This window comes from Sturnira hondurensis, unplaced genomic scaffold (assembly GCF_014824575.4).
Source record: "Sturnira hondurensis isolate 20B ecotype Veracruz unplaced genomic scaffold, ASM1482457v3 Scaffold0021354, whole genome shotgun sequence".
In the NCBI taxonomy this organism is placed as follows: Eukaryota; Metazoa; Chordata; class Mammalia; order Chiroptera; family Phyllostomidae; genus Sturnira; species Sturnira hondurensis.
In genome coordinates, this window is record NW_028093985.1 from 33,634,979 (window position 1) to 33,779,157 (window position 144,179).

The window sequence follows — 144,179 nt, forward strand, 5'->3', positions numbered from 1 at the left end:
CATAGAAATGGAGATCACAAGGAGGGTTAACAACAGGGAAGTGGGAGGAGGAGAAGGGGGGAGAAGGGATGGAGAATAAGTAGCATAGATGGTAGGTAGAAAATAGACGGGGGAGGGCAAGAATAATATGGGAAATGAAGAAGCTAAGAACTGTGACACATGGACATGAACTAAAGGGGGGGGGATAGGGAATAGGGGGAGGGGTTGGGCAGGGTGGAGGGGAATGAAGGGGGGGGAAATGGCACAACTGCAATGGCATAATCAGTAAAATATATTTTTAAAAAAGAAATAATCAGAAAGAGAAATCAAGAAAACAATCCCATTTACAACTGAACCAAAGAGAATAAAATGCCTGTGAGTAAATTTAATCAAGGAGCTAAAAGACCTGTACACTGAAAACTATAAGACCATGATGAAAAAAAAACTGAGTAAGACACAAATAAATAGAAAAATATTCCATGGTCATGGATTGGAAGAATTACTATTGTTAAAATGTCCATACTACCCAAATCAAATTATAGATTCAATGCAATCCTCATCAGTGCAATCCTCATCAAAACTCCAATGCCATTTTCAATGCAATCCTCATCAATGCAATCCTCATCAAATCTCCAATGCCATTTTTCAGAAAAATTTAACAACTTATATTTTTTTATGGTACCACAAATTCCCCTAAAATTCCAAAACTATCTCGAGAAAGAAGGACAAAACTGGAGGCATTATGCTCCATTGTTTCAAACTATATTACAAAACTATAGTAACCAGAACAGTATGGCACAGACACAAAAACAGACACATAAATCAACAGAAGACAATAGAGAGCCCAGAATTAAACCCATGTATATATGGTCAATTAATTTATGATAAAGGAACCAAAAATATACAGTGGGGGAAGGACAGTCTCTTCAATAAATGATGCTGGGAAAACTGGATAAACACATGCAAAAGAATAAAATTGGACCTCTACCTATACCATGCACAAAATTAATTTAAAATGGATTCAAAACTTCAATGTAAGACCTGAAACCACAAGACTCCTAGTAAAAAACATAGGCAGTAGCTCTTTGGCATTGCTCTTGGTAATGATTTTTTTGGATTTGACACTAGAAGTAAAGGCAAGAAAAACAAAAATAAACAAATGGGACTATATCAAACTAAAAAACTTCTGTAGAGCAAAGGAAACCATCACCAAAGTGAAAAGGCAACTTACTGAATGGGAGAAGATTTGCAAATCATACATCTGATGAGGGGCTAATACCCAAAATATATAAACAACTCATACAAGTTAATGATAAAAAACCTACCCCAAATAATCCAATTAAAAATGGGCAGAAGATCTGAATAGACATTTTTCTAAAGAACACATACAAATGGCCAATAGATATATGAAAAAATGTTCAACATCACTAATCAAATGCAAATCAAAACCACAATGAGATATCACCTCATACCTGTCAGAATGGTCATTATCAAAAAAACAAGAAACAACAGTGTTGGTGAGAAAAGGGAACCCTGTGCACTGTTGGTGGGAAAGTAGATTGCTAAAGGCAAGATGAAAAACAGTATGAAGGTTCCTCCAAAAACTGTAACTAGAACTACCATATGACCCATAATTCCTCTTTTGGGAATTATTCACAGAAAACAAAAATACTACCTAAAAAAGATATCTGTACCCCCATGTTCACTGCAATATTATTGACAATAGCCAAGATATAGAAACAACCTAAGTGTGTATCAATAGATAAATGGATAAAGAAAATGTGGTATCTGTATATCATTATATATATAGGCATATGCCTATATATATACACATATGCCTATATATATACACATATATATATAAAGAATAAAATTTTGCCATTTGTAACAACATAGATGAATCTTGAGGGCATTGTGCTCAATGAAGTAAGTCAGATAAAGAAAGACAACGACCATATGATCTTACTTATATATGGAATCTGAAAAAAAACTAAAAAACACCAAGCTCATAGATACAGAGAAGAGATCCGTGGTTGCTAGGGGTGGGGGATGGGGAGGGGTGGGCAAAATGAGTGAAGGGAGTCAGAAGGTGTAAATAAGTCCTGGGGATTTAATATACAGCATGGCGACTACAGTTAATAATACTATATTGCATATTTAAAATTTGTCAGGAGATGAAATATTCCAAGTCCTCATCCCAAGAGAAAATATTCTGTGTGTGGTGACAGGTGTTTACTGGACTGTTTGTGCGGCTCTAGCAGCCCCACGCCGCAGCACACTGTGCCCGCAGAGCTGAAGGAGAGCCGATCACTTTAAAGGCCTGGTTTCTCCTCATCTAAGTGCAGCCTGTCACACCTGAGCGGGATTCCGGAGATAGATGTAGTTTGCTGCCTTATATTTTTCGGCTGCTACTCCAAGTGTGGTCTGTGGACTTACAGTTTCTGCCAACACCTGGGAGCTCGTTATAAATGCAGAGTCTCTGGTCTGATACTCTGAACTGCAGAGTTGAATCTGCAATTTAAGAATATCCCCAAATTATTTCAATGCACACTAAAATTTGAGAAGTTTATAAAACTTTATCATATTTATGCTATTTAAGAAACACTCATAGTAATTACTACAAACCAAGGACTCTTAAAAAACTTTTAAAATAAAACTAATTTTCTTCTCAAATCAACCCCATTTATAGTACTATAGTAGATAGATACTATCGTACCCCCACGTTACACATAAGGAAACCAAGATATTAAAGTATTAAGTATGGCCTAAGGTGAGACAGTACGCACATAATAGAGTCAGGATTAGCACTCCGGAATCCGTTCTGTATGTCATAGCTCCATACTGTCTTCCTCTTGGAGACATATAATAAATAATGAAATAGATTTTAAAGGATGGGCACTTTGCACAATTAAAAAATACCCACAGGTGTTTAAAACAACTATTCTGGAAGCTACAGATTATAGTAGAAGGCCCAGAGGGCTCCTCTACTGTGAAAGAAGTGTTAATTTGGGAAGGGATATAAGTAGCCAAAGCTTCTTCCCATGAGATGTCAGGTATTGAAGAAAAGTAAGAGGGACAGCTTACTAAATAGAGGGTATACTACTAAATAAACTTAAGTGCTATATTTAAAAAAACACTGTTAGAAATGAAGGGCAGTCTGATGGTAAAGTGAAAAGGTTTAGCCCACATGCCTTGCCTATTATTGCCCACACGACACATTAGAAACTGAGGGAAATAAATAATATTTTAAAATTTGTACTTTTCTTGCCTGACTTGTCACAGTCTGGTCAAAATACTTAAAAAGTAGTCACAGACTACCCACAGAGCTGGGCCTCTGGCTTTTTAGAACTGCCCATGAGTGATGTAATTTCAGTTGACCATTCACTGCCTTTCTATTTTCTCTTCTGGGTCTTACACCTTTTAAAACATCCCACAGCTCTGACCTCACACTTGCCCACAGACTCGGGTTTTCCTGGTTATCTACTCCATAGACACCAAGACAGTGTTCAATAGAAACATTGGGGAATAGCACTTCAGGCTGCAGTATTCTCCTCCAGAAAATGGGCTTCGCCCCAAACCAACACCTTGAACACATCTAGAAATGTCACGAACAACGTTGGACAGCCATCAGCCCAGAATCTGTGCATTACCTAGTCCCCAGTCCAGGAGACATGCACAAAGGACAGATGGCAATTATAGCCATCTTGATAAAGTGAGAAAATCCCCAACAAAAATTTCTTCTCTAGCAACTCCAGAAAAACCTAGAAATATCTCAGAAAGGGTACTTTTTATGTTTACAGAAATAAATGCTTATTCAAATGAAAATAAATACACTAGTGTACCAATTACGCAAAAATGTAACTTTTGGGTTTAATTCTAAGAAGCAAAAAGGACACTATTGATTCTTTCCATAAATATTTACTGAGTACCTACAATGTGCCAGGTTACTGCGCTAGGCCTGAGAATGTAATGGTGAATAAACACAGACATAGTCATTAAATATAAGCTGTCATTAAAAAATAAAAAAAAATAAAATGAAAAAAAAAACACGTAATAGCTGTTCTCATAGAGCTCATGATTGAGTGGACCAGAAAGACCTTGACCAAGAAATTCCCATAAATGAACATCATAATAAACTCAAATAAATGCTCTGAAGGCAGGGAAGATAAGAGGGCCAAAAAGGCTGAAAAGCCTGGAGCTGAGCCAGCAGTTTGTGAACAGCTGGATATATACCCATCGGCATGGGAACTGGATGGGAACTGACAGCAGAACACACTGCAGAAACCGAAATTCAAAGACTAGAGGGGCTGGTGGACAGAGAGCCGGGAGGAGCGAGAGCGAGGTGAGGCAGGAAAGGAAGGAGGAGGCAGAACCACGCATGCCCAGGGCCTTAGCCTCTGATGGCCAGTTCAAGGACTTTGCCTCACCTGGAGAGTTTAAACAGTGGCAACACAAGCAGAAAAAAAGATCTCTCTGGCAGGAGTGGAAAACTGGATTGAGAGAGGGCAAAAGGAGATACGAGAGACTCGGGAGTATTTGCAGTACTCCAAGTGAACAAATGGGGTGGCAGAAATACAGATGGAAAGAAGTGGACAGATCGGAGAGGGATTTATTAGGTAAAATAATAGGACTTGGCAATAAAATCCAACAGGGGAGATGATGGAAAAGGCTGTGCCAAGGATGAGGCCAAGATTTCTTCTGGGTTGTATAAGTGGGTGTACAGTGGTCACATTCAGTGAGACAGCAAGAGATCATGAATCCAGCATCAGACTTGTGTAGTTCAAGATGTTTTAGAAATATCTAGCGGAAGACGGTTTATAAGCAACTGAATTAATTGGTTATGTAGGTCTGAAACCCAGAAGAGAAGTCTGAGCTGGACATTTACTATGGGAGTCATTGGCTTCTACAAAGATAACTAAAGCTGAAACACAAATGCCTGTAAAGAATGTATGGTGTTAAAAGAGGAATGGGCAAAAGTTGATGCCTTGAGAAATTCTGACAGCCAAGGGCTAAGTAGAAGAGATGAGCGTACAAGTGAGATGGAAAGGAAGAGCCAGAAAGGTGGGGGAAAGGCAGGAACACTGTGTGGTCATGGGAGCCAGGCAAAGAGGAGGCTCCAAGAGGCAGGCAATGCTCGACACAACTGATTGCTGAGAGGCAATACAGGCAAGGACTGGAAACACCCATGTTATTAAGTGACAGANTGGGCAAAAGTTGATGCCTTGAGAAATTCTGACAACCAAGGGCTAACTAGAAGAGATGAGCGTAAAAGTGAGATGGAAAGGAAGAGCCAGAAAGGTGGGGGAAAGGCAGGAACACTGTGTGGTCATGGGAGCCAGGCAAAGAGGAGGCTCCAAGAGGCAGGCAATGCTCGACACAACTGATTGCTGAGAGGCAATACAGGCAAGGACTGGAAACACCCATGTTATTAAGTGACAGAAAGGCCACTGGTGACCTCAGCACTATTTTAATGGAACAATAGTGTGGGCTGACCAGAGTGACAGATGCTAGAATTCAGTTTATGAGAAGTAAGAAAATAGAGCAAGTAGGTATAGACAATTCTACAGAATCAAGCAGAAACCTCTCACTCAGACTGAAAGTCAAAGTCCTTACAATAATCTACAAGGCCATAAAATCTGCCACCTCCTACTTCATCTGCTTTGCTTTCCTATTTCACTCCAGCCACACTGATCTTCTCATTCTTTGAATACCTCATGACTTTTGCTTTTGCTGTTCCTTCAGTAAGGAACCTGTTCCTCCGAATAAATAAACAGCTGGTCCCTAACTCTTCACGTGTTCAGTCAAATATTACTTTCTCAATAAGGTATCCCCTACATACCCTAATTAATATTAAAATTAACCTATCACACCTACACTCACCATTCCACTTCCTGCTTTTTTTGGTATGTCTCACCATCTGGCATACCATATTTTGTTTTTGTTTTTAACTATTTATCTTACCCCACCCCTCTCCAAAGAATGTAAGTTCCTTGAGAGCAAAAACTTTTGTTGCTTTTGTTCACTGCTATATCATCAATACTTAGAAGAGAATCTATTATATAGTAAGCACTCCATAAATGTGCTGAAAAAATAAAATATTTGAACAAATATAATAGATCTACATTTCCTATACTGTACTTCACATCCCCATGGCTATTCTGTAACTACTCATTTGTCCTTCTTAATCCCCTCACCTCTTCACCCATTCCCACACACACCCCTTTCACCTGGTGACCATCAAAATGCTCTCTGTATCCATGATTCCGTCTTTGTTCTTCTTCTTTGCTTACTTGGTGTTTTAGATTCAATTGGTGATAAATATGTATTTATTGCCATTTTATTATTCATAGTATTGATCTCCTTCTTATTCCTAAATAATTCCCTTTAACATGTCATATAATAATGGTTTGGTCGTGATGAATGCCTTTAGTTTTTTTGTTGTCTGGGTAGCTCTTTATCTGCTCTTCCATTTTAAATGACAGCATTGCTGGTTAGAGTAATCTTGGTTGTAGGTCCTTGTTTTTCACAACTTTGAACACTTCTTGCAAGCCCCTTCTTGCCTGCCAGGTTTCTTTTGACAAGTCAGCTGACAGTCTTATGGGAACTCCTTTGTATGTCAGAGTAACTTTTTCTCTTGTCTCTTGTAATATTTTCTCTTTTCTTCAACCCATGGCATTTTAATTATGATGTGTCTTGGAGTGGGCCTCTTTGGGTCCAACTAGATTGGGACTCTCTGTGCTTCCTAGTCTTGCATGTCTATTTCCTTCAGCAAATTAGGGAAGTTTTCTTTCATTATTTTTTCAAATAAATTTACAATTTCTTCTACTCTCTCTTCTCCTTCTGGCATCCCTAGGATGTGAATGTTGGACTTCTAGAAGCTGTTCCAGAGGCTGCTTATACTGTCCTCATTTTTTTGGATTCTTTTTCCTTCTTGTTGTTCTGATTGATTGGTTTCCTTCCTTCCTTCCTCCCTCCCTTCCTTCCTTCCTCCCTCCCTCCCTTCCTTCCTTCCTTCCTTCCTTCCTTCCTTCCTTCCTTCCTTCTGTTCCAAATCATTGATTTGATTCACTGCTTCATCCATTTACTATTGTTTCCCTGCAAATTGTTTTTTTGTTTCAGTTAGTGAATCCTTTGTTTCTAACTGGATTTTTTTTATGCTACTGAGGTCCTCCTAAGTTCCTTGAACATCCTTATAACCAGTGTTTTGAACTCTGCATCTAGTAGATTGTTATCTCCATTTTGTTTAGCTCTTTTTCTGGAGTTTTGATCCGTCCTTTCCTTTGGGCCATGTTTCTTTGTCTCCTAGTTTTGACACCCTCCCTGTGTTTGTTTCTGTGTGTTAGGTAGAGCTGCTTTGACTCCCCATTTTGGTAGTGTGGCCTAATGTAATAGGTGTTGTGGGGTCTATTATCACCTAAGCTGGGTGCTCGAGGTACACCCTTACTGTGGGCTGAGTATACCCTCTTCTTGTAGTTGAGCCTTGATTGCTATTGGCAGACCAATGGGAGGGATTTACCCACAACAGTCATCTGCAAGGATTGGCTGTGACCACTGACCACCAACCTCTGCCCTCTGTGGAGAATCAGCTGTGCAGGGTCAGGGTGGTGGTGCTCTGATGTGGTTTGTAGCTATGCACTGGGAGCACTCACCCAGTGTTCCCAGGTGGTGCAGGCCAAGGTCAGTCCCAACCTGTGTTTGTACAGGGCCACCCTGCCTGAGCTATAAAGCAATCTGAGAGGGCTGCAAGTTGTGCTAGACTTGGATATTCTCAGGCAAAGCCAAGTTGTGAAACTAATCTGGCTGCTGCTAGTGCCTGGTCTGGAGCTCACTGAGGCCAGCTGTTGCTTGTTCGAAAGGATTTAGGAAGTTGTGAAACAGTGAGCCAAGACCAGCCATTCGTATGGAAAAGTAGCTTGGGTGGGCTCATAAATTGGGTGGTGCGGAGTCTCTGGGGATCTCCAAGGCAGGTTAAACAGTGTTAGCCAGGTTGATGAAGTCTCAGATATGGTACCAGCCTGCGGGCTCCATGGCTCTGTGAGGGGATTGCTCCAATGCCAGACACTTCAGCCTCTATCAGTATGCAACTGGTGCCCTTCAAGCTTCCCCGCCCCCAGTGCCAGAGCTCACAGGGAGTGAGTCTGAGTAGGTGAGAGTACATGTGTGGGTTCTTTAAGAGGAACCATTTGGGGCTCCTGCATTTTCTCCCACTGGCTCCATCCCTGTTGGTTTGTGCAGCTGGAAGTTGTGGGAACTTACCTTCCTGGCATTAGAACTCTCGGCTGGAGACCTGGCGTGGGGCTGGGACTCCTTTGTCCTGAGATATCCCTCCCCAATTTTTATCCACCATGTGTGGGAGTGGGGTCAGCCTGTTTGCATCTCTGCCTTCCTTACCAGATGGGACGGATGGGATTTCTTTAATTCTGTAGTTGTCAGACTTCTATTCGACTCAATATCTGGCAGTTCTGAGTGATGACCATTCTATATTTTGTAGTTTTGATGTGTTTGTGCAAGGAGGCGAGCTGTATTTACCTCCCACCTACCTTTTAGTAACAACTAGCATGTAAAATTAAGAGTAGTTTTTAAAGCTCACTTAATCTTATAACCTTCACTCAGAAAGTGATACCCCCCCCTAAAAAAAACCATAAGCAACAGGTCAGTGCTTTAGAAAATACTACTAATTAGGTGGTATTGAAGGCAATTGGATGTTAACCACTAATATAGAGATATTATGGATTCTTCACTATTAGTTCATAAAGAAAGAGTTGCCTCGTAGAGACTAATTAAACAGCATGCCTTTTCATAGTATATGGTACCATCAAAATCCTGTCCATAAAATAAAAGTATCTCAGTCCTGAAAAGATGTTAAAATTATTTCACAAAAGAAGAATCTGATTAGAGAGTTTTGTGTGGCTTGTCTAAATTCACATGACCAGTCAGCAGAAAGGTCAATGAATACCAGTCACACTGGTATTTTAAATGAGGTAAAATGTTACGTGATATGTATCTTCAAATATAAATTCCTCAGCTTCTAAGTTGAACCAAATCCAATCAATCTTTTTTCTAGAAATTCTAAAGTATTTAAAATGACCATTACATAATGAACTAGTTTATGTATTTGATTAATATTTAGTCAGTTTCTATTACCTACAATTTGGGAACTGGAGGTTATAAAGGCAAAAGACAAGAAAAGCAGAGTGCGCCTGAGTGTGGAGAGAAAGGAAATGGGGACAGTGAGAATACCAGATGTGAGCAGCAGTGGCCTCTGAGTGTGTGTAAGGTACTGAGGCATCAGGAAATTCTCCCCAGAGAAAAAACTGCACGAGAACTGAATCTAGAAAAAGGACAAGGTGCTCACCAGGAAGACAGGGAGAGAGGAGGGCAGTTACAGAGGGAGCTGCGTGTTGCAAGGCACTGATACTACAGCAGGGTGTGCTGGAGGGGGACATATGAGAGATAAGGTGGAGAGGTCGAGCCTGTGCCAGGTGGGCAAGGGCCCTAAACTACATGCCCCAGAAGGAGTCCGAACTTATCTGTAAAATACAGACAACTGTTGAAGGACTTTAAGAAAAACTGCTTGCTCAGTTTGGTGTCAGAGAAAAGTGACTTTGGTATTCATGTAGTATGGTTTAGAGTGGGCACAGTGACAGGTTAGGACACTGGGAGAATAATTCTGGTTTGAGATGAAGGAATTTAGAAAAGCCAATAAAGGAGAGGGAAATGAGCAGCACTGATTTTATCCTTTGCTTATAATAAATATAAAACTCTCAACACATTTTTAGAAGAGTAAATATTTTCCCAATAATATTCTCAGCGATTTTCATCCTGTTTATTGTGAAATACACTCAGGTTAAGACTCTATAGGACGTAAAATTATCAAAGTAAAATCCTTGCCTAAAAAGCATTAACCTCTAATGTAGAATATTCTGTTAAGTTTGTTATTTCTCAGAAAGAAGTTCTCAATTTTATTTATTTATTTTTATTATTTTTTAAAATCCTCACCAGAAGACATACTTACTGATCTTAGAGAAAGGGGAAGGGATAGAAAAAGAGAAGGAGAAAAACATCGGTGTGAGAGAGAAACATCAATTGGCTGCCTCTCATGTGGCTCCTACCGAAGATCAAACTCGCAACCCAGGCATGAGCCCTGACTAGGAATCCAGCCAGCACCTTTTTGCTTTATGGGATGATGCTCCAACCAACTGGGCCACATGGCCGAACGGAAGTTCTGAATTTTAGTAAATAAGTTAAAACTTCCGACATTTAAAGGAAAGGTAGCCACATTTTTACAAAAATGCCCTCCTTCACGTCATCTGGGTTCTCACTTCCTCCATCTATAGCATAAATTTGTACATGCTGAACTTTAAAACAATAGACAATAGGTGTCTTAACCAATGCCACTTGACATAATGTTGAATAGATGCCCAATTAATACCAACATCAAGTTTAAGATGTGTTTTTAAGTATCTTCTACATCACTGATATCAATGTTAAAACACACACACACACAAGCTCACCTACCTTGAATTTTCCAGGTAATGGTTTCACTACTAAATATTCAACTGAGGGCTACACTTAAACTCAGCTAACAACTGTCATATATGACAAACACATTAATGCATATTGGTTGATCTAGAAATTTGTTCTGTTTACATTTTCACTCCATTAAGTAACAGGGATCCAAATGTTTGAACAATGGTTCTGGGAGTCCTTCTGCTTACCCAACTTTTCCTCCCCTCAGTTACAGTCTTCAATAATCAATGTCATGAATTTAGAAATTACTCATTTACATATTTAAACTGGCATTTTGAAATGACAATGAGAAACTGACAATTAACTGTTCTCAAAGGAAATGCCCTTTCTTGCCATATGGTTTCTATTTTGGGACTAACATTTAAAGAGATTTTCAATTTACTGAACAACAAGAGAGTTCCCCCAGCTGAGACATCATTTAGAATGCAAATACCTAACCTTCTGTACCAATAATTTAAATGCCATTCCCATCGCTATTAAGAAGCCAGTTATAAAATAAAAATTCATCTCCACTGTGGACCCTGGATAAATTAAATAGTAAAGAACTTCAATGTTTACGAAAACATTGAAAAAATGTTTTCTTGTGTTAGCTTGGGAGCATGTACGGTGGCAAAGATCCTCAAGTAAGGGCAACAGATTCATTCTTTCCTTTAGAGGTTATCTTATCTTGGCTTCTTGTCTTAAAACAAAGATATTAATTTTTGTTGCAAAGGTTACATAAGATAATGTAGGACTAACTGATTGTGAAAAAAATACATGTGAAAAAATTGATCTATAGATTAAACACAGTCTCTGTCCAAAGTTTCAGTTGCCTGTTTTGAAGAAATTGACATTATCCCAAAGTTTGTTTGGGAGGTCAAGGTACTAAGAATAGCCAAACAATCTTTAAAAAAAAATAAAAAATTTGGAAGATTCACACTTCCTAATTTCAAAACTTAATCACAAGACAATAGTAATCAAGACTGTATGGTACAGGTATAAGAATAGGTGTAATAGCCATGGAAAAAAATTGAGAGTCTAAAAATAAATTCTTATATTTATAGTCAATTGATTTTTGAGAAGGGTGTCAAGAAAATGGGTGTCAAGAAAACAATAATCTTTTCAACAGTGTTGCTTGGACAACTAGATACCACACACAAAAGAATAAACTTGGATCTCTTCTTCACCATTCACAAAAATTTAACTCAAAATGGATCATAGACCTAAATGTATGAATAAAAACTATAAAACTCTAAGAAGAAAACATAGGAGTAAATCTTTGTGACCTTGGGTTAGGCAAAGTCTTTGTGGATATGCCACCAAAACACAAGTAAAAAAAGGTCATGTAACATATATGATTCCATTTACATGAAATGTGCACAATAGGCAGAGACAGAAAACAGATTAATGGCTGTCTAGGGCTGAGAATATCAGGGGAAAATGGGAGATGACTGCTAAAGGGTACAGTAGTTCTTTTCAATGTAATGAAAATACTCTGAAATTGATTATGATGATGGTTGCACAACTCTGTGAGTATACTAAAAACCATTGAATTGTACACTTTATTTTTTTAAAGATTTTATTTATTTATCTTTAGAGGGGAAGGGAAGGAGAGAGGGAGAGAAATATCAATGTATGGTTGCCTCTCGTGGGTCCCCGCCCGCAACCCAGGCATGTGCCCTGACTGGGAATTGAACCACGATCATCTGGTTTGCAGGCCCCCGCTCAATCCACTGAGCTACACCAGCCAGGGCTGAATTGTACACTTTAAATGGGCAAATTATATATTATGCAAGTTATGTCTCAATAAAGCTCTTAAAAATTAACTTAAAGAAATGCATGTGGAAAGCAGCATCAATTTAGTGGGCAAGACCTTCATTTCAGAACCAGAGACATGAGCTCAGGTCTTACTAACTGTGGAATCTTGAGCAAATAATATCTCCAAACCTGTTTTTCTCATCTTTAAATTGTTTGTAACAATAATTCCTTTTTCAGAGGGGCTATACTGTAGTAACTGAGGGGGACCTCAAAAAACTGGAATTTATTTATTAAAAATTGTGTATTTATTATTAAATGTTTAAACTTTAGTCACCTTCAAAGTACTCTCCATTTGATGCAATACACCTATCAAGATGTTTTTTCTTCCACTCAAAACAGTTTTTGAACTCATCAATTTTGATGCGTTTTGTGTTTCTGCCATTTTTTTTATTTCACCTCTTCCATATCATCAAAACATTTCCCTTTGAGGACTTTTTTTATCCAGGAATTCAACAAAAAAAGTTGCCTGGCATGAGATCAGGTGAATAGGGAGGGTGGGGGACAAAAACTGCTGAACACTCAGAGCAGTGTGGGCAGGTGTGCTCATAAATCCCCCATCATGAAATGGGCAAATGTGATGAGTCTTCAAAAAAATTCACTGAAGCCAAATGCAGCCTCTCACAACAATGAGAGTTGGTACACTGATACAGATGGGTTCCTAGAACACTCACCTAGTCGGGGGAAGCCTGTAATACAAGGGGCCCTCCAGAAGATAATTCCATTTTTGGGGGTGTTCCCTTCATATAAAGTACTTGTTTAGCACAGAGCCTAGCACACTGTGAGTAATCAATAATGTTAGATATTAAAAGAAAAGACATGAGGGCTGAGACTGTAGGTAGTAGCTTAAAAACAGTCAGTTGCTTGAGATATTTCTGTAAATGTTATTATAAAATTATTTCTACATAAACTTAATACAGAGAATGCTTATGAATAGGCATGCTGAATTTGGGACACTCAGTAAAAAGAGAAATCAGAATTCCATTTCAGATCACTTTGGCATCACAGAGACTGAATTACCTTCCTACCTAAAATAAAAAAATCAGACAAAATATATGAAACAATGACTTCCAGATAGTATATAATGGATAGCATGAGTTGAATAAAAGAGAAACTAGTAAGCTAAGCCTACAGTTCCACCAACATACTGCCTGAAGTCAGTTTATAGGCTGTAGACAGGAGTCCAAAGAGCTCCAATGATCTCACTGAGTTGAGGAGATAGAGAACAAAGTTCGGGGAAGTCAAGGTAGACAGAACTTGTGGTGTAGAGGCAAGAGGAAGAAATGCCTCAGAGAGAGAGCTTCAGAGATCTGCAGAAGCTAAAATTAGCCTTACGCTAAAAATTCTCTGATCCTGACACACAAAGCTTAAAGTCAAGGTTGAAGAAGATCCAAACTCAACTGCATACCAGAACAGAATAAAGGAATACAACAAAAGCCAACATCCAACAAGGTAAAATGTCTGGCATCCAATAAAAAATTACCATGCATACAAAGAAGCAGAAACATGTCCCATAACCAGGAGAAAAATCAATCAAACAGCAGCAAACCAGGAAATGAGAGAGATAATGGAATTAGCAGATAAAGAGGTTAAATCAGTATTATAAATATGTGCCATATATTTAAATGGAACTTCTAGAAGTGAAAAATACAATATGTGAAATATGACTGGGATTAATAGCAGCTTGACACTGTAGAAGAAAATGTCAATAAATTTGAAGTTATAACAATAGAAACTATCCAAAATGAAACACAGAAAAAAGTTGAGAAAAAAATTAACAGAGCCTCAGTAAGGGGTGGGCAAATATCAAACATACTAATACATGTAAATTGGAATTTCAAAATGAAAGAAGAGAGAAGGAAGAGAAAGTATGTTTAGAGAGATAATAGCTGAAATTTTTCTAAATTTGGTAAAAACTTTAAGTGTACAGCTTCAATAATTTCAACAAACTCCAAGCATAGAATATAATGGATAGCATGAGTTGAATGAGTTCATCTGTGCTCCAAGAAAGCACAGATGAACATTTCATCACCCCACTTGATGGATAAGGAAACTAAGGCAGAGGCAGGAAGTGGTATGAAGTCACAGAGTTACTTAAAGGTAGAACCTGGGGTGAACGTAACTTTCCTAATTCAAATCCAGTGCTCTTTCCACTATGCTGCAAAGAAATGACATAATCTGACTTACTCTTCAAAAGTTGTCTGGCTGTTTTATGCATACTCTATAAGAGAGGATGCAAAATCCTTTGTTGGAATTGCCATCAGCTGCCTCATCATATTTTTCTGAATCTCATCAATGGTGTGGACTCTCTTCCCTTTCAAAGGTGATTTTACTTTTAGAGAAAGCAAGAAGTTACAGAGCACCAAATCTGGGCTATAGGGAGACAGAGTCACCTGGATGATTTGATGTTTTGCCAAAAAAACCTCTGCGCAAGATGTGATGCATGAGGAGATGTATTGTCTTGATTAGGCTGCCAATCACCAGTTGCCCATAGCTGCAGCCATTTTCGTTGTATTGCCTCTCTCAACCAATGAAGAACATTGAGGTAGTACTTCTTGTTCATTGTTTGGCCTGCAGGTGCATACTTATGACAGATGACACCTTCCCAGTCAAAAAGCAATTAACATGGTCTTGATCTTGTTGCAACTTTGCTGTGTCTTTGGATGTGGAGAACCAGGCAGCTTCCCTTGGGATGACTGGGCCTTCATTTCCAGACCATAGCCGTAGACCCAGGATTCATCTCTGGTTATGACTTTCCTGAGGAAATCTGGTTCATTGGTAGCAGTTTGAATTAAATCATTAGCAAATGCAGCACAATGTTCTTTCTGCTCTGGTTGCAGAAGCCACAAAATGAATTTTGTCACTATATGTTTCATGCACCAAGATCCTGCATTAAAATCTTGGACACAATAGTTTTTGGAATCCACAGATCGGCTTCTAGTTCTCACACTGTTAGTCGCCAATCTTTGTTGATTGCAACCTGTACATGTTCAACATTCTCAGGTGCTCTGCTTGTTGCAGGACTTCCAGAACATGGATCACTTTCAACATATTCTCAACCATCTTTGAAGTGTTTGTGCCACATTTTTATTTGTGCTGTATTATTCCTGAAAGCCTTCTGAATCATCCAAATAGTTTCCGCAGAGGAATGTTCATAGTTTCTGCAGAGGAATGTTCAAGCTTAACACAAAATTTGATGTAGATTCATTGCTGTACTGTCATTTTGAATGCGATGACCACACAGAACACATGCTCACTCAGCAGCATCCACTGCCCCACTGACTAGTGCAGCGAAGTTGCCATTGTTCACACATGTGCATTCTACTCCACTCTCCTTGGCTGATAGGTTACATCCATGTCAGGCAAACCGTTCTCATATTAACAATGGATGGACTTTTTCTGGATAGATTTCATAAACCTAGGAGTAGAATTGCTGGATCATATTGTAATTTTATGTTTAAGTTTATGAGGAACTGCTAGGCTACTTTCTCAAGTGACTGTACCATTTCATATTTCTATGGGAAAGTATGAGGGTTCTGATTGTTCCACATCCTTGTCAACACTTGTAATTATCCAACTTTTGGATATTTTGGATATCCATCCTAGTAGGTATAAAATGGTGTTTAACTGTAGCTTTGATTTGTATTTACTTAATAGCTAATATGTTAAACTCTTTTCGTGTGTTTATTGGCTATCTATATGTCTTCTTTGTAGAAAAGTCTACTAGATCTTTGTCTGTTTTTATATTGGGTTACTTTCAAGTTGCAGCAGAAGAAACCTAGCAGGGGGACAATGCTTAACCACATGAAAGTATTTATGAGAGAAGACCTGGCAATCCGTCCCAGAAAGGGCAAAGCATTCTGCAATAATTTCTGTCAGGTGAAGACTCTGCATCTTCATTTCCTTTCTGCTACTGAGCCCAGAGACCAGAGGTGCAGCTAATCAGTGTGGGAGAAGGGAATGAGCAAGAAAGAGGAGGCTGGGTGGGTTTTTCCTGAAGCCTAGCCCCACAGACTGTGGAGCTACTAAATAAGAATCATCACTCTGAATGACCTAAAATTTCTTTCTTTTTTTTTAATTGTGCAAGTTTTAGATCAACATGAGTAAATTCCCTGCTTAGCACATTTTTAGAGGCAACAGGAAAGAAAAATAAAGTTGCATTTGTGTTATATCAAAAAAAAGTTACTTATCTTTTATTATTGACTTGTAAGAGTTTGTTATATAACCTGGATGCAAGTCCTTTATCAAATATATGATTTGCAAATATCTTCTCCCATTCTCTGCATTGTCTTTCACTGTTTTGATAATATCTTTTGAAGTACAAGTTTAATAAATATCGATGAGGCCCAGTTTATTTATTGTTTTTTGTTTGTTTATAGCTTGTTTTGGTGTCATACATAAGAAACCACCATCAAATGCAAGGAGATAATGATTTTGTCCTGTTTTCTTTTAAGAATTTAGTAGTCTTAGCTCTTACATTTAAGTGTTTGATCCATTCTGAGTTAATTTTTGTATGAGGACTGTGAGGAATATACACCTTTTTGTATGTGAAGAGAGAGTCCAACTTCATTCTTTTATATGCAGCTATCCAATTGTGCCAGTGCCATTTGTTGAAATGGTTATTCTTTCCTCATTTCCCCCTTGATTTGGGCACCCTTGTCTTGGCACTCCTGCTGAAAATCAACGCACCACACACACACACACGGGTTTGTTTCTGGACTCCCCATTCTATTTCACTGATCTGTATCTTTGTGCCAGTGTTCCTCTGTCTTGATGACTATTGCTTTTTAATAAGTTCTGAAACAGAGAAGTGTGATTCTTCCAACTTTGTCCTTCAAATATTTTCAAGATTATTTTGACTATTTTGGGATCCCTTCAATTTCCATATGAATTTTAGGACTAGACAGTCAATTTTTGAAAAAAAAAATGGCAGCTGGGATTCTGAAAAGGTTGTGGTAAATTTGCAGATCAATTTCTGAGATTATTGCCATCAAAACAATGTTAAATCTGCCTATCCATGAGCATAGGATGTCTTTCCTTTTGTCTAATTATTTTTAATGTACTAGAGGAACAATAACATGCAGATATGTCACCAGGAAAACAGATAGGATATTCCTTGGTTATGGGATAATAGGTGGTTTTTATTTCATTTTTATACATTTTTGTAGTTTTCCAAATTTTCAACACAAATATCTTTTATATAACCAGAAAGAAGTTATTTTTAAAATAAATATTTGTTAATAAAAGTACACTCACATATAAAATATTTTATAAACATAAAATATGCTTGGAAATGAAACTTCTTAAAAGATTTTTCAATATACAGGAATGTAGCCACTCTTTAGTGTGATTATTTATTCATTAGAATTGACTGGTTTATTGCTAACTGGCAAATACTGTGCTAGATACTGAGCGTAGTGTTTGAACAAAACAGACACGAGTCTTGCCTTCATGAAAGCTACATCTAATGGAAGGATGACAATGAACAAGCAAACAAGTAGTAAATAGAGATGCAGTTGCAAGTTGTAAAGGGTGCTTTGGAAGAAAGCCACTGGTACTCTAATGGAGAATAATGGTGGGGTAGAGTGAAGCCCCTTTGGAAGAATCATCAGGGAAGCTCTCTCTAAAGACACCAACATTTGAGCTGAGGCTTGGGAACTATGTAGGTAGAAATGTAAGTGTTGGTTTTAAGTATTTGTCAAAACATTCAAGATAGTTGCTTAAACTGAAGGGTAAAGACAAGAAGCTTTAAAAATACCAGAGAGAAGTTAATTTTAGCAAATAGAATGACCCCAACATCTCCTATAACATCATAAATAGGGTCCAAAAATTCAATACCACAAAATGTTCAGTCCCTGTATAATTAACAAAAGGCACAGAAGAGCCTGCTGTGGTTCCACAGTGCAGCCAAAATCCTGCCCTATCCAAGCTGCAGTTTGACTTCACCTGATGCTAGTTGTCTCTTCCAGCTTAAATATCCAAGAGGATGATTCTAGGTCCCTCTGGCAGGCTGGGAGTTCCTTAGCAGAAGCAGCTATTCCAGGAATTTCCAGTTAGCAGTTGCCTTGTTTGGTCAGTCTAATGGGGAAGGTTGGGCCCAAAGAATATTGAATATTCAAAGCCCTACTTTTACTTGCCTCTTCCTGAGATGGTGCACCTTGACAATTTCCCTCCTGCACCCAGTCTATCTCTCACTTATCCCTTCTCCAAACATATGATCTCTAGGCCACTCCTGCTTGAGAATGAGGGCTAGACAAAGGACCAGAGCCGGTTGAATGTGGGTTATTTATTACAGTAGATGTTTTGGTTGTTATTTGCTTGCCCAATATCCATTCCCTGCTCTTAGTAACAGAACTCCAACGTTGTTTAGGAGGTAATGTGACCAACTGAACTACATGCTTCCTTGAACTCTGTTGCAAGAAGGCATGCTAAGGTGATGTAGTTTGACCAATAAGATGTCAATTAAGAGATTTGAGAAAGCTCTGTTTAATGATATAGGCAACACTCATTTCAGTTTCCTTTTACACCTTCCTCCACAGAACTTGGCAATGAGTCTGGAAACAAAGCAATCATTTGAAGACTTGTAGGTAACCATGAAGATGAATGCTTTATGCGAAGACTGGCGATGCATTAAGATTTTTTAAAAAGCTGGGAATTGACACCATGGTGGAAGGGCTGTCCTAACCTGGTTGACCATTCAGAATTCTAGGTGAGAAAGTCAACCCTCCTTGGCTATGCTGAGGCTTGTATTGTACACACCCAACTGAAATCCCACGGGGACAGCTGTGCGCCATGAACATAAAGATGAACATCTTTTGAAGAACCCAGGGTGTTTAAGGTTTTAATGTCGAAAGTGCAACTCTCAGGTTTAATAGAAGAGAAAATTCACAGCATTCCACACCTTACCACCCACTCCAGAGCGGGCACCAGAGGCCATTCAACCGGGGCAGCACAAAGCAGCAGCTTTGCAGAGGGATTCATCTAATGCCACTTATCTTCCTTTACCGCCCCCCCCCAAGTCAGACTATCTATATTCCAGGTAAAGCATGTATTCCAGGCAAAACTGTGCTTGCTGTGTAAACATACCCGAAGAGAAGTTCCTTGGTGCTCCCTTGCAATAAGTTTGCATCCTTGAAACTCCTACATGGGAATTCTGTTGCAGCACAACTTCCAAAGTAACTCTACTCACACTTAAAGTTTAGGGTCCATTACAGCATAAACCTCTCAAGTTTGAAGTAGATATATTAAACCGATTTGGTTCAAGGAATGATACAGTTTTCCCCTCACCTTTGCTCCAGTAGGTTTCTGCTCTAAATCTCCTGTATCACCAACACCTTACACACAACGCCTGACTCTCCAACACAAAGTCCTCAAATTATGCTCACAGAATTCATTATCTTTCAGGGTAGATGCAGCCACCATTCAAAATACTGTAAGCATTTGTACAGAAAGTCTAGATTAGATAAAGCAACATATTAATAGGGCAGATTAGAAGAAAGGAAGGAGAGAATTCTACTAGTTTTCTATATGCACTCTTGCCCATGTGAATTACATTTTTTTGGTATTCTAATGTGAAGAATGCAGATTTTTTTTATTATTGAAAATGAGATAAAGGCTTTTCAAGGAGGAATACCACCCCGACAAATCTAAACTATAGGATGTATAGATATATATTTATATATCTACATCTAGATGTATATATTTTTTACCCCAGAACTAAAACTGGTGGAGACTTCTAGATAAAAATCTATGTGGGGTCAACTAGACTTACATGTATTTTTTTCATTTCAGAACAGAATTACTCCCTAAAGTTTTCTGATATTTTGCTAATGGTCCCAATGAAGCTTTAGAAAAGTAATAAAATTCATCTAAGAATGATCATAATTCAGTCAAAAGTTCAAAGCAAATAATTGTTTTTCTAATTGTGAAACTCTTACATGTCAAATTACCTGTCTCAGAGATCTTTAAAAAATTTTTGTGGAGGGGGCAATTCTCCAGTTTTTTCTTTAAGGAAGCAAGGACAATCAGTAGGAGGCAACCCAGAATTTTCAAAGATCTTTAGCATCGAGCAAACACTTTGTCTTCATCGAGACAAAGATGTAATACACAAAAATGCAACATACAGGTGCAATACATAACTTAGGCTGCCTCCGTCCTCTAAGGCAATTTAAATTTCGGGGACTAAGGTTTGCAGAGCCTTGTTTTCAACCTTTCATAGAAGCATGCCGTGAAACATTACGATTGCCTTCTCCACCACCAGTGCCTGATAAGTGATGAAAATCTGGACAGAAGTAATCATTTTGACAAGTCCTGAGGCTTGAGGACTCTCCACCGCAACACTGCCCCTGGAGGGGGATCTTGAAGCAAACACCGCGAGGGTTCTGAGTGGTGATGCAGCGCAGCCCGGAGACCCCTCTGGAGGCTCACCTGGTTAGCGCGGAGGCGGGGTAGGAAGTAGGGTCTGTATTCCTGACTCTCCTCTAACTCCCCATTGTGCGCCCGAGAGCTTCGTTTTTCTCGGGCTTATAAGTTTAAATCAGTACTGGAGACAAACTACTTCTTTGGGCTCCGAAGTTTGGACTACAGAGACTCCGTGACACATGAAAGTTCTTCACAGCTTGTTTTCCTGTCCAATTCTGTCACCGAGAGCGCATCCCTATCCTGCTCCACCCCCGGGCTGTCCACCGGGCAGACCGCAGCCCAGTGCCACAGCACCTCGACACCCAGGAGCCCGAGGCTGCACAGCAGCACCCCCTGACCTGGGACAAGCTGCCAGAACCCATTTCCCACAGGCAGGAGCGCTCCGAGACCCAGGGGAGGGCTCGCATCCTAGAGAGATGTCTCCCCACGCCCAGACAAAGACAGCGCTGGGAAAAGTTGGACCAGCTGGCAGCTCCGGGAGGCGAGTAAAACGGCCCCTCGGCCTCTGTAACCCAGCCGGCGACGCGCTCTCAGAGTCGCAGCCAACTTTTCCCGTGAGCTTCTAAGCTACTTGCTGGAAGTTGGGGCGCGAGGGCAGAGGAGGGGTCAAGGGCAGCGCAGAGGGGCGGGTCTCACCCCAGCCGCTTTCTCTCTCCCAGAGTACCTGCTAATGTATCCGTCCCCGTCGCCGTCGCACGTCTGGAAGAGGCGCCGCATCCGCTCCTCCTCTCCGGTGCTGGACGTGTCGCTGCTGCTGCTGCCCGCGCCTCCGCTGCTGCCGCCGCTAGCGCTCCCGGCCGCCGCCGCCATCATGCGCCCGCTCCCTGCTCCGGAGGAGGCGGACGCGCGGCAGCAGGAGGAATCCGCGAGGCTCCAAAGCTGCTCGCAGCTGCGGACCTGCCTGACAACGGAGCATGCCCAGTGGCCGCCGGGGCGCTCCCGGGGAGGGATTCCGCCTCTCCGGGTTTTGCCGGGGCTGGGAAGATGGGCGCTCTGCAATCGAGGGAGAGGCACCTTAGGAGAGACGGAAGAGAGGAAGGTGTGTTCAGGGAGTTAGAGAGCCATGGGTGGCAACAGGGACGCGAGGGAAGGCAGAACACACAAGAGGCGCCCGGGAAAGGTGTCAGCTCCGTGCATCCGGCCGGGACTCGGGCCCCTGACACTTGGGAACGCTTTGGGCAGAGAGCCAAGTGTTCTCCCCTTAGAACGCTTCCAACAGCCTGCAGTCATGAACTCCTTTTGCAGGAACAAGATAAACAGTCTCGTTTGCAAACTTAAAACGGTGCTCCTGGTCCCATTCTGCAAAATGGGCAGGGTTCTGCACCCATAGTTCCAAGTGCGACTTGGACTGGCTGGTCTTTTCAAGAAATCTGACCCCCCTCCCTTCTTTAGCCCGGACTGGTCTTCCATTTCGAGTGGGAACAATCTGCAATCTGCGCTCCTGTATAGCATTGTGCATGTTTGGCCCATTTCTGGAACTGGCTCACTCTCCTGACACGGCATCAATAGAATTTGCCACACGGCCTTAATAATATCAAGAGCGAAGATAATAGATGGTCCCATTTGATCTGCACAACAGACCTGAGAGATGGCCCTATTATCAACATTATAACTTAGGAGATATGGTTATCTTGGTTATAAAATAAGATAGTAAGTAGACAGTGCACTTAGGACAAAGATCTGTCACCTACTAAGAGCTCAATAAATGTTAACTCTCATTATCCCTAATTTCTAGGTAAGAAAATGGAGGCACTGACTTTTGGTTAAGGCTCCAGACTCAGCAAGTGTCCCGGCAGAGGCAAGCCCAGGCAGGCTGCCTAACTTCGAAAGAGCTCTTAAGCATGAGTATCCTTCCACCACAGCATGAAAGGTCCCACAATGAACCAGTTTGTGGTTGTGTGAGTGACTCATTATTCTGTCCCAGACTTTCTGCCAGAGGTCTATGAAGTCCTGTGGTGGTTTGAAAGCACACTGGCAGATTGTTTGGTGCACCTCTCATTAAGAGGTGGCACCTGTCGCCTCCCCTGGAAACTGAATGGGGCCTTTGTGACTGTCTTGTGAGGCCAGGTTAGAAAAGTCAGTGCAGATTCCACCTGAGTCTCTCTCTCACTGGGGACACACACCCATAAAGTCCAGAGCTGCCTTGAAAGAAGTTTGGCCACCCTGAACCTGCTGTGCTGGGGAGAGGAGGCAAAAACCAGGAAGATATATACCCAAGGAGCCTGAGATGTTTGAGCTTTCCCAGCCCGGAGCCAGTTAAGTGAATGAGTGAGTGTTGAGAGGGTGCTAGTGCTAGACGCTGCAACTGCATGGGAGACCCTGAGCGAAAACTGACCAGCTGAGCCCAACCAACCCCTCACAACATGATGATAATAAAGGGATCGTTGTTGTTTTAAGCCAGTAAATTTCACGGTGTTTTGTCATGCAGTGATAGGTCATTGGAACACATCCATATGTCTTGGGACTGTGTGCTAGGTCATAAAGGTTTCTCTGCCCTGTTGTCTCTTCTCTCCACCCCATCCACCCATTCCTGCTGCAGTTCTTTTTCATTCTGTAAGTTTTCATTATTTTAGTACACTTATAGGATGTCATCTTGGATAAACTTTGTCAAGATACCCAATATTTGCTTAATGAATGCTACCAGCAACCCAAATATTCCTGTCTATAATACAAGGACCAGTGCCCAAGTTCCTAAATATAAATAAATATTGTAAATCGATATTTTTCTAATTTTTTCATGAAACGAAACTTTTAGTATTGCCTGTCAGTACAGCCAGACAGGTGTAGCTATTCCTCGAATCCTCCCAGAGCATCACCGGTTTGTAGAAGGGGAAAAAAGCATTTTTAAAAATACAAAATGTGTGGGAAGTTTGGAAACCCAAAGGATTTTCCAGGATTTGAGTAGATCTCTTCATAACCACACTCCATATACAGAGAAAGTGGAGTGTAAACCTCAACCAATTATATCTCAAAGTGAAGAGTGTATTTTCTCCTGAGAGGATATGAGCCTGATGGCTCTGGAGATTTGAAGTGAAATCATCCTGAATTAAATCTGAACACACAAAAAAGTAGTTCTTGACAAATTTCCTAAACAACATTTGCTCATGGTTGGGTAACTCAGAAATGGCTGAACAGATAGGCTCAAACTTTCAGAAAAGAATTTGCTCCTGAGCTGATATGAAGCATGTGAAATTTCAGTTGAAAAGATTACTAGGAGAGGGAGAAATTTGTAAGACGTTGAAAATAGAGATGCCATAAAAATATAAAGATGATAAATGGAAAGTAGGAGCTTGAAACGAGAACAGTACCCATGACCATAAATCTAACAGTACTGGTTACACCATACTTTCAAAGGATTTTCATAATAGATCTGAGATTAGCATATAGCTAAACATTGTTGTCCTTAACCCCTTTTTGCTTCTTCCCATATTCCTCTTGGTTGTAACAACACTTCATATTCATGTGATACATTTTAAAACACCCTGTATACATTGCCAGTTAAAACAATCACCATATTGTGCAAACTCGATTATCTGATTTCTGCCCCTCCAAATTGTGTTTACTGGAACTAAGATCACCTGCTGGAATTGGAGGACACTTCCGTCTGCTTCTCTCTCTCTCCAGAGTGTTTAGGAGCTCAGCTGAGTCCCCATATCCCTCAGGAAGCCTATCTTCACCTTCCCAGGTCACACCAATCTTCCAGAGCTCTCAGCTTAAAGCACATATTTGGAGAGCAGAATCATATAACTTGATAGTAATTAGCCAGTCTCCAGTTTATGTATTCTTTACTTATCCTAAGATAGCTTTCATTTATTATTAAATGAGTTTATTTCTCTGAGAGAAAACAGGGAGTTAGAGTTGAGTAAGTTCAACAAACTTCCACTGAGCCATTATTGCCAATCAGTAAATACTGGTTTAAATGTTTAAATAATTTTACCTTACTTAATACTATCTAGTGGAAGGTATTTATATTTCCTATTTATGGCATGGGGTGGGGAGAGAGGGAAATTAAATCTGCAAAGTTTAGAGAAATGCACCAAGGAAAGAGCAGGAACTAAACTCGTATCAACCTGTTGGGACCATTTTCTTCACATTTACTTCACGTTGTCTCACCTGGGCCAATGCTGTTCATATTAGGCATCCTACTTTTTGAGAAATACTGAAAAGGGATAATAATGATAAACTTTATACTTATATGTTTATTACATATGGATTCATAATCATAAGAAGTCATCATGAGCTTTTATACTCTGTCCTAGGTTGGGTTCCCAGGGACAGAGACTCTAGGACGGAGTTTCGTTTGCAGGATGCCCCGAGGGAATGCTCTTAGGGGCTCAACATGTGGGCAAAGGAGGTGAAGGCAGCAGGACAGGACAGAAGTTCTGCTGTGACACAGGCCCCAGAGCACACTTGTCTGACCCGTGTCACAATAGCTCTGGAGCTACAATGCCCTGTATTAACTCCCTATTACTGTCTGAACAAATTATCACAAATTTAGTGGATTAAAACAACCCAAATGTATTTCTTATAGCCCTGGAGGTCAGAAATCAGAAATGAGCCTCACTAAGCTAAAATCAATGCTTTCAGCAAGACTGTGTTCTTTCTGGAGGGTCTAGTGGAGAATTCATTTGCTTGCCTTTCCCAGCTTCTAGAAATTGTCTGCATTCCTTGACTCTTGGCTTCTTCCTCTTTCTTTAAAGCTGGCTTAAGAGCATTTTCAAATCTCTCTTACTTGATGACTTTATCTTCCTCCCTTTTACTTTAAAGGAGCCCCATGATTCTGAGCTCACCCAGATAATCGAGGATAATCTCTTTATTTTCAGATCAGTTGATTAGCAAACATAATTCTATATGTTGCCTTAATTCCCCCTTGCTGCATAACATAACATATTCAAAGGTTCCAGGGTTTATGATGTGGATATCTGTAGGTGGGGGGCATTATCCTGCTACCACACAGTTCAGCAGATTGTCCTGTAACAAAATGCAATGGCTGGGCCTTTATATTTCTGCCTCAATCTGGCATTGGGTGTAGAGTGATGTCCTTGTGGATCCACAACCCAGGAAGGTTGTGACCTTAGCAGCTTGATTCTGTAGCAGAGTCAATTCTTGGTAGACTGGCAGCCGAAGATCATCTTCTACTGGCTTCTTTAGAGGCTGGGCGACAAGTCTTCTCTTGAAAGCAAAGCTGGGTGGTGCAATGCCATGTTCATCACAGATCACTCCTCAAGGCATTGGACTCACTTCTTCTTACATGTTTGGGAGCATCTCCTTCTGGATCCTGATGGGCCTCTCTTTCTGGGGTAATCTCAGAAGAGGAAAAAGGATAATGCCTAGCACTACTGCAGGTCCTAGGGTCCCAGATGCTAGTCACTGTCTCTCTTCTCCACGAGGAAGTATAGGTACCCCTTGCACTTCAAGCAGCTGGCCTAGGCTGCTTCCTCAGTGGCACAACCCAGATCCCCATCTTAGATTGCTGCACTTGTTCATTTACTGTTACAACTGGAAAAATAAATCACCTCTATGATGAGCATACTCCTTTTTGTTCCTACTATGTAACTGCAGCCCTGACTTTTCTTGATGATTAAGGTCAATTGCCACAGCCGTGACAGAGACTCTTCTTTTTGCCTGCTGATACCTGTATCCCTTTGGTGGAAGGTGTTTTTAATTGGACAAAAGGATTTCAACACTTTTCCAGGTGAGAACTTTGGAGACAGCAGCTATAAATTTCCTCAATGGATCATGGTAGGTGGGGGTGGGGTGGGGTCAAGTTAAGTTCAGTCACTTTTACTTCTGCTCCTTGGTTTCTAAATCCTGTAGTTCCCCTACTGGGGATGCAGCACTATATGAAGTCTGTGATCCAAGGTGTATTCTGTGTCCTGGAGGATAATTCACCACCCTCATAAAATATCACCTTCAAGCTCACACTTCAGCTATGCTTCCAGGAGACTTCTACTTCTTCCAGCAGCTTCTGGGTGGTGCAGTACATGATACGACCAGTGGATCTGATGGTCATGAGCCCATTCCTGAACTTCAGGTGGTGTGGATTACCTGATTTGACACAATCTTATGTGGGATCCCACGTCAATAGACCAAATCTCCTGTAAGCCCTTTCGTAGGAACACTGGCTGATGCCCTGCAAGTAGGAAAGGCAAACTCATGCCAGGAGTCGTTGTCTAGTGTGAACATGAATCACTGGCCCTTTCAGAGTAGAAGTGGCCCGGTGTGGTCAACTTGCCATGAGAAGGTCAGCCAGGCTCCTCACCATATTAGGGACCTAGCATCAATCTCTGTTAGTGGCAGGTTGGACATTTGATAATAGTAGCAGCAACATCATCTTGTTAAATGGGTGCCCATGATGTTGGGCCCATGTGTAGCCTCCATTTCTGGGGTGGCTGATAACAGGGGCTGCCTGGCCTCATCTGGCTCAGTCATTTTGTCTGCTTGGTTGCTTCATGTCTCTTCCCTGTGGATGATCTTTGGTGTAATTTAATATGTGATGGAAAGGTCTTCCCATTTTTCATTCACTGCTCTATGTCCACCCACATTTCTCTATCCAGTCCTTCTCGTCCCCCTGTCCTTCCATTTGTCCTCTTTCCATGCTCCTGACCAACTGACTAGGCCATTTGTTCCTACTTACGAGTCTATACATAGTCTAACTTTGGTCCATTTTTCTCTATGCAAAGTGGATGATCACTTGAAGCTCTGCCTGTTGGGGAGATTGTCCCTTGCTACAGTTTTGGTTCTCAGGAAAGAATACCCAGAAACAGAATTTGTTGTGCAAGCTACCCATTAAGGAGTGTGCTGGAAAGGACTGTGGAAAACAGAAAAAGGAAGCAAGACTGGGCAGAGGGGAAGCACAGCTTGATAAAGACCTGCTGGGAATCTTGGTTGACCTGACAGGGAGCCCTGGAGCCAAAATGAGTTGAACTCTGTTGGCCTGCCATGGATGGGCCTATGTCTCCTCTTCCATCAGTTACTGGGTATAGGCTGCTCTGACAAGGTTGTGACTCTGTTCAAGGAGTTTTTGTTTCTTGTTTTTTTTTTTTTTTTTTTTTTTGAGGCTGNTTTTTTTTCTTTTGTTTTTTTTTTTTTTTTTTTTTTTTGAGGCTGAGTCAATCCCTGAACAGTCTGACAGCTGAAGGCTGATGTTGAGAACATTCCCAGGAGCTGGAGCAACAAATTGTTTCTTGTAGGGGAATTGGGTGGCACATCTTTGTGCCCACACACAGCCTGAGCTCAGATCTTCTCTATGTTGATTACTTTCTGGGTAATCTTAGACAAATGACTTAATCTCTCTGAGTCTGGGCTTCCTCATCTATAAAATGGAATTCATAGAATTACCTATTTCATAGGAATTTGTAAAATTCCAGGACATAATTTCTATAAAGCCCATTATTTGGACCACAAAGAAGAGCTTCATGAAACTTCACTATTATGATTTTTTAAAATAAAGCTGGATCAGTATGTACATCAGGGTATTTCTGAGACCTTTATTGTTGGATATCTGATATCATTAGACCTCTCTTTTAAAATGTTTTCTATTTTTCTCTCTGTGTTCAGATATAGGAAGTTGGCTACACAGTAGTCAGATTTAACGCTCCAGAGAAGGGGCCTGTATTTTCCTTGCATACACAGCACCTCTTCTACAAAAGGCTTTCATTTCTTCTTGTAACTGATGGGTATGGGAATACAATACGAAATGCTGGGGCATGACTGTGTGCACGGCTGGGTGTATGCATGGCTATGCATCATCATCACTCTCTTATCTCAGACGATGACCAGCTCTCCAATGACCTCCACCGTAGCTCTGGTGGATTAGGTGGGCTCTGCAGAGGAGCCTTCCATCTGGCAGGGGCTCCATGCTGGTTGATGATAAATAATCCCTCGCTAAACACCATCATTTTTAAGGAGTGTAGGTATCCTGGATTTAAGCAGAGCAACCGACTTTGTCAAGGATCATACTGGCCCCCAGTGAAAGAAATGGTGAGGCCAAGGGCCCCTGAGAGAAGTTCCAACTCAACATTTTAGGCAATGTCCTTAGGGCAGTGGTTTTCAAACTACAGCTTACAATCCATCAATGGGTTGCAAAATTATTTTATTGTATGGTGACCAGCTTTTTACAAAATGAACTTGAGAAATATAAAATGAATATATCTGAATGTATTTAACTTAGTAGTCTTACACATTGTTTCAGAAAACTTTTTTATTTGTGCATGTATTTTTAGGAATATAATACAATTTTTAAAAAGTATGTATCTGGCTGAAATACACCGCTTTAGGGGAAGATAATTATAGCAAGAACAATTACCCTCTCACTTAGCCTGGAAGTCCTTCCTTCCTTCCTTCCTTTCTTCTTTCCTTCCTTCCTTCCTTCCTTCCTTCCTTCCTTCCTTCCTTCCTTCCTTCTTTCCTTCCTTCTTTCCTTCCTTCCTTCCTTCCTTCCTTCCTTCCTTCCTTCCTTCCTTCTTTTTTTCCTTTTTATCAGGAGTGGCTTAAGGTATTTCTCTTAATCCTCTAAGTGTAATTTGGGGTGATCAGGGGAAACTGTATTTTATTTCTCTTTCTCTTATGACCCTTCTCAGTACTAGATGGTGCCTGGGTTGGGCCAAGAAGACTTGACTGCTCCATTTCTTTCTCCTGTCAGGCAAAGCATTCAAGAGTGAGCTAGGCTGCTGGGTTCTGGGAAGGGATTGGAGCTAACTTCTTATCTGAGCTGAGTGGAACCAATGAAGAAATTACTGGAAATCTCAGTTCGAGCCTCAAATCTAAATTGCTGGGCAGAATTCTGGAGCCAATGTGCAGAGGCAAACAGTGTCCGAAACAAAGTAGGGGAGGAAGGCTTGGTCCGGCAGTGTTGAAGTGAGAGAAGGGAAGGATAAAGGGAAGAATTCCCAAAGCGAGAAATATCCGCAACAATGCTTCATGGTTTGAAAATGTGGGAGCTATTTCTTTATCTACCAGTTTACCAACTTTAAGTGTATTCAAAAAGAGATAGTAAAGGTGTGAATTATATAGGTGTATCCATTTCCAAATTATATGGCCCCAAACTATGACATATGTGTATATATCTCCTACAGTTTTTAATATATAAAATATATGTACATTTACAAAATGTATGTATATGTGTGTGTGTGTGTCTAAAATTTTTTTAAAAAATGATAGACCCCTTCCACCATGTGAGAACGCAGTGAGAAGGCACAACCTACGAGCCAGAAAGAGGGCCCTCCCCAGAGAAGGAAAGAAAGAGACCACGCTAGTGCCTGGCTTTAGGGCTGCCAGCCTCCAGAGCTGTGGGGAGTAAACTTCTGTTGTTTTTTTAAGACATAATAATTGAGTAAGAAAGGAATGTGTGTGAAGGTACAGATGGATGAGCAATGGCAGACTGCTGACTGAGGCTGGCTGATGGGTACTTGAGTGTTCATCGTACTATCCTGTTTACTTTGTATTTGAAAATTTCTACAATATTTAAAAATGCCTCCAACCATCTTCTTTGTTATTAATCTACCCAAGGTCTGATACTGTCTTTTTCTCCATGACCTCAAACCTAGATGGAAGCAATGAATGAGGTACACGGTTTCCACATTCTTAGTTGTTCCCAACAGCCAAGTCCTGAAGCCACGATAGAGGAAGTTATCCAGGAGAGGCATACCTCCCATAGTTACACAGGGCAATCAATCAGAAGGGGTCTAAGAGAGATGGTAGATGGTGGATTTGTGTCTAAAATGTTTATTAAATCCAGTATTTACCCACTGATTTCACAGATTTCTCTAGGAAATCTGTCAGAACTTTCCAGAAGGTACAATAATAAGAGGCGTGTGCTTGTTATTTCAATTTTGCACTGATAATTAAGGAGGCAATAAGACCTGTACCTACCCAGAAGATGCCTGATGTTATAAATTATGAATAGAGAAGTTGAGGTGGCAACAGCTGGCAATTCAACATGTGTGGTTTGCTTTCACAGGAAGCCACAAACTAATCTTTGAGGCCCAACCCAGCTTGAAACCTGTAGAATCGCTTGCTCAGGGCTATGAATTTAAAGGCTTGCTGGTGAGGAAATGGCTCCCCATCATCCACCTCCTCATTAACAAGTCCAGAGTGAGAGTGTGCAGCCAGAGGCCGAGCCTGATGTCTAACGGTACGAGGCGGAACTGGAGCATTGATGTTAACACAGTATGGTAGAAAGGTATGCTACTCTTGAGTCTTCAAGAAACTGTACAGTATTGGACAATCCACCCGACTGAGCTAGCTATACTTTCGTTTTGTTGTCTGTAAAATGGCCTGGTTGAATTCCAAAGATTCCTTTCATTTCTTAAATTCCATGATTTACCATAGTTAAAGTTTCACTCACTCATTACATTGGCTAATTATCAGTAAGGCGGGATTTTTCTCTGCTCATGCATTACCTAATTCTCCACAGGAGTCAGTCTCACAAGCAGGGAGAGTAGTAACTATTTCTATGTGGGGACTTACAGCATGAAGAGACGGAATCCTGTCTGCTAACTTCTCACTAGCTATAGCATTTTCTGAAATTACACTAGAAGAGATTTGTTTCTTTGCGTTTGGGAGTTTCTTTAAGACTCCCTTACTAAAATGCAATGTCCCTGGATGGCTATGCAGTACTTAGTACTGATTTCAAACTTTATGGAAATAGTCCATTAGATAGGTCTTGTGGGCAGAAGGAAGGGAAGGGCTGAAGAAGGGTACAAAGGCACTTAGGTGAATCCAGTGCACTTTCTTGGGCTCTACTGCCCTAAGTGATGGACCACATGAGTTTTAACACGTAACTCTGAAGTCCCTTACATCTCTGTTATGAGCTGAATGCTTGTATCCCCACCTCCAAAAGTACATGCCAAAGCCCTCACCCCCAATGTAATGGTATTTGGAGATGGGACCTTGGGAAGTAATTAGGGTTAACAAGGCTATGAGGGGGTCGTCATAATGGGATTAGTGCTCTCTACGAGGAGAAAGGAAACAGCTTGCTCTGTCTCCACACTCACACACCCAGGAGAGGCCAGGTGAGTGCACAGCGAGAAGGTAGCTACCTGTAGCCAGGAATAGAGCTCTCACCAGCCAGATCCTGCTGGATGCTGATGCTGGGCTTTTCATTTTCCCGCACCGTGAGAAAACAAATTTCTTGTTTGAGCCATCCAGTCTGTGGTAGTTGGCCATGGCAGCTCAAACTGACTAATACAATTTCTTAAAATCCCGTCTGGTATTAACCAAGAGACAATTTGCCAAAGCAGACATGAAAGAAATGTCCCTAAAACATCTGACAAGAGATTATTCATAAAACTTATTCCTCTTCCAGAGAATACCAGGCTGGTCTTTCTTCTAGTGCTATTGCTCAGGTTGAATAACTTTTGGGAAAGGAGATTACTTTCAGATAACGCATCTCAACAAGGTGATGGCATTTTCTTAAAAAAAAAAACCCACTTCTTGCTTAACCTGTTCCACAGGTGAAGTTGGTTTGCTAGCTTGATATGTGTTAGAGCTGAAAAGACTATCAAGGATTTTAAAAAAATTACCAGTTTTTCAAACATGCTCTAAAGAGAATGGTATGAAGAAAACCCATATATTCATCACCCAGATTACCAGGATTTTGCTTGTGAAGATTTTAAAGAAAAATTTCAGCGAGAGACAAAGTGTTATATTTACAAAGTACCAAGTATGCCATGGGGAAAATAAACACTATTTTATGGGTTGTACATAAACTATCAAGCTATTGAAAAACCTATCTAATTCTTTTTCAACTACATGTAAAGGTAAATTTGGCCTAAGCTTTAAAAACTGAATTCTTTAATAAAAAGAAAACATGAAATATCCAGTGATAAACCTTTTTGCTTGCAATAGGTTTTTGATGTTTTCTTTTTTTCAGCAGCCCAAGATTGGCTTCCCAGGAGAGGGCTCCAGGGATAGACAGATTCTCCCTCTTCATATCCAAATTCTTTGTAACAGTCTCCTGAGGGAGAAACCTAGGGGCATTTATTCTCCCAACCCTACTGCATCCTGTCATAGACTCTCATCTGATTCTTTTTATCATTGCCGTTAAATCCTTAAAGTGTCATCACTTCTACACTTGATTTTTAGAGCCTACTCTTGACTGAATTCAAACAGCATTGTTTCCTTGCAATTCTACAGGGACCTATGACAGCTGACATATTTAGATCATCCCTATTTTTAAAACCATGTAGTGGTTCTACTTCCCAGTAAAGTAAATTTCTTCTACCAGATCATAGACTAGACTTACCTGGGTTATCTCAGGTCACTGCTTTCTTCCTCGCTTCCTTCAACTTGCCCCTCCATGTTCCCAGTGAGTGGTCTTCAGGGCTGTGACGTGGAACTTTCTCTTCTATACCAGCCCTTTGCTTAGAAAGTTTTTCCCTGTAAATTCTTTACTAAATCTCTCCTCCCCTCTTTTTTTGCGTCTCTTTCAAGGTGCATCTACAAGAACAAAACAAAATAAAACAAAACAAAAAAACCCCCCAAAAACAAATAAAAAATCCCTGGCCAAGACTTCCTGGAAGAGATGAATTTCCTCCTCTTCTCAGTCGTGATAACCAGGATGATAACCAGGGCTCAGTAAGCTCTACATTATATTCGCTAACCTATTGTGGGGGCTGAGATTTAGTGTTTGGGAGATGGTTTAAGGGGTGCCATATGTTTTTGAGGCACATCCTGTAAAAATACTCCATTAAAAATTAATCTCTAAGACTTAAGAGTCCATATCTATTCACATTCTTCTTTATTAGTACTGAATATATTAGAGTTTGATGTTTTGGGTAGTAATTGGAATATTCCGTGATAACATGAGAGTGGGTAAGAAAGACTATGAACTACTTCATAGCATCTCCAGGAGTCAGTTTTATGATTAGAAAATATAAGCACTGTCCCACATGAACCCAATTGCTGGCATCTCAACCATTAGTATGATTTCTGCTGTTACTCAGTAGTTCACAGTTGTATGTTAAAATCAATGACATTCGTGACGTTGGACCTAAAGCAAAAAAGATAGCTTTGTAGTACCACCTTGTGGCTAAACTCTTAACATACATTTTAAACCCGGTGCTAAGCTCCTAACACACATTTAAAACTGATTACTATGTAGATAGGCAAGTAGAGACATATATACAAAGTATTAGCAAAATATGCATTTTTGGTGTATATATAATCATATATGTAACAAATATATGAGCAAGTGGAAATTCTCATAATCTTCCTTGACCTGCTAAATTAAAGGATCCCACCTTCCCAATTCCATCATCTATCTCATAGAGTACTTATACTATCGTTTGATCAATTACTAGTTTATCGTCTGTCACTTCCATTTAGAGTTGCCAGATAAAACAGATACTCCGTTAAATTTGTATTTCAGGTAGTGAATAATTGTTTACTATGTGTTTCCAAATATTGCATGTGACACTCACCGGCTAAAATTTTTTTTTGTACCTGAAGTTAAAAAAAAAACAACTGGGCATCTTGTTGTTTTTGCTAAATCTGGTAACTCTACTACCCCTGCTGAATGAGTATCTTGGATGTAGCATAGTGTTTGCCAAGCACATAGTAGGTGCCTACGCCTGATTACTGAATGAATGAAGAAAGGATTGAACACAATAATGAGTGCCCGAGTAGGGGTATGAGTAAGAGCCCCTCGGTGCTGAGGGAGGACGGGCACAGGAGAGGATCCGGAGTATCGGCTTGGTCTAGAGTGCTCGAGTGAGCTGCAGCAACCAGGAGCCGAGGGGCAGCCGGCGCGCTGAGGTCACCGGCGCCGGCGGCTCTGGTGACGTCAGCACGCCTGCTGTCTCCGCGGCGCCCAGCTTTTTGGGGAGCCGGTGCCGCCTGGGTTTGTTGTGGTGATTGATTGGGGCTTTCTGGTGACTTCGGCCCAGGGCGCCGTCTGTAGAGCCGTCAAGCCCCGGGGGTGGCCCCGGAAGTCCGCTGTCCCTCTACTTGGCCGTCAGCCCGCAGGCCTGGCTGCTTCTCGGCGGGGTGACCATCTCCTCAGGGCCATGTCCAGGCCTAGCAGCGTCTCCCCGCGGCCGCCAGCTCCGGGCGGCGGCTGCGGTGGCGGCGGCGGCGGCCCGGCTCAGTGTGGCCCTGGGGGCGGCGCCCGGGCCAAGGGGCTAAGGGACGTGCGCATAGACGAGGAGGTGAAGATCGCAGTCAATATCGCTCTGGAGCGCTTCCGCTATGGGGACCAGAAAGGTGAGGCTCCCGACCAGGACCCCGCCGGCTGCCCCGCGTCCCCACACCCGCAGCGCCGTGCGGAGGCGCTGCCTCTGACGAGGGAGGGAGGATCCGGGCCGCACCGGGCGGCCCCGGGAGGGACGTGCGGAGCCTGGCGCCGACCCGCGGATGCGTGGGGCTGCGGGCGGCACCCAGGTGGCGTCAGAGGTGGAAAACTCAGTTTGCGCTCTGGCCGGAGGCGTTTCTTTTTCCCCGGGGAGAGGCTCTTTGGAGGCTTTGGGCGATTCAGCCACCGTGTTTGAGTAGCGATAAGCCTCTACTTTTTTTTTTTTTTTTTTTAAAGAAAGTTGTGTTAGCCTTGCAAGAGTCACATTTAAGCTACACGAGAAGAGCGGAAGGAAATTAGACAAATAAATGCATTAGCAGTGGCTAGTGCTTTAAATCCTCGAACCTCAGCACTTAAAAAAATAAAACTGCTTTGGTGCACGCAAGGTCTTGCCCGTCTCCTAAGGTTAGGGAGCTACTCGTCTTGGGTCACACAGTGCAGACCCGGGTTCGTTCCGATTTGTTGGCCTTAAGTAGGGGACCCCTAACTCTGGAAACTTACAGCCCAAATTTGGGACTGAACTGGACAGAGTGATATTGAACTTATTTTAAACAAAGGTACACAGCCTCAGCAATAAGGAACACAAGTCCAGTTTGAGCTAGTGAGATAGGGGGTCTCTAAGTCGTGAAGGCAGAGACCGCGGAGTTTGATGTGGAACATTCAGAATGCTGGAGCATACCCCACCGTGGGAGGAAATAAACATTTTGTTCGTTAAGCAAGTGAGGACTAGGTTAAAACAGTGAAATATGTTCATTGGTTATCGTACCAACGCAAGATTCTAGGGTCAATAAGTAGACTCATTGGTGGACCATTAGAGTCCTTTACACTTAGATTTAATTTTTAAAATATCATAGCATTTAATTTTTATTAATGCCATTAATATAACTATAATTAATATCACAATTTTATTATAACAATACACCAGATTTAATTGTTATTTATATCGTAATTTTATTATATCAATACTAGCCATTCAGTAGTTATTGAATATCTACTTTTCACATAAAATATAATTTATATGCTTATGTTTTTTATGTTTTATATTTATGTATGCATATTGAAGCACCTTGAAAGAAAATAGCCTGTCCCCAAATGGTACTTTGTGTATTTTTTTTCCTTGTAGAAATGGAATTTCCTTCTTCTTTGACCAGCACTGAACGAGCCTTTATTCATCGACTGAGTCAGTCTCTTGGTTTGGTCTCTAAAAGCAAAGGGTAAGCTGATAGCTTTTCTTATTTAAAGGAAATTATTTGCCAAAATTAGAGAAATGTTTCTGACTACATTTACATTGTTATTACTATTTTAGGTTTACATCCTTAATTGTATAGTATGTAGATAAACTGATTTATGTCTATACTAAACTCACTCTTTCCTTTTCCACCTGTGCCCCACATTCTTTTTGTTGTTGTTTTTCCTAGGGAGGAAAAAAAAGGTAAACTTTAAGATGTAAGAAAAAATAGTTTAAAAACTAAAATTGCTTGAGAAAAATATTTTCATATTTCATTGAAACTAAATCTCGTATATTTTCTAAAGAATGGATGGACAAAAGATAGTAAGAATAATTATTTACAGAACTTCTCTCTCTTGATGTTACTGTACTGTAATGGTGAGCACTAGAACACACGTTGATTGTTTTCTTTCCTACCAACTCAGGAATCCGATGATTAGAACCAATTAAATAAAACGGAATAGGAGGAAACAGTACATAATTTTTTTGACAGTCACTCATTAATATTGGGGAAAGATCATTTTTAGCCATGCAAATTGAAGAAGTCTAAAATTCTATGGAACTCTTTCATTTTGAGGTTAACATATAGCAGGGTTTCTCCAACATATATTGGAGCTATTTTTATTTGGACTGGGTAATCTGTATTTTGGAGGGCTGTTTTCTGCACTGTAGGATGTTTAAGCCTTTACTCCTATGGATAGCAGTGACACCTCCATCCCTAGTTGTGACAACGAAAAATGGGTCTCTGGTCGTTACCAGAATGTTACCTGGGGAACAAAATTGCCCCTGGTTAAGAACCATAGAGAGGGAGGAAAAAGAGATAACATTTCAGCTTACTAGTTTTTAGATTAAGAGGAGGAAAACAATACTTTATGGAGCAAATATATTAATAAATAAATAGTAAGAGGCTTCTAAAGTGAAATTAGCTTAGGTAGGTATATCTTGCATATGAATGGCCACCATAGTGATACATTACTGATGGGGGATTTCATTCAGGTGAGTGTGCGTTTTGAACATCACTGAGCCAGTGCTAGAACAGCGGGTAGGTTCCTGAGCATCCCCATACTATAATCCTCTGAATAGGTGAAATACTGCACTTGGAAATAAAAATAGAGTACAGGGGAATAATCTTTTATCCAAAAATACCTGGATCAGATAGGTGTTGGGATTTTTTTCTGATTTTAAAAAGGTATTAGGGTATATTTACAATATGTGACATAATACCCCTAATAAGGTATAGGCATCACCTTTAATCACATTAATATATCTACTGGAAAATATGTGAACATTCACACTAAGATAAATAAAGCCTAGAAATAGCTGTGTCAATTTAATGAGGCTTTGCTGCCGGTTGCAGTTGCTGCAGACTTACAAGAAATTTTTCAGAGCTGTTTGGATTTAAGAGTTGCAGATAAGAGTTTGTGAACCTGCACTAGAAAACCTCTGTTATAAATGCACAATTCTGCAGCTGTAACCACAGAAATGTCTGTGGTTAAATGAGTTTCGAATTCTGAGAATTAACTTAGAAATGACAATTAGAAATTACTCTTAGAAAAGCCATCTATTAGAATAGATTACCTCTTCTGTTCAATAGCATGATCATTTAAAGGATGGTCCAGAATGGAGAAATATCTGGGGCGGGGGCAAGCAAGAAAAGTTACCAAGACAAAAAAAGAAATAAAGAAACTCTAAAGAGACAGAGAGTGAGGAGAAAGGAAAAGAGATGCTAAGGGAAGCAAGGCACTCTTCCTACTTACTCAGTCCCTAATACCAATATTCATTGCTCCACATTACCTCTTATGGCATTTCCTAGCTCTTTCTCCTTCCCTTTTTAACTTAGCAAATGTAGTGCAAAGTTTATCTAGTGGTCCTTGTGATTTTCTAATGCTTTTTCTTCTCCTCACATTTATGAAGACCTACATCACTTTAAACATACTTCTTACATCTTTTATTTTAATTTATATGAGAATTTGCACCTCATGTACTTCATGGGTTTTTCTGTTCAACATTGAGTAAAGATTTTTTTAACCTCCTAGTATTAATTTCATTAATTTAGGGAGATAGTTTTTCTGCTTTTTAAATTTTGTGCCTGCTAGTATTGTTCCTTAATACATATTTGTGAGAGAACCTGGTGTAGAGGAAAGGTCAAGAAACTTTGATTCCTATTCTCTCACTGCCTCATTCTCTAGCTTTGTTCAAGTCCCTTAAACTGTAAAGGGCCATTTTCTTAAATGTAAAATATAAAGGAGCTAATTTTCTTTGTTTTAGTTAAGATTCTATCATTCTGTGATTATTTTGAGCTGCTTCGAAGGTTTTAAAAATAGATTCTAGGCTCACTGTGTGATAACTTATAATTGTTTTCTCATCACCTTTTTTTTTTATCTCCCTTTTGTCAAAATGAAGCCATGTATTTTGGGTTTTGTTTTTCATCTCCTCCGAAAGGGTTGAATTTTCTTTGCAATAGATTATTTTTTATACTTGCTCATCCTTTGGTGAAAATGCTGTTTTTGGAGTAACACCTGCATTTTGTGTGTGTTCTTTAGTATAGCCTAAAGATTTTTCTGGAATTATAGTCAGGCTTCTTCCATAACAAAAATGTCACCTCAGAATTTTGGTTTTAAAAGCATACTTTTCTGAACAAAACAAAATTTCTTTTTTATTCTTCTTAGACCAAGTTAGAAAAAATAAAATTTACAAAATGAACTTTGTTAAAAACTTGTGGAAAGATAAAGTAGATACTATATGAAAGTAAGTTTTCCAAGTAAAGGTTTCTTAACCTGTTATAGCTGAAATTACTGCTTAATAGGTATCCAAGTGCTCTACCTACCCTGACCAGGAGGTTCCACCCTACACGAAAGCCCTCCTTTTCAGACTCAGTTACTGCCTTCCTTGCCTTTTGCCAGGGGAGGTTGCATGCTGCACTTCTCTATTTTCCCCTAGCTAAAATAGGAAAAATAGGTAAAGAGTGGTAAACTCTCCAGTGAATTTTTAGACATTCCTTGAAAGGAAAACCCTACGGTGCACAATAATAATAGTAACATCAGGTAACATTTATTATGGGTTCTTGTGTGACAGGCATGTGCTAGGTGTTTTAAATAGATAATCATTTAATCCTCACAATAGTCTTAAACATGGTAAGCTTTATTATTAACATGTGGTATCTGGATAAGAGCTGAAGCAATTCCAGCTTGGAGAGGTTAGTTTTCCCAGGATTGCGCAGCTAGAGCAAGTGGCAGAGACAGGATTTGAACATAGTTAATGTTTAATTAATTTTTTAAAAAGATTTTTATTTATTTATCTTTAGAGAGGAAGGAAAGAGAGAAGGAGAGAAACATCAATGCATGGTTGCCTCTCATGAGTCCCCTGCTGGGAACTGGCCTGCAAATCAGGCATGTGCCCTGACTGGGAATCGAACTGTGATTGTGAGGTTTGCAGGCCTGCGCTCAATCCACTAGGCTACACCAGCCAGGGCTGTCTAATTAATTTTTGATGTTCACAGTGAGTTCATAGCAATGTCCTGGGAGCTGTGAATAGTCACAGAAAGAACAAATTTACTACAAATATAGTGTCTACAACATGAAAGCAGCTGTGTTTAGTGACAAAGTTAACTGGTTGGTTGGTTCATTAATTTCTAGGTATTCATAAAAAAGTACAAATTAGTATGATATAAGCTTTAATAAATTTTCAATTTTATATTACAGTATTGGGGGGAAAATGGTTTGGAGTTAGATCTTTTCATCTATCTGCCTGAAGAAGTATAAGTTAAGGAGATATGAAATTAAGCATTTACTAGGCATCAAACTCATATGTGTTATTTTTTAGAAACGTTAGCTCCATGGTGGCCATGAGCTTTCTAAGTAGTCATCTTAGGTTTTGGCTCTTTTGCTGATCTTTTAGACTGTTTACAGATTTGGAAAGTGAGAAATAGTGATTCATATGGTTGTATTTGAGTATCTTAAATATTCAGTAACATGCTGTGTAAATTGGTAAACATTAATATTAAAATTGCATCAAATTTGATTAGTTAGGGCAGATCATTTTTTTCTTTCAATGGAAGGAGACATTGAAATGCCAGTACTTCATTGTAGCATGTATTGATTATTTTTACCTTTTAAAGTTACCATGTTCTGCCCTGGCTGGTGTAGCTCAGGGATTGAACGCGGGCCTGCGAACCAGATGATCGTGGTTCGATTCCCAGTCAGGGCACATTCCTGGGTTGCGGACAGGTTCCCAGCAGGGGACCCACAAGAGGCAACCATACATTGATACTTCTCTCCCTCTCTCCTTCCCTTCCCCTCTAAAGATAAATAAATAAAATCTTTTTAAAAAGTTACAGTGTTCTTATGTGTAATTTTCATACATTTTTTCTTTTTAAAAATTGCATAGGGGCATGCATTTTTTTATTTTTAAAAGTTCATATGAAGTTCAGTTATCTAGCATGTTTTCTACATCTTGTAGCTAGTTTCTAGTTAATTTTAGTTTGTAAAGGAGACTCTTATGGTATTCATCAAAGCATGGTGTCAGTTACTTTGGAATGAAAGAATAATGAAATCTCACTTTGTCAGTTTACACAGTGGGGCAAATCTCTGATGTATTGAATGTTTCCATCTTCACATTGAAAAGGTGAATATTTTACCTAAAACTTTACTAGTCTTTTTATTATGTATCGGTGTCACTGTGGTGTTGAGTGTGGTAGGAACGAGCACTAATATCCACGAGTAAAATATTTTACTAAAATATCCAAAACCCATCAAGTTGATGTTATCTTTCTGCCCTGCCATCCATGTTCAAATTGAGTTCAGTAAATTTTAAATGCTAATGGCTAAGCACTCATACCTGCCTCATATGAGTTATTTTTATACATACATTTAAAAATGTATTTATGTATATATAAATATTATATAAAAAATTTTATACATAAATGTTGTATTAGGCATTTTCATTATTAGGAAAGTTTCAGTCTGATATGTTATTTTAGTTGTGAGCTTATTGAAGAAAGAGTATATTTTTTCAACTTTTCAATCCCAGCTTCTAGCATAGGGCCTAGCAGACAGTAGGTGCTCAGTATATGATGAGTGACTGAATGAATAAAGGAATAAGAGAATTAGTGAAAGGTGAAACTAGCAAAAGTTTTCTGAGATGATTTTTAAGAAAATGAAAGTATCTTAGAGGTGACAGAAATTAGAGATTTTAAAATGAACTAGTACACAGTGTCAGAAAAGTACAATGATTTACTTTTGTATTGCTAGTTAGTTGAAACAGTGTTACTAGCAGAACAAAAATCTCCTAACCCTTCTTTTTCTAGTGCTCATTTCAGCGTACTTCCTGCCTTATGTAGTTAAAAATTTATGAAGTAAATGGCACAGAAGGAGAATGAATGAGTATATAGCAACTGCTGAAGTTTCAGAATGGTCCATGTACAGAGAACAGCTCTGGAATCAATAATTCCAATTTATCTTGGAAATAATTTCTAGATCAGGTTAAATTTAATTATTTCATCTTTATGCCATCATTTATGAATCTCTAAGCACTAGTTAAGCAGTAGATAACAGCATAGAAAGCTTATAATTCATTAAAAAATTCCAGAAATGAAAAATGTTGGTAAATTGAAAGCCTCACTTGCGTGGTTTAGACAGCTAAAACTGTATAGGTTAATCCCCAGTTTTGTTTTATAACATTCTTACAGTGAAAATGTTGAAAAATGTTAAATCTAGTGAAAATTAGGAAAATTATACATGTAATTTTCATTGTGGCTATGTTGCTCATTTCTATAATATGAGGGTGACATTAACATGATAACATGTTTAATAAATGCTTTGGGTAAATTTTTTTAAGTGTAAGATATTTTTTCTCACTATAATAATAGCTTTCATTTATTTAGTGCCTACTCTGTAACAGATACTGCTCTTTCCATGCATTACCTTACTTAATTATAAGCACAGTCCTTTGAGGCAGGTATTATTATTATTATTTTAGGCTCAGATCTATTGAATAATATTCTTATAGTCCCACAGCTAGTAAGTGGTAGAGCTGGGATTCAAATCCATGTTGGTGTGCTATTTAATAGTACTACTTTGAGCTATGTTGTAGACATGTATTATTAAATTGTTCAAAACACATGTGAAGACTTCCTGTGTGTTTAAACATGGTCGTCCTGGACCAGTTGAAGAAACAAATATACCTGCATCAGATAATTGGAGAACAGTTATGAATCTTCATTGCTTTACCTTTGAAGGCTAGATCCAGAAGCTTTGAAAAAAATTTTTTCCCAATTTACATCTGAAAGCACTTATCAGTAATGCTGATTTATGCTTTTTTGGTCCAGCCACTAAACTTGGCTCTCTTAACAGGTTTTCATGGGAGTGTGACATTACCAGTATACTGTGGATACATTCAGTGGGATATATTAGTCTGAACAGTGAACCATAACTTTCTTATCACTTTCAGATTCTATTGTTCAGATTGTTTTTATTTTTCCCTCTGTATGCTTCCCAGCATGAAGTAACTGTTGAGGTTTCATATACCATGAAGTCTGCTAAGACAAATTTTAGCATTTGTGGGTAAGTAAGCACATTTAATGATTTAAAATTGGATTTGCAGTATTTTGGAATTTTAATTGAAAGTGGTTTTGTGGCTACTCTAGCACCAAAATCCTCTTTAATTGAGCTTTTTGGAATTTTCAGCATTGTCTCCCAAATAATTTTGATTTTTTTCAATGTTTTGCTGTAGATGTGTTTTCTAAGTAGGCATACATTGTATGTGAACAAATTGACTATATATAGTAAATAAATGATTTTTATCAATATTCAGAAAGGGAGCAAATAGATACCTAACTGTGAAGAAGAAAGATGGATCAGAAACAGCGCATGCAATGATGACCTGTAATTTGACTCATAATACAAAACATGCTGTTAGGAGTCTAATTCAAAGATTTCCTGTCACCAATAAAGAACGTACTGAACTTCTGCCTAAAACAGAAAGAGGAAATGTGTTTGCAGTTGAAGCTGGTATGTATTTTCTGGGGAGCTTCTGTGTTTATCTTATTATTTGCTGACTTGTTCTTTTTTTCATTTTAAATTTACATGTAAGAACTAAGAGGAAATAAGATTTCCCAATTTGAATAGCTTATTGCAATGATTAAGAATGATAAAAAGTTTGAAATGAAATGCAAGGTAAGAGTTTCCCATCTCAGAGGTGAACAAACTGGGATTCAGAGAAGTTAAATAGTTTGTTCAAGACCAGTCAACCAGCCAATACACTGCACAGCTGGGATTTGAATATAAGGCCTACACTATCCCTATATCATGCTGCTACAGCATGCTAATGAATGAGATTTGGAATTGCATTTAGCTTGTGGTAAGAGATAGAACAGGGTCTTCACTATATTAATTTGCTGAAAGATATATAAATAATATATTTAGGTCATAAAATTAAGTTGTAATTTCACTATTTGAAAAAATAAGTTCCTTAGTGAGAAAATTATTATTTAAAGTGATGGAATCTGCCTAATTTTCAGTTTATTGAAGTGGGTTTGCAGAATACAGAAAACACATGATACTACATATCAAGGAATTTTAAGTTTTAAATACACACACACAAATATTTTTTCTGTATTTTATTAGATTTGAATTCTCAGGTATTCATAATTGCTTAAAATGCACAATGTTTAGAATGCCATTTATTTAAAATATTTTTAAAAATTTATTGTTGTTCAAGTACAGTTTTCTGTCTTTTACTTTCATCCCAGCCCACTCCCCCAGTGCTCCCCACCTCCCTCCCATTTCCACCCCCATTAGTTGTTGTCCATGTGTCCTTTATACTAGTTTTTGAATTACGTGAAGAATGGCTCTTTTTTATTCCTGTCTATTTAGGTAAGTGTAGATGTTGGCTAAAACACTCAATTAGGGAATTTATTAGCATTAAGACCTTATATTTACACATAATATTCTGTTTGTTTACATAATCTTATATGTTTAACTTAAACATATAGGATATTTTTTTCATAATGTGTTTTCACTTTGTACATAACAGACTACAAATATAATGCACATTGTTTTGTACTATAAAATTTCAGTTTTCTGTATCATTACTAGTAGAAACAAATCTGAAAGTCATTTTCAGATATTAAATTGTGTTTTATTTTTAATGGTTATTGAATGATTAATTTTTTGTTCATTTGTAAACATTACACACCAGAAATACTTTTGAGAAATTTGCTTTCTAATTGATACTGGTTTGTAAAATAGTCTCCAAGAATATTAAATATAGGAGTACAACAGTTAAGGCATTGTTTGTTAACTTCATGTAGACTGAGTAGAGAAGAAATAGTTGAATGAAATTACATTAGAAATTATTTAACACTTCTTTTTTTAATGTTGATCATAATTTTTTTCTTTTATTTATTTTCAAAGAAAACCGGGAAATGAGCAAGACAAGTGGGCGACTCAACAATGGCATACCTCAGATTCCAGTGAAAAGAGGAGAATCCGAATTTGATTCTTTCAGGCAGTCTCTGCCAGTGTTTGAAAAACAGGAAGAAATTGTTAAAATAATTAAGGAAAATAAAGTAGTTTTGATTGTAGGAGAAACTGGGTCTGGAAAGACTACACAGGTTTGTTTCTTTGTTGTTTACAGAAGAAAAAATATTTTAGCCCATGTGACACTTTTGTATTACATTTATACTACATGTATTTAAACAAAAGCAGACAAAGGAACTTCTGGTTACTTTAATGGTTATTTCAGAAATAAATTATTGCTGGAAGTATGTTTTAAGACTTTGTACAAAGGAAATGTTTTAAAATATTTATTTTAAACTAGTATATTGTATCTTCATTTAAACAGAGGTAAGGATGTGATTTGGCATCAAGGGAAGAAACGTGGACTTGGGCCTTCAGTTCAAATTCCAGTTTCCTCATTTATAGGGTGTAAAGTTTTAGTCTGGTTTTATAACCTCTGTGGGCCAGAGTTTTCATTTGTAAAATAATAATTGCTACTATTCAAGGTGAAATTTAGAGGTGTGTACAAAGTGCCTACTATCATGTTTTATAAATAACAGCCAAGTTAAAAACAAAACTAATGATAATGACAACAAATGTTAATACATAGTTGACTGTAGAGTAGAATTAATGTGTTTAACTTGGATGTTTAGAATCAAAGTACTTTATTATCATGACATTTTATTCATTAGGGTGACAGTTTAGAAGAGTGGTACAGTGATATGACTTTTTCTTGGTTGTGTTCTTTAACATGTTAGTATGTTACAGTAGTAAAATTACTTTGCATTTGATAGTGCTTCAGTTATAATAGCTAATATAATTTTACATTATTTTCCTTTATGGGCAAAGAAATTTACTTTTTTTAAAAAATATTTTATTCATTTATTTTTAGAGAGAGGGGAAGGGAAGGAGAAAGAGTGGGAGAGAAACATCAATGTGTGGTTGCCTCTCATGTGTCTCCTACTGGGGACCTGGCCTGCAACACAGGCATGTGCCCTGACTAGGAATCGAACCAGTGACCCTTTGCTTCGCAGGCCCGTGCTCAATCCACTGAGCTATACCACCCAGGGCTAAATTTGCTTTTGACAATTGCTTGAGATTTCCTTTGGATATATTGGTTGGTTTAATAAACTTAGTCAATAATGAAGGCAAGTTGATAAGAGAGGCTGACTATAAACTTTACAAATTATTTATTTGTAAGACTTAACCATTTTCACAGAAGTGTAACTGTTTATCCCTAAAACTTGATCCTGAAAAACTAAATAATTAAAAACATGATAAAATTTTTATCTGGAGATAATATGTAAGATATTTCTTTAGCATGAGTTCTTTTCTTATTAAGTGAAATTTCATAGAGTCCAGTCTGTCCAGACATCTTATATTGTTTTAATTGTTTTAGTATTATAGTAAGGTTTGCCAGTAAGTGTAAACTGTAGCACTTTTAATATTGAATAGGGATTTTGAAAACTTTGGTAAGTATAATAAATACATTTTTATATAAATTATTCGAATGTCCTTGCTACTAATATTTGTACATTGAAATTATGTGTGCCTATTTTTATAATTGTGTATATTATTTTATGAGGTATGAAAGGATACTTGAGAATTTAATGAAGAATTTAATGTTATGCTCTTTGATTTTCAAGAGGAAACTATTAACCTAATAGGTTTAAACTTGATAAATAATTGTATCTTATTTGAGGAGTTAAAGTGAAATTACTAATGTTTTTGGTCTGTGAAATACAAATGTTATAGAATTTAAAGTTAATATCATTGGCCAGTTTCATATTGCTTTAGTAGCATTAGAAAATTAACTGTCTTGAATTTTCATATTCATTATTCACATTTATTATGTAAAATTCAAACGTTATAGAAAATAGTGTAGAGGCAGTGAAAGGTTTCTAATTCTCTTGCCACATACCTTCCCTGCTTCATTGACCTAAACTTGGAGCATATATTTCTGTTTTTTTTTTTAGGAAAAGATTTTATTTTTTTATTTTTGGAGAAAGGGGAAGGGAGGGAGAAAGAGAAACATCGATGTGTGCAAGAAACAGATATCTATCAGTGTCTCTTGCACGCCACCAGCTGGGGACCTGGGCCACAACAGAGGCATGTGCCCTGACTAGGAATTGAACTGGCAGCCTTTCATTTTACAAGATGATGCCCAATCCACTCAGCCACACTAAGATTCTATAGCCCCTGGGCCTGTCTCTGGAATTTTTGTTTAAATATCTTTAATTCTATATTTGCACTGGTATCCCACCTTTTGCTTTTTGTAGCTTTGTAGTATGTAGTGCAATATTCCTAATTGTTTTTTCTTTTTAAATATTTCTCAGCTTTTGTACATTTATGCTTCTGGGTAAAGCAGTCAAATTTAAAAAAGTTTTCAGAGTCTAAGACATGCATGAAAAGATGTTCTCTTTCACTCATAGTTAAATAAATGAAATCAGAACCATTTTATTTTTCAGATATTAGATTAGCAGAAATTAAAAAATGGATGATACGGAGTATTTACATAGGTATTGGGAAAACAACATCTTCTGCTTTGTTGATAGTGTAAATTGTTATAGAGGGAAATTTCATAATTTTTCTGTCCAAATTTAATTTATGCTATTACTTGGACTATACAAAAGTATGTTCTGCTAGATTTTCACATAGCACTAGTAATAGCAAGCAACAACATTAATAATAACAAACCTAAAAAAACCTGGAAGTTACTTAAGTGTAGTTATATTTGTTAAATTATAGCACATGTGTAGGATGTAATGTAAAGCTAATAAATGGATTAGGTAATCTGATATGTTAAGTGAAATCTACAAATTACAAACATACAGCAATAACTGTGTGATAAAAACATGTGTATATACACAAGTATTCTAAATTGTGTAAATATTTTTTTCCCTGAAAGAGTTCATAAGAAACTTAACAGTAGTTACCTTTTTGGAGAGGACTATTGGTAGTGGTAGGAGTAGGAAGACTTACTTTTATTTTAAAATATTTCTGACTTGTTTGAATTTAATTATAGAAAAGTCTGCAATCCTTGTATTAGGCTATTTTTGTGTTTTAAAAATTTTTTAATTTTAGAGAGATGGGAAGGGAGGAAGAAGAGAGGGAGAGAAACATTGATATTTGAGAGATGCACCAGTTGGTTGCCACTTGCACGGCCCCCACTGGGGACCTGGCCTGCAGCCCAGGCCTGTGTCCTGACCAGGAACCAACTGGTGACCTTTTAGTTTGTGGGATGATACCCAACCCACTGAGCTACACCAGTTGGGGCTGTTTTTGTGTTTTTCACTATTAAAAATTCCCAATGGGATTTTGATTGTTGTTTCATTGACCTTATAGAATAATTTGGAGAGAATTGACATTGTTGTAACATTGATTATATACATTCAGCAATGTCATATTTATTTATATATTCAGATCTTTTATGCTTTCATTAGCATTTTATACTCTTTGCATAAGCTTTAACTATTTCTTTTAAAATATATTTGATTATTTTTATTATATGTTCATCAATATTTTATGTATGATTTATAATTAATTGTTATTTATAATTAATTTTTAAAAATATTTTATTTATTTATCTTTAGAGGGGAAGGAAAGGAGAGAAGGAGAGAAATATCAATGTATGGTTGCCTCTCGTGAGTCCCCTGCTGGGAACTGGCCTGCAACCCAGGCATGTGCCCTGACTGGGAATCGAACCGCGATTGTGTGGTTCACAGGCCCACGCTCAATCCACCGAGCTACACCAGCCAGGGCTATAATTAATTATTTAAAAAGTGTTTTATTCCACTGTCCCAGTTTGGCCATTAAGTATTCCTTTTGGTTGGTTCTTGCGTCTTTGGCATGACTCCACATCACTCACCTCCTCCTTAGTTCTTGGCACCACAAGATGTTTCAAGTTGATCTTCAACAAGATCTTTCTTTTTTAAATTATATTTTCTAGCTGATTACTAGCAATTACATGAAAGTTGTCAATTTTATGATTATATCTGGACATATTACAGAATTGGGTTTTCTGGGTATATAATCATGTTATTTTATAGTACTTTAAAACTTGTGTTTCAGATTCCTCAGTTCCTGTTAGATGATTGCTTTAAAAATGGTATCCCCTGCCGTATATTTTGTACTCAGCCAAGACGATTAGCGGCTATTGCTGTGGCTGAAAGAGTTGCTGCGGAGAGAAGGGAAAGGATTGGTCAAACAATTGGGTATCAGATACGATTAGAAAGCAGGTAAGGATGATTCTTCAGTAGCCTGTCTTTTATCATTAGAGAGGGTAAATGTTTGTGTTACACTAAATAGGGAGACTATGTTAAGTTAAAAAGATGATTATTTATTCCAAATAGTACTAATTCTGTAATAGGACATTGAGATCATGTGTAAGCTTACTGAGATTTTTAATAAATAGATAGTTGAGAAAGACTTTGGGCCATAGGTACAGTTTTCTCATTTATAAAACAGGACTAATAAAAGCATCTAGAGCACTGGTTTGATGTGAAGTTTATAATAAGCACTCAATAAATATTAGTGACTGAACTGATTATTATTAGTGGTAGTACTAGTAGTACCTCCTTTGTCAGCAGTACTGTTTCTTTGCTCTAATGGTTTGGATACAGTGGTTTAAAAAGCTGATCCCTTTCATGATATACTTTTGTACCCAAGCAAAAAGTGTTTAAGGTCTTCAGAAGAGTCTGTTAATGGTTGTTTAACAAAATAATCATTTAATTAATAAAGGCTGTTAGTAATAAAAATTTTGTGAGGTTATCAGGCGTAAAATAAATATTTGACATAAATTGCCAATAAAGCATACATATATTATTATGTTAGTAACTTTAAGTAACATTTGTTAAAGTATGTGTAAGACTAGCATTTAATGTGATCATGTTTTAATTATATATAATGTTTGTAATTGTGCATATTATTTTGATTTTTTAAAAAGGGTTTCTCCAAAGACACTTCTGACATTTTGCACCAATGGGGTATTGCTTCGTACCTTGATGGCAGGAGATAGTACATTGTCAGCTGTGACACATGTTATTGTGGTAAGAATATTACTGAATTTGCCATATATAACTCAGATTGCTTAAAATTTAAATACATAAGTATATAATTTTTAGAGTAGGTTATAAGTGAGAACCAGTTTGTTTTTTCTGAACAGGCTATTATAATCAAGTTACTTGTATTTGCTATAATGATTAGAAATAAATATTTTGTATTAAATAAAGACATTCTTACCATCAGGTTTCATGAGGGAAAATAAAATAAGTAGGTAGTTTTTGAAAAAGTGCCTTTTATATCATAGACACAGGCAACAACAGTGTGGTGACTGCCAGAGGGAAAGAGGGGTGGGAGGAGGTAGAAGAAGGAAAAGGGGGATACATGGTGATGGAGGGAGACTTGGCTTGGGGTGGTGAACACACAATGCGATATACAGATCCTGTATTGTAGAGTTATATAACTGAAACCTATATAATCTTATTAGCCAATTCACCCCAATAAATTCAATAAATAAAAAAAAATTGTAAAAGTGCTTTTTATGTGTGAAAATGATACATGCATATACTTAGATAGAGTTCTCTAGAATGGTAAAAGGTTTTTTTCCCCTGTATGATTAGTCATGTGATACCTTTAACTAATGTGTGTTTGCCAGCCTTAAGGCATACTTTATAGTCATTTAACTTTGAGGTTAAGTTTCTAAATTAACTAGCTGCTGATGAAGAAAGTTAAATGAATTATATCTTATTAAAGAATTATAAGCTTTTATCTAGTTTATGTCAAAACAATTAGAATAAATTTTATTAACTTACATCAAGCAGCTTTTGGAAACTTACTAGTTCTGTGTATTCAAACCAAAGGATGCCCCTGAGCCCTGATGTTAAGAGAAACATGTTTAAATAGATTTTGTCTAGTGTTTTAAAAGGACATTAAGTTAAAGTTCACTAATTCAGAATTTAGTTTGTGTGATTTTATATTTGGAAAAAACAACCAAAAAAAAAGACCCAAAGCCAACCCATAGCAGAGTGTTAATATCTAATTGTTTCTGAATTGTTCATAACTCAGAATTTTCACTAATACTGATGGCCTTGTCTACATTCAATATGAATTTGTGTAAAACCCAGCAATTCCATGATTTTAAAGACTTAGTCATCCATAATGTCTTTTTTTATTTAAATGCTCCATGGTTTTATTTTGTTTACTGCAGGATGAAGTACATGAAAGGGATCGATTTAGTGATTTTTTACTTACAAAGTTAAGAGATTTGTTGCAAAAGCACCCAACTTTGAAACTAATTCTTTCTAGTGCTGCCTTGGATGTAAATCTCTTTATAAGATATTTTGGAAGTTGTCCAGTGATATATAGTAAGTTAAATTATAAGATTTGTTTCAGCATTTTAACATTTGGGGTAATTATATATTTATTATAATCAGAATTGGGGAATGTCCTGAAGTGGGCGATCATGCATTTTCTGTTTCCTCTGAGATATACTTAATTAGTTATCACTCTATATTTTCATCTTTTTCCATCTATAACTCTTTGTTATTGTGTTGTGAGGTCAATTCTCTAGTCACAAAAGGAAATATTTTTTATTTTGGCCCTCCATTCTCCTTTACATTCTGTTTTCCCTTTTATTGCTAGACTCCTTGAAAGATAGTCTACATTCTCTTGTTTACTTCCCATGTACTTTCGAACATGCTGTCACTTAACTTTGTCCTTGTCCTTCAATCAAAACTGGTTTTGCTACCAGTCTTTAAAAAAAAGCAAGAAACGGTCTTGGGATTGACTATGGAAGTGGAAGGCAAGTGGGGAGGAAGTGGGTAAAGGGGAAAAAATTGGGACAGCTATAAAAGCATAAACAATGATAGAAAATTATTACATTTATCCTTAAAAATGGAAAAAGTTGTATGTGTTCACCTCAATGATATAGTATAAACATATATAAGAAAAAAGTTCAACATTGTTATTTTCATGTCCTACTTTCCTGAGAGATTAGTTGATGTTAAAGCTTAGTGTATATCCTTTCTCACCCTGTCCATAAGTCATACAAGATAGGCAAATATATATTGTAGTTTTGGACTATAAGACGCACACCCCCAAATTTGGGAGGGAAATGGGGGATGTGCCTTATAGTCTGAATGTAGCTTACCTGGCTCGCTGTGGGGGCAGGGATGGCAGCGGCCTATGCTATGTTATTACCATATTTTTTGGACCATAAGACACATAGGTTTTAGAGGAGGAAAATAGAAAAAAAAATTTTGAAGCAAAAATGTGGTAAAATATTTCATAATATAAATAATGTAATATTTCACCAATGTAAATGTAAAGCTTCATTTGGACTATAAGATGCACTCTTGTGTCTTCACAAATTTGCGAGGGAGAAGTGCATCTTATAGTCCAAAAAATATGGTAAATATGTTATATTTATATAAAATACACACACACACACACACACACACACACGTACATACCAGTGCTCTTATTTTGAGGATAGTTTCCTAGAAATGAACTTGTTGAGTAAAAGAATATATCTTATTTTTATTTTTATTTTTTTAAATTTTATTTATTTATTTATATTTAGAGGGGAAGGAGAGAGGGAGAGAAACATCAATGTATGGCTGCCTTTCGTGCATCCCCTGCTGGTAGTTAGCCTGCAAGGAACCAGCCTGCAACCCAGGCATGTGCCCTGACTGGGAATCGAACCGCTATCCTCTGGTTCGCAGGCCTGTGCTCAATCCACTGAGCTACACCAGCCAGGGCGAATATATCTTATTTTTAATTTTAACTGGTTTTGCCATTTTACTTTCCCATAAGTGTGAAGTGATTCACATTTCTGCAATGTATAGGGCTGTTCATTTGTGATTCTTACTATTATTGTTTTGACACTATTTAATTGCCAAGCCTACTGTTCATATTTTACACAGAAATCTTAATTACATTTTCTGTGATATTTTCATGATCGGTCCCCTATTTGTGTGTGAAATGCTTAGACCCTATAATTTATATAACAGCACTGCCTTCTGAGTCTCATTATAACTTGCAATTTATTTTGTGGTCTCCTTTGTTGGGTTTCTTCTCTTGCCTGGTGCTTAAATATTGATATTTTCTAGGATTATTCCCTTAATGCACTTTTAAAAATTCCTTACTTACCTTCCCTTTCTTCCTTTGTTTTGTTTTTTCTCCTCTTTTCTGCCCTGGGCTGTACTCTACGAGGTACTGGAGATGTGCTGTTAGTTTCCCTGCAAGTTCTCATTCATGCCCTTTCTTGGCTTCTGATTTATTATTTAGACTGATGACTCCTGAATATTTCCAGTTCAGAGTGTTCTCTCCAATTCAGATTGTTCCCCAGAACTTTGGACTTAGATATCTTATAAGCAGCTCACCTGTAATATGCCCCAAACTGAATACTTAATGTTTCTACAGAATCTTTTCTTATGTAAAGAAAAAAATTACTAAAGTCTTTTGTGATCATACCATCGACCTAGTCACCTGTCACAAATCTGTAAATCTTTCTTCTCATAATATTCTCGGGTGACATGTCAAAAACAAAACCCCAATTCCTATCAGCTAACTAACAACCTTTTTCAGTTTTCCTGTTACCTTAGGGAATAATGTAATCATCTATCCAGTTTTGTAAGTCAGAGATCCAAGAACTGTGATTGACACTTCCTTGCCATTCCTCCACATCTAATCTAATGCTGAGTTCCTTGGGTTTATTTCCTGACTGTCTGTAGAGTCAGTCTTTTTCCATTTTTGCTATTGCTAGTCCATTCAACTTGTCCTCTTTTATCTGATCTATTGGAATAGCCTCTACCTGGTGTGTTCCATCCACTCTGCTTTCTTTTAAATCCATTCTTTGTGGTGCAATCGGAGTAGTCTTTTCCAAACTGGAATTCTGATGATGCTGATTATTCTCCCCAGCTTGAAACTCTGAATGACCTTTACCTCAGGATAAAGACCTTTAATAAGACATCTATTTCTCCTGCCTCATCTTCAACTACAATTTGCTCTCTATTTCTCCTCTCCTACAGTGTTCCAACTAGCTTGAAACTAGCTTGTTCTTTAGTTTTTTTAAATTCCTCATATCCTCAGCACCGCACCCCCCATATTTTTAGTTTTTGGAAAACATCATACTCTTTTCCAAAATAGGGTCTTTGCTTATGGTATGTGTTTCCATATAGCTTGGTTATTTTGTTTACCCCCTTTTCTTGGTCCTCATTTTGTCAACGAGGATGCTTTTTTTTTGGACTCAGTAAGTTCCCCAACCCCTTATTAAATACTGTTGTAGTATCTTGTACTTCTCTTTGATAGGACTTGTCATAACTCTATTTTAAAATTTGTAATCTCAATTATTTGCTTAATGTTTGTATCTTTTGCTAACTTGCAAGCTTCAAGAGGTTGAGAGGTAGCTCCGTTTCTGCTTACCATTTGTGTTCCTGGTACCTAGCATGATGCCAAACACATGATAAAGCAGAGCGTAAACACTGAGAAAGCAAGCATACAGTAAAGCAAGCATAAAATAAAGATCAAAGTTATACTTAAAGGATAATACCATGAGGATCACTTGACCTATAGAATTGCTTTGGATTTTATACATATGTTCATTAATTTAGGATTCTCATGGTTTTATTTGAATGATCTCTGAGATGTAATAACTTTTTAAAAATCTCTATGATTTAGTACAAGGAAGACCATTTGAAGTAAAAGAAATGTTTCTGGAAGATATTTTAAGAACTACTGGATATACAAACAAAGAAATGTTAAAATACAAAAAGGAAAAACAGCGAGGTAAGCTTTTTATCAAATACATGTAAAAAGAAATTTACTATTCCTAATGACTTTTTTGAGTACTCTAGTATTATACTGTGGAGGTATAAGGACACTTGAAAGTGTTTCTTTCTTGTGTATGATTATGTAATATTATGTTAGAATACTGTCCCAAGTATACCTTTTACATCTAGTTATGCCCAGAAGTTATAATCTATAGCAAGGAATCGAAAGTGGGGATTACCAGAGAGAAAGGAGGGTAGAGGGAGGTAGAAGAGGGTAAAGGGGGCATAAAGGGTGATGGAAGGAGACCTGACTTGTGGTGGTGAGCACACAATACAGTATACAGATAATGTGTTACAGAATTGTACATCTGAAGCCTATATAATTTTATTAACCAATAAATTCAGTTAAAAATAAATTAATTAGTTAAATAAAAACTTTAAAAAAAGAAAGTGGACGCTGGAATTGAGGAGGTTGTGTGTGTCAATATCCAAAGATCAACTACTTTTTTAAGCAGGGAGCAGAGAATGTGCTACCACACATATGATTTGCCACAGCATGTCCCAGGACAAGAGTGGGGAGCAGGTGGGAGGGCGTTCATCTTTGACACTAATGTGAAGGTTTTCAAATCTTGATACTGCTATGAATTGCTTCTGTACTTTGGTGTTAGCATTATTTGCCTATTGATACATTTCTTATTATGGCTTTATCCCAGATTTTGAATTAGGGTTAGATTCTTTTTACTTTTTTTAACTACATTATTTATGATTGAAGATTTGGCTCCAAGCTTTGATTTTGTTATTTTGTTTGTATGACCTTGGATAAATATCTTAACTTTGGATTGTCCACTAGACAAAGCAATTAGCAATACTTATTTTACAGTGCAGTGCTAGATCACTAATATGTAAGTTATAAAACTTCTAGATCATGAAACTTGAAACATGAAATTGTATATAACTTCTTTTTTTAAAGATTTTATTTATTTATTTTTAGAGAAGGGAAGGGAGGGAGAACAAGAGGGAGAGAAACATTAGTGTGTGGTTGGCTCTCACATGACACCTGCTGGGGACCTGCCCCACAACCCAGGCATGTGTCCTAGACTGGGATTCAAACCAGTGACCCTTTGATTTGCAGGCCAGTACTCAATCCACTGAGCCACACCCACTAGGGCTGAGTATAACTTTTTATATCTAAAACAACTAGTTTGATGTCAGAAGTTTAATAAATGGTTTTAAACTTTTTCAAAAGCACTATATGACCATGTCATTGATTTAAACAATATTTTATTGCTAAAATACTGTCCTTTGAATTATGGACTAGAAATAAACATTTTGCTAACAAATAAATATGTGAGGTTTTTAAGCAGTTTCATGTTATCCTTATGGTAACATGAAAATGTGTTCAGCATAACACATTTTTAAAGTTGCTAATTAATATATTTTAAAAATAACTATAGCTAATAAAGGAAATAGTTGTTTCTCTTTCTATTTGGTCATATGGTTGCATAAAGATATTGATGCCTTTGCTCATGTTTTTCACCTCATTTTAACTGAAAATGTAAGTGGTAATTTATTTTAAATAAGGACAACTTTTAAGTGTTTTCAGATTCATTTAGGTTTAAACAAAGGAGTACATTTCAAAAGCAAAGAATTTATTTATTCTTTCTTTGGTAATTCATTTAGAAGAGAAACAGCAAACCACACTTACAGAATGGTATTCAGCCCAAGAGAATACTTCAAAGTCTGAATCTCAGAGGCAGAGAACTGTTCCGAATGTGACTGAAGAGTACGACATACTGGATGATGGTGGTGATGCTGTTTTCAGTCAGTTGGTAAGACCTCACTGGTCTCACACTGATATTTGCAGTGAAAATTGTATAGTTTAAAGAATATCTTAGAAGATTATAGTATTTTACTGCATCATTAAAGGGTAATTCTTTTAGTTTACTTTAGGATACAATACATTTTTCAGAATGACTTTCTAACACACGTTTCTTTAATGCAGTATTTTTTATTGTTTCATTCTAATTTTATTTCAATGCTTTCTCTAAATTTTTTGAAGAAAATAGTTCCAGGTATTATGCGTATATATTATTATTGCTTGATATTTTAACATCTCAAAAGTTTAAGAGCATGTGAGCTAAGCAATGGAAGACATGCTAATCTAGGAGAAAATTGAGAAAAGATTGTTGGCGTTAGAGCAAATAATCAATATGGGTGTTGTTTTCACCACCAAACAGCTGTTTGACTTTATAAAATCAATTGTCCACTATAGACCAAATTAAGTTATTCTTCTTTTCTTCCTTTATTTTAACCATTTTGCCACAAAATCTTTCCCAAGTGAAATAATTTGTAAAAGCCCTGCCTGGTCATCCACTGTTCTTCATTCATGTAGCAGAAGCGGGGCCTCAGCTACACTGGGTTCCATGAAGTCTGTTTGAAAACTAGAAATAGCTGATTTCCTAGCACCCTTCGGTCTTTGATTGTGGTTTGGAATTCTTTAAAAGGCATTGTTGATTAGTGTGATTCAGAATATGGCAGGGACTATGTACTTTTTAGAAAAAGAATTTAACTTAACTGTTTTGAATATGAGAAGGTACATACTGCAGATATGCTTGCAGCTTCTACCATTATTTAGAGTTTTATTGAATCCAAATGAACTACCTGTACGTTTTTTAAAATGCTTTTAAAGAATGTTTAAAATTGTCATTTTAATATAGGGAACATTCATGTGGTTCAATGAACAGCATTTTGATTATTAGTTGTTCTTAAATCTTGTTTCATACTAGCATCATCTAAGGAACTTTTAAGCCCCATGTTATCTGGCCTCCATCACCAAAGATTTGAATATACTTGTTCTGAGGTGGAACCTGGTGTTAGTGCTGGAAAGCTCCAGGTGATGGTCCCTCTGGTGTGCAGTTGGGAGAGAGAACCACTGGTATACATTTAACAACATCCTATCAGAAGCACACTTAGTTAGTATTTGGATGGGATTGTACTCCTTTGTTGACAAACATTCTTATTCTCAGATGAAAGGTGAATATGGGACAATGTATAATATTGTGAGTGATAATGCTTGTGATGAGATGAGAAACTTTTATGTTAAAAAGTCTATTCTATAATATCATATGGTTAGTAGTTCTTCTGACCATTATGGCCATCTCACGTTCTTTGCAAGCCAAGGTTAAGCTGTTAGGTAACTTATAACCTTTGCTTTTTTTTTTTTAAAGACAGAAAAAGATGTGAATTGCCTTGAACCATGGTTAATAAAGGAAATGGATGCTTGTCTTTCTGACATATGGTTGCATAAAGATGTTGAAGCTTTTGCTCAGGTTTTTCATCTTATTTTAACTGAAAATGTTAGTGGTAAGTGTAATTATTTTAAAAGTTATTACTCTCATAGTTACTTATGCCAAAAATTTAGTTTAATTCAAGATGTAGGTACTACATTTTTATTCAGTTTGTTATTTTGGAGTGCATATTGAAGTACACATATCACTATCTTCTTATTAGTACAATAAATAAGTATTATGTTAAATCAGGGTTTCTTAACCTAGTTATACTAGAATAGTTTAGAGTTTGTGAGTATATACCAATTTTATGTGCAAAATTATTTTTATGTACCTGTATTGTGCACATTAATATACTACCCCTGGACCTCTAGGGGAATAGCTTGGATTTTGAAAAAGATTTGTGATTTCAAAAAATGAGGAAAAAATAGTTAACTTTACTCTAGGTTTTTTTCCCTATCTTCGCTTGAGGATGTTTTTTTCCCCCCATTGCTCTTTAGAGAGAGAGAGCATGCACTAAAAAGAGAAAGGGAGTAAGAGACAGAGAAACACTGATTGCTTTCTCCAAAGTGCCCCGACCAGGGATTGAGCCCATAACCTGAGTATGTACCCTGACTAGGAATCAAACCCACAACCTTTTGATCTATAGAATAACACTCCAACCAGCTGAGCCACACTGGCCAGGGATGCTCTAGATTTTTAATTTAGTGAATGGAGAATTTTAGTATACCTTTAATTATATAAGCTTAAGTGCTAAATTCATATGTATGTGCTGTATGGCATGTGACATGTTTTCACTAGTGAGCTACCCTAATGTTGTGAGTTGATTATAGTAGATTTTGGCAACCAGAGGTGAGTTAGAGAATGTTCAAGGCTTCTTGGCAAATGGTATAATAAAAGTTCATAGAAAGGATTTATTGAAAGGATTAAGATGGCTCTTCACCTAAACTTCTCAACATTATTATTATTATTGATCACTCCTTTCTCGAAACATTTCCTTTAATTAACTTCTGATATTCCATGCTTTTTTTATTTTCTTCTCATATTCCTGGTTGGAACTTCTTGGTTTCCTTGATTGGGTTTCCCTCTTTTTCTTGATCTATAAATATGAAACGTCCCAGGCCTCAATCCACAGACCGTCCTTCTGTGTATACTTACTATGTGGATCTTGTCTAGTCATAACTTTATATATTTATTTAAAATGACTCCTCACTTTATGTCTCCAGTCTGACTTGTGCCTCTCTTCAATGTACCTGATCCTGTGACATCTCTAGTTGGATGTCTATTGAATAATATTGAATATGCCCCAAACAACTTTTGATTCCCTCCTCACCTATCTCCCTCTCAACTTGTTCTTTCCTTAGTGTTTCCTTAGTATTTGTGATCAGTTGTAGACCTTATTAAAAATGTGGGTGCCTGGCCATCTTAGACCACCTAAATCTGAACCTAGGGTGCTATCATTCACTTAGTTGCTAAGCCAACAAAACATAAAATTACTCTTCGCTCTCACACCCCACATATAATCTATTAAAACTTTTAGCTTTACCTTCTAAATAAATTGTAATCTGACTACATTGCACTCTCTGACTGCTGCCATCCTAGTACAAGCCAGCATTTCTTGCAGTATCCTGTTAACTGCTTCTGTTCTTACTTGTTATTGCAGTCTGTTCTTCAGAGAACATCCAGATTGATCCATTCAAAAAGGAAATTGAATCATGCTACTTCCCTGTTCTCTACTTTTCCATGGCATTCAATTACACTTTGAATAAAAATCACGATCTTTCCCAGATTTGGTCTCTGACTGCCATTTTGATCTCATTTTCTACTACTCTTCCTTGTTCACTTTGCTTTCACTGCCCTTGCCTTCACATGTGCTGGCACATTCCCATCTTTGGGCCTTTGTTTTGTTGTTTTCTGTGCCTGGAATTCTGTCCCCACAGATACTCATATGGCCCAATGTTTATTTCATTTAGGCTTCTACTTAGATTGACTTTGTAGGCCTTTTCTGATTATTTTACTAAAATACACCCTTTCCTTGCTATTTCTCCATACCTGCGTTATTATTATTTATTTGTAGAGCTGACCCTAGAACAATGTGGAGTTAGGAGTGCTGCATAGGGGTGCTCCCCATTCATTTGCAAATTCTGTGTATAACTTTTGACTCCTCAGAAACTTAACCACAGCAGCTCAGTATCCTTGGGGTATTGGTTCCAGGATCTACCTCACATACCAAAATCCACTGATACATAAGTCCCATGCATAAAGCATCATAGAACGATGTATATGGTTGGCCTTACACATCCATAGGTCCTCAGTTGTGGGTGGAAAACACTATTTGAGTAAACAACCCAATTTTCAGTATTTCTTGAATAATGATACCATTTTTTAAGTATCCTACCAAATGATTGTTTATTTGACCATGTTTAGTGATAGGAAGCTCACTATTTTTTTCTTCTTTTTAAAAAAGATTTTATTCATTTATTTTTAGAGAGGGAAAGGGAGGGAGAAAGAGGAGGAGAGAAACATCAGTGTGTGGTTGCCTCTTGTGCGCCCTCTGCTAGGGACCTGGCCCACAATCCAGGCATGTGTCCTGACTGGGAATTGAACTGGTGACCCTTTGGTTCACAGGCTGGCTCTCAATCCACTGAGCCACACCAACCAGGGCTCACTATTTTTCTTGATGACTTTTTTTCCAAATTTGGTTTGTTTTAATTGTTAATTTTTAAAAGTATCTTTTAAAGTGAAACCTACCTATCTAGCTTTTACCCTTTTTTGCTTCATGGGAGAGAGTGAGGAGATTTAGTATCTATTTATGCCTGATAGACCTTCAGATATATGAAGATAGTTACTCTTTCTCCTATTTTTATTTTCTGTTCTGACTATACCTATGGCTTCCAACTATTTCTCTTTAACATAACATGATAGCTAATCTTCTCCTGTCCTCATTCGCCTCCTTTGGTTATGTTCTAGTTTGTCCATTTTAAAAAGCATGGTGTCCAGTCCTGAGTAATAATCTCTTAATGATCGTCTTTGGGTAGAGTAGGTTTATTAGCCTAAAAACCTCTACTCTTTACTTATATTGATTTGGCCTGTAAACAATGTAGCTCTTTGCCAACCACATTTGTCTTACTGATTCATGTTGTCTTGAAACTTCTAGCTATTTTTAACATGTGCTTAATGCCCCCCAAATTTACTTGTTTTGAGCTTTTTGAGCTCACGATGTTCTATTTATTCCTTTTAAATCTCATAGGTAGATTTGTCCTATTGTTTCTGCTTAACAACTTTTTTTTTTAGTTCTAATTGTTACCTAGTATATGTTTATGAACTTGAGAGGCTGGGGTCAACGATCAAGCATTGTGTGTGCTACAAGAGGCTTTAAGTCAAAATATAGGTATGGTTTTTTAAGTGGTTATAATTCTACACATCTACTCATCTAACAAACCCCTTAAGAAACAATTGAAGGTCTTTTGGCATTTTTTCTTTGTAAATGTATTTTGACTCCTATTGATCTACTTTTCTTCAGTTTATTATTCACTTAAAAATCTGTGTTTTGAAAAATACTATTTTTGTATTTGGAAATGTAGACATTTGTTCATCTGGTTTTCTGTCAGTTTTTGCCTCCATTATTTTTTGAAATATCTACTTCACTCAGTTTAGCAGTCATACCTGAAAGTTAGGAAATTTAAACTCTGAGATATGTTGCTTTAAAATATTTATGAAGCATCTTAAAGTATTTACATATTACTCTTGACCCTCTTCTTAGATATTTCCTTAGGAATACTAGACTATTGCTTTCATAATGGTCATTCTATGGATCCACGTCTTTCTTCTTTATAATTTTATTGGGTATTTTCCAGAGTCTAGTATTCTAATGTCTTTATTTAGCCTTGTGAGGTAAACCAAAATGTTGTGGTAGCTCTCTAAACAGTTATTCACTTCCCATTTTTTAATCTCTTCTAAAATCGCAACTTTTACTTGGTACCAGATTTCAAAATACTTCCTGTGATCCAGGAAACCTCGGGCTTCATAGTTTCATTTTAATGCCATCAGTTTCCCCATGTGATCCTGTGGAAGCAGCTAGTGATTTTCTGGTCTAGTAAGACCAGGCATTCTTTGTCGTGCTCACTCTACTAGTCATCTGGTGCTGCATGACAAATGGTTCTCCCGCTTAGCGACCTAAAACATTTATCTCGCAGAGTTTCTTAGAGTCAAGAATCTGGGAATGGTCTGACTTCTAGTCATTCATGAAATAGTGTTTAAGTGATGTCAGGGCATTTGGTCATCTGAAGGGTTACTGGAGCTGGAGGATTTGCTGCCAAGAAGGCTCATTCACATGGCTGTTGGCAAGAGGCCTCAGTTCGTCTCTGCTCCTGGCAGAAGGCTGTAGCTCCTTGCCATCTGGAGCTCTCCATAGGGCTGTTTTAGGCTTTCCAGGATGTGGCAGCTGACTTCTCCCAGTGAGTGGTTTAAAAGAGGAGGAGAAAAAGAAAGTGGGAAGCTGTACATTACCTTTTATGACTTAGTCTTCAAAGTTACACACCATCATTTCTTTATTCATTAGAGTCACTTAGTACAGCCCACACTCTATGAGAAGGGAATTAGGCTCTGTCTCTCAAAGGGAGGAGTACTAAAGAATTTTTTGTATATTTTTAAACACCCATACTTATTCATACTGCTCTGCTCAAAATATACACATTTTGGTTCTGTTCTCCAAGGCTACTAATTGAATATTTAGTTGAAGCAGTAATTCTCATATTGTGAATACAGATCATAATCTTTGCAGACCTCTTTAAAAGTGCATGTACCTGGCCATCCCAGACCTATGGAATTTGAATGTAGGAGTAAGGCACAGCTGTCTGCACTTTCAGAAGTAAAATGCCTGAGATAAATCTTTTACAAGTCTCTCCCCCACCTTAGGGAGTATTGATTTATATTAGTATTAGATACGAATGTTTTAGAGTGTTTTAATATGATAAGGATAATTGGGTATATATGGAAAATTAAAATTTTCCTTTTGTAATTATCTTAAATTTTACTACAGAGGTTTTTTCCAGTAGTGATTTCTTGCTGAAATTACTAAGTCTGTAATTTAAGCAAATTAGTGCTAAGCAATAATAATATAATGTGCTGCTCGAGAAGTATATTCTAGGAACTTAAGTTCAGTTGAACTTGAATTTTCTCATGGAGGGATTTTATGAGAAGTAAACTTTCTGTCAATATTTCCATTACTAATCTTTGAAAATAATAGCCTGGAATGATGGGAGAATAAAAGCAAAACAAAAGAACAACAAAAAGTGGTCCTAAATTTTGCATTTGTACTTTTAATCATTCATTACCCACTGCTGATGAAAATTAACTTTTTGATTCTTTTTTAATTCTATCATGTCATTTGATGATCAGGGCAATATCTAGATTTAGGAAGATTAAGGGTTCAGTAAGTTAGTAACTCTTCTCTTCTGTGTGAATTGTCTTGGGGAACTTTAGATAGCTTAACAACCATCTTTTCTTCTCTGACCTTCCAGCTGATGGTCCCTATTCCATCTTGTTTATATCAGTAACACATGTCTGAGAGAACATGAATTACCATGTGGATAGGTGAAGGAACCCAGGTTAATTCTCCTGGTACTCAGTTCTTTCATTTAAACTTAAAATAAGTTAAAATGATTTAAAAGAATTTGGAAATTTCACGCATATCTGTCCTTTCCTTGTTTTAGTGGACTACAGACATAGTGAGACCAGTGCAACGGCTCTGATGGTTGCTGCGGGACGTGGCTTTTCAAGCCAAGTAGAGCAGTTGATTAGTATGGGAGCCAATGTCCATTGCAAAGCATCAAATGGCTGGTAATTTTAAACTGCATCTATTCTTTGTGTACCTTTGTAGAGCTAAATATATCTTTATTGATTTCTCATATTTATATTAAAAGCTATTGTATAATAATTGCTGGTACATATCTAATGGGTGAATGAATAATTTTGAGTGATTACCAGTTTTATAATTTTGAGAACATTATTTCTCTGTCTTAATTTGATATCTTTGAATTTTGGCAGGATGGCTTTAGATTGGGCTAAACACTTTGGGCAGAATGAAGTTGTGGATCTTTTAGAATCTTACAGGTAAAGCTTTATACTGTGTTTAATAAATCTGAACTCCTCTTTAAAAAAGCTTAGCCATGTAAATTATAGATAGTGACCAATTTATAGGCTCTTATCCAGATTTCGTTTTGTAATTCTAAGGAATTTTTCTGATTTTTTTTGTAGGTTGTTAATAAGATCTACTGTGTTATAATATTTATTTTATTTTTAATTTTACTTTCAAAAAAGCAGAAGGGGAATTTCCAGTTAAACATGGTAGCTACAAACACATGTGTTTATCTCTGCATTTTCCCAAAACCTCACTAAAATGATGAGGAAGGAATATAAAAATGTGTCAACTGGCAGAGTGACTTGGCAAATCCAAGTGTTAATTCTGGTCTGGTGGTTCTTGTTGTCATTTCAATAATAACATCAGAACCGAATCCTTTTAATGCTACCAGTTTGAATGTTTGGGACCGTATATGTATAGCTCACTAGACACTCCAGATTACCAAGTGAAGTTATTTACTGGGTAATATTTTAATTATCCTGGTTAACTGGACTTTCTTTTTATTTCTCAGATCAAGGCATTATCAGTGATAAATTTCTGATATTTCAAATTTAATTTATTATGTTTGCTGGATAATTGATAATTGATATCTGAAGTTTATAGCTTAAAATAAAGAACATATCTTCTTCATTTCTTCATTTACCTGTTAAAGAGTAAGAAGAAATAACTCAGAATGTTTTAAAGAGGATCTTAAAATTTAAATACTGAAATCATAAAGTTGTATGAGTTTAATATTTTCCCTTTTGAAAGCAGTCTTATTTATGTTTACCTTCTTGCTAAACTCTTTCAGAGGGATTGCACTCTAATAATGAACTTCCTAGAAATCTTATTGATAATTACTAGCAATGAAAGTAGTGCATATTTTTACATACAAGATGGAAAAGCAAGGTATTTATTTCAGTAATCTGTGTTAATTCTGGCTTTTGGAAAATAGCATAATTAACCTACTTTTAGTATAGAATTATGAAATTAAGAGTCTTGTTAACTGGGTACTTATAGAATTTTTTAAAAAATGTGGACTTTTCTTCAGTGTTGTTTATCATAGTGAAGAATGACAAGCAACCCACTAAGAAAATATAAATGGTGACCGGAAGTTTGGTTTTTAAATTTTTATTGAGATAAAATTCACAAACCATTTAATTCACCCATTTAAGTGTGTAATTAATGATTTTTAGTATGTTTACAGTATTACATGATCATTACCACAATTGGTTTTGAATACATATTCATCACCCAAGAGGAAACCTATAATAATTAGTACACACTCTTCATTTCCCCCAACTCTCCCAATCCTAGGCAGATGTTAATCTACTTCCTGCTTTTATTGATTTGTCTATTCTGGACATTTCATATAATGGGAATCATGTATTACAATTGGTGGTCTTTTGCAATTAGCTTCTTTTACCCAGCATAATATTTTCAAGGCTTATTTATCCGTGTTGCAGCATCCTTTTCCTGACTAATATTCCATTCCAGGGACAGACATAGTTTGTCCATTCATCAGTTGATGAACATTTTGGTGGTTTCCACTTTTTGGCTGTTAAGAGTAATACTGGTATGAACATTCATATACAGATCTTTATATGGATATATTTTTATTTTTTTTTGCATATGTACCTAACAAATTGCTGTGGCATATGTTAACACTATGTTTAACATTTTGAGGACTGTCACGTTGTTTTCCAAAGTGGCTACTCTATTTTACATTCCTACTAGTGATGTATGAGGGAGTGGTTCCAATTTCTACATAACTTTCTCCAGCATTATGTCTTCTTGATTATAGTCATCCTGGTGAGTGTGATGTGTTATCTCATTGTTTTGATAGTCATATCTGTAATGATTAATAATATTTTTTCTATTTTTGACTCTTCATATATTTTCTTTGGAGCAATGACTTCAGATTGTGTTTTCTAAAAAGCAGTTATTGCCCTGGCTGGTGTAGTTCAGTGGATTGAGTGCAGGCTGTGAAACACAGAGTTGCCGGTTTGATTCCCAGTCAGGGCACGTGCCTGAGTTACAGGCCAGGTCCCCAGTGGGGGCCATGTGAGAGGCAACCACACATTGATGTTTCTCTCTCATTCTCCTTCCCTTCCCCTCTGTCTAAAAGTAAATAAATAAAATAAAATAAATAAAAAGCAATTTTTGCCAGATTTTACCTTGAATGATGTACTTTAAGCCAAAACATGAATTATAGCTAGGACATTAATATCACTTACCCTCCTTAATGTATATTGAAAATTTGAAGGACATAATTGCATAATGGAGAGCATTGTCCTTAAAAGATTACTTTTACTTTTTTAAAATAAAAATTGACTTGGTTTTTTATTTTTATTTTTATTTTCTTTTTTTTTAGTGCTTCATTGGAATTTGGAAATCTAGATGAAAGTTCTCTGGTTCAAAAAAGTGGAAGTGACCTCAGTGCAGAAGATAGAGAGCTCCTGAAAGCTTATCACCATAGTTTTGATGATGAAAAAGTAGACTTGGATTTGATCATGCATCTTCTATACAATGTCTGCCATAGTTGTGATGCTGGTAAATAAGTATTGTCTAAAACAACTGTAACAAAAATGTACAGTTTGATTTAAAAGTTAATATTTTGTGTGTATAAATTTTTATATCATTCCCTTGATAATAATGCATAATTTCTTGTCATAAGTATTATAGTTTATCAGTACTTGAAAATATGTGACATAGTTCATTTTTGCTAATTCTTTTGATTGGTTCTGATTTTACAATGAAATTTAATATTAAATCATTTTTTTTCAAGGTGCAATACTAATTTTCCTCCCTGGATATGATGAAATTGTGGGATTGAGGGATCGCATCCTATTTGATGACAAGCGGTTTGCTGACAGTATACACAGGTAAAAGTTAAAGTATTATGTTTTTTGCTTTAAATGAAAGATAGGTACTATAGTATATTTTCTCTTTCAATTGTCAACAGATATCAAGTCTTTATGCTTCATTCAAATATGCAAACATCTGATCAAAAGAAAGTATTAAAAAACCCACCTGCAGGTGTTCGAAAAATAGTAAGCTTCATAAAATCTTCGTTTCTCTGTTTTAGTAGTCATTGGTTCTGTTTTCCTATTAACTATTATATAACATGCCATTGCAGATCCTTTCCACCAATATTGCTGAAACCAGCATCACGGTCAATGATGTTGTCTTTGTCATTGATTCTGGTAAGGTTAAAGAGGTATGTATGGATAAGTTGTATTTCTAATTCACTTTAATGGGAAAACTTCTGGTTCTAAATAAATTTAATGTAGTAAGTGTTAATTTCACAAAAGTGAATATTCTATCTTAAAGAATTCAGGATATAGGATCTCTCTTGTTATTTTAACAAATTATATAAAAAATAAGCTTTTGCTTATAAAATACTATGAAGAAAATGAAAGGTTTGCCTAGTTATGGTGAAGATTTTGTCAAAATGTGGGCATTTGATCACATATTTTGTGTGTTTTCATTTTACATGTGGGGATAGTCTGTGACCTTCTTATTTATTGTTGTATCTTCAGGGCTTCACATGTTGTAGGTATTCAAAACAAACAAGACCATGGGCCTATCACCTGCTTTTATAAAAATACATTTTACTGGAACACTGTTGTGTTTATTCTTTGACCTGTTGTCTGTGGATGCTTTTACACTGCAACAGCAGATTTGAGTAGTTGCAACAGAGACCCTCTGCAAAGGCTAAAATATTTAGTACTAGCCCCAACTCTGATAAAAGGCAGCATTTATTGCCTTTTAGTATTGGAATGCCTAGCAACTCTCAATACTCATAACCTTTCACTGAAAGAATTGAAAATGATAAAGGTAGTTGATTTTCCAAGGAAAGAAATACTGTCCATGTTGTAGAAGACAAATTGTGTCTGTTCTAGTGGATATGTGTGATTATTTTTAATGTGAAAAACTTATTTTTATAATGTTTTCAATGTAGTTTTTAGGAATATCTTACAGAAAATAAAATTTTATTATAAAATTTGGACATTTTATTATAGTTGGATACTGCCAGGAGGAATATATATATATATATAAATATATATATTAAATATATATATATTTATATATATATTTAAGATTATTTATTTATTTATTTCTCGACAGAGGGGAAGGGAGGAAGAAAGAGAGGGAGAGAAACAGCAATGTGTGGTTGCCTCTCACATGCCCTCTACCGGGTACCTGGCCCACAATCCAGGCATATGCCTTCACTGGGAATCGAATTGGTGACCCTTTGGGTCCTAGGCTGGCACTCAATCCATTGAGCCACACCAACCTAGGGTAGATTTTATTTTTTATAGGAGGGTAATTATGAATATTATCATTAAAAGTCTGCATAGGGAGTCAATGAAAATTCAGAGATTTTTATTGCCTAAAAATTATCTAAAGGTAGTAAGGTAGATTTTGAATATCTTAAAATTTAGTTTATTTAGGTGTTATTTATCAAATAAACTATAGTTTGGAATATGATGGTAGTATCAAAAGATACTTTACATATAATGTTGACTAATGTAAAATTTCATTAAAAACCAAATAAGCAGCATCCTTTGTAAAAATTCCATAATTAAACTATTATGAGAACATATTTGTATTTGTTTTATAGAGCTGTGTTTTGAAAGGGAAAGTATTGTGTCATTGAATGATTGAAGTACATATTTTAGTTAGCAGTGCAGTCTTTAAAAAATTTTTTTCTACACTAAATTTTTGCTTTAGATTCTTTGAGGAAGTATGCTGTAACTTTCTGGATAGACTAATGACATTTGTAGCTCAGCAGGAGGTAAAATGGAAGGGGGTAAAATTTTTTCACTTTGGGTTAGGGTTATTTCCACAATTGTTATTCTTATTCCTCCAGATCAGGCTCCCTGGAAAGTATTTTAGAACACTGTCTTTCCCTTGTTATTTCTATTCCCCACAGTGATGTAAATCTGATAGAAAATGACAGGAAGAAAACAACAGTCTTGATGCCTGATGAGAACTGACGGCTATTATCCAAGTGTAGCAGAGAGAATCAAATAACTTAGCAGGGCACAGAGGAACTTTTTCAGTGCTTCTGAGTTTAGTTTTTATTCTTTTTCCTTAGAATGTTTTTTTGTAGTCAGAAATATGGATTTAACAAATAATTAGCACCCTGTTGTAATCATCTAATCTAGAGGAGCTTTGAATTGATAATTGATAAACTTGGCATATTAAAATATATTGTAGCGTTTTGCTCTACTTAAAAACCTTTTATATTTTAACATGAAGATGATTTAAATATTACAGAAATCCTTTGATGCGCTGAATTTTGTTACAATGCTAAAAATGGTGTGGATTTCCAAAGCTAGTGCAATACAACGAAAAGGCAGGTAATGTATGTTTAATGCACGTTCAATCAATTACCTGTAAAATGGAATCAATTTCATATTTACCACATATTAATGTATGTGGTATAAAATGTTAAAATCTTATATAAAATGTTAAAATGTTAAAATTTTCATGTTTGTCTTCATTTTATATTAACTTTGGAGAGTGAACTGTTAATACTTAAGAAATACCACATTTAGATTATGTTAAAATTTAAAATTTTACCTAATATAATCTATACTCATAAGATGTAAGAAACTTAAAAAATAAAAGCAAAAATATCAAACATTTGCAATACAGGGTGAAGGACTAATTTTTGTACTATACAAAAAACCTTTTTAAAAATAAATAACAAGATACAGGGTCTGGCACAAATAGCGCCCCTTATTTATTACAAAATCTTAAGCATTTAATTCTGTCACATAACATCACACTCAAACATACCATATGACATTTTAGATGAAATGTTCAATTAAAACTATAAATTATTACACCCATATTATTATCCTACAAACCACACTCTAGCAGGTGTTACTTCTGCTGGACCCTGTATTAACTTCATATATACACCAAAATAAATGCAAATTAATGTGGGACTGTTTTTTGCTTATCAGATTTGACATTGATGAAAACATTTAATAGTATGTGCAATAGACTTGGCAAAAAGTATAGGCCTGTAGGCTTTCATAGTTTGTTGATGGGAGTATTAATTGGTGTGATTTCTCTAGTAGGGAATTTGAAACTGTTTATCTAAGACTACCCTTTGATAGTGGATTCCCACTCTCATAATTTATTCTGAGTATACTTGCACATGTTTACAAAGGTGTATATTTAAGAATGCTTTGTATAGCATTGTTTGCAATAGTTTGGGAACACTGTAGTGTCCCTCAGTAGTGAAGGGGTTAAATAAATTGTTATAGACACACAGTGGTATACCACTGTAGCTGTTAAAAGGGAAATATGTAGATCTATGTCTTTTTATGTGGAATGAGTTTGCAGAATATATTAAGTGTGAAAAGTAGGATAAAGAACATGTCTCATATTCTGTTGTACTAAAAATATATGCATATGTTTATATATATTTAGATACAAATGCATTAAGTCTGAGAGAAACATTAAAAAGTTGTTAACTCTGAGAAGGAGGATTTCTGGGGCTCTTGAAGGAAGGACACTTAATTTTCATTTTTAAAAAGTCAAGATTAAAAAGTATCATATTTCTCAGTAATTATTTGATTTTTTTGCATTTTAACTAACAGGAAAGCATGTTTAAAAGAATATCTCATACACTGAACATACTGAATACATTACTTTTGTACTTTTTAATTTCCTAGAATGCCCTGGAGGGCGTTGCTATTGGTTTTGTATTAGTTGTCCTCTTATGACAAAGTATGGCTTGACATATATACTCTTATTAGTATATTGTTAGGGGTAAAAATCAGAGGTAATCATTGTCATTTTTTCAACATATATTTTTTTTGACAGCCTTCACTGTTCAAGTGTTAGGGATACCATGCTAAAAAAATCTGATGGATAAAGTTTAGGTGGGGAAATGTTGTACTTCATCTTGGAGACCAATAAATTAAGCAGTTTTTATACTCTGTGATCTCTGCTACAACTGGATAATGTTTTTAGAGGAGTTAAGGTATAATCTGAGATAAATATGGTAAAGAGGTGCTGTGGAAAGGCATTTGTCTAAAGGCGAAAGTGAGCAAGAAAGTTGTTTGGATGGAGTTTAGTTTAGCAGAGCATAGTGAAAAATGAGCGAAGAGAAGTTAAGTTGCAGACAGGTCCTTAAGCACTATTCCCCACTCCCTGCTTCTCTTTCTTAATAAGCCAGAGGATGGCAGTATCATAGTATTCTTTTAGATCTCTAAGGAATGAATTGGGAGAGACACAAATGATGGTGGGAGGCTCTGTTAATAATTCCATTTACAATAACGGAGAGAGTAGCCTATTGTTACAATGGTGGTAGAAATAAAGAGTAGATAATTTACTCAGGACATATTAAGAAGAGTAATATTGGTGGTCATCTGTCCAGAGGTTGGGTAAAGAATCGAGTGGAATCAAGGATGTCATACAGATTTCTATTTTAGAAAATTTTGTGGTTAGTGGTGACATTGTCTGATAGGGAAAATGGGAAGAGTAGTGATGTTGGGGAGAAGAATTAGCTTTTTGTTGTGTTAAGTTTGAACTGACTGCAGAAAGTCAACTGGAGCTAAGAGGCTTGTGAAATAGCATTAACATGGATGAAGATGGATGGAAATTATAAACAGTAGGATATTTAAGGTCACCTTGGGAGAGAGGGTAGAGTAAGGAGAGTGGAGGTCTGAGGTCCAAGTTCAGAGGAACGTCAACATACAAGGACTGTGCAAAGAGAAATCTCTCAGAGCAGGCCATATAGGTGGAAAAACTAATGAGTACATAGTGAAGAAAGTATTTGACGGAGGAAGTAATGGTCCAAGTGTCAGGTTTTGTAACTTGTATCATTGTGTTCTAGTTGTGTTTGCCACTCTGGACTCTGGGCTTTGGGAAGATAGGGATTATTCCTGTGTATTCATCATTTAGCATATCCTGCCTTGCCATTAGCTGATAAAGGAACAATGGGTGAAAATAAGAGACTACTTTTCCTCAAGATATTTTTATACCCAGAAAATTATACGTCTTTATGATGGTGGGGTAAATGACACTGACTTAGAGTTGTATAATACATAATTTGTACAACTCTCATCAGCTCAGTAAAATTGATTAAATTTAAATCACCATATGTTTATTTATACCTTATTTCTCACTCACTTTTATATAGTTCTTTTTTTATTTTTGTCAATACCCTAGATGTACAGAGGTGGACAGAGGTAGGTTGATAAGTATACTAAATAAATAATAATACTTGAATAAACTGTATTTCACATACAACTACAGAGCTTCTTTTGCCCACCCCTGTATATCAGATATGTATCATTCATGAATCTCACTTTGTGAATGAGACATCTGGGTCCTAGACAAGTGAAGTACCTTCCAAAAGGATTCATAGAGGGTAAGTACCAGGATAGGGATTCAAACTCAGATGTCCTGATAATGGTTCATTGTTCTGTCTCCTAAATTGCATTTGTTATACAGTTTCCTTATTACAGTCTTCATTCCTTGAGTTGTAATTTTGTATTTTACTTTTTAAGGGCAGGGCGATGTAGACCTGGAATTTGCTTCCGTCTATTCAGTAGACTCCGATTCCAGAATATGTTGGAATTTCAGACTCCAGAACTTTTGAGAATGCCATTACAGGTAGGAGTTTAGTTAATTCTAAGAGGCTGTTTTTGTGGGTGAGGGAGGAAAAGGGACCAGTTCAACTTATGCTAATTAGACTTTTCAATAATTTATAAAACAAAATTATCAAATATATATTATGAAGGATGGTTATGTATATAAGTAATATTTTTTATATATAAGAAAATTTAATTGATAAACCTCCAAAGTTTTAAACAATTACTTGAGAGCATTTAAGTTATGGTACAGTTTACATTATTTTTCTTTTATGCAACATTCTAGGAGTCTGTCAAGCATGTAGTGTTCACCTTTTACATTCTTAATGAGGATTGGAAACAAACTATTTAATCTCCAAACATAATACCAAAATTTCAGTTTAAGATGCTGAGAATTACCTTGGTAGATTTGGAACTAAGTCTGCTGAGATTTCCTGGACTTTATTATTTTCCTTTAGGTTTTCTAACTTCATGGAACAGCCAGACACTGTATTGATAATCTCTAGGGAAAACTTTCAAAAGAACATTAATTGGATTCTTTGGTGTGCTGAGCTAATGCTGATTTCCAAACCTTTAATGAAACACTAGATTATATATTTTGAAAAAGATTTTATTTATTTATTTTTAGAGAGAAGGAGAGAGAGAGAGAAAGAAGAGAAACATCAATGCATGCCTCTCATATACCCCCTTCTGGGGAGATGGCTCACAACCCAGGCATTGGGAATCACACCAATGTCCCCTTGGTTCATAGGCCGTTACTCAATTCACTGAGCCACACCAGCCAGGGCTGTTCCTCGTAATTCTTAACCAGCACCTAAGTTATCTCTCCTGCTTGTGTCTCTGGTTTTAATTTTTAATTTTTGCCTTTTGTCCTCTTTCCACTCATACCAGTAGTTTCAGTTTCCTAAGCACATCTTATTTGTTTTTATCCCTTCTCTCTAGACTCCTCCCTTTTATTCCTTTTGTAATTAACTTCTACTCAATCTTTAAATCTTAGTTTAGTTTATTTCCTGGGAGAAACTATTTTTGACTTTCCATGGCTTCCTTCTCCTGCACGTTCCTGAACTTGATTAAATCTTGTTTTACCTCTTTTGCAACCCACGTCCTTCATAGTACTTACCACATTTGTAATTAAGGAGTTAATTATATAAGTATTCTGTTTTTCACACATAATGAAAACTCCTTGAGGGCAGATGCTTGTCTGATGGTCTGTCTTCTTCAGCTTGCTGCATAGAGTCTAGCACTCAGTAAGCACCTGAATATCTGTTGAGTGGGTACAAGATTCCAGAATATAATATAAAGGAAAAATATTTTTTTGGATAGTATAATTCTTATTGTTATATATAAAACTGTGTGAGGAGACGTTGCCAGTGGTGGCAGTGGTGATGTTGACGCGAGTTGTTGGAGGGTGTTTATAACAATTCTGGCACCTGGGGCAGAATGTGAGCCCATCTTCTATTGAAAGATGTTGCTCCCTTTACTGTTCATTTTAGCCAGAGACTCTACTAGTTTTTGCTTGGGAACAATAGTCATGATTTTTAAAAAAAAAGCAATTATAAATTTCAGTACTTCAAAATTATTCATTATTCTTATTTACAGGAACTTTGTTTACATACCAAGCTGTTAGCCCCAGTTAATTGTCCTATTGCTGATTTTCTTATGAAAGCACCAGAACCTCCACCAGCTTTAATTGTAAGAAATGCTGTACAAATGCTTAAGGTTGGTGTCTTAATAGTTTTATTTAATCTGACTATTTTACTTGAAATATAAACTAAATGAGTACACATGTTAACTAATTTTGTACTTTAAAAAATTATCTTAATCATGTATTTTGAATAATACTGTTTTGGTAGTTATAATAAAATAGTTCTTTTTTATATATTTGAAGCAAAATATATTTTTTGTGAGATGTGAAAGCAAAACAAAAATTATATTTTTATTTCTTACAGATTTCTAAGTATGTTTCTTCAGTAAACAGAGTTTTCGGTTAAGTGAAATTCTATTTTGTATCCTTGTATTTAGACAATAGATGCAATGGATGCGTGGGAAGATCTCACTGAACTTGGATATCATTTGGCTGACTTGCCAGTAGAACCACATCTTGGTAAAATGGTCCTGTGTGCTGTTGTTTTAAAGTGTCTGGACCCCATCCTTACAATTGCCTGCACGCTAGCCTATCGAGATCCTTTTGTCCTGCCAACGCAGGCCTCTCAGAAACGTGCAGCTATGCTCTGTAGGAAACGATTCACTGCAGGAACTTTCAGTGATCACATGGCACTTCTCAGGGCATTCCAGGTACTGTCATTGTTATTTTACTTCTGACAATATTGCTGGTTAAACACATTTCTGGGGCACATGTAACAAATTTTTAAAAAGACATGATTACATTAATTTTGTTTTATTTTAAAGTCACATTTTATTAATAGCCCAGAAAAAAATCCTCCTATTGTTAATATGTTGAAATTATCACCATTCTTCTCTACTTTTTTCCTTCCATTTTCTCTTTTAGGTATATGTATATTTTTATTTATACTTGTATTTATTTTTAATTTTCAAGTTTTTTACCTTTCAATCATATCTTGGGCAAGGAATGGTCTAAAATTTTCATCAATAACCATTGTATGTTATTCAAAGTGTATAGAACAAAGCCTGAAAGAAAATTATCTTCAATTTTCTTGAAGATAACTATCTTCAATTATCTTTACTGGCTTTTTTTTAGAGTATATCTTTTTCATGTGTTTCCAGACACTATCTAAAGAACTTAATTTTATAAAGCAAAATCCAAAAATCACTTACAACTTTTTAAGATAATAGCATTGAGAAATTGAGTGCTAAATGGGAAAGAAAAGGTAGGGAAAGTGAGACACTGGGGAAGAGAAATTATATATAATTAAGAAATTCGGATGCAAGAAAAAATATGTTATTTCTTGAAAAGGTAGACATGTTATTTATCCTTAAATTCTCTTGAATCTAGCCTATGCCTATAAATTTTTAAAAACTTTTCTGTTAGTGCAGAAAGTTTTGTACTTTTTTTCTGAGCATTTTTAATAATAGATACAATTTACAAAAAAAATTACAAGCTTTTTGGTGAGCATTATTGAACAATGGATAATGCACTCATAGTAACTGTGTCTACTAGGCACCATATATTATATCAGATTAGTTGAGTGATAATAATTGGAGATACACAGAATTTCTATCTTCTTTTCCCCCAGCTTCTTGAAAAGCAGAGAGGATAGATAAATTACTGATTTGGTAATACATCAGTTAGTTATATTACAAAGCAAAACAATTAATTTTCAAAGAGGAGCTCTTTTATACTACACATAGATGGTTTCTAGAAATCTCACTTTCCATTCTCAGACTGATTAGGGAATTGATATAGATATTATTTTGGGGGGAATGGAGGATTCTTAAATGTAAATGGCATTATGAGGGCTTAGTTGAAAAACCTCCATACTCCTGTGGAGGAAAATTAGCAGCTGTATCTAAAAGGTAAATATTTTTACATAGCTGATAATTTAGGTTACCTAATGCATAGTTCTCTCATTGGGATTTATAAACTTAATGGCTTTCATAGCTTTTGAGTATAAATTAACTAATTATAAATTTCATTTGTTCACAAAGTCTTAGACTTTATTTTTTATATTTAATATTTAAATTATTTTTTTAAAATTGAAATATAATTGACATACAAGTTTCATATAATTGTCACTATATAACATAGTGACATAATATTTGTATATATTGCAGAATGATCACCACAGTAAGTCTAGTTAGCATCCATCATCACTTATAATTTTTTTCCTCTTCTGATGAGAACTTTTAAGATCTCTCTAGTCTGTTAACTAGATTTATTATGAAGATTGTTTTACAATATATAAAAATGTCAAATTACTATGTTGTACACCTGAAAAGTTATATGTCAACTATATCTCACTAAAAGAGTTTATTTTTAAAAAGGTCTACTCTTTTACCTACTTCCAAATATAAGTACAATACAGCGTTACCAAGGTCTATCTGGAAAAAGTCCAGCCATTGTTAGTATAACAAGAACAGCTTGTGTGACATGGATAACTTGGCAGCCAAGGAGAGTGGGCTAGAATGTGCATGTGTGAACAATGACCACTTTACTGTGCTAGTCAATGGGGGCGGTAGACACTGTCAGGTGAGCAAGTGGCTGTCACATTCAACATGACTGAGCAAGTAGAGCAACGAATCTGCATCAGGTTTTGCATTAAGCTTGAACATTCCTCTGTGGAAACTATTTGGATGATTCAGAAGGCTGTAGCTATGGGCAGCTGGTGATTAGCAGCTTTGTATTGACAATGTGCCCGCTCATGTCTCATGTCTTGTGCAGAGTTTTTTGGTGAAAGATCACATCATCCAGGTGACTCAGTCCTCCTACAGCCCAGGATTTGGTGCCCTGCAACTTCTGGGTTTTCCCAGAAGTCTTTTCCCTTTGAAAGGGCTGAGATTTCAGAGCATCAGTGAGATTCAGGAAAATATGATGGGGCAGCTGATGGTGACTGGGAGAACTGTGTGAGGTACCAAGGTGCCTACTTTGAAGGAGACTGAGATGTCACTGTCTGTACAGTGTTTCTTGTATCTTCTTCAATAAATGTCAGTTTTTCATAGTATATGGCTAGATACTTTTTGGACAGACCTTATATTCACCATGCAGTATACTACATCCCAACAACTTAAGTTTAATTTTATAACTGGAAGTTTGTGTCATTGACCACCTTCATCCATTTTACCAACTCCCCCACTGCTGGTAACTGTGTATGTTCTCTGTATCTACAAATTGGGTTTTTTCTTAATAAAGTCTATATTTTATTAAAATAATCAGAAGGAGAATTGACTTTGAGTGGTTAATGTAATGGTGTTCAGTTACTGCTACTTAACTAAGAAGTGATTGGTAAATATATCTTGTTATATAATTATATTTTTATAGGCATGGCAGAAAGCACGGAGTGATGGATGGGAGAGAGCCTTTTGTGAAAAGAATTTTCTTTCACAAGCTACTATGGAAATAATAATAGGCATGAGAACTCAATTGCTTGGTCAACTTAGAGCATCAGGTAAAAATTTCCCCTAAAGAACCTATTTAAACCACTGAGAGTACCTTGCCCATACCTCACAGTATTTTTAGTGTTAACTGATACCATCTTATATTATTTTTATGACATTATCACATTGTTGTATATCTTGTACTCATGAACTGCTTTGTAGACTTCTCTGTGACCTTAACTTTTGTTTGTTGAAAAAAATGGTATTGCAAAAGTTGTAGTTGAGAAATGTATGAACACCTTTCAATACTCTTGGCTATGTACAATTTATAAGGTATTTATTTGTTGGTGGAGATCCATTTAAATATTACATTTATATATTATCACTATTAAATAAAAATATTTAGTTCTGTGAAATAGAAATTATAAAAATATAAGTAGATTGATATGAATACTGGCCTTCATGTTTTTGGAACATAAAACATCAAGTAATCACTGAAGGCACTTTGATTTTTTTTTAAAAGAGAATGCCAGTGCTGCTCCTTTAGTTTAGAATTGCTCGTTTAGCTTTGGGTAGCATAGTACATTGAAGAACTGGGCAGGAGAAAAGTGCCAGAGCCCGAATTTACAGATTAACTGAAGTGCCAAAGTAATACGAGGAGTGAACCAGTGGATTTAGAATTGTTTCAAATATGGGGAAATATGAAGGATTTTTGAAATTTAAGCAAGAATTCTCTGTATTTACATGACTTTACCTTCAGGGCCTATCATAACCAAAATGTTAGTAATACCTTTCAGAAGAATGGTTTAGGTTTTCAGCTATGACTTCATTGTGTCTCAGGTAGCAGCTTATGAAGAACTTTATTGCACGACTGTGTAATTTTTAAAAAGTTCCTAAGTCCCTGGTGAATTTTCTACTTTCTTTAGCCTGAGCAAAGCTAAATTTATTTAGAACATTGATTCTAATTTTAAACTAGATTTTATTATTGTGGAATTTGAATATCAAACTTACATGGGTTAATTAAGAAACACAAAAGTTTAAAAGTAGATTTGAACAATAGGAAAAGTGTGTGTGTTTTTTTTTCCTGTTTCTAGGTTTTGTTAGAGCACGAGGTGGTGGTGACATTCGAGATGTTAACACAAATTCTGAGAATTGGGCTGTTGTTAAAGCTGCATTGGTGGCAGGCATGTATCCTAATTTAGTCCATGTGGACAGAGAGAATTTAGTGTTGACAGGGCCAAAGGAGAAAAAAGTACGGTTTCATCCCACGTCAGTTCTCAGTCAGCCTCAATATAAAAAGGTAAAATATTCTTAATACTCTTAGGCCTTGAGGTGAAGCTAATCTATTTTAGATAGTTGAAAATCAATGAAAAAAATGTTCCAAATACTGACCTGCTTTAAGAAATTAATTAGTTATATATGTATAAATCAGCATTGGAATAAAATTTTGATTGAATCTTAGAACTGGAAGAGTTAATGTGTTAAGTAATAAGGATGTTTTTTTACAAACTACATTAATAATGAATGACCTGCTTTAATTTTTGCTTGGGTATATGTATTACCTCTTTCATTGAGGGACTTTTTACATTTTAAAAGTGTTGCCAGTAAATTAGGTGATAAACACAATTAACAATATTTTAAAATTTATTTCCCTGATAGATTCCTCCAGCCAATGGTCAAGCTGCAGCAATTCAGGCACTGCCCACAGATTGGCTTATTTATGATGAAATGACCAGAGCCCATAGAATAGCTAACATCAGATGCTGTTCAGTAGTGACACCTGTCACAGTATTGGTATTCTGTGGTCCAGCCAGGTTGGCAAGTAATGCTCTTCAGGAATCTTCATCCTTTCGAGGTAAATGTATTATGAAGATTGAAATAAACCTGTATTTGAAATGATATTATTTTTCTTTTTACTAAACCAAACAAATTTTGAAATTACAAAAACTTACGTAGTAGTAACTCCCTTTTGATATATCAGGTTGGCCAAAAAATCTTTATGTTTTTTCTGTAAAATAAAAGACAAATTTTTCATTTTCACCAATAACTTTATTGATTTGTATATTTTATGTCGACTATCTCCCACATGGTATAATGTTGATTGTTCTCAGTTAATGTCTCGATTTGACTAATGTCAACTTCAGGTGGTCTGGCCAACCATGCAGCATTGTCCAGCACGAAATCTTCAGCATTTAACTTCAAAGTCTACTTTTCATATGTTTAATCAGGCACAGTACCTCCTCCATACACTGTGCAAATCTTTTTTTGCATTTCAGTTGCGTTGTTACCTTTCTTGAAATAATAAAGCATACTATGCATTTAAATGTGTTTCTTTACATTTGGACATCTTGATTGTTTCAAATTTTCTGTTGTTTGGTGATTTTGCAAATATTTATTGGGCAGCTACTATATGTCAGGTATTGTGCTAGGTATTGAGGATATAAACAGAAAGCAAGATAGACAAGGTGTTTCTGTCCTTAGGAGTTTACATGGTTGTAGATCGTAGAGACAACAACAAAAAAAGTAATTTGTTTAGCACTATGAGAGAAATAAAGAGGGCCGCCCTAAGGGTAACTTACTTTAGAAAGAAACTGTAGACCGATTTCTCTGAGGAGATGTGATTTAAGCTGAGACCTAAAGTATCAGAAGAAGCCAGCCATGTGAAGATATATAAATAATCTGCCAAGGACCAAGATTCTGCATTAGATGATGATCTAGAAATTGACAGAAAGCTTATGTGATTGGAAACACAGTAATCAAGGAGAGAATGGGTGGGATAAGGTTGGATGAAAGGCATGGACTTGTAAGTCATGGTAAATGCAAGGGAAGACATTGGAGTTTTAAGTAAGGGAGTGACATGATGTGATTTGTGTTCAAAAAGATCATTTTGGCTGTGAGAATAGATTGCTGAAGCAATGAGAATGGAAGGGAGAAGACAGGTAAGAGTTTTTGCAGTGGTCTTCATGACAAATAATGGCCCAGAACTATAGCAGTGGCAGCTGATATAATAAAGAGAAGTAGATTCAAAATTATTTTGGAAATAGTTCCAGTAACTGCTAGGTTGAATGTGGGTGATGAGTGAAAGGGTGGAGTCATTAAATCTTAGGTTTGGGCTGTGGTAGCTCGTTGAATAACCAACGCCACACTTTTGAGATTGAGAAACTGGGAGGAACAGGTTGTATAGAGGAAAAGTTGAGTTCTATTTTAGACATGTGAACTTTGAGATAGCCACAGCATCCTAAATAAGAGCTTTTTTTATCTGGAGACATTTGGATTTATGTATCTGGAGCTCAGGAAAGAAGCCTGGGCTAGCAATACAAATTTGGAAATCACCAGCTTGTAGATGATATTAAAGACAGAAGACTGGATGGCCTAAAGGAATGTGTAAATAGAGAAGAGGGTTGTTGACAAAATTCAGAGGGATTCTAATATTTAGAATTTGAATAGAGGAAAAGGCAGTGACCGGGTGTTGAAGATAAGTGTTTCAAGAAAAGAATGTCAGCCCTTCTGAATTTTACTTTGTGAGATTGAAAAAGACATGTACTGAAAATTGTTGTGTTTGGCAGTATGGTGGTCATTGATGACCTTAATGAGAGCTGTTTCATTGGAGTGATGGGGCCCATAGAGGGTTAGGTTTTTATAGAAAGATAAAAACAGCATGGTAAGTAACTCATGGGGAAATGGATAAGGTGAGGGCACTGGTATTGCACATTGATGTCTTCATCTATGTGCTCTTTTGTTTTCATTAAATATTTTTCTTGGGATAAAATTCCTTTGGCATTTAAAAATTTTTGTATACTCTATTCCTTTAAATTTCTGCCTTTATATAGTAACATCTTATTCAATATTTTTGTTCTTTAGTAAGCTGTAATATCTGGTAGCAGAGGGTCTACTTGTAACTCTTTGCTGCTTTTCTATTATTAAGCTATTCTTTGATAATCTCACATATTTTTATGAATATTTAGTAGTCATCTTCTTGTAACCTTTTTTTGCACCCAGCAATTCTTTTGTGACTTAAATTTCATTTTTGCTTCTAGCAAATTTAGTATATTATTCTATTTTAGCCAAACCTTTTATTAAATTTGGCAATATTTTTTGGTAACGTTATAAAGTTTGGGTATGATTCTTAAGATGCTTTATTGCTGTTTTTGAATTACTACATTAAATAGGTTCTCTTTATTTTCCTGCTGATCTTGCTTAATAAGAACACTAATATAGACAGTATATTTACTCTGTTGCTTTACTAAGCTCTTACTAATCATTTCGATTCTCTATTTCTTAAATTGTGTCACCTTCAGTGGCATAATTGGTAGGTACAAAATAGACAGGGAGAGGTTAAGAATAGTATAGGAAATGGAGAAGCCAGTGAACCTGTATGTACAACCCATGGACATGAACTAAGGCAGGGAATGCTGGATGGAATACTGGGTAGAGGGGGATAAAAGGGAGGAAAAAAAAACAGGATGACTGTTTTTAAAAAAATTTGTTACCAAAGTTTATTTTTTCTTTTACATGATTTTGGAAAATCATGTTAATGGTCTACTTTGTCTTTCTGAATTTTAAAGGTTTAAATTCTAAAGTACCACTGATTATAATGTTAATTTTCATTTTAATTATTTATTTAAAAAGAAATGTTTTGTTTTTAATGTTTTTAAAAAGTGTTGAATTTATTAAGTAGTTTTTGAGCATTGGTTCGTATAACCAGAATTCGTTTAGCTTGTTGATGTTTTATTTATGGAAATAACATTTTATTCCAAGGATGAACCTTTCTTGGACTAAGAATAATTTATTGCAATGCTAAATATTTTGCTAGCATTTATTAAAATGGATATATTTATGTTGATTAGTGAGGCTGCTCTATAGGGTTTATGTGCTGAGTGCATCTGAATGTTTAAGTATCAGGTTTTAGAGTTAGGTTTAGATCTTCTTCATTAGAGGAACTGGCCATTACGTGATTTCTGAAAAGTTTGACGTACTTGATGTTCTGGATTTCTTTATTGTTCTTTAAGGACATCTTGAATTCCTTTCTTAAATAGCCTGAGTTTTTCAATTTCTTATTCTTTCAGTTTTAGTAATTACTTATTCTTTCTGTTTGTTTTGTAGAAAACAATACATTTCTTTGAAGGTTTCAAGTTTCTTATTCTGTAATTATGCATACTGTGTCTTTTTAGCTTAACACATTTTGTATTCATTTTTATAATCTTATTCTCAGTTCTGATTTCATAGTCAGATGTGTACTTTTTTCCTCCTTTTTGTGAGTGAGATACAATTTAATTAAGAATATGGATCAAAAGACTTTTAAAAACACTTTTTTCCTTTGGGTTTCTCCTATCTTTATGGTTCTATGCAAATTTTTATAGTATATTTTATTGATTATACTATTATAGTTGTCCTGTTTTTTTTTCCTTCCTTTTATCCCCCTCTACCCAGTATCCTCATTCCATCCAGCATTCCCCCCCTTAGTCTGTGTGCATGGGTTGTACATACAGGTTCACTGGCTTCTCCATTTCCTATACTATTCTTAACCTCTCCCTGTCTATTTTGTACCTGCCAATTATGCTTCTTATTCCCTGTACCTCTTCCCCGTTCATCCCCATTGCCCTCCTTGCTGATAACCCTCCATGTGACCTCCATTTCTGTAAATCTCTTCCTGTTCTAGTTGTGTGCTTAGTTTGTTTTTTTATGTTTAGTTGTTGATAGTTGTGAGTTTGTTGTCATTTTAATGTTCATAGTTTTGATCTTCTTTTTCTTAGCTATGTCCCTTTGACATTTTATATAATAAAGGCTTGGTGATAATGAACTCCTTTAACTTGACCTTATCTGAGAAGCACTTTATCTTCCCTTCCATTCTAAATGAAAGCTTTGCTAGATAGAGTAATCTTGGATGTAGTTCCTTGCCTTTCATGACTTTGAAAACTTCTCTCCAGCCCTTTCTTGCCTGCAAGGTTTCTTTTGAGATATCAGCTGATAGTCATATGGGCACTCCTTTGTAGGTAACTGTCTCCTTTCCTCTTGTTGCTTTTAAGATTCTCTCCTTATCTTTAATCTTTGGCAATGTAACTATGATGTGTCTTGGTGTGTTCCTTGTTGGATCTAACTTTTTAGAACTCTCTGTGCTTCCTGGTCTTGTATGTCTGTTTCCTTCACCAGATTAGGGGAGTTCCCCTTCATTATTTTTTTCAAATAAGTTTTCAACTTCTTGCTCTTATGCTTCTCCTTCTGGCACCCCTATGATTCAGATGTTGGAATGTTTGAAGTTGTCCCAGAGGTTCCTCAGCCCCTCCTCATTTTCTTGAATTCTTGTTTCTTCATTCTGTTCTTGTTGAATGTTTATTTCTTCCTTTTGTTCCAAATCCTTAATTTGAGTCCCAGTTTTCCTCCCTGCACTGTTGGTTCCTTGTATGTTTTTCTTTATTTCAGTTTGTATAGCCTTCACTTCTTTATTTTGCATCCGTACTCAACCATTTCTATGAGCATCCTGATTCCCAGTGTTTTGAACTCTGCATCTGATAGGTTGTCTGTATCCTTGTTGCTTAGTTCTTTTTCTGGAGTTTTGATCTGTTCTTTCATTTGGGCCATATTTCTTTGTCTCTGCACATCTGTTACATTGTAAGGGTTGGAGCCTTAGGTATCCCTGGGGTGGGGCAATCCATATTGCTGCATTGTAGTACTGTATCTGGGGAGGGATCAGAGAGGGAACAGTGCCACTTGCATGGCTCTTGCCCTGCTTTCAGTGACTTTCCCCACTTCTCACAGGTGAATTGCACACTTTCAGGTGCTGCCCTGCTGCTGGTTCCTGGGTGGATGGGCTTATGTATGTTCTAGGACCCAATGGACTACACCTCCAGTGGACTCTCCTGGGAGACTGGCAGTTTCTCCTGTACCACAACCCCCACAGATTTTTACAGGGGTTTTGATGCTCTATTTTCCTGACGCTGGAACCCTGGGTTGCATGGTCTGTCTAGTTCCACAGTTGTTCTTCCCAGTTTATCCACAGGCAAATATGGTACCACCCTGAATGCCAGCTGCTGCCTTGCCCTGCATCCTCTCTGCCCGCACTGCCCTTCTCCACCCTCTTACCAGTCTTGTTGAATGTGTCTTCTTTAACTCCTTGGTTGTCAGACTTCCATACAATTAGGTTTTCTGGCAGTTCTGTTTGTTTCTTTATTTTAAATTTGTTGTTATCCTTCTTTTGGTTGTGCGAGGAAACAGTGTATTACCTACACCTCTATCTTGGCTGGAACTGTAAAAACTCCTCTTTTCTCCTTTTATTAAATTTATCAGAAGTTTGTTCATTAGATTTTCAAGCACCTGGATTATAGTTTTAATTATTAATAACATTTGGCTTACCTAATATATCATTTTTTGGCTTACTATTTTTAGTGTTTTTATTCCTTTCTTTATGTTCTTAGTTTTTTTTCTTTCTCCAGTTATTATTTAAAATTGTATTGATTTTTAAATTTTTTGATTTTTTTGTTCTGTTGCACTGTGATTAAAGATTGTAGTCTGTACAATTCTTCCCCCCCCTTTTTTTAATATTGAAATTTGTGGCCTGTGGGATTTAGAGAACTCTCCGCACAAATTGCTAGTATATCAGGAGGATTTATGTAAATATGGAGTGTCTCTATATTTACTTACTCTTTTTTTGCTATCATATAAGATGCTAAAAGTGAAATTTTTTCTTTTCTATATTTTTTGAACAGCAGATGGTATTCCTATTGACAGTAGTGATAGTGAAATGGAAGATAGAACTACTGCTAATTTGGCATCTTTGAAACTTGATGAGTGGCTGAATTTCAAACTAGAGCCTGAGGTAAGTTACTGTTTAGTAGTATGATAAATTTCTTTCAGTTAGTATGAATTGATAATGTAATAAAAATTATATATTTAATATTGGGCTCTTAGTATTAGAGAATACAGCTTGTTCAGTTATATCAGGGTTTATTCCAACAGAGGATTTGAAAAAGCTAGATGTCAGTCAGCATTTATGCATGGTAATATTTGAGTATTTCTGTGTATAGAAGAAAATATTGAGTATTAAGTACACCAGAACTCCCTTTATTTTGTACAGTTATTTCTAAGAGAAAGATATGAGTTATTTTCTCTGTTCATGTATCTCTGAATTGGGAAAGAGGAAGGTTTCTTTTCAAGTTAAAAACTTTTGACAAAGCCTTCTCTTAATTCCATCTCCACTTTTGAAGATAATTTTATATCCTTTTGTTTTGTTTTGGTAGCTGAACTGTGAATAGTCAACATTGGCTAGATTTACTTGTTTACCATTCGTTCATTTACTGATCACTGCAACCTACTGTAGTGTCACTTGCATCTCTACCAGCCTGTCACTTTGCTGAAATTGTACTTGTTGGGGCCAACATTGTCCTCTATGTTGTCAGAGCCTGCCTGCTGTCCTTGACAAATTTGACAATTGCTCATTGTTTTTTTAAAGTATATTTTATTGATTATGTTGATTTTATTTTATTGATTATATTGATTTTATTGATTATGTTGTTACTCTTTTCCCAATTTTTCCCCCTTTACCTTCCTCTGCCCTGCACTCCCCATCCATCCAGCATTCCCCCCCTCAGTTCATGTCCCTGGGTTGTACATGTGCCTCGGTGTGTTCCTCTTTGGGTCCAACTTCTTTGGGACTCTCTGGGCTTCCTGGAGTTCCTGAAAGTCTGCTTACTTTGCCCAATTGGGGAAATTTTCCTTCATTATTGGTTCAAATAAAGTTTTTAGTTTCTTACTCTTGTTCTTCTCCTTTCGGCACTCCTATAATTCGGATATTGGAACGTTTAAAGTTGTCCCAGCGGTTCCTAAGTCTCTCTTAATTTTTTTGAATTCTTGTTTCTTCATTCTGTTCTGGTTGGCTGTTTATTTCTTCCTTTTATTCCAAACCATTGATTTGAGTCCTGGTTTCCTTCCTGTTACTGTTAGTTCCCTGAATATTACACTTTATTTCACATTGGGTACCCTTCATTTGTTCTTTCAATTTTCAACTAAGCTTATTTATTTCTGTGAGCATTTTGATTATCAGGGCTTTGAATTCTCCATCAGATAGGTTAGCTGTCTCCTCATCCTTTAGCTCTCTTTCTGGAGTTTTGATTTTTTCTTTCATTTGGGCCATATTTCTTTGTCTCGACGAACCTGTTAAGTTGTAAGGGGGCGGGACCTTAGGTATTCACCCAGGCAGGGCAACCCTCCTTGCTGGGCTGTGGCACTGCCTTTGGGGGAGGGGCCAGAGAGGGAACAACTCAGCTCACTTGCCCTGCTCTAGCCTGCTTTCCAACAAACTCTTGTGTGAGACCGGGAGTTTCTTCTACCATGGCAACCCCCAGTGTAGTCCACAGTCAGCTCTGAGTCTCAGTTTCCCATTCAGCCAGCCCTGCCCGCATGCTCCACGGCCTTGCTGAGTTCTCTCAGTCAGTGCCCACTTCGCAGTGCAGTCTGGCCTGTTGCCTCATGGTGGGTTCTCTCTATCTGGCCTGTCTTACCTGTGTGGTTGTTCTGGTTGACAGTTTAATTCCTTGGGTGTCAGAGTTCCACACAGTTTGCTTTTCTGGTGCTTTTGGTTATTTACTGATTTTAGATTGGTTGTTATCCTCCTTTTGGTTGTGTGAGGGAGTGAAGGGTTTCTACCTATGCCTCCATCTTGGCCGGATCTCCCATTGCTCGTTTTTTGGCACTGTTGTCTATACCCTTATTTTTGTAATTCTCTCTTTCCCATTTTTTCTCTTTGTCCTGCCCCAATTTCTTTGTCACCAGTTACTGTGGTAGTCTTTCCTGATTCTTTTTCTTTCCTAGAAAGGTCATTCCTTCTTAGGTTTTTTACACTGACTCTTCTGTATGTGTTTCTGCCTTAAATGTTAGATTTCTCCCGTACTCTGTGCTTTACTGTGCTCTTCTCACTATCTCTGCACAATCTCTAGGGACTTAACCTCTGCATGGAGACTTACTAATCATTTATGCATTGGTGACTATCAAATCTATACGTAGCTTAGGTCTTTTTCTACACCTATGAATCCAGCTGCTTTCTGGACATCATTATTTGGATGTTCTATAGGCACTAAAATAAAAGATGAATGGAACTGAATGAATTCTTGTTTATTTGTTGTTTTTCTATCTTATTCACACTCAACCACACATTGAGTATTGTGTCTCTGATTAAACTGTTTCATTTGATTTTGTGCCTCAACTATGGTAAATAAATTTTATTTTGTTCATGCAACAGAAAGGATGAAATTAGTAGTAAGTTGTGTGAAATGTAAAACTTGTTCTTTGGTAACATTTGTAGACCCTAACTAATAAACAAATAGGTGTCATGCTAGGATCTATTTGAACTATGAAACTATTTTATTATAGGCTGCCAGTTTATTGCTGCAGCTCAGACAGAAGTGGCACAGCTTATTTTTACGCCGAATGAGAGCTCCATCTAAACCTTGGTCTCAAGTTGATGAAGCTACCATCAGAGCAATTATAGCTGTTTTAAGCACTGAAGAACAGTCTGCAGGTTTACAGCAACCATCTGGGATTGGCCAAAGGCCAAGGCCTATGTCTTCAGAAGAACTTCCTTTGGCATCATCTTGGAGGTCAAATAATAGTCGGAAAAGTTCAGCAGATACTGAATTTTCTGATGAGCCTGCTACTGCAGAAAGGTAAATTTGTAATATATTATTGAAATGGAGATTTTTTTCCAGGAAAATGACTTATTTAGCATTGAATCATGTGCTTTTATTATTTAGAAATTACATTCTTACAATATAAGATACACAAAAAGGTCATGATAAAATGGGAAGAGATATTTCCTTTTAAAGCATATTTCTTTTTTTTCTTTTTTGTCAACCCTAAAACATAATTCCTTTAAATATTAAGATAATATGAAGGATTTTTAAGCTACTGGTACCTGTGAGTTTTTTAATAAGGAATTTTCTTGTCAGGAAAAGTATTTCTTGTCAGCAAAATATTTAATTTTAAGATTCATAAATCTAGGATCTGTTAAAAAGATAGCAACATTTTTTAATTATAGATTTTAGTTAATACTATATGCCAAGTGGGGTCTTTCCTAGATGCCCTACAACAAGAAGTGTTGGCTGTGGCCATTTAAAAGAACAATCTCCCTACAAGTGTTACTTAGATATCATTATTGCTGACTAATATTCCTCTAGGAAAATCATTCATTCATTCATTCAGTTAGTGACACACTGAGTGCCTTTTGGTGTTGGTGTGAGGGCTATGGCATGTACAGAGCAGCTAAAATCTCTTCCTTCAGAGAGGCTATGTTTTATTGAGGAGAGGTATATAATAAATAAGTTAATAAATTTATTGTGACAAAATGTTTTCAATTTAGCTACATTCTTTTAATACTGGCATTTAGCAATTAGATATGATGTTTTTATTTATTATATGATTTTCAGTAATGAGAAAGCTCTTACTGACTTATCAAAAATGTATTATGATATAATAGTGGTTATGATGAATCACTGGCCATGATTCAGAAATATTTCTTGTAAACATTTATTAAGATCAAATATGAATTTCTTTATATCAGTTAGAAAAATGTTTTACCCTGTTGATAACAACAGTGTGTTGCTTGTGATGCTAGTCTTGGCAATATTGGCGGAAAGTCTGTAGTAAGATATAATTTCACTGGTAAAATAAAATAGAAGCAATGGAAATAAAAGATACGATGCTTACTGTTTTTCAAGGATCAGATAGGGATTTTAATACCTTCTTTTTTAAGTCATATTTTGCATTTCATTTAAACATAAAGGCTTCTATTTGTTCACACTTCAGTGAAAGAGGAATAATATATATTGGTTTCCAAGTTCTTCAGATACTACATTTTAGGAAAATTCAGCCAGTTGCCCAGAAAATCAAGTAATGCATGTGCCTGAACCTTTCTGATGCAGACCCTGTTGAGCAAAAGGAGTATAGTATTGTAAAAAGCACATTTTTCTACTTATACAACCCCCACTTTTTGAAAACATTGTTGTAAAATTTTACCTGAAGAATGACTGTGTAGAATGTGCAAATATATTTCTGTAGAAATTATGCTGTCTAGTTATTCCTATACCTGTCTATAAAAAACATGTTAGAGTCATACAGACTGTGTGTGTATGTGTGTGAATGTGTGCATAAATGGATACATATGTGTGCGTGTGTGCCTATATTCACATACAAATGTGCACACACATAGACTTTTTGGGAAAAAAAGCTTCCTTTTCCTTTAGGAAGTAGTATACTCATTTGATAAATTTGGAAATAAAAGAAGGAGAATAGAATTATAAGTGTAATGTTAGTTGTATTTTTGAAACTGATCATCTTATAAACCGATTTTATCATTTATGATACCAGGATTAAGCATTTTCATTTCCTTACAAGTTGCAGCCTGACATTTTTCATTCTGTTACCTGTTGAACAGCAGGATATAGGATTTTATCTACTTTCTGACTTTTAGAGATATTAATAGATGATGTCTAGAGTTCATGTATCTTGGTGAGGAATAGAATAGGTATTCACTCTAAGATGGCAAGATGTAGATTAGATAATTTTTTAAAATTAAAAGCATAGTTTAAATTGAAAATATTAAAAAATAGTTTAAGAAACTATTAAAATAATAGAAATTGCCTATATCCCATTCTAAAGTCAAACCAATGTTTTTTTCCCTTGCCATTTTCAACTAAGAGTTGGATGGCAAAAGACAAGCATATCTTGTCTGTAAAAAAAAAAAGATCTGAGTGAGTTCCATGTTAGAACTCTTTGTTCCTCTTAAATGACAATTTAGGAAGGGTTTATGGAATACTTCATTTCTACAAATGAAATTTTAGGGAGAAGTTAAATAGAGAAAAAAAACTAGAATAGAACTCACAGTAAAGATCAGTTTGAAAACTACAAATGTAGATATTTAGTTCTATTGAAAACAGTTTTATTTTGATAAAATTTTTACCATCATTAAGTTCTGTCTTTGAATTTTCAGGTCAGTTAGGTACCAGGGTAAGAATAATGGAATTTTAGAGGTTATAACTAGATAATTTATTGAACTTCAATTCCTGAGAGGAAAAAAACCCTGAAAAGTTATTTTTTATACTTCTTATCAAGTTGTTAATGATTCATCCACCCATTGATTATATTTTTGTGAACGTGTTTAAGTTTTAACTATTTTATTTCATCTGTGAAAGAAACAATCCTTGATCTAAGATATATTATTGAATTGGAACAAATTAGGAGCATAAGCTTTTTCAGCTTGTCTTGAAGGCAGGGCTTGCAAGACTGTATGGGTACTTATGAATCACGGAGCACGTCCTTTTTTGTTTTAAATGTGTTATAAGTATTGTTAAATATGGCAAAGTAAATGTTGTCATGGTGAACTCCATATCCCAGATTCAGCAGTTAGCAAGATGTTCACCTACTCGTGTGTACCAAAATATTTTTCTCTTGCTTTCTTTTCAAAATAGATACCATATTTTGCCATGTATAATGTGCACGTTTTTGCCCACGTATTTTAGGGAAAAATAAGGTTGCACATTATACATGGGTATAATGATTACATACCATGTGCATAATAATGGAATGCTGTGTATAGTGCACACTTAAGTGTGGGTGCATGTTATACATGACAAAATACAGTACCACACTTCCTGTCATATTACCCTTCCATATTTAAATGTGCATCTCTGAAAACTACAGGCATTATTTCCTACATAATCAAAATCTAATTACCAGCCTATTAAAAAGATTGTTTCCCGAATTCTCTACAAATTTATTTGAATTAGCATCCAGGGAGGACTTATGCACTGCATTAGAGTGTTATGTTTCTTGAATCTCTTGTGATCTAGAGCAGTTCCCCTGTTGACTGTTTTGGAAAAGCTAGGTCAATAGTACCATGAGATGGACAGCAGGTCCTTCAGTAAATTATTTCATTAAAGAGTTTCATTATAATGTTGATGAGATACCATAGTTAACTCAACTCTTGTTTATGTCAATTAACCTGTGATAAAATTGGTTTCTACATACATCATTTTGCTTAGTCACAGAACTTGTTGACAATGCTGAATACTTACTGTACCACATTTTAGATTTGCCTCTTTATTTCTTCCTGGCATTATTTATTGCTATACCTTAAGTATTTCATGTAAACTGGTAGTTTGTCCTCAGTGCTTCATTAGATCCAGTGTTAGGGTGACAGAGTTTTATAGGTGGTGCTGTGAACTTATATTGCATGACTTCAGGAAGTACATATATATTTTAAAAATATTTATTTATTTAAAGATTTTATTCATTTATCTTTAGGGGGGAAGGGAAGGAGAAAGTGAGAGAAATATCAATGTTTGGTTGTCCCTTGCGTGTCCCTCTCTGGGCACTGGCTTGCAACCCAGGCAAGTGCCCTGACTAGGAATCGAACCATGATCCCTTAGTTCGCAGGCCTGTGCTCAATCCACTGAGCTACACCAGCCAAGGTGTGAAGTACATATATATTTTAAAATGTCTGGTTATTCCACAAAGGCATATACTTTTTAAAAAAGATTTTATTTATTTATTTTTATAGAGAGGGGAAGGAAGGGAGAGAGAAAAAGAGGGAGAGAGAAAGAGAGGGAGAGAAACATCAGTGTGTCCTTGCCTCTCGAGCATCCCCCACTAGGAACCTGGCCTGCAACCTGGGCCCAGCTTGGAAATTGAATCAGTGACCCTTTGGTTCACAGGCCCCCATGTAATCCACTTAGCCACAACAGCCAGGGCAAGACATACACTTTTTAAGCTCAGATAAATTAAGAGTTGCACAAGATCACATACCTAGTTAGTTGCAAATTTAGTACTGTCCTAGAAATCTTCCGTCTTGACTCTAATCCAGTATAATTTACACTTTACCATTCTGTAATTTTCAGTATACTTTTAAAATCTATTTTACTTGGCCCTAAGATGTTTTATAAAGGTGGAAGGGATGTGGAATGGGTGATACTCCAGTAAGGGGCATTGGCTTAGATGTAGTTAAATAATTTTACAATGTGAAAAAACATTAAATATCAATATAAAATATAATTGTTAAAGACCTCTCCTATACCATCACAAAAGAGGTTAGGAATTTTGTAAGAGAAATTATACTTGAGTAATTATTAATATTAAGTTAAAGACTTTTGAAGATTGTTTATAAAGGATTTTTGCCTTTTGTTCTTATAAGTATATCCTAATAGTCCAAGTGTTTCTTAGTTTCCAAATGTAATAGAAAAATGAAATTCCCTTTTAAAATAATGTTATATCAGTTATAATGTCCTTGAAACTTTGGTTTGAAATGCCATCTGCTTTGTATTATGAGTTTATATATAACTTACGCATAATGGCTCTTTGCTTCCTCCTTCTCACTCAAGAGTGTTGATGAAATCTCCATCTCCAGCATTACACCCACCTCAGAAGTACAAAGATAGAGGAATCTTACATCCTAAACGAAGCACTGATGACCGATCAGATCAGACTTCTGTAAAGTCTGCAGAAGATTACCCAAGTCCGTGTGCTAGTCCTTCTCCTCCATCCTCAGGAAAGGTAGAGTATCTGAAAGTCCATGTAGCAAGGAAAGGATTTCTAGTATATGTAATGTTACATATTTAAACAAAATTATAAATCAGTTATTTCAGTTACTAATTATGATCTTTGTTCTAGATAATATGTTGAAGCTGGTAAACTTGAGACACCTTGAGTAAATTTTTTAGTTTTTCTTGACCAATTTTTCTAGTTATTACTATCTTGGTGTATTTTAAATGAACAGATCATTCAGTGATGGCATGTAGCTAGGCAGTTCATTATTTCCTTTTTATATCTTTAGAACTTTTTTGGTTAAAACAAATAATAAGATTATCTTAATTTTGGTTTATTATTTCAGAATTAAAAATAATGATTTCTATCAGTAGTTCATTGATTTGATCAATTCAATGGATACACTATAAAACAAGACAGGATGGGGCTAGGAAGATAGGAATAGGGAATTGAGAACTATATATCTTTTTAAAAACTTGTGATATGAATGATTTCAGATGATTGGAATATATTTACTATTACTTTCTGCATTGTTAGTACCTGAGTAAATATTTGATTAGGGTTATTTAGCTCTATGTAGTGCTCTGGTGAAAACATCTGCTGAAACACTTGTTAAATAAGAGGAAAAGAAATGTTTTTGCAGATTTAAATTCTTAGGTTTTAGGGTTTTTAAATTTTTACATATCTTTATTAAGGTATAATTTACACACACTAAAGTTTGCCAATTTGAATTCTACAATTCAGTTAATTTTGAAAAATGTATACAATCATGACACCACAGTCATATACAGAGTGTTCTCGTCACTCCTGGCTCCTGGCAGCCACAGACCCGCCCTCTGTCCCTAGACTTAGGCCTTTTTTTGAATTTTCTGTAAATAGAATCATGTGTGTTGCTTTTTGTGACTGGCTTATTTTACTTTTGAAACTCATCCATATTTTTAAATGTATTATTTCATTTAATCTATGAGAATTGTATTTGCTCTACAATTTTGACAATACTTGATATTATTAGTCTTAATTTTAGCCATTGTAGTGGATACACATATGGTGATATCCCATTGTAGTCTTAATTTGCATTTCCCTAGTGACTAATGATGTTAAGCATTTTTTCATGTTCTTATTTGGCATTCCTGCATCTTCTTTGGTAAAGTATCTGTTCAAAATTTTGTTGAACTTTTTTTGGGTTGTTCATCTTTTTTTGCTTAGTACAAAGAAGTTAATAAAATATATTGTGAATATGTCTTAACTATGTATGTTCTGCAACTTTTTTTCTAACAGTCTGCTTGCATTTTTAAGTGTCTTTTGAAGAGACAATTTTTTAAAATTTGATGATGTTCTATTTAATCTATTTTTTCTGTTACGGTTCACTGGTCATGGTGTATTATCCTTTGAAAACATAGCTGGCTTTAATTTTGTTATCAGTCAAAAAATCTATTAAATGAGGCACATCTGTAGCTCTCGTTCCTTGTGTTATCTTTCTGTGGTTTTAGCGTCAGGGTAGTGCTGGCCGCATAAGATTAGTTGGGAAATACACTTCCCATTTCAGTAATTTGGAAAAAGTGTGTAGAATTGGCATTATTTCTAATTTAAGTATTAGGTAGAATTCTCTAGTGAAGCCGTTTTTAGCTTTCCCTAGTGTAACTTGAGTCAGTGTTATGCCACTGCTTGTATGGTGTGAGAACCGTGTGACAGTGTGCTTTTATTTTACCCTTCAGCCCTTTGTGTTATTGGTTTCGTATATTTTATTTCTGCATATGTTATAAATGCCACACTGTATTATTTTTTACTTACATAGCCAGTTATCTTTTACCAAAATTCAGAAAAATGCCTTTTATATTTACTAAATGTTCACTATTTTCTGTGCTCTTTATTCTTTTGTGTTGATATGAATTTCTACCTTGGGTCATACACTTCTGCCTAAAAACCTTTGTATAACATTTCTTCTAGTACAGATCTGTTGGAAATGAATTCTTTAAACTTTCATTTGGAAGGTCTTTTTACTTTTATTTTTACAAGATATTTTTATTGAGTATATAATTCTTTTATTATAATTGTGTATGTAGATTGACAGTGGGTTTTTTTAATCACTATGAAGACATCACTCCATTGTCTTGTCTCTTGATTCACATAGTTTCTGATGGGAAGTTTACCATCATTGTTATCTTTGTTTCTCTGTATCTAATGTCTTTTTTCCCTCTAGCTGTTTTTAAGATTTTCTTTGTACCACTTATTTTTAGTAGTTTGATTTTGATATGACTTTGGTTCTCTTTCTGTTTCTTTTTCAATCTGTGTATTTATAGTTTCCATCAATTTGGAAAATTTAAGACCATTATTTCTTCATGCATTTTTTATATTTCCCCTCTCCCTTCTCCTTTCTGGGATCCTGGATACACAAATCTAAGACCAGTTCATAGTGTTCCACCAGTCACACTGATAGTCTTTTTTATTTATTTTTAGACATTTTTATCTCTTTGCTTTATTTGAGATAGTTTCTATTGCTATATCTTTAAGTTAGTTCACTGGAATTTTTATTTTTAGTGTCTAATCTATTGCACTATGCATTTTTCTAGTGTATTTTAACTTCAAATACTATAATTTCATCTCTAAAGCACCTTCTGGGTTTTTAAAAAATACCTTTAACTTCTTTTACCATGTTTATGTCTCCTGTATCTTCTTGAACATAGGGAATATATTTAAAATAACTGCTTTAACATTCTTATCTCCTACACACATCATTTCTGAGTCTGTTTTTACTATTAATTTTTCCTGCTTATGGATCATATGCTCCTGTTTCTTTGCATTCCTTGTAATTTTGTTCAGTTCCTAGATTTTAATTGTACTCCTTTAAATAATATGAGACATCCTTCTGGTACACAGCTAAGTTAGTGGCAAGCAATTTAAGCCTTTCAAGATTTGCTCTTAAATAGTGTTAGGGTGGACACGAGCAATTTTTATCTGGTACTAATTTAGTTCCAATGCTAAGGCGTGATTCTCTGTGGGTTAATGCCCTATGTAATACAAATTCTTTCCATTCTGGCTGGGGATAACACGAAATTTTCCCAACCACATGTGAGTACTCAAATTACCTGGTTTTACTGCTTTCCTTAGGGTCTTTTCTTGGCCTTGGGTCATTTTTTCTCAGCCAAGTACAGGTCAGTTGTTAGCCAAAAACCATGAGGAACCCCTCTGCACCCCCCCAGAAACTCTTTCTGTGCGACATCCTTCTATCTAGTTCACTGCCATGCAGATTCTAGCTACCTTGAACTATTTCTGCAATTCAGCAAGACCACTGGTTTCTATTTGTTTCTTTCACTTGCATTGTTACCCGGAAACTGTATCCAGGCAATAAGCTGGAGCAGGTTTTGTTTTTTTTTCCTTCAGACTTTGAAGTTTATTAAAATATTTTATGAAAGTACATTTATAGTATAAATCAAAATTGGTGATCCAAGATCCTTTCTTGATAAGGGATTTTGAATGCTCCCAAACGAAGTACTTGGTTTTGGTTCTTTAACCTCATTTTGATTGAGCTTTGTGTAGGTTTTCAGGAATGATTGAACTATTTGCATTCGTTGATTATTTGGTAAAATATTTTGGTTTATATGTTCATGAAGATGTTATTTAATTCAGCCTATTGATTTCAAAAGGTCAAATTACCTTTTAAGAACTTATGTACTCTTTTTTATAGGGGTCAAAATCACCTTCACCAAGACCAAACATGCCAATTCGATACTTCATAATGAAGAGTAGCAATTTGAGAAACCTTGAAATTTCTCAACAGAAGGGTATTTGGTCTACAACTCCTAGTAATGAACGGAAGTTAAATCGAGCCTTTTGGGAAAGCAGTATGGTTTACTTGGTATTTTCTGTTCAAGGATCTGGACATTTCCAGGTGAGCCATCCTGAAACAGTTTGGGTACTTCTGGTTGTAGGTTAGAGCACAGAAATAGAAACAAAAACAAAACAAACAAAAAACCTGGCTTTTCATTGCCTTGAAATACAAGTATTCATTTTGCTTGTCTGAGAATGAAGAATGTATTGTGCCTCTTCAAAGGAATGACAAATAGAGATCCCTTTGTTTTTTAACTTTTTATCTTACTAGAGCCTCTCCAGATAAACAGTTTCTGCTTCTGAAGACAACTGTATATTTTCCATTTCTCAGTTAGATTGAAAGTAATGAGAAGCTTGATTTTTTTGGTAAAAACATTTATTTAAATAAACCAAGAAAGTTAGTATTGACAATCAAGAAACTGAATTTGTGTCTTAACGCATCTTGACTTGATGTATATCTGAATTTACAAAAGAATGCATTTATTATTTAATATTATAATTTTGGAAGTAAAAAGTTAGAGGTTAGATTGTATCCATTTATGAAATAAATGTAGGGTTAGAACTATTGATATATTATTTAGAAAATATCTGTCATAATGAAATTATGTTAGCAGACTGAAATTGATCTTTCCTATAAAATTTGCTAATAAATCTTTTTATAAAGAACACTTAGTAAGTAGCTTATTTTTGTTTTTGTTAGCTATATATTATTTTTATATTATATTTTTACCTTAAAATAAAAAATAAAAACTCAGAGCTTTCTCTGGTAAATTGAATTTGGACATTTTAATATCCTTCTCACTTTCACCCTTCCCACTCATTTGACCCCCAGGGATTTTCTAGGATGTCTTCTGAGATAGGAAGGGAGAAGAGCCAGGACTGGGGCTCCGCTGGGCTAGGAGGCGTGTTCAAGGTGGAGTGGATACGAAAGGAAAGCCTTCCCTTCCAGTTCGCACATCATTTACTCAATCCTTGGAATGACAACAAGAAAGTCCAGATAAGCAGAGATGGGCAGGTATCCAATGGCATTTTGTATTTTCCTTCTACTTTTTATTTTGTTTTGCTGTAATTCAGTGATTTGAGGAGCAAATGAAGAATATATATCATATTTTTCACATGCAAATGGGAGATGGTGATTCAGCTTTGTAAAGAGCTAGTAAAAGCCTACTTGCAAATGTCTCTGAGAGAGCTTACAGCTTTTTAAACATTTTGTAAATTTGGCTTCTTTCTTTCATTCCATGTATAAAAGTTTAAGTTCCTTTGTGGAGGCTCGTATTGACTTACTAAGGTATGATCAAAACCAAGTGTAATTTCTCTAAAGTATAAGGATAAGAGCAGTATCTTAGCTCCTTTATGGCTTTAGCTAATTACATAATTTAAAAAATAGCCTTTTTCTATTTTTGTGGCCTGTTTTATTTCTATTATGTTTTGCTTTGCCTTCATGATGTTGCTGACAATGCATTCAAAACTAGTTAGGGTGATGGGAATTAACATATGTGGACTGTTGTGCTAGCTGCTTTTATGAGGTAGTTTAACTTGATGCATTTAATGACTTATTAGCCCAATTTTATGTAAGATAAAATAGACTCAGAAATTAGTCTAGCCTAAGTTCACACAGCTAATAATTTATTTAAACCAGTGTGACTCACTTCTGATCACCATATGAAGAGTATTTGGATTTTTTTTAAAGCACACCATCACTGTGGCAGACTCTGGCCAGCAGAGTCCACCTGTTGTGACTGAAAGGGAAAATAAATGCACGGGAGACAGCAATCTTGTGGGAAAAAAGGGAACTGCATGGCTACTCTCTCAAGGGGAGAGCACCTCTGAGCGCTTTGGACACCCTTTCAAGGAGAGAGTGTGCTGACCCTTGTCTAGATAGGCTTTTATTGTTTTTCTTGGGTTTTACATCAAAGAAGGATTTATTATCTATTATGTAGAATATCATTGTCTACATTTTAGGTACATTCAAGGAAATGAAAATAACACGCAGAAGGGAAAGGCAGTGAGCTGATTAGCTCTGTCCTTGGGAAAATTCACACAGGCTTTGGATATGACCTTGGAGATAGACAATACACATTTGTTGTTTTAGCCCAGGGTGATGGAGTTTTAGCAAGAGCAAGCCTTAACAGTCTGTATGCATTTTCTAGGCCTGATTCCCACAGGAAAACTTGGTTTGAAGGTCTGGCTCCTGCCCACCACTTCACTTCTGTAGGTTTTCCATACGGAACTGAGTCACATTTGCCAGACTAAAACAAACCAGTCCTCTACACATCTGAAGAGGACTATAAATGACATTCTTTTCAGTTGTATAAGAATATTTTTATTTTTACCCTAAATAGTGATTTTGAAAGAAATATTTTTGAAAGATTTTATTTATTTATTTTTGGCGGGGGGAGGGAGAGAAAAATAGAGGGAGAGAAACATCAGTGTGTGGTTTCTTTTCATGAGCCCCCTACTGGGGACCTGGCCCACAACCCAGACCTGTGACCTGACTGGGAATGGAACCAGCAACCCTTTGGTTTGCAGGCTAGCACTCAATCCACTGAGCCATAGCAGCCAGGGTTGATTTTGAAATAAATCTTGTACCTAAAATAAGAATATTAGCCCTGGCTGGTGTGGCTCAGTGGATTGAATGCTATCCTGCAAATCAAAAGGTTGCCAGTTTGATTCCTAGTTAGGGCACAGGCCTGGGTTGCAGGCCAGGCCCCCAGTAGGGGACATGCAAGAGACAACCAAACATTAATGTTTCTCGTCCTCTCTCCCTCCCTTCCCCTCTCTAAAAATAAATAAATAAAATCTTTCTTAAAAAAGGAATATTATATAGTCACCTAAGAATTTCTTGGGGAACCCCCCCCAAACATCTAATATGCTAGGTTTTACAGTAAACCTTTTGAAGTTTAAGCTAAGTGCTTTTGCTAAATATCCATTAGAAACAAAATTCATTATTTATAGCAGAACTTCATGGAAATCTTTCACCAAGTTGTCACAAATAGTTTTGATATTTGCAGATTAACTATAGTCTTAAATTCAAGAAGTGAAGTTCATAAATCTTAAAGCAGAGAATTAGAGCATTGCATACTATGTAATTTAACATGTTCTGATAGAAAACTGAAACTTGAAGTGATTTTCTTATATTTTTGTCATTGTAGGTATTGGTAATTTAAAAAATCAGTATAGTTCTTTTTATGCTGCTTCTGATTTTTTATTTAGGAACTAGAACCTCAGATTGGGGAACAGCTGCTACAGTTATGGGAACGCCTTCCAACGGGAGAAAAAACCACAACTGATTGACACTCAGGTTATACCATTTCTGACTTTGAGTACTGGCAGTATTCGTGATCATCGAGGATGTCTTTCATTTTATTTATCTTTTCTTTTTTTAGAAAAGTCTTTCTAGAGCACTTAGTTACGGAAGAACATCATGCCTATTTCCAACCACTGAATGCACTGACTTCCAAAAACTTAGATGGGACTGTTTATGATGAATGGGTTCTTCTGGTTTAGAGTGTTGCTTTACAACCATCCTTTTCATATAAGAGAGAAAAGGATAACTTTAATTTTTGTAGTGATCATAGGGCATGATTATTTAATGTTTGTTCATTATATGTTTCTAATTGAGTAAAATATTAGTAGTTTCATTGCTTGATACAATAGCAATTTTCAGTATATTTATTTTGAAATGGAATTATTTAATTTGTTTAAAACTCTGAATTATAATTTTTACTGAGGCTTTTCTAATGCAAAGTAAGTTTTTTACTTTTAAGAAAGGCCTGAATACACCATTACATCTGAGCACCGTTTTAGGAGAGCCAACTCTTAAGATTTATCATTAAAAAACAAGCAAACAACCAAATTAAAAAATGTTTCTTTTAAAAATAGTGTGCTGATTAAGGACCAATTATTCTGCTATTTTGAACCTGAGATACAGTAAGGACAAAAAGGAGGGATGTTCTTTCTCTGCAGTTACGAAATGTGGTAAAGTCTGGAGAAAGGCATCATTTTCCCCGTTTGTGACCAGATTGCATTCAGTGCTTTGTTTTCTTCCTGGTTCTGCTCTTTTAACCCGATAAGTTATCATGCCCCTTTCTCCCTCCCATGTTACAGCCTTCCCTCCCCTCCGATAGGAGCACAGTAATGATGACCACTTTGTTTTGTGTAAGGAAACTTGATTTAGACAAGTTAAACATTTAAACAAGTTAAAAAGTGTTCAACAGCTAGTGGTAGTTTTGGGTTGCTGTATATCTTCAAAACTAAAGCCCAGAAGCATCACAGTTCTAAATGCCTTCTATTTTTCCAGTACTTTTTATCCTGCTTATGTTTTTGGATATGATTTTTCTTTTTTTGCATTTATGGTTTAATAAGTGGGGGAGTGGTGGTAATTTTTTGTAAACTTGTGTCAGTGCCATCTATCTGCTCCATTGCCATTTCAGAATTTTTTGGTTTGTACTCTTTACCACCACAGTCTATAAAGTTTTTAAGAAGTCTTTTTGAAGGGAAATAGAGGTACAAGTAAAAAAGAAATGCCTTGGTTACTGAGCTCTAAATAGAACAGGTTTGATAGCACTTCTCATGATACATGTAAGTCATTGCTATACAACAACAAAAAAAACCACATGAAATTAAAGACAAGAAGGAAACTCCAAGTCGTCTGCTTCTGTATTTGAGAACAAAGAAGTAAAAGTTATATGTCAACATAGAACCTTGAGAACTCTTCTACTTTCTCTGGGAAAGTACTATATGTTGGTGTATTAGTTTAGAATGACAGCTGTGATTTCTGCTTGTATTTGTAGTTATTTTGTTTTTTAAAATGTGTTTATTTTGTACTTTGAGACATATGTGAAAGTTGAGCCTATGTGAAGTATGTTGCACTGTATGTGCATTACAGTTCTTTTCCTACTAGAGCAACTTGTGTTTCTCTGATAATGTTTACATTTTAAGTATATATATCTAGCAGTTCATGGTGTTCTAAATTTGAAAGTTGAGGAATTTTAAAACTTCTTGTAATTTCTTGTAATTTTCATCTGTTTTCTAATATTTATTCCTCTATGTAAATGATGAGTTTGTTGATATTTAAAATGAATACAATTTGAATGTAATTAAAATGCTGTTTTTGGAAAAGATGAACTTTAAATATACTTCTTAAATGAAATTCTATTCAATTATTTATATCTTTGCTGTTTTTGATACTATATAATAGGACTAAGGAAATAATGATCAGCCGTATTTTATGAGTTACTCATGAGCTGCAAGTACCTTGAAGGATATTAAATTGATATAGAAGGTGATGGTTTCATATTAATACCCCCTGCTCAAGAAAAAAAGTCTTATTATAGGGAATGGAAAAATCTCAAGGCACATAATATAAAATCTTTCAAATATTAATAAAATATTCAGCCACCTGTCCTCTTAGGGTATACCTTCTTAGGATATTTCATTATGGCAATTTGCTATTGTATCTACTGAACAACCCAGCCTCACTCTACCAATTACAGCAAAGACAGGCAGTGAGGAAAGAATAAACTTAAATGAATATTTCAAGAAAAGACAAGTTCTTTAAGAATTTGTCCTCAGAGACTCATTCTTTACTATTTAAACTCTTATATCCTAAAACAGAGAAAGTCTTAAGGAGCAAGTGGGTTGGGCCTCACCCTTGAGTCAGCACCAGGGCAAAATATTGCAACTGAACATGTAACTCCCAAGTGACTGCACTTCCCAGTCTGAGAGAGCCTCCCACCTTCACTGGGCTCCAGAACTCCCCACAATGCCACCCTACTCAGAGGACCACACAGTGTCAGTGTGTCCAAGGCCACTGGTGGCTTCTTGGTCTTTCAGCCAAGTGTGAAATATCCACTTGGCAGTCTAATAAAATCTCAAATTCTGCATATTCAGAATCAAACCACAGTTATTTCCCTACAGCTTGTTCTACCAAACCTTTCTGTACTTTTTTCGCTTTATGCCAATTCCACTGTTTTGCTTGCTCAGGCCAGAAACTTGGAGTTATCCTTGGTGCCTTTCTTTTTCTCAGTCCAGTCCATCAGAAAATTTTCCTGGATCTACTTTCAAAATATTTCTAGAGTTCAGCTGTTTCTCATCACAACTGTTTCAACCACTCTGAACTGAGCATTCTCACCTGGGTTATTGAAACAGCTTCCTACGGTGTCTTCTCTTTCTGTCTCTCTCTGCTGCCACTAATCTGTTTTTAACAGAAATTTGAAAACATTAAATGAGTTAATATTATTGTGTTGCTCAAAACCCCTCAGTGGCTTTCTATTTCACTTAAAAGCCGAAGTTTCTATAATGGCATAAATACCTTACATGATCTGATCCCCCATTCTGTCTCTGACCTTCTCCCTACTCATTCCACTTTCGCCACATTAACCTTTGTACTGTTCCTTGACTATCGCAGGCATGTCCCAGCCGCAGAGGCTTGTTTTAGCCTCACACTCTGCCTGGAATGCTCTTCTCACAATATCTGTGTGGCCAACTAGTTGTTACCATTTAGCATTAGGTTTACTATGAAGTTTTCTTTAAAATTTATTGAACTTTTAAGATTAACATAAGTTAATTTTTTAAAAGGTAGACAGCTCTGAATTTTAACACAAATCTGTGTCTTTTACCACTTGAGAGAACATTTCCATCACTCCCCCAAATTCCTTCATACTATCCCTATGTAGTTATATCCCTCTCTTACCCCTAATCCCTGACAGCCATTGATTTGTTCTCTGACATTCTAGTTTTCTCCTTCTGAAAATATCACATATATAGAATTACATAGTATGTAGCTCTTTGGGACTGACTTCTTTCACTCAGCATAATGCCTTTGAAATTGATTCAAGTTGTGTATATCAAAGTTCATTTCCAGACTTCTGGTCAAGATGGCAGAGCTAGGTAAACACTTTGCTTGCCTCCTTCCAAAACTACATCAAAATTACAAATAAATTATGGAACAACCATCATTAATCACCAGAAGACTATCTGAATGTAAGTCCTATAAGGATATAAAGAAGAAGCCATGTTGAGATTGGTAGGAGAGGCAAAGATGAGGAATGGGCAGATCCCACACCCATGATATGGTGATTCAGAATCGTGAGGGATGTCTCAGCTGTGGAGGTCTCCGTTGAGGAGCACTGGGCCCCAGTCCCACTCTGGGCTTTCTAGTCCAGGGCTCCATTGCTATGAAGAGGAGTCTTCATAACATCTGGCTGTGAAAACCAGTAGGGATTGCATCCAAGTGAGATGGGGGGCTCTTGGACACCTCAGTGCTGCAGGGCTTAAAGGGCCCAAGCACAGTCTCATTCACAAATTTACTTGCTTTGGGCTGTAGCATAGGAGCAGCAGGTCAAAAAGGGCAAGGGACACATGGGGTGGAACTAAATTGACCAGCTGGAGGGCGAGGACTAGAAGGGCAGCAGTTAGGGCAGGTTTCTCTGGGGATGGAACTGCCAGCAGGTACCACTGTTCCTTTATGGAGCCCAGTCAGCTGGCCTGGCATAGGCAGGCACCAAATCTGAGCTGTTCATTAACCTGCTTAACTCCAATTACACTTCTCAACATGGCATTTCACCCACCTTCTTCCAGCACATCCTTTGCACAAAGCAGCCAGCCTCAGTTCATGTTGTGAACGTTTCTAAATTCTCTCAAAGGCCCACAGACCTCAAACAAGTAGCACCTGGCCTAGGTGTACCCTGTATCTCTTGCTATACCCCAAGCCTGGTATATGCTCTGACTGGTCTCAACTTGCATTATAACTCATGTTAGATAGCCCCAAGCCTGGCATAAGCAATAGCCAGTCTTGGCTTGGAATGTTGCCTCAATTAAGGGGCCACAAATCTGGCAAAAATGGCAACTGACATCAGCTCACATTGCAGTGCCTGCCAAAGCGTTCTAGCCTGACACTAGTGGAAACCAACCCCAGTTTATAGAATAGGCTTACCTAAGCTCTTCCTGGCCCAGCACAGTGGCAACCTACCACAGATCACTTTGTAGCTCTCATCAGACAGTGCCAAGTCAGGCACAAGCAGTGGCTGACTATGACTTGCACCAGAGCCCCTCCCATGAGGCTCCAGAACCAATGTACCTGGTGGCTGGTTCAGACCATAGCAAAGTACTACCCAATGAACTCCACAAGTGACAATCTCAAAGGGTGAACTTGGCTGCACTAGAGCTCTGCTAAAGTGACTCTCAACCTATAGGGTCAGGCCTGGCAAAACAGCTCATCCGTCTTACCTGCTGTAGTCATGGCCAGCCCTCACAGCCAGTCAGCATGAGGGCCAATCCCACCACTGATGTGCCAATAGCAATCGAGGCTCAACAACAAGAGGGCACGTACAACCAACAAAAAGGACACTCCTGGAGCATCCAGCTCAAGTGACCAGGAAGACTATGCCACTGGGTCCTACAGGACACCTACTACCTAAAGCCACATTGCTAAGACCAGGAGACAAAGCAGATCTACCTAATACATAGAAACAAATACATGAGTCATTCAAAGTTAGGAGATGAAGAAACATGTCCGAAACGAAAGAACAGGACGAAGATCCAGGAACAGACCTGAGTAAAATGGAGGCAAGCAATCCACCAGGTGCAGAGTTCAAAACACTGGTTATAAGGTTGCTCAGTGAACTTAGGGAAGGAATAGATTGTGGGAACTTCAGCAAAGAGACAAATCATAAGAAAAGGAGATAGAAAACAAAAAGGGATCAATCAGAAACGAATACAATAATTGTGATGAAAAATACAGGGAATCAACAGTAGATTCGATGAATAAGGGGTTGAATCAGTAATTTGGAAGACCAGGTAGCAGAAAACACCCAATTGAAACAGCAAAAAGGAAAAAGAATCTAAAAAATTGAGGATAGTTGAAGGGACCTCTGATACAATACCAAGTATAGCAACATTCACATCATAGGGGTACCAGAAGGAGAAGAGAGAGAGGACAAGGGATTAAAACCCACTTAAAGAAACGACTGAAAACTTCCTTCTCATAGTAAAGGAAATACATAAGTCTAGGAAGTACAGACAAAGTCCCAAAGAGGAACCCAAATAGGCCACACAAGCACACATCGTAAGTAAAATGCCAAAGGTTAAAGACAAGTAGAAAAATCTTAAAAGCACCAAGAGAAAAACAGTTACATACAAAAGAACTTCCACAAGACTGTCAGTTAATTTCTCATTAAAAATAGACTGCTATAAGCATAGTTGGTTTATATGAAGCACGTGATAACCACAAACCAAAAGTCTGTAAGAGATATACAAATAAAGAGAAAGGAATCCAAACATAGCACATTAACATACAAGCAAGAGATTAAGAAAGGAATGAAAGGAATGTGGAACTGCAAAAACAAAACAATGATGACAACAACTACATAACTATCAAAATTACTTTAAATGAACTAAATGTTCCAATCAAAAGACAAGTTGTTTGAATGGGTAAAAAAAATAAAAAAAAACCAAGACCCATGCATATGCTTCCTGCAAGGGAACAACTTCAGATCAAAAACAGACATAGATGAAAGTAAATGGAAATGGGGGAAAAGAAAAGCTGGGGTAGCAAGTCTTATACAACTTCCACATTTTCTAGGATAAACCACATATTAGGCCACAAAACAATAAATTTAAGATTGAAATCTATCAAGCTTATCTCTGATCACAATGGTATGAAACTGGAAATCAATCACAAGAAGAAAATGTTAATGGAAAAAATGCAATAAAGATTAAATTTAAGGAAAACTGAAAAACAAGCATGTGGAGGCCAAATAACATGCTACTAAACACTGACTGGGTTAATAATGAGGTCAAGAAAGAAATCAAAAGATACCTTGAGACTAATGAAAATAAAAACACAATTACTTCAAATCTTTGGGAGACAGCCAAAGCAGTTTAAGAGGGAAATTCATAGTGACACAGGCCTACCTTAAGAAACAAGGAGAATCTCAAATAAACAATCTAACCTTACATCTAAAGAAACTACAAAACAAAGCCCAAAGTAGAAGGACATAATAAAAAATATGAGTAAAAGTAAAAGGAGTCTAAAAGTGATATAAAAGCTCAATAAAATTGAGAATGATTCTTCGAAAAAATAAGCAAAATTGATAACATTTAGTCAGACTCAGTAAAAAAATAAAAGACAGGACCCAAATAAATAAAATCACAAACGAAAGAGGACAAGTGACAACTGATACCACAGAAATAGAATTATGAGAATTACATGCCAACAAAATGGACAACCTGGAAAAAGTGAGAAGCTTCTTAGAAACACACAGACTTCCATGACTGAATTGGGAAGAAAAAGAAAATCGGAACAGAACAATAACTACTAACAATCAAATCAGTAATAAAAACGAAACTCCCAACAAACAAAAGTCTTGAACTGGATGGCTTCACAGGTGAATTTTACCGAACATTCAAATAATACCTCTTCTACCCAAACTATTCCAAAATATTAAAGAGAAGACAAGGCTCCAAAATTCATTTTATAAGGCCAGTATTACCAAAATCAGAAAAAGTCACTACAGTGAATGAATAAATGAATGAATGAATGAATGAAAGAAATCAACCCCTGGAAAACATAGCTGCAAAAATCTTCCACAAAACATTAGCAAACCAAATCCAGCAAATCATACACCATGACCAAATGGAATTCATTCTGGGGATACAGGTTGATTCAATGTCTACAAATCAATGAACATGATACACTACATAAATGAAGTGAAAAATATAAATCATATTGTTATATTATTAGCTGCAGAAAAAGCATTTGACANATCAGAAAAAGTCACTACAGTGAATGAATGAATGAATGAATGAATGAATGAAAGAAATCAACCCCTGGAAAATATAGCTGCAAAAATCTTCAACAAAACATTAGCAAACCAAATCCAGCAAATCATACACCATGACCAAATGGAATTCATTCTGGGGATACAGGTTGATTCAATGTCTACAAATCAATGAACATGATACACTACATAAATGAAATGAAAAATATAAATCATATTGTTATATTATTAGCTGCAGAAAAAGCATTTGACAAAATCCAACATCCATTCATGGTAAAAACGCCAAGCATAGTCGGAAAAGAGGAAACATGAGCAGAATAAAGACCATATATGACAAATCCAAGACTAACATCATACTCAGTGGGGAAAAGTTAACAGCTTTTATTTTAAGATCAGTGACAAGACAGGGATATCCACTTTCAACACTTTTATTCAACACAGTATTGAAAGTCATAGCCACAGCAATCACAAGGAAAAAAAACATCCAAATTGGAAAGAAGTAAAACTGTTATTTGCAGGTATCATGTACTACTACACAGAACCCCAAAGATTCCACCAAAAAACTATTAGAACTAATAAATGAATTCTCTAACCTATCAGGATAGAAAATCAATATTCAGAAATTGGTTGCATTTTTATATGCAAGTAACAAATGATCAAAAGAGAAATTAGGAAAACAATGCAGTTTACAATCGCATCAAAAAGAATATAATACCTAGGGGTAGATTTACCAAGGAGGTAAAAGACCTGTAGCTGGAAAATTATAAAACATTGAAGAAAGAATTAGAGGATAAAATAAATGGAAACATATATTGTACTCATGGATAGGAATAATTAACATCATTAAAATGCCTATACTACTCAGAACAAAACAATCCCTGTCAAAACACCAATGGCATGTTATGCAGAACTAGGACAAATAATCCTAAAATTTATGTGAAACCACAAAAGGCCTCGAATAGTGAAGGCAATCTTAAGAAGGAAAGAATTGGAGATATCATGCCACCTAATACCAAACTATACTGCCAGGCCATAGTAATCAAAACAGCATGGTACTGGCATAAAAACAGGCACATAGATCAATGAAACAGAATGGAGAGCCCAGAAATAAACTCTCGCCTATATGGTTAATTAATATTTGACAAAAAAGGCCAAAAGGCCAAAACATACAATTGGGTAAAGACAGTCTCTTCAATAAATGGTGTTGGAAATGTTGGATAGATACATGCAAAAAAAAAAAAAAGAAACTAGCCCATCTCCTTATACTGCGTGCAAGAATAAACTCAAAATGGATTGAAGACTTAAATGTAAGACACCATAGAAGTCCTAGGAGAAAACATATGCAGCAAAATCTCTGAATTTTCTCTTAGCATTGTTTTTTCTGATTTATCTCCTCAGCAAGGGAAACAAAGGGACTATAAATAAACAAATAAACAAATGGGACTATATCAAATGAAAATGTTTTTATACGTGAAGGAAACTATCAACGACATGAAGAGACAACCTACTAAGTAAAAGAAGATACAACCACTTTAGAAGATCATTTGGCCTTTAAAAACAGAAGTTAAACATACACTTACCACATTCCACTCCTAGGCACTGACGGCTTTTTCTTCGCTGCATATTTTTATTATAGCAATCATAATGTTTTATGACTGTTTTCATATCTGCCTCCTTCTGCTCTATCCTCAGATTATATACTCCTTGAAGGTTTGGAATTTTTCAATTTTATAATCTATTTTACACAGTGTGTAGTAGACATTCAATGAATATTTCAGAAAGCACTAAGAGCAATGAAGAAAATAATGATGACAAAAATTAATCATTGAATGTGAATTTTGCCCGCTCCCTTTTATAGTACAAAATATTTTATTCTATTTATTTTCACTTAAAATTATATGATAATGTTTTCTTCGTGTTATTGCAGACTTCTGAATCAGAGTAATGCCTCTATAATAATATATTCATTTATTATAATAAAATTTATAACTTTATTTTAATTTCTCTATTGTGAATAGTATTATTGAAAACATTTTCTTATTTTAAATAATTTCACTAGAACAGGTACCCAGGAATGGTATTACTAGATACAAAGGTATGAATAATTGTACTACATTAATATAGTTTCTTAAACAGAATGAGTTGGGTATGGAAATGGTCTTAGCTATATCTGGGTAAATTTTTTAAAATTTATTTTTATATCAGGGAAATAATCTTTTCAAAATTAGGGCCTATTCTGTTTGGGTTACAAAAAACCACCTGTTTTCAATATTGGTGGTTCTTTTCTCTTTCACTTGACAATAGTTTTTAAAAAAAAAACATTCTATTCTTACAATTTTCCCCTGAAAACCTGTTTAACCCACTCTTATTTCATCTTGACCATCATCTATCAGATACCCTAACCTGAGTATATAAATTTATGAAATACTGTCTTGCTCCAAAAGGGATTTGAGATTATATTAAATTCTGGTGTGAAATGCAGGGGGCATAACAAAACAAGGCATGACTTCTTGAAGGACTGCATCACCAGCACAATACAGGGCCCTCAGGTGAGAGAAGCACGCCTGTGAGCCTGGACCGCGCCGCTCTAATGTGCTGTCAGTGCTTTGATCGTCTTTACCGAAGGTGTGACTTCTGGAAATTTTAGTTCGATTTTGGTCTTTTGCTTTAGGCAAATGATGGAATATACATTGAAGGAGAGTTACCTTGGTTGACCCCAAGAATTTGATATGCATACCAATAAAAAACTCTGTAGTGCACCTGAAATTTGTATGATTTTTGCTAACCAGCGTCACCCCAATAAATCCGATAAAAAGGAAAAAAAAACCTTTTGCTGTTACTTAATAGTAAGTAACACATTGTGACTTAAGCAGTAAAGGGATTTATTGGAAGAATGTCAAACAGTGAACAGAGCTGATGGGACTGAAGAACCGGATACGGAAATAGGGACGTGGTAGACAGAATTAGACCCAAGAGAAGGCCAGGCCAGGGCCTCACCCTGGCTTTGCTGCCACTGGACACTGTCAATGCTACATTCTCACTTGTTCTTCACCGATTTTCCAGTCTCCTCTGTGTTTTTGTCACACAAAAGAATCAAGTATCGATGTTAATGGGAGCAAATGACTGGCCAAGGAAGTGCCTTCCTGCTTAAGGAGCAGGAAGCAGAAGGATCTGGCCTCTACTGCCAGGGAGGCTGGGCCCCGGCGTCCCCCGCAGCCCTAGCACAGTGAAGCATCACCCCAATTAGGAAGGGGGTGTGGGTCACAGTTGGATTGGGGAAAAAAAGGCATGTGTCTGTTATAACATCTATTGATTCCTTATGATTATAGGATCATTTTTTATTTTCCCAATGGTTGAAATAACATGTACACAGTGGAGGCTGTTAAGTTTCGGCAATATACCTTTCCAGGTATAGTTGGAAAGAGGTAGAGGCGGCCATGAATTTCCTGAAATTTTCTGCAGAATTTTTCTATATGTGAATTTTGCAGTTCTGGGGTGTGGGAAGGTCTATAGTTTTTGTTAGATTCTCCAAGATGCCCACAGTCTACAAAAGTTAAGAATTACTACCTGGAGTGTTCTACATAATTACTTTCTCCTTGTGAAATTTCATTGCATTTGTCTGTATTGTCACGATTTCCTACCTCTGGTCCACTAGGTGGTGCTGCTGTACACACTTTCAAACACCAGTCAAGCTTTCTGGATACGAATGAAAAACTATACTGGTTTAAGAGGAAAGTTCTCAAGATCACTTTAGGGTTGGAAGTAATTTTACAAATCACATGCTTCAGACTGGTGCCCAAACAGTTTAGAGAGAAGGTTGACCAGAACCAGGCCTCTGGAAAAGCCAAAAGGGGAAGGAGCACGTGGAGCTGGGTTCTCCGCTTCCCACCACAGCGTGATTGAAGGGTGGGCTCTGGCTGCTGAGGGACTGGGGACGGTGCTGGTCCTGGGCTTTAGATTCTTTGACTTGAGACATTTATATATTTTAGTTAGAATCATGACTTAAAATCTGTTCTTTCTCCCCTGAGGGATCACAGGCCAGGCTCAGGAGGTCTTTCATTGAGGAGCAAGCGTGTGCAGACCCTTGCTGTGACGGACTCCACTGCCCCTTGTCTGGCCTCACAGTTACGTCACTGTGTTCTTTCGAGAGCCCACGGTAACCCTGTAAGTGTGTGTACAAGAGGTGTTGGTGGCATGCAAGGCACATGCTATCAATATCCGTGTTTGAACTCATCACCCCCGGAGAGAGAGAAAGCCCAAGTTAAATGGGCGGACTGTGCCGGAAGAGCGGCTGGCTGGTTTCCCTGTGGCAGCTCGTGTGTGTGTGGACCAGCAGAGCAAGGCACAGAGGAGCCGCGGCATGTGCTCAGGGCCCACCGCTTTAGAGGGTAGTCCTTCCAAATTTCTCCCCCAAAAGAGTCTTGAAGCACCTAAGTCTTCAAAAGACATGCTGTTTCTTTTTTCCCGTCCACTTCTGTGTTCTCTTTGTTCCTTGGTCCTTTCCAATTTTGGCAATATCCTCAGGCACACCTAGCCAAGACAGGAACCAAAGCACTCGCCACGCACACCTCTCCACCAAAGCTGACAATAGTGAATCAAGAAAGTACCCTTTAGAGAGCAACCTTTTCATTTGCACTGGTAAATATACCAGACTCTATCTAAAGCTCACTGTTCTGTCTTAATTTCAGTAAGCAGTTGTGAATGCACTGTGATGGATAGTTGGCATCTCCACAGATGCACTCTCCTTTGTGCCCAGGATGCTGACTTTTATGTCCTCTGACTTCCAGTGGGTTTGGCCAATGGGAAACACCAACAAGAGATGGGAAGGTGAGAGGAGACAGAGTCAGAGAATGTATTCCCCTCTGTCTCTGTCTGCTGGGCCACTGGGCAGGTAGGCTGTGTCCTTTACCTTCTGCTGAAGGCTATAGCTCAGACAGTCCTCCCCTGCTGGTTGTTTTTCCTGAACCCTGTCTCCTCCTTCGTGAACAGACCCTTCATTAAAATCTCTTTATTGTTTTAATAAATTCTGATGCATGAAGCTGGAGACCTCACTGAATTTCTCTGTTATGAATTTCCTTATAAACATCTATTAATTTATGATGCTAGGTTTATAATGTGTGTGAATTTTCAAACTGAAACATTAATGGCTAAGTTTTATTAAATTTAACTTGAAAACATTTACCGAGTGCCAGGCATGACGTGAGCACTCAGTCTCTCTTGGCATTTTTTTAAAAGAATTTATTTATTTATTTTTAGAGAGGAAGAGGGGAGAGAGGGAGAGAAATATCAACATATGGTTGCTTCTTGTGCGTCCCCTGCTGGGAATTGGCTTGCAACCCAGGCATGTGCCCTGACTGGGAATTGAACTACGGTTGTTTGGTTTACAGGCCCGTGCTGAATCCACTGAGCTACACCAGGGCTCTCCTGGTATTTGGTTCTTATCACAGCCCTCTAAGTTGACCTGGGGTTTATAAAAACAATTGAGTTGAAAGTTTTTAGGCATTTACGAATAGTTTTACATTGACATTTTTAGTGTGTATATTTGTATGTGTGTTTTAAAACATTATTATAAAGTCCATTATTTACTGCTAGTCATAGTTTCTATGACAAACGCCATTACATATTACCAAGACATACCTTCAGGAAGGACTTACTCCCCCCATACTTGACCTGGACTGTCTTTCTAAACTTTGTCTCTCTCCACTCCCCTCACCCCTGCCTCCCAGGTTTCTAGGCAGCACTCACCTTGCTGTTCCTTAAATAAAACAACATTTAACTCCTGCCTCTGGGCCTTTGCACCTGTTCTGTTTCCTTGGGAAGCTTCCACCCCATCTTACCGAGGTCACACTGTCACTATATTTGGTTGTTTGCTCATATGTCACTTCAGAAAGTGCTTCCCTGACCCCCTTTAGGGTCACTATTTACCTTACTCTTTACCTGGCTTGAAATTTCTTCATAGAAGCAAATTGTGTTTGAAATGAAATTATTTTTATGTGTTATTTTATGTCATCCCTTTGAATATGAGCACATAGAACAAGAATTGTGCCCCCTTCGGCACTGTTTCCATAACCCTTAGAGTGGTGGCGTATGCCGTAGTAGGTGCTGTGTAGCAATCACTGGATGAATGTAGAGTAGGTGGTAACATAGACATGCAAAGTTGGAAAGGTTCGTTTCGACTGGAGAAAACAAGGACAAGGGCTTCATGGAGGATAAAGAATTAGAAATGGACCTTGGAGAATGGGTAACACTGGCAGGCAGAAAAGGAAAAGTTCAGGTAGGGACTTTTGTGGGGAAAGGCATTTTTGTGGGACATACATAGGAGTGGTCCATTGCAACAAGAGTTATGGAGTAGTCTGGTAACCCAGGCCCAGCTGTTTCGGGGCATGCTTACTTTGGTCCAGGTTTAGTTGCTAAGTAGCGCCTAACCATGGAGTTCCTATTCCGAAAAGGTACTGCTGCTACTCTTACTTCTTACTAGATGTTTTGCAAACTACTCATTTGTTTATGATTTTAGTTCACACTAATTTACCCACCTATTCACCATATCTGTTGGTTGATGCTTCTCCACAGTATGGACAGGTTAAATAGTGAACCTCCCTGTTATTTCTGTGTTCTCGTGGGGTCCTAGCACAATGTGGAGAAGGCCAGGACTCCTACTAAGCAGGCGGCTAATGAGGCAGCGAGTGAGGAGATGTCTGAAGCCTGGGTCAAAGATTCACATTTTGACCAAAGTCTCACAGTGACTATCAGAAGAAGTTTTAGATATTTGCATTTTTGGCATCTTCTTGTTGACATTTAATTGTGTATAGCTCTGCTGATTTAAATATACAATTTTAATCAAGATTTCTATGAATATTCAAGAAATAATCAGGTATTTAAATATTAAAATTAGAGATGGTTGAGGAAAAATGATAGAATGAGAGTGAGTTTGCCTTATTTCTCTCTCTGAAACCTACAGAAATAAACAGAAAGAACAAAATATAGAGAAAAAAAGTATGTGTAATGAAAGTAGGAAACAGCTCAATTCCACATCACAGGTTAAAAACTATCTTCTAGATTCAGCATCATTTGAACCCAATGGAAAGGCAGAGGCCCAGGGCTGACTCCTATATTCTCTGATGTTGGGAAAGAGACAGAGTTCAAAATGCCAATTACTGGGTTAAAAAGAGCTCCACTAGTGACCTTCAACTTGATACAACAGGAATAACCCTGCGGGTGGATCGAGGAGAACTAGGGAGGACCTGGACTGGTGCACATTTCTGTTCCAAAAAATGGCGAGGGAGGTCTTCCTGAAAGGGGACATGTGCCTTTTCGATCTCTCTTCTTCAGGACCTGCTCCTGGACTGGGATGACTTTCAGAATGGCCAGGCTCCTGAGACAGCAGCCTCAGAACCAATGTGTTTACCCAGCAGAGGATATTGGTCAGTTTTGAAAGAAGAGCATTTATCTTAAGCCTAGCTTTCAATGGAAAAGCCAAAAAAAATTACCCTAAAACCTGTATGGAAGGAAAATAGAGGTTGTGGCATAGATATTTCCAAACCAATTGATTTTGATAGTAAAATAATTGAGAAGGAAAGTAATTTTGAAACTTTGCTACTATTCATTGCTGTTATGTCTTGGGGAAATATTCCTACTTTGAACATAGAGAAAGGGAAACAGTGGAAAATATTGAATCATTTTCACACACGTATGGTTTACTCCACTTCTACTTGATTATTGTTTCTGTATTTTATTATACAGAATAATAATGTTAGATATTTGTGGCATTAGTTGCCTGCAACCTAAACACTTTTTAATACTAAATAAGAAAAGGAATTGGTGAAGCAAATTTGGAGCTTTCCCCAAGATTTCTGTAGATGGAGCAATATTTGTTTTCTGTATCCCAAGATGGTCAAGAGTTGACTGGAGATAAATATGACATTGAAAATCCTTGTTCTTGAGTGATTTCTGTTTCTACTTCTGGGATTTCTAATCTACACAGGTTACCAGCTGTTCCTTACCATTATTTTCTGTAGAGTTCTGGTAGTCCAAGTACAAAGTATTAATTTATGGCTCTGCTCTTTACTTATCTGTGTGACTTGGGGCAAATTTCTTAACGTGTTCAGGTTTTGCCTTAGTAAAATACAGATACTATATAACCTATAAGATTGTCGTGAGGATTCAACAAGATACCACGGTTCAGAGCCTGGAACCTGGAGGGCATCCCAATAATGCACTGTTCTTTCTCCTGCACCCACGAGAGCTCGTAAGGAATGAGAGATGATAATGCCGAGAACAACGCCTCCTTCACTGGAGAGTTCTTCCCTGCTAGGTAGCAGCCTACCCATGACATCTGTTACCTTACTCTATATCCTTAAAATTAGTGCAGCATAGCATTCTTCCGGATATTTTATGGATGGAAATAATTAGAAATGTTATTTTTGGCTCAGATAATGGCCTCTGAGCATATGGAAGTCTCCTAATTCATTGGCAGTGAGTTCATAAACTCTGTTGGATCTACAGCTGTGAACCTACGGTACACATCCTCTGGGCACTTTTTAACAGATTTTTACTTGGTGATAATTAATAAATTAATAATTGGTGCTAAGAGAATTTAATGTATCATGCCAGGCGAAGCAGAAATAGCAAGTAAGAAATGCATGTTTCTATAAGGGGCATGCTATCAGAACAAAAGAAAAACTTGAAGGGTGACATGACCTTGGCCCCCAGCCACTTCTGGTGGTAAAATGAGTGTCCCTCATTTAAACACTGATCACCGATGCTGCAGAAGGTACCATGCCTTATTAGAATGGTGGTATGATGGGAACTTTTGAATTATTAATGATTAGTGCTTAAGTATTAAATTCATGCAGAATGCATCTGCAGCCTTGTGAAAAAGTGGTGCACATACTGTCTTTGAAAAACTACTGATGTTGAAAGTCATATTCTTCCACATAATTGCTCTCCTTCAGTAAGGAAGATCTCTTTGTACAGTCTGGTCATTATTCTCAATGATTTACCCAAAGTTCAGTACAATCATGGCCACCCAACATACTGCTTTTTAAAGAGCCTCAAGTTGTTTTATAATAAAACTTTTGTTGTTACTGCTGTTATTACTACTGCTGTTACTTAATGTCCAGGGATCAACAATCTTTGTTGGAGATGGTAGGTTGGAGTGCCCTTCAGACAGAGTTATGTCCAAAGGATGAGGCTGTCCTAGAAAAATAGTGCCTCTGTTTGCATCAGCCTCCTTGGACAATGGAGAAAGGGGTAAGGATGGTGCCAGAGTACTGATTTTGTGCCCTTTCTTTCTTTCTTTTTTTCTTTCATCTATGGTAAACTTGTAAGTGTGTTCTGAGCCATGTGAAAGGCTGATGTCCCACTGCCTAGTCCACATCTCTGTTGGATATTCCAAAGGACACTTAAATTACCATGTTGAGAACTGCATGAAGCTCATTATTTGGACTCCCTTCCCTGCCCCACCCTTCGCCACCCTGCCCTGGGCTCCTGTTTTTGGGTTTCCTAACTCAGCAGGTCCCACCACAATTCACTGAGATGCGAATGCCAGGAACTGGGGTTATTCTTAATCTGGATCCCCCCTGTCAGTTCAGTGCCCTCTACCACACCTGGCCATTTTACCTCTTAGTGTCTCTCAGTTCAGTTTGTTTCTCTCCACGCTCACTGCCACTGCCCTAAACAAGCCATCAGCATATGTCACCTCGAGTACTGCAGTAGCCATCCAACTGGTCTCTCCGTTTCCACTTTCCCTTCCCATCTACTCTCTGCAAATCCAGGGACCCTTTAAAACCTAATTGAATCACATCAGTGACCTATTTAAAATCTTTGCTCTTGGGACCTGGACTGTTTGACCTGGGCTCTGCTTATCTCTCCAGGGTTGTCTGAAAACCACCTCCTCATTTGTTGCACACTCTTTTCTTAGAATCCTTTGTCTGTGATTGCTCCTTCCCGTGAGGCCTCACCTCAATGAACTCCTTCAGACCATGGATCAAAGCTTTCTCCTGGAAAGCCTTCTCAATACTTCAGGCTTAGTCCAATCTCCATTATGTGCTTTTATTGCACCAGGTACTTTTCCATTGAACACTTATCACACACAGACATGTGACCATTTGTTTGATATTTTTCTGTGCAGGAATCCTGCCTGTTAGGTACACTGTTGTACTATTCTGCCTGGGACTTTGTAGCTGTTCCCCATTATTCTTACATTAATTTCTTAGCTCCATTCATGTTTTTTTTAATATGTGTCATCTTTAGGATTGGGTTGGGGGAGGAAATAAGAGCCTATGATAATTAGCCATCTTGCCAGGACAGGGAATTCCCCATAATTTTTATAATTAAAATTTTAGTGGCTTTGGTATAGTATATCTTATCAATATGCCACAATGGGACATCCACTAAGGCAAGAAAACTAAACTGCAGTATTTAGGACCATATATAGGGGTAAAATTATACAAAGAGCAATGAAGTGATTACTGTAAACGTCAGGATAGATGTTATCTTTGTGGGGAGGGAAGGGGTTGTAATTTGGAAGGGACAGGTTGGGGTCTTCTGAGGTACAGCAGATTTTTTGTTTCTTGGCATAGATGGTGATCAGAATTGGCTACATAATTTGTGGAGCCAGTACAAAGTGAACATGTGGAGTCGCTTGTTTCAGAAGTACCAAACTTCTCAAGACAGTGACAGTAGCTCATTAAACCGAGCAGAGAGCCCTTGAATAGCAGATCCTTGTTTTACTGTTCAGGTTGCCTGCCGGTCAGGCCCGCCCTGGTGGGGATTGTGTGAGTGTTCCCTCTGCAGTAGCTTGTTAAGCTAGATATTCATGTTTTATGCAATTTCCCTCTGCACTACTATGTTTCACAATAAGAGGTAAAAATAATCGAATAAAATGAGATCTCACAAATGACAAAGGATTAATTAAAACTCTATATGATTACTTTGAAGAACCAATTAGGAAATGGTAAAAAGACAGAAAATATAAACAAAAAGTCAAAACATATGAATAGTAGAAGGAACTGTGGTAATATCTGTATAATAAATAGGAAGCTCTGCAGGAGGGGAAAAATTAAACAAAATAATACATATTTTAAAAAATAATAACTGAACATAGGAGTCCATGTAATCTTTCAAGTTAGTGCTTTGAGTTTCTTCAGAAGTGGATGGACCTGGAGATTATCATGTTAAGTGAAATACCCAGTCAGAGAAAGACAAATACTGTATGATTTCACTTATATGTGAAATCTGATGAACAAAATACCCTAACAAACAAAGTAGAAACAGACACAGATACAGAGAACATACTGACAGCTGTCAGAGGGGAAGGGGTTGGGGACTGAATGACAAAGATGAAGAGATTGAGCAAAAAAAAAATCAATAAAAAACACTTCATAGACATAGACAGTATGGTGATTATCAGAGGGAAGAGGGGTTTGGGGGACAGTAGGAGAGGGTAAAGGGGGGATACATGGTGATGGAGGGAGACCTGACTTGTGGTGGTGAACACACAGTACAGTATACAGATGATGTGTTACAGAATTGTACATTTGACACATATAATTTTATTAACCAATGTAACCACAATAAGTTTAATAAAAGTTAAAAAAGAAATAATAATTGTGAATGTTCCAGAATGAGAGAAAAGTAGAAGGAATTCATAGAGTACAACATAGGGTAAAAAAGCAGAAACTTGCACCTAAATATACTATCATAAAATTTAAGAACAACTAAGGACCAGAGAAAATTCTTAAAGCCTATAGAAAGGACAAACAGATAACTCAAAAAGCAACAAGAAAAAAATTAATGCCAAATTTCTCCTCAATTACATGGAATACAAGAACATGATGAAGTACTGTCTTCAAGTGTTAAAGGAAAAATTCTTTAAAAAAAATTTTAGAGACTTTATTTATTTATCTTTAGAGGGGAAGGGAAGGAGAGAGGGAGAGAAATATCAATGTGTGGTTGCCTCTTTTGTGTCCGCTGTTGGGAACTGGCCTGCAACCCAGGCATGTGCCCTGACTGGGAATTGAACCGCAATCCTTGGGTTTGCTGGACAATGCTCAATCCACTGAGCTACACCAGCCAGGGCTTAAAGGAAGAATTCTTTAAACTTAGAATTTTATTTTTATCTACACTAGTTCTAAAACTTTTTGATCTCAGAACTTCTTTACATGTTTTTAAAAAATTGAGTCAAAAGAGAGATTATCTATGTGGATTATGTCTATTGATAATGTATTTTGATAAGAAAACTGAGAAAAAATAATTTTATAACTATTTAAAATTAATAATTACATTTTAACATAAGTAGCACACTTTTGTGAAAAATAATTATATATTTCAAAACAAAATAACTATAGTAAAAGGAATGACATTGTAACTACCTGATCCTACTTGAGACTTGATCTGTGAGAAATGCTGTGTCCCCCAGGCATTTGTCAAGAATAATTAGCAGTAATTGTTTAACGACTCAGCCGCCTGACACTGCAGTACCAGTTGAAGCAAACAAGCCCGGTCAGAAATCTAGGAGGAAAATCTGGGAAACAAGATGTCATATCGGGGTGTTTGAAGAGCTCTGACTCAGTCTTAGAAACGTGGGAGGCCGTGGACGTGCACATGCAGGGTTGGGAGCGCACCCAGATGAGGGCCTCGGTCTCCCGCCCGCCCACCCACCCGCCTGCGGACCTTGAGGCTCTGGGTGAGCGGGGAGTGAATTGCAACTTCTGAGTGTTGCACGTGGGCTCCAAACAAACCCAGAACTTTTCGTCTAGGCTGCCAATCTCGCCTTAAAACAGTTCTGTGGGATAAAGGAAGACACCTTACACCTAGAAAATGGGTGTTCTTTTGGAGATCAAGAGAGAAGGTCCGGACATATCCAGCTCTCTCTGCCCTGTCTCCAGACCCACACGCTGATGACTTCATCTGTTGCTCTCTCTTGACCCGCATGGTTTCCAAGGCAGTTCTGGAGGCTTGTGAAGTACAGAGGTGGCTGAGGACACCGGGTTGTCTCCTGAAGCACACCCCGGCGCAAAGCTTTATTTCCACTAAACGGAGCATCAGGAAACGAAAGCAAACAAAGCACCTAATCTGTTTGAAAGCATCAAAATGTGCTCTCAGGGTGGAAGGTGAGGATAGACAATACCATTTTAAAAATAAGATCAAGAGAAATAAATAGCACTGAAAGCACACAGTAAATGAAGCCTGTTTTGAAGCCAAAGGGTTGCATCAAAAACAAAAAAAAAACCCTCAGGCAATTCAGGGAGCAAAGGAAGTGGGCCATGAAGCGGAGCAAGTTTGGAGTAAGGAGGACTCCAACACCTGCATGGGGATGCTTTTCTATTTAGGGCTCATAAAACTAAGCCCTGTCATTTTTAGAGTTAAAATCCTTTGGGAAAAACAGGCTTTATCAATATACATGTATTGTATATTGGAAACATACTGGAAACATACAAATTTTGTAAGGACACCACCACTGATCTACCCTTGTCGAAAGTTCATTTACTATGTTGATTCAACTAAGAAGTTTGCATCCCATAATTTTGTTAGAAATTTTACCAGCTGCTTAAAAAACCCATGTCAGATGTGTGCATGCATGTAATGAGATTTTATGATAGGTGGAGAGTGAATCCGTGAAGCTTAATTCTGAGTCCTCCATTCAGATGAAATGTTGACAGGATTCTGGGGTTCCCAAGACCGGGAGGTCCATGCCCCACTGTAGGTTCTAGGTTTCTCAAGGGAAAGAATTGGTGAAGGAGTGAAACAGAGAGCGGGCTACTCCACAGACAGCAGGGCAGCCTCCCTGTGGCAGGACTTGCTTCCTTCGTGTGGTTCATTTGATCAGATGGTAGGGTATTAAAGGAGCAGGGAGGAATATCCAGGATCTTCCTGGGAAAGGGGTGGAGATTTCCCAGAGGAGCCCTGTCTGCCACGTTGCGTCCTTACACGGGCTTTGCGTTTCTAGCCGTACAGCACAGAGTGTGTTGTGTAGCACGCAAGTGTACTCCAGGAGTTACCGCAAGGTGAAACTGGTGCCCACATTGGCTTGAGCTGGTTTCAGCCAGTTTGAAGCCCTAAATCTGGTGGGGGGGTGGTGGCTTTTACTGATTGCAGCTGTTCTGCCGCATACCCCGCCTGTGACAGAGGGGCCAGGGCGGAGATCAGGCCTGTGGGGCTGGCTGTCTGGGTGACTGGAACTCAGCGTATGTTTCCAGTCACATCCCACTTCTAGATAGAAAGTGCTTTCGAAAGGCTGCAAGGGAGAGGACTTGCTGCTTCAGTTTGTAACCTCTACTCCAACTCGTATGGAAAAGCATTTAAGCCCAGAGGTTATGATGCTCCCAAGACAGAGCCAGGGTCCAAGCCTGAGGCACTCATGGTCTAGTGCAAAGACAGGCAACAAAGGGAGAACTAGAGGATTCTGGAACTTGACTGTCAGTGCCTGTTGCCTCCCTCCCCCAGGAGCTAGGGCGACAGTTTGGGGGTCCTGGCTCTCCTCTGTCCCCACTTCACACTGTATAGTTTCAACTTCTGAATCTTTAATGCATTTTCAGAGTGATACATCTCACTGTTAGGATATTTTCTGAAGAGCACAAGGAGCCCTGGGAGTTCAGTGGACACCAAGAGCGGAAGCCACACTCATCTGGGGGCAATGGGGGAGGGCACAGGTGGAGCACGATGCCTTCTCCAGGTAGCCTGAGGTCCTTGGCTCCTCTTCCATCTCCTCCTCCTATCGGGGGTGAGGATGCTGCTGCCCAGTGTGCATGGCTGAGAAACACGACCCCCCAGGAAGAGAAAGGGGATTTACAGCTGGTGAATGAGTGCCTCCTAGGATTGGTCTTTTAAGTAGAAAATCAAATTCTCAGTAGTGCATAAGCAAATACAGGAGCGTGGCTGAGGAACTTTTATATTATAGGGGGAACTAGGACACAGCTGTGTGTTTTATGTGTGTGTTTTATGTTGTGGTAACATCTGTATAAGATAAAATTTTTCATTTTAACAATTTTCAGTGCACAGTTCAGTGGCACTAAGTACATTCACGTCACTGTGCAACTGTTGTCACTGTCCCTCTCAAGACTTTTTCATTAACCCAAATGAATCTCTGTGTTCATTAAACACTAGCGCCCCTTTCCCCCTTCCCCCAGTCCCTGGAGACTGCCATTCTGTTTTTTATCTTCATGAATTTGACTATTCTAGTCAACTCATATAAGTGGAATCATACAGTATTTGTTCTTTTGTGACGGGTGCATTTCACGTAACATGTTGTCAAGGTCCATCCATGTTGTAGCGTCTGTCACAATTTCCCTTCTTTTTAAGGCTGAATAATACTCCACTGCGTGTGTGTACACCACTGTGTGGGAGTCCATTCATCTGTCTACACTCTGGGGTTTTTCCACTTTTTGTCTATTGTGAATAATGCTGCTCCAAGTGTGGGCCTTCAATGATCTGTTTGGGAGCTTAGTGTTTGTAATTTGAAGAATTGCATGATAGATACCTATAGTTAGGTTTGGAGTTTTATGTATCTGACTTGGGTTGAGGTTCTCATCTTGGATGAGTGCCCTGGCATGAGAGGGAAGACGTTGTCTGAAGCAGAGCACTGGTGAATTAATGCTACTTAAATTTTATTTTATTTTTCTGATATGACCAAATCTTTCTAGGATTAGTATGCTAACAATCTACTTTAGTAAATGATGGTTGGTTTGATTTTCCAAACCGTAACTTATCTTCTCAACTTGAAATTGCAGTGTTTCGGATGGTGGCTCACGTTCAAGTGCCCAGCAGCTTCTGAGTTGGACCCGCCTCCGGCCTTTGTCAGGAAGTGAGGACTTTGTTTCCTGTGCACCCCACCCTTTGCCAAGAGAAGGAGTTGGCAGTGATGGAAAACAATACTAGGGACTGGTTTGAATAGCAGAAAAAGTGCTAATTCGGAGTAAAAGCCCAGCAGGGAAGTGAAAGTCGAAGGCCACACTTACCAGTCTACCTCCCTGCAGAGTATTTTTTTGTGCGAAGGTGGGTGGGGGGCAGGGTCGGAGGGCTCTAAAGGCAAACACTGTGATAGAGACCTCCTTTAAACTTAAGGATTTCTCTACATTGCTAGTCAGAGTAACACTGCTTCTCTTTGGCACAGTGTATTCATTTTGCTATCATCAGGAGAGTTAAGATCCTAGGCATTTGCTGCTGGCTTACAGTGACTGTTGGTGCTGGGAGAGACTGCGCTGATAGTTTCTTATCCGTGACAATCTGCACCGGTTGACTACACTGTACACTAGACGATCAGAATCACAGTAGCCATAGTCAAAATGCCTCAGAAATGAAAGGGTACCTAAAGCAAAAACAATGCTAAATGATGAAAAGATGAAGAACACTGTCTGCAATCAATCTAGTTGTTTTTTGTAGTTTTATCTCAATAGTAAAGAGTTACATGTACCTGTTATTAGTCAAGAGAAAGGCCAATTTAAAAGCTTGTAAGTGGCATGAGTAGTAAAAGAACATCTCCAATGTTGAATAGGAGAACATTTCAAAGAAAAGAGTAGAAGCAGTATTTACATATAAGAGCCATAGAAAACATGCACACAATTATGGTTGTTAAATGTGAGTGTAACTGGAGTAGTGTTCTTAAGAATCTCTCTTTTTTTTCATGCAGCCTGAGGGACTCATGGCTGAGGGTTAGGGCTGAAGCTATAGAATTATGACAGTAGGAACATAAAGAGAAAGAAAGAGATCTGGCTAAGATGGAGACATAGGTAGAAACCCTTCAGTTCCTCGCACAACCAAAAGGAGGATAACAACCAATCTAAAATCAACAAACAATCAGAAGTGCCAGAAAATCATACTGCATGGAACTCCGACAACCACGGAATTAAAGAAAGAGTCAAACAGAACAAACAGACTGGTAAGGTGGCAGATGGAGAGAAAGCTGGGGAAGCGATGGACCGTGCGGGTGGGGCGGGCTGTAGCGGAGGGGCTGATTGAAGGAGAAACTGAGGCTCAGAGTTGGCTGTGGACTATGGTGGTTGCCTCAGTGGGAGAAACTCCCAGTCTCACATGACGGTCCTTTGGAAACTGGGCTAGTGACAAGCAGGTGAACTGTACTGTTCCCTCTCTGGCCCCTACCCCACAGGCAGCACCACAGCCCAGCAAGGAGCCACAACCTATGAGCTTCGCCAAGACAAATATGTCCCAAATGAAAGAACAGAGTAGAACCTCAGAAAGAGAGCTAAATGATGAGGAGATAGCCAACCTATGTGATAGAGAATTTAAAGCCCTGGTAATCAAAATGCTGACAGAACTGATTGAACTTGGTTGAATAATGAAAGAAGAATGAAGGCTACACAAAATGAAATAAAGGAAAATATGCAGGGAACCAAGAGTGACAGGAAGGAAACCAGGACTCAAATCAATGGTTTGGAAAAAAAGGAAGAAATAAACACCCAACCAAAACAGAATGAAGAAACAAGAATTTAAAAAAAATAAAGGGAGAATTTTGAAATTCTTTGACAACTTGAAACCAATTGAATTCCAATATCTGACAACTTGAATTCTAATATCTGAATTATAGGGGTGCCAGAAGGAGAAGAACAACACCAAGACATTGAAAACTTATTTGAACTCATAATGAGGGAAAACATCCCCAATATGGTGAAGGAAATAGACTTCCAGCAAGTCTAGGAAGCCCAGAGAGTCTCAAAGAAGTTGGACCCAAGGAGGAACACACCAAGGCACATCATCATTAAGTTACCCAAGATTAAAGACAGAGAGAGCATCTTAAAAGCTTCAAGAGGAAAGGAAAGAGTTACCTATAAAGGAATTCCCATAAGACTCTTACAGGTGATTTCTCTTACAGGCAAGAATGGACTGGAAAGAAGTATTCCAAGTCATGAAAGGCAAGGAACTACATCCAAGATTACTCTATCTGGCAAAGCTTTCATTTAGAATGGAAGGGCAGATAAAGTGCTTCCCAGATAAGGTCAAGTTAAAGGAGTTCATCATCACCAAGCCCTTATTATATGAAACATTAAAGGGACTTATCTAAGAAAAGGAAGATAGCCCTGGCTGGTGTAGCTCAGTGGATGAGCGCAGGCCTGCAACCCAGACGATCGCGGTTCGATTCCCTGTCGGGGCACATGCCTGGGTTGCAGGCCAAGTTCCCGGCAGGGGACGCACCAGAGGCAATCATACATTGATATTTCTCTTCCTCTCTCCTTCCCTTTCCCTCTAAAGATAAATAAATAAAATCTTTTAAAAAAAGAAAAGGAAGATAAAAAATATGAACATTAAAATGACCACAAACACAACTATCAACAAATCAACAAATGAGCCTAAAAAAATAAAAGAAAGAAAAACAATGAAAACAAAAGCTAAGGAAACAACTAGAACAGGAACAGCTGGAGATCACCTGGAGGGTTTTCAGTGGGGTCATGGAAGGGAGGAATAGGGGGGAAGGTACAGGGTAGAAGCATAATTGGTAGGCATAAAATAGATGGGGAGAGGTCAAAAATGGTGTAGGAAACAGAGAACTCAAAGTACTTGTATATACAACCCATGGACATGAACTAAGGGTGAGGGATGCTAGAGGGTTGGGAGTGCAGGGTGGAAGGGGGATAAAAAGGAAAAAATTGGGGAACCTGTAACAACATAATGAATACAATATACTTAAGAAAAAAGAGAAAGAAAAACATAATATTCATTTCTGCCATTTTCAAACGGGATTTTACCATAAAGCAATAGACTTACAAGACAGACTTGAGGAAGAGACAATTTTCTCTAATTTTAAGTATATCAAAACCAAACAGGTTGGTTGGGTTTGGATCTGAGTGTCAGTGTTTCCCCCATAAAGGTAGACAAGGATCCTCATTGTCTGTGATTGCTGTTCCATAAGCCTCGTTGCCCTGTGAGGATGGAATGAAGTCCTCTTTCCCAAGGGACTGTGGGATAAAAGGGGAAGGAGAGAAGCAGAGGAGGGAGAGAGGGACAGACATCTCAACCTCTCCTCTCCGGGCTGAAATATATTAAATAATCGGAAGGGAAGGAAAATCAGGGAGCTGAATTCTTGATTGTTGTTTCCATATTGAGGGTAGGGGATTATTTGTGAGTTAGCCCCTAATTAGTGGCAGAGGCTACATCAAATTAAACTTGATGACTCAGTAGATTTAGGTGTAAAGTCGGGGTAAGGGGCACTAAGCCTAGCTTTCCTACTCAAACTTTGCCTAATGGGTGGCGTAGACAGTATTCTCTAGGAAGCTTCCAGTATTCTGTAGGAGAGACACAACATTTTGCTAAGAGTCTTGCTGAGCAATTTGTCTAGGTTGGGTGGCAGGTCAGGGTGCATGGTGGTATAGCAGAAAGCTACAAGGCAGAGCCCCTGGGCCAGGAGACACACAGGACTTTCAGGGGCCAAGTAAGTCAGCAAGCGCTGCTAGGCCTAAACAAGCCACAGACACCAAGCACAAGTTATTGGAGGCACTGACTGGTGGTGTAAGTGCCTGCAGAGGGAGGAATGACCAGTCCCCACAGGGGTGGTTGATGTAGAGGTCGGAGGAGCAAGAGAATACTGCCCAGATCATAGACCTCCTTCTCCTCTGCCATGTGTGTGCACCCTATTTGAGGGTTAGGGTGGCGGGTGGGAGAGTTTCTTAAAGCCTGGCCCTGGTCCCCACCTGGCAGCCCCCAGTAAAAGTCTGGTTATGTCCCCTGTATGATCCCAGCCAGGGGCTGTGCCTTGCCATCTTCAAAGGAGATGCTATCTCAAAGTATGCTCTCAGACAGATTACTACATTGAGATAATATGAAAATATTTTCTCTCTGTTACTAGCTGGTGAGTATTTGTGAGCACCATCAAGAGGAACCAGAGGCCAGATTAAAAAAATGTACATTTCTCTGCCTATTTGAGTGAAGGGTGAGAAATCTACAATTCCAATAAATCAATGAAACACTTGAAAAAAAAAAAACTATGTTGTATGCCAAATGATAGCCACAATAAATTAGGGTCAGATACCCCTTGTGGCAATTTTTGATATTTTAAGATTTAGAAATGTGTTGAGGAAATGCTATAAACCCTGGGGGTTGTTTCTGACTGTGTGCACTACGCAGGGAATAACAACTACCGTTTCTAAGGCCTGTGGGTGTAGAGGTGAGAGCAGAGGCTCTCGGCTTAGACCCCTACTCCTCCCTCTTCTCCCCTGGACCTGGGGCGAGCTGCTGGGCTTCTCCGTGTCCTCGTCTGAAAGGAAGGATCGAACAGCCCCCCTCACAGGGTGGTTTTCAGGCACATGAATTAATATGTGTAAACTGCTTAGTAAGTGTTCATAAATCTCACTCCCATTTAAGAAATGGGCACTATCTGTTGCCTTGTATGAAATCATTAACTCGAGGAAACTGCCCAAGAGTCGATGAATCACAGCGGGTCGGTTCGAGGGCCTTCTCGGCTGGGACTGCGCTTTGAGTGTCCTCAGTCTGCACACTTGGTGGCAGCTTCACTCTAAATTGGCAGTTCTTCAGTTGATGCTGAAACATTATCTCACCTCGTTAGCAAACAGCAGAAAAAGACTATGATATGGATGGGTCATNAAATGGGCACTATCTGTTGCCTTGTATGAAATCATTAACTCGAGGAAACTGCCCAAGAGTTGATGAATCACAGGGGGTCGGTTCCAGGGCCTTCTCGGCTGGGACTGCGCTTTGAGTGTCCTCAGTCTGCACACTTGGTGGCAGCTTCACTCTAAATTGGCAGTTCTTCAGTTGATGCTGAAACATTATCTCGCCTAGTTAGCAAACAGCAGAAAAAGACTATGATATGGATGGGTCATTAACAAGAATCCCATTGTATTTTATCACATTAAATGCCACTTTCAGAGATCAGCAAAAGATCATAAGCCATAAAAACCAGTCACAAGTTAGCTTAATGTATATATTTTTAAATGTTGCACTAAAGCTCATCTGATGTCTAGGTAAAATTGTCTACAGTATTTAAGTGTTCCCTGTAACTTACTTTGCATTCTTTACTCATGAATTTGTCTAAATCTTTTAAAAAATCCATTGTCATGATATCTTAAAGGTAGTGGATTCCCTCAGTTTTTGCCCACATTGTTAAGCAGAAATTTCTTATTTGTAATAAAACCACTTCTCTCAAACACAAGTTTTGGGTTTCTTTTTTCTTTTGGTTATTTTCTCAGACAAAAGAAATGGGAAAAATGATGTTTCAAATTTTACAATGCATACTCATTTTTGAAATGGCATAGTTTGAAGGTGACCTGACAAATGAAATAGATTACTTACAAAAACACAGGAAAAACTGTTCTTTCTACTCCAGTAAAAGCAGGTGATTTCTTGAAATGGCTGCACACTGTCCCACCCTGTGAAATCCAAAGCCCTCTCTCAAGGGTTAAAGTTTGGGCATTGTTTTCTTGGATGCATTTTCTCAGCATGTCTTGCTTTGCTTTTCTTCTTTGCTTTACCTGATCCTAGCATGGTCAAGTACAGAACCTAATGTGGATATTGTGGTCCTTCTTCCCACCAGGGAATTAAGGAAACAAACTCTAGATGACTAGGAGTCTTTCATTTACATACTAAGGATACTTCATGGGAAGACCGAAATGAAAAACAATCTGTGTGTGTTGGCAGATCATTCTCCCTGTGTCTTGCGTTTCTGCATCTCTGGTGAGCACAGGCCCACAAGACTGGCAGTCTGAGAGTAAAAGAGGGGTGGGAGTGGAAACGAGAGTGGGGGCGCAGTTACCTGAAAAGGAAGGAATGGATGCTGGGCACACAATGACCAGGTGTCTGCTCCCGTCTTTCATATACTTTCATACCTGTGGTCCTTTGCTGCTACTATTTTCCTTTTTAGTGGCTCTCCTTGTCCACGTCCTGTCCTAGTCTTTACTCAAGACTAAGCAAGTCTCTCCAGCCCAGGAATGGCAATGAACCTCTTGGTATCTCATTTCTGGAAAAACACATTGGGTTAAGTATTGTTGTTGATGAATTTGATCTGTGTTCCCTTGTGTCCTCTGCCTACAAGATCTTGGAGGCCATGACATCTGGGATTTATTAATATCTGTAGCAAATATTAAAGTATAATGTAAAAAGTCATATTAATCTAGACTTTTAATATGTATTAAAAGTCTTTTAATACATATTAAAATTTACTATGTTAATAAATGGCTTATTACTGGTGTTAAGCTTATATTGTGGGGAAAAATCACTCAGTAATATAAAATTCATGTAGAATTATAAAATCTATCTGTTGGTAATATGAACATGTTTGGGCTTTCACCTCATGCAATTAGTTGTTGCTGTATCCTTGTTGAGAACGTTAAGATTTAGTGTGAGGAGAGATGCATACTGGGAAATATTTTTACCTAAAATATTTGACTAGAATGCTGGCAAATTTGCTAAAAAATTAATAAGGAGAATGGAAAGACATGTGAGGGTTTTATTATGCAAGAGCTAGTTCAAGTCTGTGTGGCTCAAGGTGAACTTCTATCTGCACAAAGAGAAACCTGGTGTCTTCCTGAATGTACTAAGCCTTAGAGCCGTTGCTACGTGCTAAGATTCCCTCTAAGATCATGGTCCTCATTTGAAAATATTTCAAATGAATTCTCTTAAAGTATGAAAAATGTGTACATATCTTTTCCATATTCATATCAAGATTCCTTCAGAATGTCATCTCTTTTTTCTTCTGTGCAATTAATATTTTATAGACCTTAAAGGTTTAAATATTTAATCATTTCTTTTTGAGAAATACTTTGAAAATGACATATAATTTCAATGCATACAAAGCTTTACCCAAAGGAATTAACTCCAAAGCGATTCTCCTCTGCCTTTGGTGGCGATGTGTGTCCTGAGGCAAGGCCTGGCGAGGCTGTAGATCTCTAGGGTGAGACAGTTCCTGAGTTCCTAGAAGAGCAATCAAAGGGAAAACTTAACCAGTAGGGTATCCTTTTGTTTTACTTTAATAAAATGACTTTATTTTAATAAGAGAAGTCACAAGGAAAAGTTTGAGCTTTAATAAACAAACATGAAAAGTAAACTGGAGAGTTTTGAACTTGAAGATTAGTGAAAACACACAGAAACAAAGACCTGCTATGAAAGCACTGGGTCCAGAATGCTGTCGCACATCACATCAGAATGACCCGGGGGCATTCACAGACTGCGGTGCCTGCTTCTCATGCTTATTCAGGCAGTTTAGTTGGCATGGGGTGACACCAAGGAACCACTGTGTCAGAGGGTGTGTCTTCAAGAAGATGCTCCATGACCTGTGACAGGTTTTGAAAGATATTAATTACTCATAGTGGGCTCAATGGTGGCCTCCCAAAAGATATGTCCATATCCTATGTTACTTTATTTGGGGAAAAAAAGGATCTTTGCAGATGTAATTTAGTTAAGGATCTTGAGTGAGGAGATCTTCTTCAATTATCCAAGTGGCCCCTGAATCCAATGACAGGAGTCTTTATAGGAGGGAAGTGAAAAGAGATCAGACAGAGAAAACAGGAGGAGGCCGTGTGACCACGGAGGCAGAGACTGGCCCGCCTTTACCCCTTTTGAGTTCTTAGGGCTGGACTAGTTAAAACTGACCTGAGCAAAGATTAAAAGGAGAAAACCCGTTTAATATGTGCACACGGGAGATGACAAATGGTGCTCAAAGAAAGGATAGAACCAGCCAGCTTTTTATATTTTTCTTAAACAAAAGAAATGACAAGTGGCTGAAGATTCAACACAACAAAAGACAGGTTTAGGTGCTTATTAGTAAGGAATCTAAACAGAAAGAGGGCTGGGGTAGTAAAATGGTAAAAAATAACAAGGTTTTTTACGTAGGTTTCGTGGCTCTGGATTCCTTAACTCTAGAAAGAAGGTGTCTCTCTCAACCCCCTTAAAGCAAGGATAGTGCCTTTCAGGGGGAGATTTATTTCCTGCATTCAAGTAGACAAAGGACAGTCAACACATCCTTTTTGCTTTGGCTACTTTTTCAAGTAACTTTAATATGAAATAATCAAGGTACCATTGTGGGATATTTTGGGGGTGGACTGCCCTGGGCCTTGACTATATGATGTCCCTACAAGTGCAGGATACCAATAGTCACCGCAAGTTGGAAGAGGCAAGGAATGGAATCTCCCCTTGAACCTCTGAGGGGAGCGTGGCCCTGCCAACAGCCTGATTTCAAACTTGTGGCCTCCAAAACTGTGAGAGAATAGATTCTTGTCACTTTGAGTCACCCAGTTTTTGGTGATTTGTTATGATGGGTCCAGGAAACTAATACTGCTGTAGCCGCAGAGCAGAGGCTAAAATCAGGGGTGAACTTGATACATTCTAGCTTCTTGACCCAAATACATCATAGCCAGAGGGCAGCTTTGAAATGCAGGTTCCCACTGTGGAGAGTTGGTCTGTAACAGCTCGGCAGGCCACTGTTTGCTGCAGGGAAACCTCCTCTGACTCAAAGATTCTTCCTTCATCTTTGTGTCATTTAGGACTTTTTCAGTCAGGACTAAAAAAAAAACCCCAAACTGATAATGACATGACTGACTGGAAGATCCTAGTGGAATGCTCAATAGCTTACTTAGGGGATAAAACGGTGGAAATAGGGTAGTTTCTTTTCATTTGTTAGCTCTGGGCACCATTCACAGACAAGCTGTGTCTTTTGGGGACAAGATGGCAGCAGCTGAAGATCTGTCTTGGTGCTTCGTTGTGGCTACAGGGTCAGATGCTAATCGCTGAACCCATGGCTGTGGTCAGCAGAATATCTATTCATTCACTGGCTTAGGTTGGTGTATAGAACACATGTATCTAAATATGGGCTGCTGTTTCTGAATGTTTAATTCTATCTCAAAGCTAAATTTTAATGACTGGGGCCCTGATTCATTGTAATTTATTCTTATGGATAGACTACATATTTCTGGTATTTTAGTCTCTCTGGTCTTTACCAATTAGTATTCAGGAACTATTTTTTGGACATGGATTCGGCTTTTTTCTTTTTTTAAGATTTCACATGTAAGTGAGCTCATCCAGTATTTGTCTTTGTCTGACTTAATTCACTTAGCATAATGACTTCAAGATCCACCCATGTTATAAAAAATGACAGGATTTCCTTCCTTTTTTGTGGCTGAAACATATTCTCTTAATATTTTGAAGGCATTACCCAATTGTCACCAAGCTTGCAGTGCTTCTGTGAAGTTATGATGACATTTTGATTCCTCATCCTTTCTTTGCATATGACATTTTTCCTCTCTGGAGGCTTCTACTTGCGCGAGCCTATTTTATACAAAAATTTGTCATTTAGCTCTGGGAAATTTTGTTGAATTATTTCTGTAATAATTTCCTTTCTTATGTTTTCTGTTTTTTTAAAATGAAACTGCTTTAAGTTAAAGACTGCACTTTCTATCTAAGTCCTCTAAGTGCCTTTTCTGTCCTGGTTTCTATCTTTTTATGTTTTTGCTCTATTTTCTAGGACATTTTCTCAATTTTACTATTTTCCAACCCTCTAGTGATCTTTTTAATTTTCACTGTCTTGTTTTTAATTTCCAAGTTCTCTGTTGCTTTAAGCATTTCTTCCTTGTTCCTTGAAGTGATCTCTTAGGGTCCCAATGATATTATTATGAACTTTTTTCTGTGCTTTTTATTTTACTTTTGCTCCATGGCCTTTCTCTTGTATTTTTTGCTTGTTTTGGTCTTATTTGCACATTAGACACTTGCCCCAAAAGTTCTTCCATTTGAACCAGCCTGCCCATTCATCTTTGAATGAAGCATGAACAAACTGGTGTAGGCTGTGTGCTTGGGTGGGCTCTGTCTAGTGGGGGTTTCTCTGTAGGGTGATCCTGGGGGCATGGAGTCATTTATTAGGGCACTCCCAAATATCAGAATTTTCCCCTTAGTTGGTTAATTTTTCTAGAAAAGAGTTCTCCTCTTACCTGCTTGGGTAGGGTGATATAATCCTATCTCTTAGATTCCTGGGTGCTGAATTGGGATAAGGGGTAGAGAAGTTCTAAAGATCAGTACTAGGCTCTTACTCCTTTCCTTGTGTCCATATCTTTGCCTTCTGCTCTTTAGAATGTCCCAAAATCCAAGGTCTCTCAGGTTTGATTCTTCAAAGCAGGTGCTCAAACTCTTTGGTATAAAAATCCATCTACATGATCTTAAACGTTATTGAGATTGTCAAGGAGCATTTGTTTATGTTGGTTATATCAATGGACATTTATCATGTTAAAAATTAAAATGGAAATTTAAAAAGTATATTAATTTGTTTAAAGTAACACAAAACCATTGCTTTTTAATATAAACAATACATTTATGAAAAATAGCTAAAGTTTTCAAAACCAGCAAATAATTTAGTGAGGAATGTTTTATATTTTTGCAAATTGTTTAAATGTCTAGCTTAATAGGGGATAGTGGGATTCTCATATCTACTCTGTATATAGTCTCTGGAAAACTCCACTATACACTAAGGAGAATAAAAAAGGCAAACAATATTCTGGTGTTATTGTAACCTGGTAGGCCCCCTGAAAGTGTCTTGAGGACTCCACACTTTGAGAATTGCTGCTGTAGAAAACAAACTCCCTCCTCCAGCTGGTAGGAGAATGGGTTGGTGGTCCATCTGTGCAAGCTGGGCAGAAGACCAGGTGGTCTACATGCTCATTACATAGAGGTTAACCCAGTCTTCCTGTTACCTTATCCCTGCCCTTCATCCCTTCTCCTTGGTATCTGGTGTATTAAATACCCGAGACTTACCGGAGCTCTACAACATTGTTTGCCTTGTTTTCATCTGTGTCTTCCTTTATAAATTCTCAAGTCAGCTTTTTACACCCTGCTAAGTCAATGTAGTGGTTTAAAAACACATCTAGAAATATTTGACATTCTCTGATTGAAAGGTGGTGGTTGTGTTGGTGGAGTCCTGTCTTTTCTCGAATATGGACTGACCTCAGTGACTGGTTGACTCAATAATTGCATGGTGAAACAGTGCTAAGTGGCTTCTAAGACTAGATCAGAAAAGATGATACACCTTCTGCTTGGTTCTCTTAGAGACTCATTTTTGGATCTCTGAGTGGTCATGTAAGAAGTCCTAGGTTGCCATGCTCTGAAGAAGCCCAGGCCACCCTCTGGTCACTGTCAGTTTGTTCATTATTTCAATGCTTCTGGTTATATTTTGCTAGCTTTTTTGTTTTGTTGATTAGGTTCCACTTAAAGGTGAGACCATATGGTATTTGTCTTTCACCACCTGGCTTATTTCATTTAGCATAATACTCTCTGGTTCCAAACATGCTGTCACAAAGGGTAGGAGTTCCTTCTTTCTTTCTGCTGTGTAGTATTCCATCATGTAAATGTACTACAGTTTTTTTATCCACTCATTTACTGATGAGCACTTAGGTTGCTTCCAGCACTTGCCTATTGTAAATTGTGGTGATATGAACATTGGGGTGCATAGGTTCTTTTGGATTGGTGTTTCAGGGTTCTTCAGGTATAATTCCAGCAGTGGTACTGACAAGTCAAAAGGCAGATCCATTTTTAGTTTTCTGAGGAAACTCCATGCTGTTTTCCAGAGTGGCTGCACCAGGCTGCATTCCCACCAAACAAGAAAGGGTTTTTAGGAACAACTATAAAGGACACAGGGACAAAACCAAGAGTGGGGTAAAATCAGGGGAGGGAGGTGGGGATGGCTGGGATGAGGGGGAGTGGTGGTGGGAAAAGGCACACAATTGTACTTGAATGACAATAAAATAAAATAAATAAGTGAAGGAAAAAAAAAAAGAAGCCCAGACCAAAGAGAAAGACCTTTATATGCAGGTATTTTAGCCAAAAGCCCAAACTGAGGTTTCAGCCAACAGCCATCATCAACTCCCAGACACAGGTCACAAAGCCTCCGCATGGCTGAATCACCCCGACTTTTGAGTCTTCCCAGCTGAGGTTGCAAGCTGTCCCTGCCAGGTCCTTTTCAAATTCCTCACTTGCATCATTCATAAGCATAAAAATAGTTGTTTTAAGTCACTAAGTTTTGGGGTAATTTGTTACACAGCAGAGCAGTCAACGAGCACTCATTCCTTTGTTCTTCATCTTCTAGAATTTTCTTGTCATCACTCATTCATTGTTTCCTTATGTTGTCTTTTCTTTTTGTCTGTTTAACTCCTTTATTTAGTTAATGCTTTAAAATAGGGATTTAGGCAGGTAGTGGAGAGGAATAAACATTCACTTTGCAGTGTTTTGATGGAGAACTTTTCCAGTGTCTTTTATCCTATTGAAGTACGTTTCAAGATGTTTTTATTTTAAAAGTAGATGGCTATAAACTAGTACTTCTGTGATTGGGCATGTCTGTGTATTCATGGAATTTATTTATTTGATCTTTTTTGAGGAGAAGTTAGAAGAAGAATGATTAGTATGTAAAAACAGTGTGCTCATTCTCAAGCGTGCCCATGAATTTCTTTGCAGCCAAGGTGCTCTATATAAAACGCATTTCCCCACATCCTTGGTACTTGGGGATGGTACAAACAGTTACAGAAGTGCTCAAAACCTCTGACAGGAAATAGCTACTCGGTAATTTTTTTATACATTGAACTGTGTCCCCACAAAATTCGTATGTAAAAGTCCTAAATCCCAGTACCTCAGAATGTGACTGCTTTTGGAAATAAGGCCTTTAAGGAGGTAATTAAGTTAAAATGAGGCATTTGAGATGGGCTGTAATCCAATCTGATTGGTGTTCTTGAAAGGAAAGGACACACAGACAGGAACCAGGATACCAGGGGTATGTGTACCTCTGAAGAGGGCCTGGAGGAGATGAGTAATTTGGGCTGATGAGGCTAATGCACCCTATTTGATTATTTTCCCAGTTCAGGAAGATATAAATATCTAAATGGACTCTCTAACAGAATTATCTAACTTGTTCTAGCCAGTGTCTAAGGCATTTCCTTTTAATTTTTAATTTTGTCTAGATTTTGCTTCTCCAGAATCACTGAGTATATTAGTAAGAAACTTAGTACTTCCTAATTAAAAGAATAATAACAACACAACACAGACCAATCCACAGTGAGCAGAGAGAAAAGCCATGGAAGGAGAAGGGTGGGACTTACCTAGGAGCGCAGACCCTTTCTCTCACAGGCTCTTCCTTTCACCTGTGAGGTGCCACCAACGCACAAGGGCCCTGGTCAAACATGCCCGCTCATGGCTCCACCTCGCCAGCACAGGACGCTTCCGTCATCCTCGTACTCAGATCTAATGTACGGCGTTGTGAAGGCTTCTCCACTCAGCCACATCTGCTCCTCGTCAAGCTTTTTTGTGGATCAGCCATCATCGATGGTGTGGGTGTGGTTTTTAAAGACACTGTGTATGTAAAATGCAACTTCATTTTTAAAACTAAATTTAACATTTAACTTGAGCCCCACTCAGTTAATTCTGAGTTGTCCCCTTATTTTTTTAATAGGAAGGGAAAGGGGCATCTTATTCTTGGGTCATTGGTCCATAATTGGCATCTGTCTCTCTCACTCATATCGGCTCATTTCTTCCTGTCTCAGTTGTCAACTTCTGTCTCTGCCAGCATCCATGAATTGATGGGTTCACATGCAAGTTCTAGAATACATTCCCAGTTTCCTCAATCTGACTGACCCGGAGACAGCATTAGGTTTGTGGGCTTTCTCTGCTATATTTTCTCTGCCTCCATAGGGTCGATCAAAGGAGACTTTTGATGCTTTTTCAGGCTACGCTGGGTCATGAGAACTCAGTAGGGCCGTCTGTCATAAGCTCTTTCTGTCTGGTCACCATGTCTGCTACCTGCACTGCAGAGTGCGTGTCGATTTTAGGATTTCATTTAAGAAGCAAGGTCCAGACTTTGCCTGCTCTTACATCCCCAAACTTCCAGTGGGTTTTTGTGATTGAGAGAGGGCAGAAGCAGTTATCAGGGGCACTCACTAGTCTCTGGTTTCCCTGCTTACCTTCCAGCTGCTTACGAGGTGGAGAATTCTTGCTGCAAGTAATCAATCTTTCATATGTTTCGTATCTGGACTTACAAACAGCGAAGCCAGTAACCTGAATCCTTTTTTGTCCAGGTTGCCTGTGACTGTCCTCCTTGTGTCCTTTCAGCCCCTGAAACAACAGGCACAAATCTTGACTTCCCTTTCTGACACATGTGTGTATGGTTTGTTTTCCTTATTTTTTTCAAGGTTTTATTTTTGGAGATAAAGATATACTACTGTTTTTGCTCTTTCTTCTATCAATGTTTCCCCTTCTGGCTGACTATAATTCCTACATGACACCTGGAGCAGCTGCAAGGCATTCTTGAGGATATAAGTCGATTCTGAGGATGGTGTGGCAGAAAACTGAGAGGAAGCCTGGGTCCCCGATAACTGCACTGAGCAAAAAATCCCTGCCCCGGACTGTCTTAGCCTAGACAAAAGCCCTATGTCTGGATTCTCTTTGGAGAGAAAACACTCTTCGTGTTTAAGCTACTATTGTTGTTTCTTTATGTGCAGCTAAACCTATTGCTAATTGATACTGCTGCCCTAATCATTTCAAACGTGAGCCTGTAAGTACTGAGTAAACAGAAGGAAACTAGGTCACCCTTGTATTCTCAAGCAGCTCACATGCCAGCATGAGGGCCAGAAACCTACCCAACTCTCTGGCACAAGGTAAAGCAAAAGTGGAGAAGTGATGTGCAGAATGCTATAAGAGTTCTGAGGAGAAAAAGATATAAGTGTGGCATGGAGCAAATACGGTGAATAATGCAGAAAAAGGTGGAGTTTTGAAGAAAAAGGATGGATTTTTTTTGGCCTGGAAACAGGATGGGAAGGGCTTTGCAGGCAGAATGAATAGCACAAGAAGAGGGGGATTGTGCGGTGTCTGTTCGAGAAGGCTGCACTGTCTGGTTTGGCAGCACTCCTGGGTGGAGAAGGGCATTTCCATGTACCTGACTTTCTCCACAGTCAGCCAAAGTCTCCATATGACTTCCTGGGGATCGGAGATGTTAGAATTCTTAAAGTTGGAATGCTAATGAGAAGTAAGTGTTAATATTTAGCTTATGAAATTCAAAATAGGATTTAGCACCAAGACAATAAGCTTGGAAGCCAAGTCTTGTCTTACAAGGAGAATAACTTTCTGAATTCCTTTGATTGACTGAGAATAGAGCCCACAAGCCCCAGATAATGGGATTCTGCTACAGTATTTTAAAGATCCCCTTGTCCCTTTTATTGTATAGGCCTGGAGGCTTTATGCCAAGTTAGAATCATGAATAAAACAGAATGAAGCTTCCCAGTCTGTGTTCCCAGTGGGTTAGAGGCATCTTCTGACCCTGGGTTTTCAGGAAAGCCTGGCATGAGCTGAGGTGGCCACACCTGTTGGCTAGTAGCTGTGGCTTCTGGACCAGAACTATTTTGTCTGGGACTTGAGCAGAATGGAATCAGGCCCCCTCCCTGTGCTTGGCAGCCAGCTGTTGGACAGATTGTGTCACTGCCTAGTGTGGACACGTGGCCTCTGATGCTGCTAGGGATTGCACTGTGTATGTCATCTTTCAGGATGAGCTCAGGAGCATAAGATGCAACCTGAGGGCCTGCGGTCGAGGTTCAGAGCCAGGAAACCTGCTGGGAGCACCTGGTGGACCTCTGGTTGCTGTTTTCCATTTATCAGATATGTCCACCTCTGTGCAGCCAATGTGCCCTTGGGCAGTGCCCAAGCTGGTGGTGCAGTGCCTGCTCTAACAAGGTGCATGCTTCTGCCAATTACTGTTAGTATGAACAAGTCATGTGGGAAAAGACAGTTTGACTGGATTGAAAGTGTTTTGCATTATCATCAAAAATTTTAATATTACTTTTGTCCGTGAAAGAAAATAAAGAGCTGGTAGATTCTTTAAATGTCATTTCAAGTATTGCAAATTTTTGATTTTGTAAAATTCCCAAATTTTGAATGGTTGTAAAGTATTTGGTGTAAAAATGGTTTCAAATTTATCACCCATTTGTCAGAAAGGAGTGTCTCACCAATGTGAACTCTCTAGAATTGGAAGAGCTTGTTATTAAAAACCTGATCAGGAGTTACTTGTGCCCATTTTGGGGATAAAATGCTGGCACAAAGTTTATACACGTAACATCAATTTATGAACTTCCCACCAGTTCCAAGATGAACACACATTGTTCCCGGAACAGGACCCTATTTCTACTTCCTCCAACAACCCAAACTAAAATCTCTTTTTAATGAAAGTTATAAGTTTTTCTGTTAGGAGATAATCTGGCCTAATGAATATGCTAATTAGAGCTTTTTTCAAGCTCATATTATTTATCTTTTTTCTTGAATCCCAAAGTATACTAAGATACATTACGTAACAAAATGGTGATGAATTCCCTTATATAAAGCAGCTATAAGTAGAGACGGTTTTAAAAAACTGGCATTGAGACATCACTGAGGACACCCTGCTAGGTCTACAGAAAGGATTTGGGGAACGCCATGTGATATGTTAATTCTGCTTCCCACGTACCATAAGATAATTGTTTTTTGAAGCTCAGATTATTGGATGATTATTTGTAATGTGAGGTGTTCCATAATATGTGCATGGTGCCATGCCTGTCACGTGTGCTTCTTTAGCTGGTGATCTCTGGGGTAAAGGCAAATGAACACGAGAGCAGCGGAGCGACTGTGGTGAGGCGCCCGGCCTCTGGCGGATGGTGCCGGGGTGTCCTGGCCTGGCCCACCACCCACACGACCGACCGTTTCCCTTAGGATTTGGCTTCCTCTCTCTTCTTTCTGCCTTGCCCCGTTCTCCTTCTCCCTGGGATGCTGTGTCTCATCAAACACTCACATTTTATCACATAAAATGCCCTGCAATTTAGAAAATGCTTTTTATTGATTTCTTTGGCGAAAAAAGGGGGAAGAGTCCAGCTAAGATGCCCACACTTAAATTATATCCAGAAGAAATGTGAATATTACTCATTGAAAATACAACTTCTCTGCCACTTTTTTTGGTCCTAAATGACACCACTAATCAAAATGTTATAAGGAATAGCTGGTTTATGAAAGGTGATTAAGTTAGGGGTGATGGATGCTTAGCTTTTAAATAAAATACGTCAGCTCCTTAATGTATCGGAGTCCTAATTTATAAGGTCCTCTTCTTTTAGCAGCTTGTGCATCGCTTGCCTCCGGGCTTCTTCATTTCGAGGGCACAGCGATGCTGTTATTCGGGGGCGGGGGAGTCCTCTCGTATGCTGGTGACGAGAGACTAGGGAGAAGTCTCATATTAATAACACAATACTTTCCTTTATTCTGACGTTCTTTGGATGGGAGAGGGGTAATATATTCACTATGTAAATTAATTATAAAGCTTTTTTTTTTAATCTCTGAAGAAAGCGAAAACATGAAGGTTTTGAGCAGTAATTGTTCTTTGACTTTGGACATGAGTCTTGGAGAAATTCTCTTTGGTAAATGCAATTCACACCCATGTAGTGGAAACAGCCATCAAAAGCTTTTGTAAAGAAGCTAATAGTATAGAGTAATAACTACTTTGCAAGAGTGTTGGGGGAATTAATCAGAGAGGTTCTGTAAAGTGGTTTTGGAGACGAAAAGTGCAATATAAATGCTAAGTAGCCACATATTTTTTCTGGGAAGAGGTGCAGTAAATGTAATTGGGTCTCCGCTTAAGCTGAGCAGCCCTATGGCCACCTCCACGCTCATATTTAATGTTGATAAAATCACTGGCAAAACTTCTCACCAAGCATTATTTTCCCCCTCCTACCACAATGTAAATAACTTCCACAAAACTCAGGGCAACTCAAGCTCTTGAAAGCTTTTGCAGAATTGTGAAAAATGCCAGACATACAGTATTTGCCTAGTAGGTGCTCAATAAATACGTTTATTTTATTTTACCATTGCTTTTTAGGACCCCTTCACTCAAATGCTCTTGAATGCCCCTGGGACAATGTCAGCCCTAGGAGGCGCTATGTCACCATAGAAGAGTGGCCAGGTGGGTGGTGGTGAGTGAATCTCTAGTTGTGTAATTAGCTAAGAATGTAGATAAAGAGAGGTTTAATTTAAGTAATTTCCTCTTTACTTGATAAGAAATCATGACATTTTTTATATTGGAGGAGGGCAACAGGGACCTACTGTATTATTTTACTTCTGCCTAAAGCAAGTTCAATTTGATTTAATCCTCACTCTGGGGGGAGAATGCTAGGCTGCTGCCGGCTCCGTTTCACAGTGTGTGCCATTGGTAATGGACTATGACAGCCTCCCTCCTGCCATTAACTCTGTGTCACAAGAGCAGTTGGAAGGTGACTTGAAATTTGGAGACAAGAAAGTCGCATGATTGATTCTCACAATGAGAACATGCTTTCTAGCCTTTCCTTCTCTGAAAGCTAGTGACTTTTTAATTTCTATTAGAATGAAAGTATTGGTTTTCTCATAGTTCTTGGAAATTCCTGTAATGAGTCAAAATGTTGCTTTGCCCTTAAAAAGCAGCTTTTAATGATTCAGACTATTAATATAATGTATTAGAACAAATTGTATAATTTCTAATACATTATAATTGTATAATGTATTAGAACAAATTAGAAGAGATCACTAGCTTCCAATATAAACAGAATTATCTCTTCAGGGACAGAATATTCCCCTCAATCCCCCAGTATTTATAGGTGTGAAGATACATGTTTTAATTAATTAATGGAGCTATGATCTGTTTGGTGTTTAAAACATTCAAAAGGGCTTAACTTTAAGAACCCAGAGAATGAAGGAAGTGTGTCCCCTTGCAGGGTAGAGGCCTCTGAATGATTGTATTTCTCCGTGAGATGCATGGTTATGTACACACACTCAGTTTTTTTTGAACATTTAGAGCATCCTTTTTTATTTTATTTTTTAAATATATTTTACTGATTATACCATTACAGTTGTTCTATTTCCCCCCTTCATTCCCCTCCACCCTGCACAACCGTCCCCCACCATTCCCTCCTTTAGTTTATGACCACGTGTCTCAAGTTCTTTAGATTCTATATTTCCCCTACTATTCTTGCCCTCCCCCTTATCTATTTTCTACTTACTGTCTATGCTATTTTCTGTACCTTCTCCCCCCTTCTCCTCCTCCCACTCCCTTGTTGTTAACCCTCCATGTGATCTTCATTTCTATGGTTCCGCTCCTGATCTAGCTGTCCTCTTGGTTTGCTTTTGTTTTAGGTGTGTTTGTTAGTAACTGTGAGTTTGTTGTCCTTTCTCTGTTCATATTTTTTATCTTCTTTTCCTTAGATAAGTCCCTTTAACATTTCATATAACAAGGGCTTGGTGATGATGATCTCCTTGAATTTGACCTTATCTGAGAAGCACTTTATCTGCCCTTCCATTCTAAATGAAAACTTTGCTGGATAGAGTAATCCTGGATGTAGGTCCTTGCATTTCATGACTTGGAATACTTCTTTCCAGTCCCTTCTTGCCTGGAAGGTCTCTTTTGAGAAATCAGCTGACAGTCTGATGGGAACTCCTTTGTAGGTGACTCTCCCCTTGTCTCTTGCTGCTTCTAGCATTCTTTCCTTCATTTGAATCTTGGTTAATGTAATTATGATGTGCCTTGGTATGTTCCTCCTTGGGCCCAACTTCTTTGGGACTCTCTGAGCTTCCTGGATTTCCTGGAAGTCTATTTCCTTTGCCAGACTGGGGAAGTTCTCCTTTATTATTTGTTCAAATAAGTTTTCCACTCGTGGCTGTTCCTCTTCCCCTTCTGGTACCCCTATAATTCAGATGTCGGAATGTTTAAAGATGTCCTGGAGGTTCCAAAGTCTCTCCTCATTTTTCTGAATTCTTGTTTCTTCATTCTTTTCTGTTTGGTCATTTTTTTCTTCCTTCTGGTCCACTCCCTTGATTTAAGTCCCAGTTTCCTTTCCATCACTATTGGTTTCCTGTGCATTTCCCTTCATTTCAATTAGTTTAGCCTTCATTTGTTCCTCTAATTTGTGACTAAAATCAACCAGTTCTGTGAGCATCCTGGTCACCAGTATTTTGAACTGTGCATCTGATAGGTTGGCTATCTCTTGGTTGCTTTGAGTTATTGGCTCTGGGGCTTTGAGTTCTTCTTGAGCCATATTTTGGTCTGTTTGTGCCTGTTACGTGTGAGGAGCGGAGACCTAGGTGTTCACTGGTGTGGGCCAACTGAGTCACTGGGTTGTGATGCTGTATGTGGGGGCGGGGTCAAAGAGGAGCAATGGCGGTGCCCTCTGCTGCTTCCCTGGTGCTGGGGCCTGCGCAGTCCGTCTCACTGCTCGCTCCTTTGCTGGTTTATCTGCACATGAATGTGTGGCCACGGTCAGCCTGCCACCTTGCACCCTCACTGGGTCCGCCTGATGCTACCCCGGCTGCCTGGGCGCCTGGGGTCGGGGGATCCTTCCTGCCCATCCCTGCTCTGCTGCTGACTCCGCCCCTCTTACTGGTCTGGCTGAATGGTTTGCTGTAGTCAGACTTCCGCATGGTTCAATTTTCTGTGTTTTGGCTGTATTTTTGTTACTAAGACTTTGTTGTCTTTAAACTTGGTTGTGCGAGAAGGCACAGTGTTTCCACCTATGCCTCCATCTTGGTGGAA

General features: G+C 37.6%; 2 protein-coding genes across 5 annotated transcripts in view; one reads left to right on the forward strand and one right to left on the reverse strand.

Moving 5' to 3' along the window:
* The window catches only part of MCC (MCC regulator of Wnt signaling pathway), a 403,428-nt gene extending 381,574 nt beyond the window's left edge, over positions 1–21,854 (reverse strand). Inside the window, exon 1 of one of the 2 annotated variants that reach the window (XM_037032292.1) lies at positions 21,389–21,854. In XM_037032292.1, the coding sequence (XP_036888187.1) occupies positions 21,389–21,537 (149 nt within the window). In that variant the 5' untranslated portion in view covers positions 21,538–21,854. The remainder of the gene's footprint in view (positions 1–21,388) is intronic. The other variant, XM_037032291.1, reaches the window with a different exon arrangement.
* Positions 21,855–34,535: 12,681 nt separating this feature from the next.
* YTHDC2 (YTH N6-methyladenosine RNA binding protein C2) lies at positions 34,536–101,514 on the forward strand. Of its 3 annotated transcripts, none has more exons than XM_037032159.1 (29): positions 34,536–34,929; positions 36,141–36,231; positions 43,056–43,252; positions 44,657–44,856; positions 48,812–48,978; positions 49,686–49,788; positions 50,949–51,105; positions 54,422–54,529; positions 56,194–56,342; positions 57,741–57,876; positions 63,515–63,641; positions 63,849–63,914; positions 66,296–66,474; positions 66,710–66,806; positions 66,887–66,974; positions 67,061–67,141; positions 69,208–69,290; positions 72,462–72,567; positions 74,145–74,264; positions 74,568–74,840; positions 77,503–77,629; positions 78,653–78,858; positions 79,218–79,413; positions 85,262–85,371; positions 87,921–88,213; positions 92,921–93,092; positions 96,769–96,972; positions 97,744–97,926; positions 100,125–101,514. In XM_037032159.1, exons 1-29 carry the CDS (start codon positions 34,734–34,736, stop codon positions 100,203–100,205), a joined length of 4,296 nt encoding a protein of 1,431 aa, XP_036888054.1. In that variant the 5' UTR covers positions 34,536–34,733; the 3' UTR covers positions 100,206–101,514. The 3 variants fall into 3 exon arrangements, with proteins under 3 accessions (XP_036888054.1, XP_036888055.1, XP_036888057.1); XM_037032160.1 differs by having other exon boundaries at positions 85,265–85,371; XM_037032162.1 differs by lacking the exon at positions 96,769–96,972.
* Positions 101,515–144,179: the final 42,665 nt, after the last annotated feature.

Bases quoted from the DNA above. Each gene is read 5' to 3' on its own strand.
- YTHDC2 (XM_037032159.1), top strand. From the start codon at position 34,734: ATGTCCAGGCCTAGCAGCGTCTCCCCGCGGCCGCCAGCTCCGGGCGGC. The intron at 57,877-63,514 runs GTAAGTGTAATT...TCCTTGTTTTAG, and splicing joins TTTAACTGAAAATGTTAGTG to TGGACTACAGACATAGTGAG. The intron at 96,973-97,743 runs GTGAGCCATCCT...TTTGACCCCCAG, and splicing joins AAGGATCTGGACATTTCCAG to GGATTTTCTAGGATGTCTTC.